This window comes from Dreissena polymorpha, chromosome 4 (genome assembly GCF_020536995.1).
Source record: "Dreissena polymorpha isolate Duluth1 chromosome 4, UMN_Dpol_1.0, whole genome shotgun sequence".
NCBI lineage: Eukaryota > Metazoa > Mollusca > Bivalvia > Myida > Dreissenidae > Dreissena > Dreissena polymorpha.
In genome coordinates this window covers 132,973,452-133,093,355 of record NC_068358.1, presented here as the reverse complement: position 1 = coordinate 133,093,355, position 119,904 = coordinate 132,973,452, and the positions used below count along the sequence as shown (strand labels likewise).

The following is a 119,904-nucleotide window of genomic DNA, read 5'->3' as shown; positions in this document are numbered from 1 at the left end:
AGTGCTTTTATATGCTTTAAAATTGGTCTGCGGCAATTTAAGTGGTAAATGGTTAAAACATTATTGGCCTTATGACAACTACCGTCAAGATGAAGACGATGATATAGAGATAAAATACCACTTACTATTCCGTTCTGGACCATGGACTTTATTCGTTATACAGATAACAATCTCATTTGTTTGTTATTACACAACTTACGACCATATGTCCAAAACAAAAACCTTAGTAATATTTTTTAAGTAAAACAAACTTTGTTATAAGAATAAGAAATTTTTTATTAATGCTTAAATCTTATTTTCGGACTGATAATTTTGATATTTTATTGCCCATTACAAAATAAATCTTTCACACTGCTTAGCCATTTAACATCAGTAACAAATCAGTTTTATGGATGTTAAGTAAAACAAGCACAAATTTTGCCCATTATTTGCCATTATTTATCTCCTAAGCACCCTTATTTGAACAATTATCAAAATTGTGCAAGATATACAGCATGCAGTTTAAGATTTTGATAAAGATTGGATCCAATTATATTTTTATGAGTTATCATTTAAAGAACATGAAATTGCTACAACAGAGCGGATCAAAGCCCTGATAAAACAACGAACAGTCTGAATGGCATGTGTGTAAAATGTTGGTCTATATAAGCCTTTGCAGTTTGCACAGGCTAATCAGGAACGACAATTTCCGCATCAACAAAGATTTCTTTAAAAAGAGACTAACAGTCTTTAAACATAAAATTCCGTGAAAGCAGAAATGGTTGTACCTGATTAGCCGCAGCAAACTTCACAGGCTAATCTGGGAAGACTCTTTACCCACATGTATTATGCCCAGTTTTCCTCCCAGAGCTAAGCACTCAATTGACCACTCGCCAGCTATCAATCAAACTCACGTAATAATCAATCAGATTTCGTTTAATGCGGCCACATGGTCCCACAAACAAAGACTGTCGGAGTAATCGAATAAGCGTTTTATGAAAAACACAACTTAGTGGGCGGAGCGATCGCGTATTTGGCGACTGGTCAATTTAAATGTAAGAAGCTGGTGGTGTTAGATGTAATACTGTACACTTACTTGTGCCTACAAACATGACATCATAGTAGAATCCGTCTGATGCAAGGACTTGTGGGTCCACTGCTATAGCTGAAAATCGTCTCCTCTACAAAAATGACAACAAAATAATAGCATAACACAGTTAGTCAGTTTAAACAGGAACAAACAGTGGACACCCAAGGGCCAAAACTGGCTTAGCTCAATAAACCCGTAATTGAAGCACAATTATTTTGGTAATATATTCATATAAATTTATGTTCTGTCCAGCCATTGGACTTGGATCATAATGATTTAACAGAAAAACCCAAAATAAATTTAATAAATTTAAGTAAATGCTATCTTGAAAATAAGTCATGATATTTCACCTTAAAAATGCCTAAATGTGTGTCAAAATTTCTGAATACATAAGAGAATTTGTACTTTGAGAATATTGGTTTGAAACATTTCATGACATATCTACTTTAGCTGGCCAATAAGCTCAATCTCAATTCATTGACATCTATTACATTTCCACAGGCTTCTTGCTTAGAAGATCTCAATTCTTTGACATCTATTAATTTCCACAGGCTTCTTGCTTAGAAGATCTCAATTCTTTGACATCTATTACATTTCCACAGGCTTCTTGCTTAGAAGATCTCAATTCTTTGACATCTATTACATTTCCACAGGCTTCTTGCTTAGAAGATCTCAATTCTTTGACATCTATTACATTTCTACAGGCTTCTTGCTTAGAAGATCTCAATTCTTTGACATCTATTACATTTCTACAGGCTTCTTGCTTAGAAGATTGTAGCAGAAATCACTCAAAGGATATTAAAGCAATCAGACATTTAGGAGACATACGCAGCCCTACACTGGAGATCTTTTCTTTTTTTCCAGAAGTTTTTATAAATGAGCTATTTCAAAGCAAATGAATTTATGTCTTGCATTTCACGATCTTGTTAATGCTGTTATATAAGATCCGTCAAATAAGAAAATGTCAAATATGTTGGTGTGATGCCAAGAATATGTATTTTTAATCTGCGGCAAACAAAGCATATATTGTACCTCAACCTGATATTTTTGTCTACAGAAAAACAACCTTCAACTTATATTGTTTCAATAACACAATTTAAAGAACAAGTGTCTGCATAAAAGACAGTGATCATTATTCACAGTTGAGCTTAAAACGAATGATTTGTTTCATATTTAACTTCCATAAAGTGCAGGGAAAATAATGTTCCGGCAGTCACTTGTGAATCATCTACACTCCTATGTATGAGTGGAAACACCATAATATTTTATTGATTACAATAAAAGTTCTATACTAGTACATATTACTGGCCTCTAACACGCCCCTTCTACCTTCCAGATTACCAGTATAGTAACACCTAATTTGCCGGTATAAAAAACAGGAAACCAAACTCTGTAAGGATGAAGCAAGTAATAAAATTTGTCTACTTTTGAATTTCATCAACAGTTTTAGCAGTGTTTTTTCAGGGACAACATTAGTTTCAAAATAAGGGAATGTGTAGTATATTTATTTTTATATTTAGAATATGTTTTACAGAAATTCCATTAAGCAAACAGCGCAGACCTGATGATGCGGAGTCTCATCTGGGTCTATGCTGTTTGCAAGGCCTTTTTTCTAGATGCTAGGCATAATGATTAACTCATTGATAAGTTTTCAATGGGTCTTCAAGGGTCAGGTCTGTATACAGAACCATTGACACAGCATTGAGATCTATAATTGATGAATAAAGGACCCTTAAGGAAACACTCAAAGAATATAAATAAAAGGTGAAGTACTTTAAACAATGGCAGGGCACTTGTAAACAAGGGATAAGTGAAAAACATTCCTCAGTTTAAGGTGCAGCTATAATGGTTAATAATGTTAAAATAAAGACACAATAAAAAGTCATGTTCTTTTTAAACAACAATCACACTTATCAAAGTTATAAAATATTAGTGTTTGTATTGCCAAAAGGGTTTAGGGCTAATGAAAGGTCATAAGCACATTCAAGATTTCAATGACACTATCAGTACCAAATATAAAATCAGTTAACTCTTAATGTGAATATAAAATTATTATTATGAAAGTTTCGATCAAGCATACACTCAGACTGCCAAAGGTTTTGAAAGGATTCTTGGACTCATTAATGAAGCAAACATGAAATGTCCTGACCAGACTACACTACGAGCACATTCATTTTAGTCCTTAATTGTCAAATTTGAAAATATAATATACATGCATTTTTAAAACCAGTCATTATTCCCAAAACATATATGAGGATTTTAAATGTCATCAAACACTGCCAGAACACTGACATTTAGGTCCAATTTAAGTCAGGCCAGGGAGACAATATTTTATGTGGAAAGAACCACAATAAAATAAATACGAAAACAGGAATGTGTAACAACAGACAGGTAGGGTAAGGGGGGTCACCAGTAACTATTTACATAGACTGCAGGAACAGTTGAATTACAACCAACCCTTCAGCACATGTCTAGCATTTAAGTACAAATATGCTTTGTTCTTCAAAATACACATACCAGTTCAGCAATAAAAATTGACATCTTCATTGATTAAGATATATTCATGTAATAACAGCAGCGCAGTAGCAGTAAACTGTGCAATTACAAAATAGCAGACTGCGTGCTCCTGAGTTGCACACTTATTGGCCTCTTTAGCAAAACACATCCCCCTGTCACCGCAGGTAATAAACCGTTCAACGTTTTTGCACATATGAAAGTAACTGCACTCTTCACAGTGTGGCTTATGCCAACAAAACAGGTTCAGAAAAAATCAACTTATTAACTGCCTGTCTTCTGTTGTTTTGCTGTTTTTTTTATGTTCACTTTGTTTTAAGAATTAATTGCATGCTTCAAACTATTTTCGCTCTCCGGAGTTGTTCACCTCTATTATCTAAATACATAGCCAAGTCTATAATAAAATAATACTTAATTATTTTTTGGCATATATTTGATAACATATTTTGCCATTTACTAACTATTATATGTGAAATCATTATTATTATGTGCATTTCCTTGGTGTTTTTACTGTCATGATCTTGAGTTTATGTGCTCGGTGAAGATTGTAACTAAGAAACACAACATTTACTCAAACCAGCAACTGCACACATGGTGTACAATGAACATAATGCTTTTGCATAAATTATATATGCTAATTATAAAGTTTTGCATAGCGTAATTGCTTATTTAACCTCATGCAATCCACATTTCATTGTTAATGCAGGCAAAAATCCATGCTCTACCATTACGTTTAAAATCATGCGTTGATTTCTTAGAAAGACATTCATAAGAATGGTATTAAAGAAGGATTTCTCATAGAAGTGACACTTCAAATGAATGCATCTCCTGAAGCCTAACCTTAAAGTACATAAAAATTTAAATAAGAATCATTTAATAGATTTGCTTATTTGCTCAGAATTAGTTAGAATCATATTATGCCCATATCCTGCAAAAGTTTCCACCTGCTTTTTTGTATATGTTGAAATTACAAGTAGATTCACATGTGGTATAGATATCCACAAGATTCCACAAAAGGGCGGACAGTTTAATAAGGTGATATCAAGATTAGCTTTTGATAAAAGTTATGATAGCTGACGTAGTTCCAGATTATTTAATCAATGTAACCTATTAAAGCGTTGTACTTAAATACATAGCAAATCTGGAAACTTTATTCTTATTTATACACTCCTCACCATATAACTTATAGAACCAATTTTTTCTACACAACACTCAGATAAAATACAATTTTTAAATGTCCAACATTTTTGGGGCTTATGAAATGTATTTTTTTTATTTTTGTACATTGAAAAGCCTTTGGTGACAAGTTAGTGGTGCACCTGACATTTTGCAGGCAAGTTTCAATTGAAGAGAGATAAATGAAAAAAAACGAAACCACTGTATAAAGTTAGGATGTGTAACATTGTAACATTCATGATATTTGTCACATACGATTGTTTCAGTCCATGTGTTCAATGAAAATTATGTCAAGTATACTCTAGAATGCCAATTTAAAGATAACTATTGAGCACTGTTTTGCCTTAATGGACTTAGTACTTGATAAGGCCATTCAAATAAAGACATCTGACGATACCAAATGTGGGTAAAAAATGAAACAAAGACAAGAAGAAGGATGCAAAATGTGGATTGTCTTCTAGGCAGAATGTGAGAAAGAGAAGATTAAACAATGGACGACCACTTTGAGCAATTAACATGTGTGAAAGGCCATGACTTTGGGTCAGTTGTGATTGGCTATCAGAAAAACGTAGCACAACATGTAACGTTTCATCATTCACACGTACAACAATTTCTTTATTCATTACCATTTATGGATGGATGACCTTACCAAAACAATTTGCACATTGGTATCAAAGTTAATTATTTGTCTATAATGGTATCAAAGTTTATTATTTATCACAATGAAAATGCCGTTACGCATTTATCAAGTGTCACAATTTTTGGCTTAGAAATCTAGTGTGCTATGAATTAAATAGCAATTTGGTGAAACATAACATATTAAAGAATTCAAAAGAAAGAAATTGCAAATGCTATGATTTTCTTGGTTTCGGAAAGACTGATGGTTATAAAGAAACAAAAGTAATCATTCTTAATACAAAATTATTTATGCAGAGGTTATTCAGTTTTTTTATGAAAAGATCGAGTGGTTGCAATGAATAAAGCAACGGGTATTTAAAAAGTAATATTTCACTTCTCCAAACACATAAAAATACTTGCATTAAGAACCCTACATATTAGGTCAGGGTGCTTTAAACGATAATAAATGGATATGTTCTTCATGAGCCACCATTGGCATTCATTAATTACATAAAACTCCATGACCCATGTTGTGTTTTGTAATAGCAAAAGAGACCAAGTATTTGCATTTTTTGCTCTCAACATAAATTGTAACAAGTGTGTCAGAGGTTATTTGACATAAAATTAATTATTCATAAGAATGTATAGAGAAGGCAGCTTCTTTTACACAAACTTGACGCAAAAGAGATATAAATCTATTTAGCTTGCGATCTTCCTATAGAAATGGTTTTCAATGACACAAAATGTATGCATTTAAAAACCCATTTTCAGAACGCAATTTCTAAAGAAAACTAGCTCAAGCACATTAAAATGGGCTTAGCCTCAATTTGAGAAGGGTTGATAAGTTGATAGAAATGCAATTTTCACTATTAAAAAGAGGCTTCTGTAAGCTGACATTCATCATTTCCATGTTACACTAGCGATAAATATGCAGTTTACAGGGCGGGCTTTCAGTTGACTGTCATCGGTTGAAGCTGGGTTTTTTGCTGAATTTTAAGGAACACAATTTCAGGGTAGGCAATCAGGTTTTGCCACATTTATGCATTCAAGATTTCAGTTGAGATTTACCAACACCTGTGTGGCATATCTCATAGCAGGTTTATAGCAGAAGTCATTAATTGCCTTATATATTACACATAAAATTATATCGACTACCAGTAAATTTGCAAGCCATGAAAAGCTAATAAATGTATTTTAAGTGTGCAGCCTGTTACAAAACGTCTTTCTAGACGTGTATATTTTTTGTGTTCTGAGTCATTCACATCAACAGTTGACAGAATGGATCCATTCACATTGCTAGCAATCATTAAACTGTTCAAGGAAGGCATCAATAACTATAATTGAAGTTTTTTAATCAAATTAAATTCATTTAATGTCTCGAAAACAATTATCTATTTTTGTGTGTGCATTGAGCAATTACTTTGGCATGCTATTATTTCAAAAACTGAAAGAAAAGTATGAATTATGCAAATGTGTCTGGGTTTCTGAGATGTTTTTGAAAAAGAACTGCAAACATGTTTTAATAAATACCAGAAACTGTCACCTTTTTAATGGGCACCACCTTTCTTCCTGAAATTAATTTTAAACCATTTAAAACAAGATATGTGTTTATTAGAAACACTATGTCCCCTTCTGCGCCGCTTTGAAGCTATATTTTTTACCTTTAAACTTGAAGGATGACCTTGACCTTTCACCACTCAAAATGTGCAGCTCCATGAGATACACATGCATGCCAAATATGAAGTTGCTATCTTCAATATTGCAAAAGTTATGGCAAAATGTTAAAGTTGGGGAAAACAAACACACACAAACCAACCAACCAACCAACATACAGGGCAAAAGCAATATGTCCCCCACCATAGTGGTGGGGGACATAAAAATCCTATTACCAATATTAATGTCAATAAAGTTACTACTTACAATCCTTGGGTCTGGATAAGCATCGGTTTTCCTCCAGCGGGATTCACGGACCGATCCATCAGAGGGTGATTTCTGATGAATGTGAGCGTGTTGTCTGTCAGCTCCTTGCTCTTATTCACGCACACCTGGGCCGGGTGAGGCACGGGGTTATTCTCCACGGGGATGGGCACCCAGGCATGCGATGTGGTCTGCTGGGCCTTGAACTGGCCCATGAACGCGTGCTCTATGTCAGCAAGCGTGAAAGCGCATACCGCCGAGCCCTCGATACTGTTGGCCGGCGTGTTGAACACTCCATACAATATGCGGCTCCTTTGCTTGGGATCGTTGGTGGGATGATGATTGCCGAATGACAGGTCAGACATTGACTCTAAAAGAAAGAACCAAAATTATATAATTTTTGCATTTATTTTTACTCTTTCTCAGTAAAAGTTCCTAAATAATAAGAAATTGTGGTGCAACTTAATGGAAAATAAGAATGTTCTGTATTAAAACAATGCTTAAATAAGAAAAGATTTGGCCAACATGGTATTTTAAAAGTTACATATTTTAAGATCTTTGACTCGAAATGGCAATCTTAATGCAAAATCATGTCAAGAGATCGCTTGCATTTTCAGATGATCATACTTACGAAGTTCATCAAAGGGAAAAGGGATTTCCCCAGGTACGCTGCAGTTGAGCCTGGCCTTGAAGAACGAGGTCCAGACGGAGGTCCCTGATCTTCCCTCATCATTCTTGCAGATCCGCGCAACACGCGAGAATGTAGCCTAGGAAACAAAAACAAGGATTTCTAAGACTGGAGATGAAGTTGATTAGATTGGGTTGGATTTTTCCAAACATCAACACTAAGTTGCCCCTAGTTAAAATTTGTAAGGGCAAGCTAAGCCCATTTTAAGCAGATTATCCGCATATATTCATGCTTATGCTCTGACTGCCCTACAGTTTTAAGGTGATGAAAAAAACAAAGGAAGCGCTCAAGCAAAAAAAACTACATGTCAATGTTTTTTTCTTCTTTTTTTTGGTATTGCATCTGCTACTTTAAATATACTTTGGGTAGTTTTGTTATTTATGCAAACAATAATTTTTTGTAATGAGTTGTTTTTTTGGGGTAAAATTGAACAGTCTGGAGTTCCTATGAGGATGAATAAAACCACAAGGGTGGAGGACCATTGCAATTAGGGTTGTTCATTCATATTGACCTGGTGGAATGATCAAAGAAGGTTGTCTTGCTAGCAAATTAACATTTAAATGTTTGTTTTTATGTTTGCACATATAGTCTGTTTTTTTAAACACTTGCATATAATATGTAGAATATGCTAGTACAAATTTGATGGTTACAATTAAAATTGAGTATGATAGTAACTTTGTCAAGTTGTATACTTTGGTTTGAATTAACAATTATTTTATTTCCTCAATTAATCATCTGACAATTAAATGAACAATTATTTTTAGTCTTCTTATCCAATTAAAACTTCTTATCCAATTAACACAACTATTATGTCACATGGTAAGAAAGAAGGTAAGTTGTAATAACTTAATACAGTTACACCGCAGGCACTCTGTTTAAATGCATAAAGTTATTATACAGTATAAGATACACAATATGTCAGACCAAATATAAATATTATCCATCAACCACGCTTGGTTAAGGTTAATTGCTAAGATGAGTGTTTTTATGCAAAGAAGTTGAGGTTTTGCTAAAGTGTGGAGCTCATCAAACAGCGACATGTATTTTGTATTCATGGGTTTCAATATACTATATCAGACGCTAACTCAAGCCTTTCCAAAATTAAAGCGCTGAAGGCACTGGAGATGTTCGCTTTTGCATAATTTAACACGCAATTCATTTTTCAAAATCAATCGCAAGTTTGAAATGAACACACGCCATTCAACTTTATAAAGTGTGTGTCTTAGCACACAAGTTGAGTTTTGTGTGCACTTTTTATCATCCTTATTATTTCATAGAAATAACTTAGACAAAATAAAAACAACATGCTTTTTGGACGTTCTGAAAGCATAGAAAGTATGATGAAAATGGTAATGAGAACTTAATATAAAGAAAATTTGCAGTCACCATCATATTTAAGGAATATTTTTTCTAATATCAAATAACTATCTCACCAAGAATATAAATTCATAATGAAAGTTCCGTGTACAGAACTTTTGATTTTTGACACCATATACAAATTCAAAATATACAATAATCTTCGTATCTTGTATATGGAGGAATAAAAGTATATAAACATTGCTGTTTATGCTTTACTTGTTACCCGAGCAGTTCACACGGTGTCAACAATGCTGACATAAACATAGGTATAGAGCACTAATGCACTTTTAGGCGTAGCTGTTTTACTCAGTTTTCATCTTTGTGACTTTTACATAACGCCAACAGACACGCATGAATATTTTTCGAATATTTAATAAGCTGATTAGAGATACAACCTCTGAATTTTTGCTACATCACTGCGTATGTGCTCAATTCAAAGGATGTAGCACTGATCAGTGTAAGGAATTCCGGACTACTCTCTGTATGCTCAAACGACACAAATTGTGGCCCGGTTACAATTACGCGTTACAATCCATCTCGCAGAATTTCACTTTCGCCTCCAAGATGAGAAAATAATCATTAGCGAAATAGTATAGTGTCACGATAAGAGAAAATCGTTTAATTATCATACCACAATGTTTGCCGTACTTGGTCAGCACGTCTGGAAATCATTCCTTAATGTGTGGATAGGCTGCCATAATTAAAAAGTTTGCTATTTTGAATTCAATTTTGTATCAGAAAGCATTGTTCTTAAATGTGGCATTTTCAATTTGCAATGAGATTTGTAATGACCCTTGTCATGCGAAAATGGGTCTTATTTCATATGCACCCATCATATAAATAGCCCACTCAGCTATCACTCCTTCTGGTAAGGAGAAACATAACATATTGAGTGATTTTATAGCGAACAGCATCGCCTATGGAATGACTGCGCAAAAGCACATGTTGGGTTTAACAAACGCTTGCCGAAACGCATAAGACTAAGACCCATTTTCGCATGACGGCGCTATTGACGTGTGATTTAAATGTGTCGAAAGAAAACTGCGTTTAAATCGAATATCAACATACGATATATTTCGATAGTGAAGAAAGATACTCATAACAAGGCATATGAGGACACATATGAAGTGCTCTCCCGTAGTAATTTTTTATCTACTCACATAACACTAATGTGTGGTTTGTCAATGCTAACACACATTTCATGCGGTGAATATGCAACTTACAAGTGAAAAACACAACACAATACTTTAACTTTTGTTTAATTGTATTCATTAATTTAGAAAAGTAAATTGCAAACTTTATATCATTGTCAGCGTATACGCCGACTACATTTTTAAAAGATATTTATTGTTATAAATATATTTAGTATAATATATTTAGTTGTTTTGGGTTTTAGCGATTATAAAGCATTTTCGAGGTTGCCGATAGTATGCCTGTAGTAATTTATGAACTCATATCCAACTGTCTATGTATTGAGAACTGTTAAACAAGCTAAACCTTCAACTAACCTTCTACTATTGCGTTGCTAGCACCCGTAAATACAAAAGATCGCCGCTATCTGTTGAGAACCAAAGAACGTTTTCCAGAAAACCCGCTGTAGTAGCATGAACGAGGTTACGAAACAGGTCATTCGTATTATTATTATAAATTATTTGTTATATTCCGGTTTAGTGATTATGAAACATTTTTGTGTTTTTGTCTATTGTATCGCTGAAGTTATTGTTGAACTTATGTTCAACGTTTTATAAATTGAGAATATAAATAAGCGTTAACTTTTTCCTAAATCTATTAATAGCCTCAATTTACGACCTGTACTACGTCATTGAGGTGTATGTGAGAGGGTAACCTATTGTGTTGTTATCGCCAGTGGACTTTCCTTTGTTTATCGACAGGCGCATCTATTAATAGCCTCATATTATAAATGGACTAAGCAAAAATACTACTTCATGAAGACGCTGCAGAAAGTGGAATTTTTTTTTAATTCATTCATAAACAATCTCCTCCGCGACACGTACAATACGATCATTGTTTATTGATTCTTTTCTATAAAAGCACCGGTCGAAACTATTGCATTTAACACGATATTAATATAAAAGTTTCCATTTGTGAATGAATATAATTGGAGAACTCAAACCATCTTGCATAAATTATACAACTCTTTCTCGCGCGGATACGCGTAGTAAGCGGGTATTGGGCTCCTAATATCAACCTGAATTTTAGACTAACCACCTTAGACGGTCGCTAAGCGACCATCTAAAAACAAAACAGGCATTTTAAAAAGACATTCATAATTCTCCTTTAAAATGTCTAAAAGTACTGGTAACCATACAAATGTTTGTGTACACTAAATACTTCAATTATTTGTATACATATTTTTGTTATTATTTCACGCATTGCAGTAAAGAAATTATCTGTGGTTTTTCATGTTAAGGAAGATAGTGTTTGCATTAATTATCTTTGGGTTTTAATGTGTTTGCATTGGCAATTTAAAACGCAGCAACAAACAGTACCAAATTATCATATAAGACTCGCACATCAGTTTTTTGTGATGTTTTTAAGAGCTATTTCTGCAGACAAAACATGGCATTCACAGCTCGGTACCAGCCATGAATGATGGCAGCAGACTGGTCTATCACTCCGTAACAGTTAGTGATGTAAGACGCACATGGTTTCAGGAACCAGTTATAATGATGATGATTTTACCATCTCCCACAATATCAATTTAACTTTTACTTGATATCCTAACCAAAGCAGGTAATACAATTTTCTTATACAATAATAAAACCCCTCTTTTTTTCAACAAATAAAAAGTGATACTGAACCAAACTGCTTTAAGAAAGGTCAGCCAACAAACTGTTTATCTCCTTTCCAAACAGTCATCTTTGATGACTACAATGAGTATTATTATGAGTATTAACGACCATAAATAAACTTTGAATATCATTGATATCATCCATATTTGAACTTGATAAAACAAAACAAAGCTCATCTATACTGATGATTTACACCTGTCTGATACATGTACTTGGTAGAGCCTCGGTGATGAAAATGCAAACATAGTAGCATTACATATCACAAAATGAGTCATGGATGTGCTGCACATTCTTACTGAAAATATGATTAATTAATTTTAAATTGAAAGCAACTTAAAAATTAAGTATGATATTTGTCTACACATCATCAAATGTATTCCAATCTCTCATAATATGAAACTTCAAACCTCCATAAAACCACTTTAAAAAACAGCAAATAGAGGCCAAATTGTGTACATCATTTCTGATACATTTATGCTATCTTGATGAGATCTAGAAACAATTTCTAAAAACCAATACCCACCTTGCCACAGTTAATATTTTCAACAGCATCCTCCCGAAGGAAGAAATAAATCTTTTCGTCTATGTCATAGGAACTCACAAAGTGGGGATCTGCAATGGGAAACCAAGTTATTGTACTGCCATCATAGGAAATGGTAAAGTCTCTATCCGTTGTTATAAGCTAACACTGACATACTGTATAACGAGGGTGTAGCAAAAACTATTGTATCTCACATTGGAAAGCTGAGCATAATTATACTACATTTTTACACTGATACAGAACTATTATTCTTTTAAAAAAGTTGATTTTGGTTGGATCAGCATGCATGACTATATCAGCTATTGGACTTTCTCGGTTTACAAAATGAGTGACTTTGAAGATTCAAATTGTACATTTTCAATCTACCCATTTAGAATATTCTTTAATAATTATTTCTTCAGGCCTATTTTTCTCAAATTTCACGCTGAATGACACATTGAAAATTAACTCTTTCGGTGCTGGAACCGAATTTTGAAGGCCTTTGCAAACAATTTGGATCCAGATGCGCCATAAGACGCCACAGAACGTGGCGTCTCATCATTATCCAAACTGTTTGCTATGCTGATAGTATTCTTTGAAAAAAAAATGAAGAAAATGCTATTTTGAGAAAATCAGCAGAAGACATTTTTTTGCAGACGACAAATTAACCAGCATGCAAAGGGTTAACTCTGTTTAATTATTATAGGACACCTTTTACATAACGCAAACTGTAGCTGACATCAAGTCCCTCACAGCAGGCTTAAATTGCAAAATAATATAGCTGTCATAAAATGTTCAAAATAAAATATCAGACAAGCTCTTCTATTTCCCAGCTTAATATCATTTACAATTTTGTAATATAGGTTATTGCGACACATATCAAGTTCTGATCCGTACTATCAATTATTTTCAATATACACAGTCGTTCAAGTTCAGACCAATTTTAATATTTGAAACCACTTGATATGCCTTAATGCTATAGAAAATGATTAATTGCCTCAGCATAAGAAGTCTACATTTCACTGTGCAGGCATTAAAGACAAGACTTTGCTATAAATATGATCCTCTTGTTGCATTAAACTATAGCGATTAGTTTTGGATCATTTCAACAGCAAATTCAACACTGCTAACGCCCAAACTGCCTGCATGAAGTGCATTGAAATCTGAATGGCCTGAACACATGCACCAAGTCACTTCTTTAGAAGTTAATGTACCTTTGAGCATATTGGAATCATGTTGCTCTGTTCTGATCATTTTCATTCTCTCCATAATGAGCGGGTCTCTGGACAACCTGTCAGCGACTGTCGCAGAAAACAGCTTCCCATCTGAAACAATAAAATAAGAAAAATGTATAGTTTAAATTAAAAATAATGGATAAAATATTTATAGTTTGATATCAATTTACATATTCATACTTTCATAATTACCATGCCCCAAACAATCCCTTGATGACTGAGTTTAAAGTCCTTAGTCAGCCAATCAACATTGTGCAGTATGCAACCATGGAATGTTAAGGCTGATTTTCTTCACAGGTACCCATTTAAACATCTTGGTAGACAGAAATAAGGGTGTGATATGTTTATCCGTTTCCACTTCGATAGGTATTTTCAGCATTAGTAGTATCTTAGAAAGTTATATTTAATTAAAAATCTTTCTTACTAGATTCAATTTTTTAAGGCTTTATCTCCAAACCTTAGATACTGACGAGCAGCAAACAGCATAAAACCTGAACAGACTGTGAGTCACTTGCAGGCTGTTCTGGTTTTATGCTGTTTGCACATAGCCATTTTCAGTTTGCTTCTGTGTGGGAAAGGGTTACCTGGCATTCAGGACAAGGCCAGTCCTTGTAGGATGCATTGTTACCAACTACCTCACACTCCCATGGACAGCCCCTCCCACAACTGCTCAAACATTATAATACTGCACTTTTAATGTAATTCATCAGTACAGTATCAAACAGATATATATGATTTGCTATTAAAAGTTGTTTTAATTGTATTTTCCCCTGATAGGTCAAAGGGCCAGGTCAGCACATCAGGTAGTGGTGAAGACTCAGCCATGACCTGTTAATAAACTCTGACATTTACACACAGCTGCTTCAAAAAAAGGGCTTTGACCACTACTTTCAGCACTAAAAGAACATCAAAAAGCATTAAGCTGCTAGATTTAAACAAACAATGAAAAACAGAGATTAGGACTTTTGGAAAGCATTTTCAGCAAAAAATGCTGAACAGAAAATGAAATTTAAAAAACGTTTGAAAACAAGTTTACATTTGCACAAAATGCTTGCATTGTTCTCTGCAGCTTTATTTCAAGGGAATATTTAAGCCATGCAGCCTGAATCTTTATCTTTACATACACCATTTATCTGTCAAGTCTGTCAGCAAAGTAGGGCACAGGTTTTATAGAATGTATGTATCTTCTAATGCACATTAAATGCAAGGCAAGAAAAGGCTTTCTTTTTTTCATTTAAGAAGATATCAATCAAGGTACAGTAAACAGGAGTTGAGCAAGTTCGTGCAACCCAACTCACATTTTTACCATAAAAAATGAACTCACGTATTTACCATAAAACATGAACTCACTTATTTACACACAATTTATGTTTTACGCAATGTGACCTAAAAACTTAGGCATACAATTTAATATCCATGTCTTCCTGAAAACAGATTAAACATGCCAAAACATATTCAGTATATATCAAGCCAAGTGTGGACTATAAAACAACATGACAGTTGATACACAACTGCGTAGTAAACATCGTAAATTTGTCCTATTTAAGATTAAGACCACTTGTGCTTTAATTTTATGTTTAAGCGCTGATAGCTAATCCTAACTGGTGGATTGTCTCGGCCTGCTAAAAGGGTTATTCTGTGTCACTCAATAGGCTTACAATAGAGACTCCGAGACTTGAGCCACAAAGTCTAGTCAATAGAAAATTGTCACTTCAATATGTTGCCCTTGATATACGGAGGGTCTCATAAACTTCAAAAGATTACCTGATATACCATGACTCTGGCTTTGTTACGCTTGTAAGGACTTGGAGCATGTACTAAAATAGACGAGCGGTCTTACAAGGTCAATCATTGTGCAACGATGTTTTGACAAGTTGTTTGCGTGTAATATTAACGCATAGAGACAGGATATCCATTAAGCGTGCATGCAAAACAATTATAAATATATGCTGACAAAAAACGCAAGGATATCCATTTAGCATTCAAGCAAATTAAAACAAAAAAAAAATAAAAAGATGCATAAGACAGTATTTGTCTTCCTTATTATGTAACACTACATTTGCAAGTTTTTAACGTGAAATGTATGCATAAGTGTCTACTTAGTATTTTTGTAAATATATTTTATTTAGGTGTCAAGCTAATATGATAGCTTTACAGATACTTTTTGTTAATATATTTAATTGAGATGTCAAGCAAATCCGATAGCTATAAAGTAATCAAGTGGAGAGTTCAGGTACTTTTAATACCACAAAGTAAAAGCGAAGTTATACAGTCGCATAGCAATCTCTACTAATAACACTGCTTCCTTTCGCAACCACTAATACCAACATTACCAAATTATGACATTTTAAGTAAAGAGCCCCATTTACTAACTGTCGCCCACTGGCATGTAATTTATGTCCGAAAACGTAGTTTAAAGTCGCCACTGGTGTGTATGACTATTCAGGTGAAAAATTATAACAAGTGCTCGGACGATAAATCATCGTCAAGTGTCAACACAATTCACAAGAACCAGTTTGAGGTTACACTTAAACATTTCATTGCACAAGAAAGTGCACAATGACCTCTTATTTAAAAAACAATGCATGTTTGACACTGACTATTGAGCCTTTATAATAAATGACTGCATTAAAAAATTACACAAACCAACATATCAAAATAATGAAAATTGCTTTTCTTTTAAGATGTATAGCAACTTACTCGTCAAATGTGCTTTATATTAATATATGATACATGTATCTTGCACATCATTTTGGTTAGTTAGGTACATATAAAGTTCCAATTATATTCTTTAAACAATCAAGCAAAACTAAGCCCAGATCGTACATTAATGATTCATCAATACAGTGTGATACAAGCACAATTTAATGTTGATTTAATGTGACATTTTCTGATTACCAAATAAAGAAACTTTTCAAAGAATAAACAATTGAGTTAAAGATTTCTCAGAAATCCAAACTATGGGAATCTTGCTCTGGGGTAGACAAGGCATAATGCACATTAAGTGTCATCCCAGATTAGCCTGTGCAGTCAGCAACAGTTTCAGTCTAGACAAGATTTTCCATAAGAAGAGAGTTCATTTTCCCAAAAAATTCCATTGAAGCAGAAAGTGTCTTCCCTGATAAGCCTGTGCAGAATGCAAGTTTATGAGACCCTCTGCATATCAACGGCAACATATTGAAGTGACTATGTTCTATTCACTTGACGAAGTGGGTCAAGTCTGAGCCTCAAATTAAACTCTATTCTAACACGGCACGTGCCAAATTAAATATAAACAAAGAAGAAAATCGTCCATGGGTTATTCTGCAACAAATTATGGGCGGAGCTTATACACTGAAAGCACGCACTGTAGCTAAACAAAACATGCCGATACATTTTCGACCAGCCAAATAATCCGGTATTTTATGAATGAAAGTCACGTGACAAAATACTACGCTGTGAACAGAAATGCGTAAAATTGACCCAATTTCCCACGGTGTTCGTCTGCTGCTTCGATACTTAAATGGCTGACGTTGATTTAACACTATTTGTAATTTTTTCTGTACAGTAATTTTTTCTGTACAGTATCGTCAGTTTATTCCAATTTATTGTCACATATACCGTGTTGTTTTCTTGTAGATGTAACACTCTTGCGTTAATTTAAAGTGTACAATGAAGACATGTTAGTTTACGCAAGTTGTTGTTGTTCCTATTTAACCAAACGTGAGAAATGAAATGGGTTTTTTCCATCCAATTTGGCTGTTATTGAGTGCGGAGATGTGATCGACAGAACAGCCGAAAGCTATTTTTATGGGCGGAGCTTCACATAAAATAGTATGCAAGAAAAATAAGATACATTTTATAAATCTTTAGTAAAAATCGTGTAAGAATCGAAATAATTCGTGTACGTTATAGTTTGTTGTCGAATAACCCACGGCCGGAAGCTTAGATGCGTGGTTTCAAATCACTCGTGCTTCGCACTCGTGATTTAATCCCTACGCATCTAAACTCCCGGCCGTGGGTTATTCGACAACAAACTATAACGTACACGAATTATTTCTTAAATAACATATATTTATCCATTTATGTGTTGAAATGCAAACAGAGTCAGTTATTTAAAATACTTTTATTCTGTCTGCTTGCCTATATTTTCGTTGCTGACAAATTTATATACAGTATGATCTACATTTACCTGCAAAGAAATAATAACCAATTTAAGATTTAATTGTGTTGATTTTGAATCGTTAATGTATTGAAAGCGCTAATGTTTTTTGTGTCAAATTAGAGAAAAAAACAACAGCATACTTGGCACCCCTCTGCTGATTACACCTGTTTGTAGACTTTTGGCTTCTATACAATATTCCCACACTATTACTTTAGCCAATATGTCTAATTATACTGTCTTTAAAAAGATCTATGTCTGAAATACTTCCCATGTAGTAAAGTCAATTTCCCCCAATCTGCAGTTGTCGATTTTTGGTGGTTCAATGAACAATCTTAACAGATAATTTGGAACAATTTGTGAGCCATATATGTGGACAATTGAGCTTAATGGGACATGGCAGACAGAAATGCTGGAAATTGATTATTATGATCAATTTCCTTTATCAAATAATTGGAACATTAAGTCTTAAAATAAGATAATACAATAACAGTTTAAGCTCAACTCTCTGGACAAATTAACAAATCTGCAATAATTATCCTGTTACAATGTAATTACTGTAACTCAAGAACTAATTATAAAACAATTAAGAAAACAAACATAACTTTTCGGGAAACACTTCCAGCACAGCGCAGCAAAAAACACAACTTTGCAAATAATTGTTATTCAAAATGACTTAAGCATAATATGAGAGAATTTCAAAATAGTTGCATTAGGCTATGAAGCAATAGACAGATTTTCACATGCTAATGTAGTGTTTTATCCAGGCCGTTTTAGCGTGGCGCGGCGCCACGCCGCTTTTTTGAAGCGCCTCGCTGCCCCTTTCAAAGCAAATCAGCGCCAAATCGCTGCCCTTTTCAGAGGCCACCGCCCTGTTTTCCGCCTTGCGCGACCTTATTGATAACATCTTAATTGCCTCTTAACCAAGCTTCTAAGCCGACTTTTATCAGCGAAGATTCGCGCGGTTGTGAATACGTCATGTGTGAATAACCATGTGTCAATATCAATCGATAATTTCAGTGGCTTTGTAACACAAATCGGTCCGGAAACAATCGTGCACAGTTACATAGGAGACTTGATGAAAACCTCGATGTTATTCACGTGGAAATTGTGCATTTCATGCATTATTCAGTTATATCAAAACATTTATTTTTACGCGTAATTAAATTAAAAAAAAACAACACCAGTTGTATCTGTAAAATATTGATTTGATTTCAATTTAATGCAAAACAGTTTTAAGTTAATAAAAATTAATTTAAAACAGGGCTTGCACTAAGCGGCGTACGGCCGTATATTACGCCCGATAATTGTTTCCATACGCCGATTACAAAACCCCATGACGTCCACTGTACTTCCTGAAAATTGGCCATACGCCGAAAATAGCAACCCGTGACATATTAAAGCTGTCGATTAAAATAACGCTCCGCCTCCTATCCAATACAATTGGCGCAGGCTCATATTAAAGCTGTCGATTAAAATAACGCTCCGCCTCCTATCCAATACAATTGGCGCAGGCTCACAGTAGATGTGTGTTGATGAATTGTAGCAGACGACAATCTTAACACGTTTGCTGTTCACGGTTAGGCAGACCGCGCTTAATTGGAGCACGTGCTTGTTTATTGTCACGGTGTTTTGATTACAATAACGTGTGAATGTCGGCAAAGAAGTTGATACCCCGTCTTGGACCCTGTTTGACCAAAAGTTGTTAATTGTTGTAACAGTAGTAGGCCTGCACCATTGGTTCAATTAAGAACATTATGACCCGCTTGTAACTTGTCAAAATATGTTAATTGGCAAACACAGATATGAATTTTACAAAAATATTGAACTTGTACCACTTATCATTCGTGTTTAGAATGTCGCAACGTACGCTTTACGATTTTGGCATTCCACTTTCGACGAAACGTAAATTAGAAATTGATGCAAATTGCTTTGTAAGCAAAACAAGTTTATATCGGAGACCAATTAACGTGTATTGAATTAATTGACAATGAACAAAAGACAGTACGGCGCCGTTCCTAGTTACATTTTTTGCGAAATAAAATGTACACAATACAACACGTGGTCATGAAAACAATGACATTACGCAGAACTTTCTGACTATTCAACAAAGTGTTAGTGTTTGTGAATCTCCATTTAAGATGCATATAAAGGACTTGTTTGTGCAATGTGTGTAACGTTTTAAATATAAATAATTGTTTAAGAGGGTAACTCATTTAACAGTATTCTAAGACTTCTTTGAAAAGCTTTAGTTTGTATAAGATATATATCCTAATATGTTTAATCTTGTTTTTTGTTACTACATGAAAATATAAAACACATAATAAAATATACATTCTGGATTTTGTTGGTTTAATTATTCAACAATAAATCTCAAAACTATACATACAATGTTTGTGTGTAACAAAGCTTGTTATTAAGTCACTATACAGATATATGTGTGCCCTTTTTATGGATGTCGCGCGCTAAAGTGCCCTTTTTTGAAATTTTGCACCACGCCCTTTTTCCTTCCTGTATAAAACACTATAATGTTTAACATTTTGAGAACATACAACAATACAAAACAAAAAACAAGCAACAATTTTGTTTCTTAGGTAAAGTTTAATCACTGTAAAGAATTCAATGTAAGCTGTGGAGGATTCATATGTATTAATTCAATTCAAGCAAGTAATGCCCATGTATTCACACCAACAAAAAACTCAGCAATTTGGTGGTGTGAATTTCTCAAGGAAATAAATGAATGTCATTGGTCATAATTACAGGAGAAAATGTCAGCAGAACTCAGCTGAGAAATGGCTTAACTTTATGGTCATTAGGGTTGCAAGTCCCACAAATTACTTTAATGTGGACAAAACTTTCTCGCCCTAATATAGAGCATGCCTTTTACAACTGTCACAATAAGGAAAAGAAGAACACTGAGAGCTGCCGATGCATACAAATTAAAGGCAGGTCACACTCTAATTAATCTGAAAACCTTTACAGGAAACTAATTCAAATCTGACCTGAAGAGTGGTGTATAACCCTGGAGGTGACACACCACCTTATCTTGACACCTGGCAGTGTGCTTAAGAATTACTACAATAGGGTCTATTTGTATCAAAAGAAAAGCGATATTGTTCTCATTAGTAAGACTCTTATTAAGCTTTACATCTCAAGTGAAGGTAATGACCGTTGAATGATTTGATACATAATTAGAATCAAACATAAATTACTGATCAAATAAGTAAAATGTGTAAAATGGACTAAATTTCCAAACACCAATTAATTTAAATACTTTTAACTTTTAATGATGACAGTATTTATTTTTCCATAATCAAACACTTACCATGAGTCTTCAATATATTGCTGCATAGTTCAGTTTAAAACAAAACATAGGTACATTTTCAATCAATTCTCGCCATGGGGTTATGACAGCCGAGTGATCAGGATCTATCTGTACACAAATGGCTACCTTATTTGCCCATTTATCTTCCCTAACGACAGCTGCTATCACACTGCATAATTAAATCAAAGGCTTAAGTGTACACCCATGGGGGTAAGGGATAATAACATTGCCTTAAGATACAGTAGAACATTGTAGTAATCTGACTAAAATTGCTAGCTTTTTGCCCTCAAAGTGCTGATAATTTTGCATTTTTATCCTAATAAATTTACCTCTCTAAATTGTTTGTACAAAATGTCAATATCAAAGAAACTCATAAGATATTCAATAAGATACATCCTTCTACTGGGGTAAAGAAATTGTTTCTGGGGAAAGGTAGAGCATCAAAAGAAGCTCTGAAACGGTTGACACACTTTTTGTACAAGTAACTTCACAAAGACATCAGATGGTTAAGTGTATTGAATTTGTGAATCTGACAACACAACATGAAAGGTGTGACACTATGGCATGAGTGACATAGCATTTTCTGATCAGTAAAACATTCACAATATCTTGTTAAATGTATCAAATGGGTGCAAAAAAAGAATAACTGACATAGGATACAGATGGCAGGTCTTTGCATCATGTTACAGTTTGTGGGTCAGGCCACACCTGGACAAAGTACATTTAGAATTTGAAGAGGGCCATTTTGATTGCAAAGCCTGACCCAACCTAGAGCAGCGTGCTCCATTCTTTAATAAGACAGGATTACAGCACTACAGATTCAAGAGGCTAATAACCACTAAATCTCCATATCCTCAAGTACATAAAATTGTTGCTATGTAGACCAGCACATAGCAAATCATATGAGTTGAGTTAGTTGTGTAATATTACACTAGCATATAAGTATTAAATAAATTTTCTCATTAAAAAATACAGTGCTAAAAGTAAGAAAACGGCTTTAATGTTCATATGAGCAAGGTGACAAGTATTTCATTGTAATATAACGAAAGGATTCGTAGTCGAAATAGATGCTTTGCGTATTTTCACTGCTACAGTATAATTACCTCCCTTAGTTTTAAATTTGCCAGGTAAAGAATATGAAATTGTAACTTGTTCTTCATAAAGTAAGTTAATTGTATGGCTAAAAATAAGGTATTAAGCATTTAAAGAGTATTTGATATTTAAGGAATGTTTCTAGTAAAATCCGGCGTATATATTCGGCTAGTTTCTGTGTTAGTGAAGGAGAAATGCTGATCGGTGATCTCCGTAGAGTGCGGATGGAATTCGGAAACGTCGGTAGTTTCCGGATCGTGTCTTTCCGTTAGCTAGGTGGCGCTCTGTTCGCTAGTATATAAAAGGCTTGCAAATAGGCAAGTTAGGGGAGTCCTCCGGTGTATGCGAGCGGATCAACATCTGAAGAAAAGGGACGTTACTCTAAAAGAACAGTATTCTGGAGCAGTTGGGTATTTACGTTGGCTTCAAGCTTTAAACGGTGCTGCCCGGGCTGCAGAGTTCCTGTTTCTTGGAGAGGGTCTTCAGAGGGTTGGAATCTACGGACGTCGTACAAGGCAGTGACGGAAGCTTCACCTAAGGCCTTGGGGTGACGTGAGCCAGTGTCTTCGCGGAAGCCAGTAGCCTCACGGAGGCGGTGACATGTAGCTTCACGGAAGCCGGAGGATTCGTGGAAGGAACATCGGCATTGTGAGGCTGCGCACATAGCGCTCGGTGGCGGCCTCAGGAAATCGGTCGAAGGCATCGATTCCCCTCTTTTGGTCGCATTGTATATATTTAAGGCGACTCAATTACTCTTCATTTTCCAATCATAAGGCAGGTAGCCTGAGAAAAATTAGTTTTAATTCATTGTTATTTGTAATCGGCCTTCCGAGGGTTTCGGAAGGCACATCGTCATTGTGAGGCCGCGCACATAGCGCTCGGTGGCGGCCTCAGGTAGTCGGCCGGCTCGCGCTACAGTAATATGCTTATGTAAAATTAGCTTCTGTTTAATGTCTGCAACAAAACAGAACATGAAAGTGTCCCAACAAAGGCAATAAAGTGTGCTCAATTACACAATGTAATGAATACATTCACAGAAAAAAACAAAAACATCACTGACTCAAGTTATGTCAACCGTGTTCTTTTTTTAAACAAACCTAAATCTCTCAGTCTGAACTGATTGCAATACATCTCATCATTACTTCAGTAACTTTAAGATAACACCAGCTCAACAATAATTGGGTCTGTTTTGGTTGCTATCAAAATAAGTTTGTGGTTTGTGTCATTTAGCAGGTGGACTTGTATGTGGTTTATCTTTGCACCTTATAACATAATTGTCATCACTGCCAACCTGAAACTCATTAAAATAATAGCATTCAATAGACCATTAAGAATACACCTGGTCAAACTGACCTGTGTGGTCTACCATCAAGCATTAGGGGTACAGTGACCAACTATTTTCAATTTCCAACATGAAATGTGGCAACGATTTTTACTTTCAGTTTGATGCATAACAACATGAAAGTGTTACACACTACTATTGTTAACCTACTTCATCAATGTGCCTGTTGGTGGAGTGATGGACTAGTTTCCCAGGGTAGTGGGTCAGATTCCCATTCTATACTAAAATATTCCGGGATTATTTACTGGTGTAGTTGAACAACTATGATTGTGGTCAGGCAGAGGGGCTTGGATTAAGATTTGGTAAGTAACCTCGAAATACATTTCCTATTTGTGTTGTAAATAGTACTTTTGGCCTTTTGTAAGTAGCTTATGCAAAGGGTGTGGCAAATAAACAATCAGAGGTTTCATTTGGTGGAACAATAAACATATTCCTACTTTTGGGCTTTATCTCAACGTATGATGTAATCCAGAAATAATATCTTCTAACCAACAATGATTGCATTGGCCATTATTAAAATAATTTTGAAACTATAGGTTTTATAACAAGAGGTAATTACTTATATAGCGTGGCGATTTAAAATGCGTAACAGGATGTTTTTCAGTTGCATTAATGACTTCTGATTCAATGTATTAGTCACTCATTTCAACATTGACTTCATCATACATTAATGAATTTATGAAATTAAGAATTGAAATTTACCTAACAATAACCTTTCATTTAATGTTTGACCTTTCAAGCAGTATTTGGAAATGTTAAGTCGTGACTTACGATACACTGTCTTGTATTCAAACAAAGCTATAATAAACCATAAGCAGTATCAAGAATTGAGCATAAAACGGTTGTATATTTCCACATTAGATACAACAGTATGGGCTCATTTTACCTTCTTAATATCATACTAGACACATTTTATAGTCAAGTAATCATAGCTGAAGGGTTCCATATCATCACATTTTATAGCAAAATCTGTCTGAAAGGACACAAGTGTCACATGCTGGGCAATAACTCATGAAAATAGTTCTGGGTGGGTCAACATAATGTAACAAAATAGCAATTTATTTCATACAGCTATGGGAAAGTGTTGTTAAAAAAAAGAACTTTATCATTTGTAACCTTATTTTTTTCTTATCATTTTTTGACATTGCACTTTACAATCTTGGTGTAAAGCACGATACGCGCAACATTTCCCTGGGTTTTCAAGCATAGAGAAATGCTATAAGAATTTCTTAAATATACAATGCCCTGACAGGGGATTGAAACTGGGACATCTGGATTGGTAGCCCAGTGTTTAACCTAGCTTGACCACCGCGCTATCCTTCCTAAAAAATGATGCAAGCTGTAAGGTTCACATAAACGTACATGTTCAAGAAAAAGCAAGAGAGTTTCTATGACTTGGTTTACTGTCATGACATAGTATACTAATTTTGGTGAATAAGTCATACGGGGAAAATAATTAACAAGTAATACACCCATGAGTGAAATGATAGGAAACAAGAGGATATCACTTATAGATTCTTACTGATTGTAATCTTATTTGATCAGGATTGGTATCAAATCAATCAATTGTAATAAAATATCAATAATACTAAGTTATCGCCAAGACAATCCTACTAGAGTAGTAAACAGACATAAAACCTTGAAATAATTATGTTATTAATTTGAATCAAAACTAATAAACTCAATTATTTAAAGGATTCCAGTAAGTTTGGTTTCACCCACACACTGTATAAAACTAATAAATCTATATTCTAAGGCTATATATGTAAGCAAGAGAATTTGAATAACAAGGAGAAATAACAGCTACGTCATAGAACTTAATCAAGATTATAATGATACTCTTACTTGATTTACTTCAAGGGAAGTGTTACACAACCAGATGATAGTATTTCCAAATGGACATTTTACTACTTAATGCCAGTATACAGCTCTCTTACTTCTATTTGTAGATCTTAAAGTATATTCAAGAGACAGGAGTGGCCATACATCAAGCAAATAACTGTACTGTTTCTCACTCACTCTCTTCCTCATATCTTAGTTTCAAGATAAAGTATATTACACCATGTATTGAACATTCAATACATCTGCCCATGTTATTTAGCTTCAGACTTAAAATATTTAGTGCAGATGGGATAAAGTATGGTGTCCATCATAACATGTGGACTGTCAGTAACCTTTAGTGAGTGTTTTTCATTTGATAGGAATATTAAAGTCCAATACAAAACCTTTGCTTAAAAAGGGTAAAACAGGTATGTATAGCCCTGTTAAATAACCAACAAGAAATTTAATGTCTTTTAACAAGACTATGGGTGTTGAAATTAACACTGGTGAGAATTTTATCCAAGGTATACAACAGAGGGACAAAGATGATTGGTTACATTTCTAACTCTCTGACCACTAATTTTCCCTTGGTGTGACTGAAATGTCTTTTATTTCACACAGTCATGACAGTTAGCGACTTGCTTCACAACATGATCATTACTGCCAGACGAAGTGCAACATAATTATCACCCATACCAAAAACCCTCTTCTTTAGCCAACAAATTCAATGCAATCTGAACAAATCTGCAGTCATCAGCGTCCATTTTCGCCACTAATTGACCGCTAGACTAATTGTACGTTGTTACTGCATATGACAGACTGTCAAACAGTGGCATAGGAGAATTCATTCATATGTTTGGACATCAGACATCATGTGTTGAACAGCCTAGGGCCGATGACAGCGTGCTGGTCATTCATGGCCAATCTAATCTGATAAAATCTTAAATAGTCCGCCATAATGAGATATAGAGTAAATCAGTGCAAATGATTTGAAGTTGATGGTCAATTACTGCACATTTTGTGATGCACTCTTCTTTAACTCACCCTAAGGCAAAGGTACACTTGTTTGAAGAAATATTGACATTTTATTATGTATGCCAATTAATAGTGACTACTTTGATCAGCAGCAATTATTATAAGAGATGACACAACAATGGTGACCACTGCACCCAATTAAAGCAACAAGTTTTCAGGGTTGTAATTACATTTTTATGTCAGGCATAAAGGGTTAAATGGCTAAAATAAACTACCATAAGAAAGTTTGTTTAAACTTTGGCAGTAAAGCGGTAATGACATGCTTGAGGTTGCTGTGATACCAGTAATTATGGAAATGCTGTCATAACAGTAAATATACTGTTACACCTGTCAATGATGCAGTCTTATGAGTAACAAGATGTGTTTGTGAAACACAATGTCCCCCTATATGATGTTTGACATTGTAGGATGACCTTGACCTTGTGAAGGATGACCTTGACCTTGACCTTTCACCACTCAAAATGTGCAGCTCCATGAGATACACATGCATGCCAAATATCAAGTTACTATCTTCAATATTGCAAAAGTATTCATAAAATAAGTGATTTGGGCCACATATATTTGACCTCTGACCTTGAAGGATGACCTTGACCTTTCACCACTCAAAATGAGCAGCTCCATGAGATGCACATGCATGCCAAATATCAAGTTGCTATCTTCAATATTGCAAAAGTATTCATAAAATGAGCGATTTTGGCCACATATAATTGACCTCTGACCTTGAAGGATGACCTTGACCTTGACCTTTCACCACTCAAAATGTGCAGCTCCATGAGATACACATGCATGCCAAATATCAAGTTGCTATCTTCAATATTGCAAAAGCATTCATAAAATGAGCGATTTTGGCCACATATATTTGACCTCTGACCTTGAAGGATGACCTTGACCTTGACCTTTCACCACTCAAAATGTGCAGCTTCATGAGATACACATGCATGCCAAATATGAAGTTGCTATCTTCAATATAGCAAAATTATTGCAAAATGTTAAAGTTGGCGCAAACAGACAGACCAACAGACCAACAGACCAACAGACAGACCAACAGACAGACCAACAGACCAACAGACAGGGCAAAAACAATATGTCCCCCACTTCTATAGTGGGGGACATAAAAATAGCCATGAAGATATACCAGTAAATACGGCAGTGCAGTCCTTTATGTACAGACAGCAGTGCTGTTATACCATTAAATATGGCAGTGCAATCTTACCATTAGATATTGCAATTATGTACTACCAGTTAATAGGGCAGTGCAAACGTACCATTAGATATTGCAATTCTGTACTACCAGTTAATAAGACAGTGCAGTCCCAGACTGTACATACGGCGGTGCTGTTATAGTCCATTTAATATGGCAGTGCATGCAATCTTACCAGTAAATATGGCAGTGCTGTTGTGCTCAGGGTCGTACGGTGAGGCTCCAACCCCGTCAAACTCCTTTGTGGTCTCAAACCCTGGGGCCTGGGCCTGCAATACAACACACAGTCACTGTGTTTGTAGGAAACCCTCATGTTGAGCACCATTCGAAAAGCACAACACAAATTTGGATATTGGTTGAGTAATTTCCAATTAAGTTATAATTCTATATGCATATTTTTATCTTAACCAATAAGACTTCTATGACAATAATGTTGCTGCACATGTATAAAACATTTTCATTGTAATGAATTCCTAACTATTTTCTTCATTTATGTATAATATATGCAAGTACTTGTCCAAGGTTAAGAACAATAATGAATATCAAGTCCATACAAAACAACAATATAATGAAACTCAAAAATAAGCATTAGTTAGCAAGATAAAATGTACCTACATTCTGTTTAATTAAATGCATACTGTGGAGAAGTGTAGATTCAATCATATTTACATCAATGACAAGGGAATGCAGAAAAAAACACAGTTTTTCTCTCAAATCTTCATGCTACACATTGTTTTCCTTGCATTTTAAATTTCCAGCCATGCAGTGTCAGTAATGGAAAAGAGGTGTGGAAACGAAAATAAGACATTCTTGGCATGGTAACTCAATTTTCATGCTGTCTCTAGCTACAATAAACAGCAAGTAATCTAGAAAATTGACTTGGAACTCTTTCTTTCATATCCCATAACTCAGTTTACATTTTTCATTCACAGGAACAATTGAATAAAGAAGTTTCACAGTTTTTATTTCAGGATGATTAATAATAATAACAGAGGACTAAAGTGGCGGTGTTGGTGGAAGAGTCAACACCGAGCTTTTTCAACAGAATAGACTGCATCATTGATTGTGTTGATTAACTTTGTGTTTTCCTGTATAATTAATGTTGCTGCTAATTGATGTGATAATGAAGATTAATATTGTCATTAAAGAATGGATTTAGTAAAGAAGACAGCAAAACCTAAAAAGTTTCCAATTCCAAACACTCTTAACCGTGCACACAAACATCAAAATGCAAAGCCAAAATCGAAAAAACTTTAATTGTGTACGATCATTGCCATGGCACGTGACATCCTTTCCATAATTAAAAGTTGAGGAATACCAAATCATTTAAAGATGTCATCAAAGTGTAAAAATAATTGTATTTCTCCATTATGTTTGTGTACCAGGCAGGTAAAGAAATGTTAGAAACAATGGAAATAGAATCATAAGCATCCGTCCTGTGTATGATAAGTCTCCATATATAATGTCATAACGAAAACAATGTTCTTCATTCTCAAAATGACATTTTAAGTATTTATGTTCATGAACTTTAATAAATCTTCTATCAATATTTTGTTTTTCTCCAGAATATTAAAAACCAATATATAAAACATCACCTGTGGTTAGTTAATACCTTTACAGCAGCATACATGGAATAATGAACATGGCTATATTGTGTAATCAGGTACATTAATGTGATTATTTTTTCAGTGTATCGGTATATAAATAATGTAGTATGAGTTGATAAGATGCAAGCGGTCGAAACAGAGAAAATCAACAGCACGGTTTAGTTTTGTTTAATTGCGACAAGACGCTATGTGTTGGAACAGTCACATGCAGGAAATGACACGCTAAAGATCACGACACAATGTTATTGTTTGAGTACCTGCTCCGTTACGTCTTCTGTAACGTTCAAGTCGACTTCTCGATACTAGAATTTGAAAGACAGCAAGTCTGTACATTAACAATTTAAGTTTAGATAGTCCTTATGCCTAGTTCTAATCAGGAATATTTTACATTAAAATTCTTTTGTATTTATTGTGTTTTTTTTATGCATTTTCAAGCGTTTTCTTGTCTTAATATCAAACCTCTGATATTCAGCATCAATCGTAATTATTCTTTTTTTCCATTCATTTACATAATGAATTTTAAGTTTCAAACGACTTTTAAAACGCTCCAAAATATTTTAAAGGCTGTTATGCGTTCTGGTTAAAATGCTTTAAACACTTAATTTGTTTTTCCTTTCATATAATTATTGTCTTAAATGTACATTAGAATTCAATAATTTTGTACTTCTGGATGTGACTTGTGAAATGAGTTGTGCTCTGAGAACACAGGCTAAATACATGCACGTAAAATGTAGTCACAAATGAACAAGGGCTGTTTGTAAAACATGCATGCCCCCCATATGGGCTGTCAGTTGTAGTGGCAGCCATTGAGTGAATACGTTTTTTGTCACTGTGACCTTGACCTTTGACCTAGTGACCTGAAAATCAATAGGGGTCATCTGCCAGTCATGATCAATGAACCTATGAAGTTTCATGATCCTAGGCCAAATTATTCTTGAGTTATCAATAGGAAACCATTTTACTGTTTTGAGTCACTGTGACCTTGACCTTTGACCTAGTGACCTGAAAATTAAAAGGGGTCATCTTCCAGTCATGATCAATGTACCTATGAAGTTTCATGATCCTAGGTGTAAGCATTCTCGAGTTATCATCCGAAAACCATTTTACTAGTTCGAGTCACTGTGACCTTGACCTTTGACCTAGTGACCTGAAAATCAATAGGGGTCATCTGCCAGTCAAGATCAATGTTCTTATGAAGTTTCATGATCCTAGGCCTTAGCATTCTTGAGTAATCATCCGGACACCATTTTACTGTTTTGAGTCACTGTGACCTTGACCTTTGACCTAGTGACCTGAAAATCAATAGGGGTCATTTGCCAGTCATGATCAATTTACCTATAAAGTTTCATGATCCTAGGTGTAAGCATTCTTGAGTTATCATCAGGAAACCATTTTACTATTTCAAGTCACTGTGACCTTGACCTTTGACCTAGTGACCTGAAATTCAATAGGGGTCATCTGCCAGTCATGATCAATGTACCTATGAAGTTTCATGGTCCTAGGCCTAAGCATTCTTGAGTTATCATCCGGAAACCATTTTACTATTTTGAGTCACTGTGACCTTGACCTTTGACCTAGTGACCTGAAAATCAATAGGGGTCATCTGCCAGTCATGATCAATGTACCTATGAAGTTTCATGATTCTATGCCTAAGCATTCTTGAGTTATCATCAGGAAACCATTTTACTATTTCAAGTCACTGTGACCTTTGACCTAGTGACCTGAAAATCAATAGGGGTCATCTGCCAGTCATGATCAAGGTACCTATCAGATTTCATGATCCTAGGCCTAAGCGTTCTTGAGTTATCATCCGGAAACCATCTGGTGGACGGACGGACGGACCGACCCATGGACCGACCGACCGAAATGTGCAAAACAATATACCCCCTCTTCTTCGAAAGGGGGCATAAATATTCTATAAAAGTGGAAAGTGTTGTCCCTGATTAGCCTATGCAGACTGCATGAATTATGTTTGTGCAGAGCGCAGCTCATATATTTATAAACCTTTTTTTTTCATACAAATTTTTCACTGTATTATGTGAAGTTGGAATAAGACATCAACTTGGGAATAAATTGTGTTTTTTCAACTGCGCATAATATGCAGTTTTACATGTTGTATTAATTTAGTTTGACAAATTATAATTAAAATAGACACTTGCATATATAATAGCTTCATTTTAATTGATTTTACTACAAAACTGGATTTTTTATGATTTTTTTTTTATCCATATAAAATAAAACTGTGTCCATGCCGCGCATGAACACAGTTTTAAAATACAGTTAAAATGATAAAAATACAATTACTGTTAATGAAAAAGTTATGAAAAATTGCTTATTAAGCTTGAAGTATAGATAAAATATTACAAAAATAAATTCAGATCTTGAAATGATTAGTTTTGTTTGAGATCACCAAAAGGATATCCATTCCAAGTTTGATATCTTATTCCAATTTCACATAATACAGTGTTATTAAATTTATTCAAATATGGCTTGAAATAATCTCATTTTTTTCAAATTTGTATGACCATGGTAATCACTAACATGTTGTTTTAAGTTCTTCATTTTGTACACATTAAAAGTAGCATCACTGTTTAATAATTCATGCCTTTGATGGTGTTTATGAATCTCAACCATTTTATCGAATAGCCTCTCAAAAAATTAATGTACATAAGTAATTTTATTACACTCACCCTTCAGATATATTTTTAGTGTTAATGTTTTTTTTATTCCACAAATTTAAGTTTCCTTAGCAATTGCTTATGATAAATATATCTTGTTTTATGAATGGCATATTTTACGTTAATGATCATACATTGATATGCTGTGTGCAGTCAAGGGCCCATTACCAACATAAACAATTTGTATTAATATCCAACACATGTCACAACAAAACTCATAACTGCAAACGTCAGTACTTGAAGCTACTTCAGATCCCATGAAACCAAGTACCAAACCAGCATATTCTGCAATAACTTATGAATGGCTCTCCTGGGATGAAAACTATACTTATCAATTAACTTACCATTCACAACTTTTCTCATGCATTAAATGGATGAAATTTCCAAGTTTATATAATAACAGTCATTTCCACCCAAGCAACCTCTGAAGCCCAGAATTTTATAAACAACTGGCACACAGACTTTGTGCCAATAAATCAAACATAATTGACGCCATAGACAAATGAAAGTGTTACTTCAGGCATATAAGGGCTTAGGCACAATTAACTCGTTTATTAAGTACTAATTTGTCAATGGGAGTTAATTCCAATGTATACTCAAAAACGGTTCTTTTTTTTAAATGATGAACACCCATTCAAACGGCATGTAATCAGTGTTTTGTTCTAAACAGACATTTTTTTCAATGTAACATTTCAGAATACAAAATTTCATTAAAATCATGAACCCAACTTAACAGTTCCACAGGAACTTACTGGATAGTCAGCGTGCTTGTATTCGTATATTCTGCACTTTGGGCTGAAGGCATTTGTACCACACACATAGTACTTTTCCCCTTCCATCTTTCCCAGGACTTTGATGAAGTTCTGGCATTTGTCCTGAAAATATGAAAGTAGCAATCTGTAACAATAACAGATGACATGAAAATATCAATCCCATAAAGCTTAACTAATTACTTAACCCATTTATGCCTAATGGACTCTTCCATCCTTCTAAATTGGATCAATTTATTATCAAAATAAGGGATGTCTAGTAAATTTATTTCTATATTTAGAACATTTCGTACAGAAATTTTTTTAAGCAAACAGTGCAGACCCAGATGAGACGCCGCATCATGCGGAGACTCAATTGGGTCTACGCTGTTTGCCAAGGCCTTTTTTCTAGACGCTAGGCATCAATGGGTTAAATTTATACATTGTTGATTTCTGTTTATGTTACTTTCAAGTCTTCTAAAGCAACACTTTTCTATTTTTGTACTATGTGTGACTGAGTGTAATCTGCTCTGTGCTATAATATATCAAATAAGGACAAATATGTACACTATCTGTATAAAATATGTATAATATCTGTATTACTCAATGTCAAAAACAAAACAATATTAATGGCTGCAAAAAAACGAATTAAGTAAACGAAGCCATGTGACTCAGTTTCACGTGAAAGTATTCCCATACATCACATGAACCCATTAACCATCTTAACCCATTTATGCCTAGCGTCTAGAAAAAAGGCCTTGCCAAACAGCGTAGACCCAGATGAGACGCCGTATGATGCAGCGTCTCAACAGGGTCTGCGCTGTTTGCTTAAAAGAATTTCTATAAGAAATATTCTAATTATAGAAATAAACATACTAGACATCCCTAATTTTGGAAATAAATTGATCAAATTTAGAAGGATGGGAGAGTCCACTAGGCATAAATGGGTTAATGTTTATAACATACTTAAATTACAACAAAACAAACTAAACAAATAAATGTGTTTTGATCAAAACCATGAACAGTTACTTTAACTCTATTCATAACATCACAAACATACTATGCATGAGGGAGTCCAAATGGTTTGCAACATGGAAACAATGCTTAAATAACTGAAACAGCAGCATCCCGCATTTGCAAAGCTTTCTGGCACCATTTTTTGAAGCCTAAATGTCTGGTTTAATCACACATGTGTAGAAATAACATGTCATTTCCATTGTCAATACAACCACAACTGCAGTAACACCCCATGCAAACATTATGACAGACATGATGCATTTACATTAATGTAAAGGTTACCTTGTTTTCCCTGCCTAATAGAAATAGTTTTGATAGAACATTTGCTTGTAATTTTTTGCAAGGTTTTTTTTCGTTAGAGCTTTTCTCAACCCTGCTTAAACAATTCCTACATTGCATGCACGCATGTTTTAGAATTGCCTGACTATTCTGGGGGTTTTAAAGATTGATGTTTCATAACCCAGGAGACATTATAATGTTATTTTTGTTAAACATGCAAGCATTTTTGATGAGCATGCAACTGCAAGAGTGAATTTCAATGAATTTCTACAGTCATTAAGTTAGATGAACCTTATAAAAGCCTTTGGCTGGGGTAATTGTGGAACACTTTACTCTTGGCCTGGGTGTTGAAAGACAGTGACAGCAAAAACAGAGCACCATCCCGAGATATCAAATCATGACTGGCACACTCCCAGTACTGTTAACTGATAAACCAATCAGGCAGGGTGAAGCAGACAATGGCCCTCACTGGGCTGTCAGAATGGGTCCATATTGTGCAGTATCAGACACTGACACTAATGCAGTAATTGGATGAAGAGTGTCTGTTGTCTTAGCTCATTTGTTATTTAAGATTTAAAGCAGTAGGCCACAAGATGACACGAGTGTGAAATCCTTTACCAGAGAATATCTCAGTGTAAACTAGTTAATAATACCAAACCATAGTTTTCTGTGGACTGACAAAGTTATGCATTGAAATTGGACATAATGTTTACAGAAAATGTAAAAGCTTCACATGTCCAAATAATAACATTAATAAAATTGTGTACAAAGTGTGCAATATTTTATTACAGGGTAAAATAGCCATGTAGAAAAGATAAAGACAATACTTGTTAGAATTAATTTTCATTGCCAATATGACTACAAAATTCCTCCCAAGGCTTCAATATAAATTGCCAATTAACTGCTGATGCCTATAAAAGATGTATCAGGAAACATCATAGACCGGGCATCACCTTGAAAAGGCACTCGATCTTCCCCAATCTGGCACCAATCAATCCACATTACAGCCAATATTGCCAAAGTACACTGATGGAGAGGCAATCAACAGCTCATAATGGGGGGCCATGCTCAAGATATATCAGTGGAACTAGCAGCATTCCAAGGAGCTGTCAATACATTATCTGCCCGAATTCCTGCAGTTCCAATCAACCACCCATATATTTGCCCCCTCTTGGCCATAAGCGGGGAAGTCAATGAGAGTGCCTGTCCTGAGGCAGCAAGCAATATCCACAGACAATTAAGCTGATCCTCCATATATTGACACCCCTTTGTCGTTTTCCAAGGAGCTGTGCAAACATTATACTTCACATAATATTTCACTATCAAATTGTATGGCATTGCTTTCTCGAAGACACTTAGCAAAAACCAAAACAACAAAAACGAAAAAGTGATTGCACAATCTGGGAACTGCAGGGGAAACTCTGCAGATACCAGATTGTGGCAGGCCATAAAACACGTTTTTTTTTCAAGTATTTTTTGTTCATATCCTGAATGTAAGGGGTTAAAAAAATCACATTCTCTAGTATTCTTCTCACAAACACCCTATTTTAATGGTAAAACAAAGAAACCAGTCATTAATTTTCTGTTGTTTAAGTTTTTTCTCAGACAACCGCACAGTGATAGTTTATAATGAGGACAAAGCAGAATCTATAACTGACTTCCTTTAGGCTTTGCCAGAAATACGAATAATTTCATTATAACAAATATCCAAGACATTTGTCCATAGAGAGCCAGAATGTGTCATTATCCTGTATGCAAACAAGACTGATACAGCCTTATAGCAATCAATCAACACTTTGTATTGTTGACAAGTCGCCACAGACCAGCGTTTCACAAGAACATCTTTGTTCATCACAATAGAAAACTGAAGCAGTTTTTAATGATCAATTTGTTGTTTCTACTGTCCAAACTGTATTTAACTTTTTGCACAATAATGCTACCGTAAATGTATCTCAAAAAAAAAAAGAAATAAAATCTGAAATTTTGATTGTCTTATTTTTTGTGAAAATATGTTAAGGTAATCAAAGAAAGCATTGTAAGTACTTCAGAGGAACGGAAGTATGTTCTAGAACCATTTGTATGTCTAGTTTAACATCAATTATGCAATAATGCCATAAAAGGCAGAAACAAGTTTATTCCCTTGACGTTGCTTTTCTATTTTAAGCAGATTTAGTTTACCGTACAATTACACTTACATAATTGACTTGCAATTAGAGCAGTTGCAAGACATAAATTCATTGTGCTTGAACTGGCATCCCCTGAGAAATTCACATAAATTTATGACATGGAAAAGCAGTTAGTTCAGTAGAACATTTACCACCGATATTTCCAAGAAGCTCTATTTACATTTTAAGGCTATTTGGGGATTTACCATAACAAAAAATGATCAGTCATATACATGCAATCTTTACTGAAATCCCATTTTGTGAATGCACCATAAGAAGTTAAACGGCATAATCATGTAAATAAGGATGAATCATAACCTTCTGAAGGCAAAAAAATAATAATTTGTACCATTTTCTGCTTTAATAACATCAAATGTACATAATAACCATCAATTTGTTGTTACATGGAATCAAGAAGGTCTACAGACAATTCTATCCCAAAGAAATACAATTTAGCTTTGTCAATTTAATGGCAGCAAATCCAACCAAATTCAATAATTTCATTTAGCAACTATTGGCAAATATGTTTAATGTACTTTTCTCACATAGTTGCAAATTACCCGTTAACAAAGCGAGTCAACAGCCAACCCTATGAACATCGTGACCTGACACAAGTTTTCAAACATGTTCTTACAATGCAGCATTGTTGTTATTGCAAAAGAAAAACATAATTAGTTGTGAATTCTGTATTTGAAACTGGTTAAACAAATGATTACTTCTGTCAAGGAAAGAATTTAACATTAAACTCTGCAGGAAATAGGAATTGCAACCACTGCAAAATCAATGGATTGATTACAGGTGCTGAACACTGTTTGCACAATAACAGCCGCATTTTTCACACTTGGCGAGTACTTGAAACTCTTTAAACAGTAGGCTTGATCTGTTCAAACAAGTTATTTCTGCAAAAAGACAGTAATCCTGCAAACTGACATATAAACATGTTCACCCTTTGCAAACTTTACAAACCATCTTAGGAGCAAATGCTTGAAATATTACAGTGGTGCTACTGTGAAGGTAGACCTTTGATGCTTAAGTAACAATTAATTGCACAGCAGACTTTTGATGCTTTAAGGTTCATGTGCAATAACTGTTTTGGAGTCATAATGCAGCAAATCTACATTTTTAATTATAATCACATCAATTATATCTGATTCATGGTGTTTATGTAGTAGATTAGCTGCATTGACCATTTACTGACAACTATGTGTACAAGCATAGAAAATAGATGTAATTTTGAATACAAAATGTATTGTTCAACATGGATTTCCATAAGTTCGCATGGTTTTGCCTTATTTATTGTGCGTTCGTGCCATAGCAATGGTTCACTTATGTGCAGTGTTTGAGTATTGTTCATCATGCATTTTGCTTTAATTGTTAAATCATCCTTAACGCAAAAATGTTACCACACTTACGAGACACAGGTTTGAAACTGGTTCTAAGTGTCACCGAAATAAAATAAAGGATTGACAAAAGTTAAGTGCATAAAATGATGGCCCATAGATAACATTTCCATTTCTGTCTTATACATTCTAAGAAATTCTTTCCTTGTTGGCCTCCATTCAATGAACACTCCCTCTTCCTCAATTTACCAAGAATCAAGGCAGCCGCTCATTGTTGTGCACATTGTTTCTTGAACCATAATGGTGCGCCAGAGTTTTCACTTCAATCCCTTCAATCAATGCAAGAAAATAGTGTTATCTTTTCATTAGCAGCTTGTCATAGGACCCAATGGCATTTTCCTATAGCTTAGGATGGGTTGCATACAACTAAATCCAAATCAATGTTTCCATTAGGTTTCATAATGAAGTAAGAGTAAGTCCTTAGGAAATGTGGCATATGCAGCCATGGCCTAATCTTACAGCAAATCCTAAAAGGCAGATGAAAACGATGTAAGTATTTAATTTAACATTTGTGAATACACTTTCAACAGGAAAAACACATACATGCATACGAAACAACGACAGATATAAATATATAAAGATAAATTAAACAGTCACCATAATGTAATTGAAACAGTTTGCTCAAAAGCACAATTTTTGGCTATTGTGTTAACTGTATTTAAGCAAAATGTTACAATTCTTTTTTTTGCAAACTCATGTAAATCGGTAAATTGCGTTAAGAGCAGCTATTTAAAGCGACAAATTGTATAACCATATACAAAATGACAAAAGATGTATGGATATATCGTCCATAGAGGATTAAAGCTGCATTTGATGTGTCCTGTGATCTTTGTTATAACAGCTTTGTCAAAGCTATTGGTTTCATCGATGTGGCTTAAAATATAACAGTATGGATTACAACTAATTGCTATTTCCCAACCATAATACAGTCATAATAGTCTGTTTTGAAAGAGATCCCTATTGCTGATAAGTATTGTTTTAATTTAACCACAAAGCTTCATGCAGTCCAAATCAACTGGGCCAATTACTGGTTGATATCACAGCATACTTAGTTTACCACATTAAAATAATGGCAATATGTTTTATAATATTGGCGTGTGCTACTAATAAAGTGCTGTATGCTATTGAAATGGAACCTTGTAATGGTGACAAATAATATCCCTTTGCATGCTGGGAAATTTGTCGTCTGCTAAAATGTCGTCTGCTGAATTTCTAAAATTAGCATTTTCTTCAATTTTTTTCAAAAAATATCAGAATAGCAAACAGTTTGGATCCTGATGATACGCCACGTTTTGTGGCGTCTCATCTGGATCCAAACTGTTTGCAAAGGCCTTCAAAATTCGGTTCCCGCACTGAAAGGGATATTCTTGTGAGTTTCTGATACAGATGCGTAACTATACTTTTTGTGTGTACCCAAATATTTTATCTATCTCTGGTAATGTACTTACATTTTAAGTACAAATTAAGAACTACTAAATTTAAGATATTTAATTAACAATCAAACTTATCGGTAAAGAATTATTAGCATTGGCCCCAAATTTCAAGTCGCTTAACATAATATGGGCTTTGTTTTCTTAAATACAATTTTTCATGAGTGACGAGTCACTGTGACACAACTTGGTACTCCAAATAGCAAACCAGGCTGGTAATCTATTTTCTTTCCTTGAATTTCACCCACGGCACTGTAAATGACAGCACTGTCTGAACAAGTTTTTTTACGTTGATTTTATGTGCATGATAATAAGCAGGTTACCAAATATATCCAGTCTGGCTAGATTACAGCACATATCAAATGTACAACAAAATTTACCTAGGCAAGATTAAACTGTAATAACATCCACTTGCCCATAAATCTGTTATAATAATCACCCCCCATAATTTAAGAATGACCCAGTTTTCTCCAAGCATAAGTGTTCTATTGTTTTCCCAAATAAAATAATGAAAGCCAGATTACAGATAACTTTTGTTTACTGCTCCTCAGGTGTGAGGTCACAATAGAAGCACATTTTGAAAACTTTCTGCAGCTTTACATAGTCACCCCAATCAAGAACTTAATTGGTTAAATAATAAAATGAATTCAATACAAATATATTAAAGCAAATTTTTTTAAGCATATAATATAGACCAATTGAAAGTTAGCCACCATTTATAAAGTAATATACTTAGATGATTTGCATGCATTCATGATTACTTATAATATGATAATGTGCATTACAAGGAATAGAAACTTAATAAGTAATTGCCAAATTATCTTTAAACTTCGGAACTTTTCTTCTCAGGGTAGTATTTTATTTCTACAATAATAGTTACGTAATTTGCCATCTTAACTGCGTATAAAATATATTACCAAATAGATGTTTCCCACGATTAAAGGACAACAACCTTCCATCTTTTATTTATTTTCTCAAGAGAAATGTCTTTATTTTCGGTCAAAAGTGTACGTAAATACATAATAATGTATGATTTGCTCACCTACTTTTACAGACATTGCTGTTTTCACAACGGAGATGATTTTAACTTATTTATAGAGATATTTCTGTTCTCTCATCATGCTCTGCTGATCTCAACTCTACATACGTACATGTTTATTTTTGCATCATGATTGTGTAACCCACTCATATTTTGTATCTACTAAAACATAAAATGCTGTTCTGATATCATATTTTTCCGCCACTTGAACAACAATTGCTGTTATGACAATATTTTTTCCCTCACCTTGTGCTGGTCTTTGTACATAGATGAGCAGGAGGTATTGTCTTTGGAATTGGGAGGCCATTTCAGAGTCTGAAACAGAAATCTCACTTGCAAAAGTATTATATATAATACATAGTGAACTACATAAAATATATATGAAGGTTGAGCCCAAACCTTCGTTACCTTTTCAATATTTCTTTATGACGATGTACATCTCACATACCTATCATATGGATATAAGGTCTTTAGCATGTTATTGTATGTTTAACTTTCTTGCAGGGTAAGAACAAAAAGTGTGTTGACAGGATGAGTTGTCAATGATTATAAAAAAGTTGCTAAACAAAAGCCTTTGTTTGTGTTCATAAATGGCTGCTGCCATATTATTAATAATTTTGCACTTCAGAAAAGCTCTCACCCTTAACTCGTCTTGCTCCAGATCAATGACACTGATGTTATACATCTTATTCCTGAAACAAACATGTGAAAATCTTGTAAACAAAATTAATAATTTCCAACACAATAAAACATGATAGATTATGGTTTATGATTTTTAATTACTTGATAAAATGAATATATATTATGACTGACACATTTTCCACTTTAATGCTCCTAACATTTAAATGATAAATTAACAGATTTAATTGTCTGGCAATTTAGACTCTTTAAAAGTTAATAATAATTAACTGCTGAGGACTTGACCTCAAGTCGAGATCAATAAAAAACAGATTCCACATCTTAGTATGGCATTTTTGGCAAATATGTAAATATTTTCAAGGGAAAGACCCCAGGGATCATATTACAATGTGCATGCAGTGCAGACCCTTCTTGTTTTTATTTGTTCAACATCTAAATCCATATTTACATGTAGTCTATGTAGTTTTCCATAGAATAACAGATGGTTGTTCACTTTTAGATATATATGGGCCTCACTAAAGTAGTCATGCAGTGGTAAAAACATTTCCTTTTGAAAAATGCAACTTATGACTTACATGAAAACATTTTGAAAAACATTTGTTTTTGGAATAATTTTCAGTGCAAACAATTCCTGTTGCAATCATAAGACAAGAACAGACCTAGCCCCAACTATCAGCCGGTCATTTTCCTGTAGGAGAAGTTTGAAGTAATCAGGCTCTGTTTTCTCGCCCTCAAATCGCAGAATCTTCTTGCTGATCTCTGAAAAAAAAATAAAATAACAATTATGTTTGAATATTTGATTCAGTTTATTTGTGCACAGTCATACTAATGTATGCTCAATTTGGCCTTGGTCCAACCCAAGGCGTAGTAAGATATTCAGTCATCTATCCTCATCCATTATCATTAATATTTTAATAATGACAATTAATATTATCACCGCAAACAGTGTAATTCCTCTTAATGCTAGATGCAGAAAGAATTAGGCAAGAAACAAATAGATAATTCTTCACATCTATCAATATTCTCAAACAAATTATTACAAAAAATAGTTTTAACATATAAATGCATATTTGTATGTATCAAGTGTTTTATTCTATTGTTTGACAGTAACAATGGGAGAAAATATCTGCTTTAGAAACTTTGTCTGCTGTATGGGTGACAGTTTTACATGTCACATACTATGTATCAACAACAGTTACTGTTAACAATGACAAATGTGGGCATCAAAAAAGACCAATCTACAAAATGTACAGGATAAAATTAAATTAAGTATCCTGTATTATAATTAAGTATTCAGGAAAACAGTATAGACTACATAAGCAAAAGAGATAATAACAAAATAGCCAATGAAAACACTTGTTTAAAACATTTCACCGCAAGACATTTATAATGTCATTGATCATTTTTGACCCAGGAAGTGTTTATGACCTCAGGAGACCCACTTAGGAGTCAATGTCCAGCAGTTAACCCTTTGCATGCTGGGAAATTTGTCATCTGCTAAAATGTTGTCTGCTGAATTTCTAAAATTTGCCATTTCTTCGATTTTTTTCAAAGAATACTATCAGAATAGCAAACAGTTTGGATCCTGATGAGACGCCACGTTTTGTGGCGTCTCATCTGGATCCAAACTGTTTGCAAAGGCCTTCAAAATTCGGTTCCAGCGCTTAAAGGGTTAACTCAACACAAGAAAACAAGGCTATCTATTAAGGACTGAGAATTGACGTCAAATGTGATAACATACTGATAAACTCAAGAGTTAAATGTACTTTTTTTTTCAATATTCACCATTTTAACTTGATGATACTCTAAATTTTCTTTTTTGTCACATGACAACTGATTCTAGAGTTTCTTTAAACTCAAGAAAATACAATTGAAATATTTACATTACATAGAAAGAAGTAAAATAAAACAAATTACCCGGTAATAAAACTTTGAAAATTGGGCTCTAAAGTAGTAAAAAAAATATACACTAGCTTCTATGTACTTTCACTATCATTTTATAAAAGTTGATGTCAGGTTTTAAATCATAAAAGTACAGCATAGAAAGTACACATCTTCCTTAAAAAAAAACATAACATTTTAATTCTATGAACAACATTTTCACATTGACACCTTCTAATGAATAAATTATGATTCAAATCATAAATGAATAATTCAGAAATTTAAATTAATCGTAATATTCTATTGAAAGCCCCCAAAGAGCCCACTATTTGATCACAGCGAAAAAAAATCATCGGGGTAAAACCTTGTATTTATTTAAATCAATGCTTTTTCCACCCCCATGGATTATCAAACAGTAACCGTGGAAGAAAGCCAACTTTCAGTAAGAAATGATTAGTGTCAAAAAGAGATCTAGGTTTGCATAATAATATTATGTCTGACAGTGTGCCCAATTGTTGGTGACGATAAATTGATTCACCTTGCATTAATCGTAATTACACTATTATCGGCCAATAACAAACCCAGGATCAAACTTGATATAGATCCTGAATGAACTGTTAAATCAAATGGAGGAGGTGATACAAGTACTTCAATTCTTCAAGAACAGTCATCATATTAGTCAAGTCAACCTCCTTTTGATTACTTAGATTTTAGGAAAATCCAATAAAGCTTTAAGAGATGAATATACGCAGAAATTATTAGCAATTAAACTTATAATAAACAATGAATACAATAGAACTGATGACCTGTCTACACTTCTCATGGTGTGACCCAGCAAATATGATTTCAAACAATGACCTCAATATCCTCAATTAATTTTGGACCATAATGATAATGGGGATAAGATTATTTGATGATAGTCACACATCCGATTCGCTTATCAAATGGACCCTAAGCCAAACGATCTGGAGATTCAATTATTTCGCCAGCAGGATGTCCCAAAAAACATGCAAAGCTGCCACATTAATCACTGCATTAACAGTAGAACAATAGTTGTTGTGCACAATGCACCCAAATAATCACAGTAACTTCAGCCGATGATTTGATAACCAATGCAAACAACTCCACAATTCATTTTTTTTGCCCGTCTTGTCACAATCAACGGCTAATGCTGTGGGAACCAGTCATTGAAATGAACATTCCGACCCAGCCAGTCAAAAGTCTCATATGATTACTTCAGAAAAAGAAAATGTTTCAAGACCGCCAAAACGAAACCAAAAATCTTACAAAACTCGATTCCAGATTTTGCAATTTCTTTACTATATAGATTACTACATTTTCATATTTCCAGGCATAAATGGCACCAAGTCCAATAAATCAAAATCAATTTATACCATTTTATGACAAGATGAGACAATATTAGAAGAAACAAGCAAATTCATCAAATTGATATCCCCCGCCAATATGCTTCTGGACACAAAAGTGTTATATTTATCAAGATACAAAGGGCCATAACTCCGTTATTAACAGATGGTGTACAATGTCATTTGGCGTGCATCATCCTCTTATCAATATATATACTCATACCAAGTTTCAATGAAATCCACCAAAGCACTAACAAGGTATTGCTCCGGACACAAAAGTGCCGGACGGACGGAAGTCACGGACTACGGCAAAACAATATCCCTCCGCCTATGGCGGGGAAAAACAAGTGACTTTATTGATAATCACTGCTTTCACCCCCCCCCCCCCCACACACACATTAAAAGTTACATTAGTAATGAAGCAACAATTTAGGTTTCTGTAGGCACATTTAGAACTCTTTCAGTTATCACTTGTGCTGGTTTTTAAATCTGAGTGTTTTATAATTATGGGATCGAAATATCATAAGAGTAATTAATTATATAATGTTCAATAAAAGAGCCGGCCGTCTGGTAATAGTTTTTATTAACATTTCACTACCCGTCTTCCTTTTGTATACAAGATAATATCAGCACAACACTTACATAATGTTTATTAATTCAATTTACATATCCTTATTGTAGACAAACAATCAAACAGTGAAAATGTTGTGTTTATATTGATAAATATTGTGTAAAAACATTTAAAAAAACTCTTAACCAAAACATTTACTTATGAATTTTAAGTATTTGTTTATTAGATAAGTAAACAGACAAGTTTGTACATGTACATGTATATTATAAAACATGTTTATTTGCAATATGTTTAATGCGTATTTTATATGTAAATGTACATGTACATGGCAACACGTACTAAATGCATAACCCAAACAACTTTGGAAGTTCATTTACACAGTGGATTTGGCAAACACTCGCAATATTTTTTACACGGTTTTGAGCACGTTATACAAATTATTCAATCAACTTAGTACAGTGCTGATTTGCTTAGGGTAGTATTTCACTTTAGTTTCCAATCAGTGAACACAAAACTGATCCTAAAGTTTAAATCACAACAAAGTTTTGGCAGCACTTCAATATTGTGGTTGAAATTAAATCATCAATATCCTTCACATACTCACTTATTTCAATACCCTTTGAAAATTGATAAAAATTACATGTACATACAGTTTAAATATTATTAGATATTTTTTAATATAAATTAAAGACAACAATGATTGTAAGGAAATGTTGTTTATACAATTAATAAATAGCTCACAATTGCTATACATTGTATAATTAAGCTTATTGTCAGTCAGGCAGGTTTTTTTACTGACTTATATTAAGTGTTGCGATTTGTGTATTATAAGTTTAGCCATAATACCAGCATTCATATCCAGAATATGATGTACAAGGTAAATTTAATGCCGATTATGAAACAGTAGTATCCCGGACAATAATTAAACTAACAAATTCGTAATTTCATACATACAATTGAAATCAAACACCAACAGCACTTAAAACTATGACCTTTAGGAAGTCCACGGTTAATTTCCAAAAAAAAGGATTAACAGAAACATGTGACATGGCATGATTCATGAAAAATTTATTTATTTTAATTGATCAGCATTTCAGGTATCTTGTGTTTGGAAATACTTGATAGATTGTTGGTATATACTTTCCACTTAAATTTGATTTTGACAAATTTCCAAACAATAACAATGAGGAAATAGAACAGGAAATCAATTCCGTAAATTCAAAAGGTGTTGCTTTTCTTAGAAATCATTATCATATGAAAATATTCTTAATAAAAAACTAACACCTCAAGACTTGCGAAATGTTTTTAAGTACTGCTTATTTGCCATTATTTTTGCCTAAAACGCAGCAAAATCATATTGTAATTGATATTACAAAAAAACAATTTTTTTATAATATTATATTTCCATTCATAAAAATGACAACATTGTAAAGCAGACAATGGTTAAGTGGAAAGGATAGAAACCACTATAAATCTCTTAAGGACATGATTCAGTCATTCCTCTTAAGAAAAGGATTTTATCTCTGTCCTCCAACATAATTGTTTATTTACAAAGGATTGGTACATCCTATTGTTGTTGGTTTTTCCAGATGTCTGACCATAATAACAGCATGAAATGCCTTAATTAGGTTACCACTACTTCAACAAAAATAGAATGGTTAATTCTAGCAGCAAGTGAAAGACACATGAGTCCTGTGACATAATACACAGTGACTTGTATTTTTAAAATGTTACGTTCAAGTAATAATTGGTAAGTCGGGACCGACCTATTGGTTTTAAAGTGTTGATATTTGAATTGCTGTCAAAAACCTGATAGACCGAATCATGATACAACAAAATGATACTGCATCAGATTTCCCAATATATTTAACTAAATAAAGATGTGATTTAAGGAAAACAAATTATAATGACAGATGACTTGACTGCACATATATGCTGTATTGCGTTTTGACTCAATTTAATTGAATATTGTGACTGTTTATAGGGCTGACATAATTTTGTTTTAAATACATCATAACTAATTAAATGGTATAGGTAATAGTTATCATTAAAAGTCAATGTTAAATGACAAATTTTCTTGGTACAACAAGTTAACTTTTTGTAAAATGTGTATTATGAAATACCCAATATATGGTGATTTACATATTCAAACTTAATACTTGCAGAACCATATAAATAACAATGAAGTGGGAATCTTAATACTAATACAATTTCTAAACCGTCATCCCAAAGTATTATTTGAAATGAATCAGCAGATTCCTTGCTAATTTAAATCGGGTAATAAACTTGAACAATGAACATCCCCCCTACCGACAGCTATTGTACTATTGCTACACTTTATTCCGCATCCTGACACACAACCCTGATTTATATAGAGGAAAAATGAATATTTTACTTATTTTTGTAATTACATCCAGAATACATACTGTTGCTCAATGACAATCAGGTACTTCCCATTTCATTTATACCCATTTTAAATATCTCACATTTTCAAATGTTCTCAACAATGACTTGCAGAAAAATTGGATGAACAGTATTTTATATATTTTAATTCTTTAAGATTTATAGATTGCATTCATATCATTGACAATTTTACATTACGTGCAATATTCTTTTTACTGTGCTAATTATATTAAGATATTATACCGTTCACAGCCAATACCTTTACAACATAAAATAAACCTTAATTACTTTGCACATTATTTTATGCCCCATCCTTTGCAGTCTCCCTGGAGAAAACAACAAAGAAAGTATGAAGACATAAAGTCTCCTACCCACATACCCATAACAGCCTTGCATTGAAATTTTAATTAATGAACAGCCATTGAACAACAAAACATTCTAGCAGAGGTGATTGGAGAGGCTAACTGCCCATCCATGCAATGCAACCAATCCAAGGTATTATGATCGCATCATGAACAGATAATTGAGCCATGCTCTATGAAAAAGGGGTTTAAAACATGTGCATAATACAGTCGGCACAGGCTTATCAGGGACGACACTGTCCGCCTATTAAACTGCATTTTTGCTCAGAAGAGACTTTCTTAACCCTTTGCATGTTGGGTAATTTGTCGTCTGCTAAAATGTCGTCTGCTGAATGTCTAAAATTAGCATTTTCTTCAAAACAAATCCAAAGAATACTATCAGAATAGCAAACAGTTTGGATCCACACTGTTTGCAAAGGCCTTCAAAATTCGGTTCCAGCGCTTAAAGGGTTAAAACAGAAAATACCATAAAAGCAGAAAGTGTTGTCCTTGATAAACCTGTGGCCGGAAGGCCCAGGCTAATTGTGTACAACACTTAATGCACATGCATTAAACCCCTTTTCACAGAGCACGGCTCAATTGTTGTTTGGTCTGATTATGACAGGCTAATTCAGAGATAAATCCATTGAGTCTAATTAAGTTCAGGCATGGTGCTGATTTTATTGTTTGTAATTCCACACACTCATCAATTTCTTGGTACAAGCGGATTCATGAACAATATAGAATTGAACTCAATAAGTTGTCATTCTTAATAGATGAAAAACACACTAAGCACCATACATTTGGAAAGCTTTTTGGCTGGATTGCATATCATTATACATATTCTTGTTACCATTATCTGCATGCCTCTAAGCAACATAAGGGAATGAGAGTATATAACACAAAATTGGTGAATTACTTAACTTGACAGCTTACTGTAATTAACCTGTTTTGTCAACCATACATCCACAGACAATGTCTATAAACCGGCTTGAACAGTTAATATTACGTTTACCACATTTGCATATTTGCATACTAATATTACATTAAAATATTACATATGTCAAATGTCATGCCACTGGTCCCTACATTAACAATCAAGGACTTCTTAAGTCACATTATAATAGAAAGTACCTGTTTAATTTTATTATATATAAGTCACCTTTGACACAAAAACTGGATTAATTATTACTTTAGTTTACGAAAAAATTGTTGTCCAAGAACAATTTGTAGCAGGTAAGTTTATAGAAGATCTGCCATTTTACAAACAATGTTATCCAGAGCACAAAGCACAATAGTACAAGGAACAAAATAGTAAAATCTAAACAACATTTTCTGTAACAGCATGCTTATATTGATTCCATTACTATCAGTATTGATATTCTTTACATGCACCAAAGACAAAATAACAACAAATAAAAAATGTGTCCGATTTAAGTAAGAAATCTGCAACATTAAATTTATTTGGTAAAACAAGTAATTTACAAGGCAATCTCAGATGATTAAAACAATTATAACCAAACTATATATAAAGTACCATAATGATAATTTATAAAAAGTTTAAATCATACAACAGAGGACCTTCAATTTAAGAGCATGACTTGTAATTAAATGCATCACACCCCTAAAGCGAAGGACTACGGGCACCTTAAGTTGGGGCATATCCCCTGCTCCAAGATGTTTGTCAACAATCACACAAGATTACCAGCTTGTCCTTTATGTGAACTTTACATAGAGACACTTCAGTCTTGTCAAACTAAATGTCCGTGTTTGAAAACCTCTTCAAATGTTCAAAAGTCATACGAGCCCAGAACAAAATGGCAGCATAAGACAGCCAATCTAAGCAACCTTGGAATGACGATACATGTACAGGATTTGCTGTCATATTGTCACAAAATCACCAGTTATTTTGCAAGTATTCATGATAAGCCCAGTCTTTTATGTTTGCACGTACATCACCAGAAATTTACACTGATAAATCGATATAATAAATAGTTTATGAACTAGTGAAAGGAACTTTCAACATTTTGCAATGATGTTGGAGGGTCCTGTGATGCAATTTATTACATCGCCCATTAAAGTGCTTTAATAGTATTTATCATGTTGATATACAAGTCATATCATATATACAAACTAAGGTTTTTTGTTATCTTCTCTTTAATATTAGCATCATTTTAAGAACCATCAGATTACAAATAAAACTATTGCGAAATTTAAAATCACTATTTTGGAATGTTTTCCTGTTTTTAAGAAAAGCCTTTGATTATTTCATAACATGCTATTTTGTTTTAAATTTAAGAATGATAACATAAACACAATAGGGTAGCATGAAATTAAGCAATCATTGTATCTCTTTATCATTATGGGAATACTTATTTTTTTTATTGATACCATTTTCATATGGGAATATGACTTATTTGTTTTATTGAAACACTGAAATAAATTGGTTAAATTTTATTCCAATGTATTTGCACTCAGATGGTTGTCTAACAAGTGAACTAAATGAGCTAGACAACCAGTCTCTATGTTTCTAAAATGCAATTTAGTGCACCAGTCAAAGCAAAGCCTCCAATCAATCAAGATTAATGTTATGAGCTGAGTCACCCAAAAGCTTGCAGGCACCATTTTCTAAAGAAATACTGGGTATAAGCTCTGAGATGTAACAGATTTGGAAGAAATTGGCTCCTGGCTATAAATGGAAATGTTAAAATTCTTACACATCTGTAATGGAGAATTTCTGTAAGTTGCTCCCTGAACATCTGTTCTTGTAATGAATGATGTTGCCAAAGGAAGTGACTTAACAATAGAACCTTCAATTGATATTAAAGAAAAGGAAAGAGCATCAAACAAAGTGACCTATTATTATAGAACTTGATAAACAAAACACTAAGTTTTCTTGAAGAAAATATATTACACTTTATTAATGAAAACTCAAAAATGCATTTACAAGTAACAACTTTCATCATTTTTGTAACATGTCTGCCCATGTATAAATCTCATTGTCTATTGTTAATGAGTTACAGTACTTTCAAAAGAATAATTAAGCTGAATTGTAATTTTTGATAACCAGATCGTTTCTACAGAGGCATGTTCATACCAAATGTAGCATGATCAATGCATGCACACATTTTGTCCCACATTTAAGGTTGCTATCGCCTTATCATGACTCACTAAACGCTCACACCACAAGTTGTCTCATTATCTAAAGCAAAGAAATACAAATAACACAGACTTTTGAAATACATAGTGTGAGAAATGGCCTTTTAGATATGCATGTCTGAAAGGCTACTACCATATACATGTAAGTAGTAGAGCAGACAGGGATATTCTGGCCACCCTGCAATTGGATGATGGGTTGGACAAAGGCAGGGCAATTGTTAGGGGAGGGGGGGCATGATTCTTAAACAAGACTCTCCGGGAGGGTTGAAACTGCATGTTTCTTTACCAACTACACCAAGTACTCAGGGAACTGATTGTAGTGTCTTAACCCTTTGCATGCTGGGAAATTTGTCGTCTGTTAAAATGTCGACTGCTGAATTTCTAAAATTAGCATTCTATTTTTTTTCAAAGAATACTATCAGAATAGCAAACAGTTTGGATCCAGATGAGACGCCACATAATAAAATTAGCATTCTCTTTGATTTTTTTTCAAAGAATACTATCAGAATAGCAAACAGTTTGGATCCAGATGAGACGCCACATTCTGTGGCGTCTCATCTGGATCTAAACTGTTAGCAAAGGCCTTCAAAATTCGGTTCCAGCACTGAAAGAGTTAAAACCCTGTTTGTTTTTTTGAAAAGGTGAAACATATAATTAAAATAAGAAGATTCAACCCAAAAAACTTTAAGTATCATAAGTCTTTGAATATTTTAATTATCTTGAAAAAAAAGTACATTGCCATTTTTACTACAAAACAAATTTATACCTGAGGCATCATCTAAGCCCTTTTAAGCCTAAGTAAACCATGCAGTGACATAATCATTATGTTCACACCCTATATTAATGAACATTTATCTGAATGTCAGAAGTCATTTACTTAAAGAGTATAGACATAAATCTTTATTAATAAAGTAAAAAAGTAAACTTTGGCATTTGTTTTTCGCCCTCCCAGCTACTATATCCAAAAATATTGAATCTAAAATTAAATTTGGTTTAATGACATCATAACTTAATTACTCATTGGAGTTGCTAACCAAAAGTTTAACAAACTTTGCACATTAAATAATCAGGAAATTGCACAGCAATATGTGCATCAAGCTAACATGGGACATTACATGACATTAAAATGAGGAAACTTGGTCCAGAAAGATTACAACATCAATTTATTTACGCACATGGTTGCTAATAAGCAAAATATTAGATTTGAAGCAAGAAAATAGTTTGCTATCATTTTTATCACCTCATATCCATGATTTATTGCCCTAATGTGTGTACTCAGTGAAGTACGAAGTTTTAAAGGCTCAATCACTAGACACTGATATGTACCTCTTCCATATCGATTTAATACATTCAAATACATTAAATGATTTTGGGACCCTAGGACTCCAATTAAAAATCAACATTACCTGCCAAAAAGTGTGGCCTTAGCCGTGTGTGAAGAGACAATTAAACAATGGGAGAGCCTCCCATTAAATTTCAACACTTGTTTTGTTTCTTGTATTGCCATGCTAGATATAAAATTTCACACACGTTTACTCATATCTGTCTTATGAAAATGAAACAGAAGAACAATTATGGCTCTCTCTAAAAGGCCTACAGTGACTTGCAAAATATTCTGGAAAAAAAAACGGCAAACAGAAACAACACAGGCTAATTCAGTCATTATCAAATTACCACTTCATGTATAAAAACTTAATCTAGCTTACAAGTCACAATACACCAGGTGTTTTATAAGATGTAAAACTGAACCCTTCAATCTGGACCACATAACGGTTTGCAGTGTGGCTAAAAAAACAACACCCTTAAGGCAGTTCTCCTCGGTTTTGTTGGTCCACCTGGTTTCCAGCTATGTCACACTGCTACTTTGCAATTTGTACCTGTCAGAATCTCGACTGCCTGCCCTGTTCAGCCTATCCAGTCTGGTCCATGACAGCCGAACTGGCTACAGAGAGACTTAATAAAAATGTTTTCCAATGTTTGGCTTTTCGTTTGTTTCATTTTTTGTAACTTATATACATCCTGCAGAAAAGCCCTATCATGTTCTAATGTTTTTGCACTAAATGCCATGTAATGGAAGTGCTTTTGACTCGCCTGAACATACTGTTAACCCTTTCCCACTCAGAAGCAAAGTGAAGCAGAAGCAAAGTGAAAATGGCTATGTGCAAACAGCATAAAACCAGACCTGAGCCTGCGAATAACTTGCAGTCTGTTCAGGTTTAATGCTGTTTGCTGCTCATCAGTATCTAAGGTTTGGAGCTGAAGCCTTTACAACTTGAATCTAGTAAGAAAGGTCTAAAATCAAATATGACTTTCTAAGGGACTACAAATGCGTGAACACACGTATCTAAGTGGTAAAGGGTTTACATACTGTTAAACCATTTTTTTTTTGCTGTTACAGACATTAAGGCATCAGTAATTGCTATCATGTGACAGACATTTAAGTTTTATAACATGTAAAATATAAAAATAGAAGTCTTTAAATGATACTCACTGCACGTCATTATCATGTAAAGTGAATATCTTTACTCATGCATGTGATGCAACAAAACTTGTAGATATAAAGGCAAAACATTTTGTTTAGTTAATCCCATTTAATCAAATAAACCAATGAACTCTTCCCTAGAAATAGAAGGGTATTTCATAAGGTTTAAACTTAAGGACTTGCACATAAGTGTCAAATGCTTTTCAATGTTATCATGTTAAAATCTTCCACTACTATCTATTAAGTGCTGACTGTACATAACACCTGAGCAACAAACTATTGAAAAGGCGAGTGATAGTTAATAAAATTGGATCAAAGACACTTTAAGTCCTTGCAAAACTTAATTAAATACAGTGTAATGCTGTGGATAGGCAGACATCTTGAAATTGCGACATGTACACTGAGTTTTCTTGGCGACAGAGGTTGGGGGCAAGTATCAAAGGCATTAATGTGTAAAATCAAATTATATGGCCATCAAAACTTGATGACTAGTAATCTGATATCAAACTGACCAGTGCTTTAATGAAAATTCAGGGACATTACAGGCATTCTGACCTTACCATGTGTAAAAATCATAGAAATCGCCACGTGCAAGATCATAAAGAATCGGAATGTGTCTCCCTACAGAAATAAGGGCTTTTAAAACTTGAATCCCATCTGAATAAGGGGATTGATCTGGTATAAATTTTGGGGCCGCAGTTGAACCCTCCTTTTGTAGGCCTGCCAAAGAGAGGTGACAGAATAAATGATGGGGCAAAGAGCTAGACTGTTTTATGTTCATATCTAAAAGTATTATACCTTTGAATCAGTTTTCCAAATTTCACTGGAGTCAAGTTCAATGTAATCAATCAAATACCATTAATTTATTCAGAACAGTAATTGTGATTTATAAATATTTCCACTTTCATTGGGACAAGATATTAAAAATGAAAAGTATGGTAGGAAATTTTATAAAAAATAGGTCAAATATGGTTTGGAAACTTTAGACTATGATAAACAAAAGATGAAATGTCCTTAGAATTCATTTGTTTATTTTGTTTTAGAAAATTTCCCCATGTACAAGTTCATTTTCATTTCGAACAGTGACCTCTTAGAAAAGTGATACATAAAAGAAAACCAGTACAGTTTTAACAAAGAGACAACAATGGCAAGTATAACCGAACAACAACACCTGATAAATAGGTTTCTTTTGTCCCTTGTGTTCACTTACTATGTAGTAAAATGGGAAAATGTCATTCAACTTTCTGACATCATCAGTAAATAATCGAAACCGGAGTCTGATAAAAATCTTTCTATATAAGAATCATTAAATGATGTTATTACACTTAAATTGATATTACAAGGAAAATGATATATATACAATTCAATCAATAACTAAGAACTTGATTTATCAAGATATTGTTTTTATGTTGAAATACTGGATACCTGTGCCAAAAAAATTACCTACATACGCACGTAAAACGCAAACATCAATCATAAATTATACCTATGCCTGTCTACCACAAACAGCCCGATGTATTTGCATACTGAATTCATTTATTATGTTATTCAAGAGCAAAAACATGCTATCACCTTTTAAAGGCCTATCTTATACCTTGCACTATGTCCTAAACTTACTGATGCATTCTAAAGGCTTTAACTGCTTGATTATTCAAATTCATAATAAGCTTTTTTTGGCAAAATGAAGTTTTACTTTACGAAGCATATTTCAGTGTAAAAAGGCAAAAAGTTTAAGCACCTGGGAATTAAAACTCCAAGCTCTGTGAGAAAGCATGGATACAAATTAAATTATGCTAAATTATAAAATCAAGCATTGAAAAATGTGTTGATTGGTCAAAAAATTATTTATCTGATTTAACGCTTATATAGGTTTTATGTCCAAACACAATACAGAGCAAATAGTGTACATGACCTCCATATGTAATCTGTTAAAATCCTTTTAATATTTGAATGTTTGACCTCCAAAAAATGAAAGCTCCACTTTCACACATTTTTCGTAAACAGTTTGACACATTTCGTAAGTCTTGACATTCATGTACATGCATTTTATTTGCCTACTGTGACATTAATAAAACCACAATGGTTCACCACAAAAGTGACATAAAACAGTGCATTACCATTAAGAAACTATGGTTTTAGCTGAAAATATTTTTTTTTCAGGGATTTATAACTACCAATTATTTAAGACTTTTTTGCATATTAAAGCTGAAGCTTCATTTAACATTTAGTAAGAATTCATGAAAAGCAGTTGGTATGAAGATTTCATTAAGGAAAACAATGTTAAGTGACTTAACCCTTTGCATGCTGGGAAATTTGTCGTGTGCTAAAATGTTGTCTGCTGAATTTCTAAAATTAGCATTTTCTTCGATTTTTTCAAAGAATACTATCAGAATAGCAAACAGTTTGGATACCGATGAGACGCCATGTTCTGTGGCGTCTCATCTGGATCCAAACTGTTTGCAAAGGCCTTCAAAATTTGGTTCCAGCACTGAAAGAGTTAATAGGCAACTGCATGATGATGGAAAGTGGGATCAATACACCAACTGTGTGACCTGCACAAAGGCATGGCCATGTATCATACATCAATAATTCAGTATTATTTACAACCAAGATGATCTTATTATCTTGCCAAGCAATTAACCTACGTAGCTTTCATCGTAATAGCAGAAACCGGATAATAAACAACAGATATTTAAATCAGATATGCCTTTCTTGCGTAAGGGGCATGCAGATGCAATTACCAATATGAGGCAACTCAATAGAAACAGCAGAGGTGGAGTAGGTTGCAGGAGCAATTAACACTGTGTTCAATAATCAGCAAGGATACTGGAAGCACAGGTTATCATATTCTCGTCTCCAAAGCAAAAATTACAAGATTGCCTGGGTCATAAAAAAAATGGCTGACCAGCATGGCCTCATTGACAGACAGGGCTGCGCAGGCTGATCTGGAACTATGATGGCCGCATCTTGTATGAGACCCATTTTCACATTATGTGGTTAATTGTTGTATTTTTGATCTGGATGAAATATGTAGAGGAAAAAACATATTCAGGATTGATTACACAACCATGGTCTGTGAGAGCAATGGTCAATTAGCTAAAACACATACCTTCATGCTTGACCACAGCTTTTGGCACCCAGGTGTGGGTGAATGAACCAACGCAAGAGATCAGCACAGGGACCAACAACAAGCATCTTGCTATGTGCCACATTATTCACTCTGCCTCGGGCTCAGTCTGCAAAATGTGAATGAAATCATTGTAAGTTATACGAAAAACAATAACTCAACCTTCACCAGTTATATTAAACAAAATTATGAAAGTAAATGTTTCTATCCAACATAAAATGCAGTGGCTATAATTGAATAGCATTCTTATCTCTGAAGATTAAGAAAAACAAGAAATGTGTTTGTCAGAAACACAATGCCCCCTATTGCGCCGCTTTGAAATAAAATTCAATATATCATTTGGCAGGTTTAGAAATTATCTCCCTTTTAAAGCATATTACTTCCCTCAGATTGTATTTTATGACTTTTGACCTTGAAGGATGCCCTTGACCTTTCACCACTCAAAATGTGCAGCTTCATGAGATACACATGCATGCCAAATATAAAGTTGCTGTCTTGCAAAAGTTATGGCCAATGTTTAAGTGTAAGGATGGACACACAGACTGACAGACGGACAGTTCAACTGCTATATGCCACCCTACCGGGGGCATTAAAATACATAGAGGATATCATTTTAATAAGGTTTTTTATATATCAAATATTGTTCCTGCCTATTAACCAGTAGATTGTGCTAAGTTAGGAATGGTTATACTTAATTGACTAAGAAGTCATATCACACAGGAGACATTTAAATGGAAAGTGAGAAATTGAGTCGCGTTCTGGGAAAACTGGGCTTAATGCATGTGCGTAAATGTCGTCCCAGATTAGCCTGTGCAGTCCACACAGGCTAATCAGGGACGACATTTTCCGCTTTTATGACTTTTTTCGTTTAAATGAAGTATCTTCTTAGCAAAAATCCAATTTAGGCATACATCACTTTACGCACATGTATTCTGCCCAGTTTTTTCAGAACACAACTCAATTTATCTTGCTCTTAAACCCTTAAACCAGAGTTTTTATGTCATAGATCTATCCTTATACAATATTGCTTAACCTTCAACATCAAGAATATGACAGTCGTTGCAGAATTTATATATTGTTCTGGCTGATATTTTTGAAGTTTACAAAACATCACTCTTGCAGTTTCAAATAAAACCCATCCATCAACACTTAAAACCCGAAGAAGGCACAGTTTGACATTCAAAAGAAAGCATAATATTCAGATCAAAATAAAGATTTTTTTTAATGTAAATGTGAATGTTTTGTGTATTAAAATGAGTCACAAAATTAAAATGGGAGTAATGTTCAGGTTTTTCACTACTTTAAATTTCAATGCTTCTGTGTTTGCTAATACATCATCAAAAACTGTTGAAGAAAATGAAGACAACGATACATAATAACATATATAGATTTAAACATCAAAATTTAACACACAATAGTTTTTTATCTGTTACTTTATACACAATAAAAACAAAAACATGCTCAGAAAATTTACTGTTTTCATATGCTTCAGACAATTTCATTTAATTGTATTTCCTGTAACCTCTGGGTCAATCCGTTCCTTTTAAAGAACCACAGCAACAAACTATTATATCAAGGGTCACTCCGTTCCTTTTAAAGAACCACAGCAACAAACTATTATATCAAGTCAATCTTGGGAGTAAAAAGTTGCCCTTTTTGTAATCTTCTTATTGAATTCATATCATATTTTGCTGACATGGTCATACCGTAAAACGTTGTGTATAACGCGCATTTATGTATAACGCGCATCTACTTTTTAAAGCTAAAAAATCGGGAAAAAAAGTTTTTGAAGCAAAAAAATCGGGGGAAAAATTCCGTACCGCAGGCTAACTGAAAATCGTTATATTTACATTGCCGATCTTACTTATTCTTTTATTGCTTCAATTAAAAATGATTTTTAAGACGATAACGATACAACTAGTTGGTGTTTTTTTTAAATCATATTATGCGTAAAAATAAATGTTTGGATTTAAATGAATTATGCATGAAATGCACACTTTCCACGAGGATACCATCACGGTTTTCATCATATGTCTCCGAAGTAACTGTCCACGATTTTATCGTGGAGTACACATAACGGATGGATTAGTTATAACTAAGAAACTGACATTATTGATTGGTATTGTCACCTGGTTATTCATGCATGACTAATTCACAACCGCGCGTTTTATTTACAATGCCGATATCATGCGTTCTTTTCGAGTGTCTAAAATTGACAGGAGACTTTAACGACTCAAACTTCTCAACACCATCACGACATTACCGGCGATAAACAAACAATGGAGGTGTGAAGCCGTTTGCCGGTTCGCATGTTTTGATAATAGCCCAGCTACACAAAACTTGACAGGTGACGCAAATTGCTCAATAATCACATCCTCAATCTTGACAAGACGTATGAAAAAGTGTAAACAAACACAGCATCAATTTTATTAACACATTTGAAAAGCAAGAAAAATAATCTTAAATATATCGGGAAATACCTTGCCGACATACTATTGTAAATCGACAAGTGCCCCCAAATAAATTGTGTAACCCTAGTACAGTAGGGTATAATATTGTGGGAAAAGTAAACAATAACATTTAAATAAAAATGGCTTCCTCGTTTTTCATTCTCTTCTTCAAATTTATTTGATTTCAATGCTCTGTACGTACCTGAAAAAGATAGAAAATATATATGTTAACTTTATAATGTTTGTTCATCTTATTCAGATCGTCAATATAACACTATTATTAACATAGTTACAGTTAAAACACCGGAAAACAGAATGATGCGAATTACCGCTACTGGGTAACTGACAGCGAAAAAATGTCTTGGCATGGCTGAAGTTGTGCATAACGCGCATCAAGTTTTTAAAATGAAATTTTGGGGTAAAAAAGTGCGCCTTATACACAACTTTTTACGGTATTTTGTGCTAGACACGTGGGATTAGGAACATGTGTATTTTCCATGGCTAATCTCTTGAATCTATTGGACTTTATTCAGGGCTAATCTTTGTACACATTAATGGTCAGTGTAATGATGAGGAAAACATCCTATCAACTGTAAATGATCAGAAATCAATGTTGATAGAGCAGTTACAGTTACTGGGGATATATGATGTAATATATACTTTTTACTGCTCTTTGCTCCCTCTACTGTATAAATAACAGTAATAGAACAAAAAATCCATAATGCCTCCAATTATGCATTGTTTGTGCAAACAGTGACTGTCAATGTTTTGATATTTATTCTCAAATAGATCCATGATTGCATTCAATTTCTGATTTCCGGCTCCATATTTAAACACCAAACAAAAATAAAAGTGGCAATATAAAAGATCAAAGTGCCCAGTATAATTGTATCTGGTCCACATAAAAGTTGAAATAACAGCAAATATAAAACTGTGACCATGACTACAGACTTGTATCTCAATAGAAAAAGCATGGAAAATATATTTTTAATTAAAGGAACTGTGTGTGGTCTGGTGTTATCTGGTCTACGGGGATTAAAGGGCTTCAGTTACTTAATATTCCTTACATAACCGTTTAAAAAAGTTGACCCCCATAAGTGGAAATTTATCCAAGGAGATGCATTCTATTAAACACTCATTTAATAATCAGATCATAATGGCCCTGATGAATGAATAAATGTACAGCTAATGAATTTCTTTGGAAAGTCAAATGGAGTTTAAATTGGTACTTAGGGGTCACATTTACTCTTCTGTTACATCAAAAATACCATAAAAGCATAAAGTGTCATCCCTGATTAGCCTTTGTGGACTGCCTGCACATGCTAATCCGGGATGACACTAAAAATGCATGCATTAAACCCAATTTTCCTAGAACGCCTCTCAAATAATCACCACATCCAGTCAATGCAAATACTTATTTCTGCATGTACTTGGGTAGAGCCACTTCATGTGTCACACTGCAGACCAGACCCACTTCAGGTGACACTATAGATCAGCAAGTAAATTCTGTTTGACCAGATTTCGGCCACCAGATAGATCTCTGGCCAGCATTCTTATCAGAGATTACATATCAGCTGGGAAATTAGGGCTGCATGCCAATCATCTTGAGAGCCTTCATGTTCCAGTAGAACAAACAGACCACAGGCTGCAGAATAAACACTGGACTAATCTTGGTTGGTTTATTAGTAAGACAGAACAACACATCTGATCTGACCACCAGCTGAGTGTTTGGGCACTGCAGGCTACATGTGGTCAGTTATTATTATATAAATATATGATAAATCTTGAGGTTCACTCTCATGATATATGGTGTAGATTCATACTTCAAGTGTGCATGGTTAAGATGATAAGTAGCCAGATGAGGTGTACGAGTGTGTAGGTGTGAACATAATCAGGTGTGTTATATAGCTGCTAAGCAAGATGCGGGGGGGGGGGGGGGGGGGGCCCACAAAAAATCACACAAGAGCCTTTTACCCGTGGGGATTATTATATAATATTACATTCACATCAATTGTAATTTCAATTTTTTTATTTGTATAATTAAGCAGTAAGTAATCTACACTCCAAAAGTTTCTTTTATAACCTTTGATAAAAAACAAGGTTTAGAACTTGTTCAAAAATATATAATGATAAAATGTGTCTAGTACATGTACGGTAAGTTGAAATTTGTAACAGCTCAAATAATGTAATAAACCTGGGTATGAAGTTAAAAGTAAGTTAAAAACTTCATTTAAATTCTTAGCAATCTGTTGTTTTAACCTTCCCTTGATATATAATCAGCAATGTGTGTACTCAATTAATAATAATAATGTATACCATATTCCAGATGTGAACATAATCAATTATCAACCTGAGATAGCCCACAACTATGTGATGTAATAAACACATCAGGAATGTAATCAATGTTGCAAATGTTTGTAAATCTGACAGCTTCAAAAGCTTATATAGCCTGAAACTTAAAATATTGCTTTATGCACATACATGTAATTTTTTGCATACAGCTGCTTTCACCTTTAATACATCAGGTCACAGCCACTCCTACACCATGTCGCCACAAACTGTCACATACAGTGCATACTAAGCCTGCAGGGTATAGCATATTAAAGAAGCTACAATTAAGATGTAAGAAAACATATGGCCCCAAGACCTTCAACACACACATCAAACAATATCAACAATGACAATTCATGTGTCAATGATAACAAATTGTACATAGTCAACAAAACAAACTGGGGCTACATGTAGATTGAAGAAGGCTACAAATTGCAATTTGGTGCAATTAGGACTAATGACCGATCAAAGCCCAGTCAACAGCCCATCCATCACAAGGGGTTCTTGACAAGTTAGACCAGCCATTGACACTATGCAAGAAGTTGAGTCCCACATTTGGTTTCTGTCATCAAATTTTACTTCATTTTTAAATTACAAAATAAATATTTAAACTTATAAATATGTGAAATTGGAATAAGACATCAGTCTAAGAATTAATTGTGTTTTTTCAATAATGCATTTATTGATTATATACAGTTTAACCTATTGTATTTCTCCATTTTGACAATGTACATGTATAAGTAAACTAGAGTAGGATATCAAGGGATAATTTAAATTGATTTTACTAGAAAGCTGGATATTTAATTAGTAATTTATCTTAAATCATCAAAAACTGAAAAATGTGTCCATGAATATATGAACCCAGTTAAAAAATACAATTCAAATATATAGAAAACATTCAGTCAAAAGGTAAAACATTATTGAAAACACAAACAGATGATGAAATCAATTCTTAATGTCATCTCAAAACATCAATTATATACATACCTTCTATGTAAGATAAAGAACTACAAATGTGTCCTGCACTGTGTTACTTCATCAAACGTCTTAGTGAAGGGATTGTCCTGTTTATGTTCTAGTAAACAAATCCGATATAACAAGCAAACACTATTCATTAAATGAAATACATGTGATCACTGTTATGATGTTTTTAATCCAGCATGTACCGTATGTTTCGATGTATTTTATTTACTTTTATACACCAGATCAGATATAAATTTTTACTCCATTGAACAATCTAGTGCAGGGATTCTTCTACAGCAAAAGAGGCCGCTGTTAAACAGTAACAGTTCATTTAAAAACACCTTGATCTGAAAATTAATGTCACTATACAGAAGTTATTTCTTTACTTATTTAAGCTGTCTTCTCTGACTTCTGTAACAAAAACCAATAACACTGAAGTTACCAATATTCTTCACAAATGTTATCCTGTGTTAATATTATAAAAAGTAAATCCTAATAAATATCACACACAGAACTAAATCTTCACAAAACTTGATCAAGTTTTACATGCACACGTCCATACACCTTTCACAGTTTTACTATAACCATTAGATACTATGCTATCTTAAACTGGTCTGTTAAGCTACACTACTAGTGCACTGAGGCGAGTTATGGCTGACTGCCAAAAAAGCTGTTGCCTTTGATAACAATGATTGGCTGATTTTGAATTGTAGGCGGAGCTTAGGCAAAAATAATCCTGATTTTGACTGTAAGGTCATGGAGGAGCTCCAAATGTTTCACACTTCTTCAATAATGTCAAAAGTGTGTCTTTTAAATGGCAACAAGGCAACAATAGGGTAGTTAAGAAAGTTGTAAACTGGTCAACGCTCTAATCCTGTTAGCTTGTGCTTCAACACTTGTATATAGACATTGTTGATTTTGTGGACAAACATGCAATCAGGATATGTGTTTAAACCATAAGTAATCCATCACCTGCATAATATATGGAAATTAACCCATTAACTGGCAGTGATTTTTTGTAAATAAATATTACGAGTGACAGGACAGTATGGTTTCAGTACAATACTGATTCAAGACAGTTATTTACAAAAGCTTTATAGTTGACTTTTGCATGAAAACTGAGGGTCCTCTCTCTTGTCTGTCCAGGGGGGCTGACATGTAAATATTGACAGGAAAACTGGAGACTCAGATCAGATTGCAGACAGCGAATTATAGATAGTAACATAAGACGATTATTATAATTGTTTGAAATACAATTTAAAAGCAAGATTTCCTAAAAGGTTTTCATTATTTCTAAAAATAATTTAATGTTGACAGTTTAACAATTTACCTTACCAGAAGCCATAATTTCAATAACTGAAATATTAAAAACACTACAGAACTCCAAATATTGAATTTATATTAAAACCTAACAATAATTATAATAGTAATAAATATCACCTATATTTCAAATATTCATATAACATAGCTATAGATAAAATACAGACTGACATATTAAGTTGTATATCTAAATTATTATACTTTAAGGGCAACAAGCAAATCCGTTGAATTCATATCCCCCGCCAATATGCTTCTGGACACAAAAGTGTTATATTTGACACTCAAAAAAGAATTTTTTCAAGATACAAAGGGCCATAACTCTGTTATTAACAGATGGTGTACAATGCCATTTGGCGTGCATCATCCTCTTATCTATATATATATACTTATACCAAGTTCCAAAGAAATCCGCCAAAGCACTTCCAAGATATGGCTCAGGACGGACAGAAAGACGGACGGACATACAGACAACGCCAAAACAATATCCCTCCGCCTATGGAGGGGATTAATAATAATTTGTTCAATTACTCTTCCAACACTTATAATAAGTACCGGTACCATTATTTTACAATAATCTCAGTTAATTGGGCTAGTCATGTAGGAGTCACACATGCATTATGAAAGCCAAGGCAATGGCAAGTGACATTGATTGGGTTCCAAAAATACAAAAATAATACAATGTTTCATGTGACTCATTCACTGATTGGAAGCATTTCAACATTAACAAAGCAATAGCTGATTTTAAACTTTAATTTGATCTAGTTTAGACCAAATCTGGTGAAGTTAGTACTAATTTGGCACTGTTTTAGTTTACTGTGGGGTTTAAAATGAAAGCCTGGCATATGTTCTTGGCACTGTAACAATAAAATTATGTTCTTAACTGCAGATTTGTATTAATGTGTGCAATGAACTTTGATAATGGTATTTAAACAACAAGTGATTGAGTATGTTAAACTATAAAAACAAACTTATAAAATCACATTTAAGAGATTGAAGTTTGATTTATTATTCACTGTTCTCAAGTTATTACTGGTAATTTTAAGATTGACAACTAATTGTTCGAAACTTCTTATTCCAATAAACAGCTAGAGGTGGATGCATAGTAAAAGTTTTAAACACAATTTCCTGTTAAAAAAGGACCACAATTCTATTAAATAACAGTGATCGAAATGATTATATTTTGAATATAGGTGTTGTTTTTTTTGTTTTTTTTATAAATAACAAGAGATGTGCTCGTCAGAAACACAATGCCCCCTACTGCGCCGCTTTGAAATAAATTTTATTTATTTTTGTTGACCTTTGATCTGGGAGGATGACCTCCAGCTTGAACTTCCACCACTCAAAATGTGCAGCTTCATAATATACACATGCATGCCAAATATCAAGTTGCTATCTTCAATATTGCAAAAGTTATGGCCAACGTTAGGTTTTTTTCGGACAGACGGACATACTGACTGACGGACAGTTCAACTGCTATATGCCACCCTACCGGGGGCATAAAAACAGAGCTCCAGATAAGGATTTAGTCTAAAGGGTATTTTACCCCTTGATATACATCTAATTATTAAAGGGTATTTTACTCAGTTGTTTCAGCCATAAAGGTTATTTAGAAATTTTGAAGGGTATTTTCCATTTCTACAGAAAATTGACATAGTACATGGCGTGTTTAATCTAGAAATATTATAATTATTTGTTATAAATAGGCGCAAACAAAATAAATTTTAAATGATGATATTAATAGACTGTCTTGAAAATATTCAACTTACATGAGTTGTATCTCTGTCTTGATTGGGTCTTTCTCGCATATAGTATTCATATAGTGCACGAACGTCATTTCGCAATTAAACTAAGTTATGGTACTGCTTGTAATATTTTAAATATAGTAACACTACATGTGGTCTATGTAAGTTAACTATAAACTTCTTCAACAATTAGATCGCTTAAAATTATTTTATCAATTCTAGAAGCAGCATACGATTTATTTCTACCGTAATGGCATATTGTAATATAAGTTATTTCCTGCAAGAGCAACTGTATTTGCTTGAAACGTCCCTTTTTCGAACTTAGAACGCTATGTCCCGCCAGTTTGATAACAAGGTTCTTTTGATTGACTTACTTTTGATTTAAATGTTAACTAACACTAAACACTCAACTAGATTATTGGTTAAACCGGTTACAAACTTTAATCGATCACAAATACGTACCAAGATTTGTAATGCCAAACATTACGTACTGAGTTTTGAAGCGTTTCTCTAATTTTTCAATGCGTAAATACGCAGATAAGCATCTTATCAATGGAGTGCTGAATAAAAATCAGGGGAAACAACCAGTATTAATACAGTAAAATTTACCACTGGGTAACAGAGTATGCCCCCTTTTAACAAATAATTCTGCTGTAAGATTAACAACTGTCCAACTTATTTCTAAACTGTTAATAAAGTAAATCCTTCTGTGTATCTCTTTCATAATGAACAGAAACAAAATGTGTTTGCACACAAAATAACTGATAATAAATGAACATCTGCAAAAACTAGTTAATAACCAGTATCTCCAGACAAAATGCATGTTGAGCAATTTAAGCAGCTATAATTGTCATACAGCTAAGTTAAGGGAAATGTTGAAAAGTTGGAAAAGCACTAGAGTATTAGTAACTTGTAATATTATGCCTCACATGACTTTCCATGTAAATTTTAAATATAACTATAAATATAACATTCCAAACTTTTTATAGTTATAATGGGACATAATATAGTGTCTTCCTTGTGTGGAGCTAAAATTAGAACAATGGAAAACCATAATAGAGCAACTGTGAAACTTAAAATATGCTTTAAGTGTCAAAAGATGCTAATATATATCCACTGTTTTAACGAATTCTTTACAGCAAGAAATATTTGCATTTCCATCTCCATTTAAAGTGAGCAGTATGTTTTTATTTTATGTGAATTATGCTAATACCAAAACTACTATTTGTTTTTGAACTGGCAATAACTGGTCAGAACAACTGTTTAAATCTGTAAAAAAAATTAAATTATCAATATTGGTGTCCTGAACAATTTTAGACGACGCTGATATTATACTTGCTAATTTGCAATAAATTATAATGAATTGCACTAAATAGTTTAGTTACATATAAGACTAGTTTTTAAACAGATATTTTTGTTTGTAATTAAATATTGTTTATTTACAAGAACATTATACATGAAACAAATATATACATATTTGGTGAACAAACTGCAGTGATGTAACTGTAAGAAATGAGAATATTGGACAGTGAGTATCCCAGAAAGTAAGCAATGAAAATGTTGACCTCATGCATGCATAGCTAGTAATCTTCAAATCAGATGAGTTGCACAATGCTGAATTACTCAAGTGCAATACAAGCAATAATGCTGAATGAACAAGAACTAAAATAGGGTGTAACCTCGCTTCAATGTATACTTATACCATCAAAAAGATTCTTAATGGTTACATTAAAAAAAATATATAAAGTTATCGCAGTATGAACTTAAGGGGAAACCAAAAGGCACCGAATAAGTAAACGGTAATAACCCTAAAAGTCTGCTTTTGAGACTAAAGCATCTTAAGTTTACAGAAAATTTTCAACGGGGTAAGAACAGCGGAAATCATGACATGCATCAGCAATTCACAGCTATGCAAAACATTAATGCACATGCAACAATGGCCTGAACAAATCTTGTAAGGACAAACACACCAGCTTTGGGTGACCATATATCAGACTAAATTATGAGCAAGTTCATACTTGTAAATGTTTTCTCTTTATCAATTGTCAACCCTGCAAACACTAGTGTCACCATTAAGTGTTTGTTTTTCAGTTACACCAGATAAGGAGAGATGATTTGCTCACTTCAGGAGACCTGCGTGACCTATTTTTACTCAATGTGAAGCATTTCAGCACTGTTTTCAAGTCCAATGACATACTTTTATATTATCTGCATTTGAATTTCAACAATCAATGTACAGCAAGACTGAAAATTATTTTAATAAAAAGATGTTTCACAAAAGCATATCATACAGAGTTAAACACATTGAACACAGTTTTAAAAATCATACCAAGTTTAACAAATGATACAAAGTTTAAAATAAGCAGATTATTACAAACCATACACATTTTAAATATGACAGTAAGCTTTCACTTGTTTACAAGAATCCCATAAACAATGCAAAATTACAACTTGATGTTATGCACATATAATAAGGCCTGAATTAGCAATGGCAGCCACATATATTTGTACATGTATTACAAATGTACTTTTACAGTCTTGACGTAAGCTTCAAAGAGCAGTGCACATGAGCAATTAAGAACCCAATCAAATGAAATAGGATAAAATTAATGCAAAATATTTTCATTTCAAAAGTTCATTTACCGGTAAATTTAAATTGTGCAATTCAATTTGGTTTCTTTTATCATAATGAGACCTTAATATCTACATTAAAGTAAAAGTACCACGAGTAAATGAAATAAAAATAAAAACTTTTTTCCTTGATTTTTGCTATTTCTATTGATGTATGAGTATTAATGCATTGCAATTGTCAATCAAACAACTTAGTTTCTAAACTGTCTTCTTAATGAGAAAATAATGTAGATTTATGACATAAGATGTTATCAATAAAAAGTTAAAACAAGGCGTTGAAATGCAAAAAATAAAATGCAATTTGAGATTGGTAAAGAAAGACATGAATTGATAAATTTCTATATGTGTCTTGTTCTGATAAAACTGGGCAAAATGCATGTGCGTAAAGTGTCGTCCCAGATTAGCCTGTGCAGCCCGCAAAGGCTAATCAGGGACGACACTTTCCGCCTAAACTTCATTTTCGGTAAGGAGGGACTTCCTTGAAACCAAAAATACCATAAAAGCGTTAAGTGTCGTCCCTGATTAGCCTTTGCGGACTGCACAGGCTAATCTGGGACGACACTTTACGCACATGAATTAAGCCCAGTTTTCTCAGAACAAACCACATATACTCAAAATTAAAAAGAACTTGCAACAGGCAAGACATGTCTTTACCACTTAAATACGTATTTTGATTTGTTTGTAGTGCCTTAGAAAGTAAAATTTAATTAAAGACCTTTCTTACTAAATTCAAGTTTTAAAGGCTTCATTTCCAACCCTAAGATACTGATGAGCAGCAAACAGCATAAAACCTGAACAGACTGGGAGTTACTCGCAGGCATTTCTGGTTTTATGCCATTTACACATAGCCATTTTCACTTTGCTTCTGAGTGGGAAAGGGTTTAAAAGATATACTGCAAGGTTGATGTTGGTTTGTGTTCGTAAAAGCTAAGCAGTTATTATAGTTATGAGATCAATATTCATGGGTGTAGGTTCCTGGGCATCACACCCACATCAATCACAGAGTGTTGCACCAGTTTGTTGTCTTGTTTCTCATTATTGGATACGTTTGATAATTTATATATGTACAGAAAAGAATAGAATGCAGAATAACCGGCCTAATGTGAACTATCAATACATATGCATATGACCTGTGCTAGTGGTTTGCAAAACTAGATTATTTATATTATCATGAATCATCGTGACCATGCTTAATATATTGGTCACTGTGAATTAGATGGTTTTTGTAATGTCACTTTTTTCTGGTAAAAAGATGAACATAGCCTTTAAATATGAAAGTTCTAAGCGCTGAACATGTGGTAAATATGAAAATGCACACAGTAATTGTATTGCTTAAGAGAGTTCAGTGTGAATCTGTTGTTGCCCCTTACCGGTAGCTTTTTTGTTGCTGAAACTGTTTCACATCAAACACTCAGTTTACATCGTTGCAAAACATAATGCTGCATCCCTATTTTTCACATGAGCTAATGCAGCATAAGAATTGTGTTCAAGCTATACTTCACACATAGCACAATGCAACTTAATTAAATAATATCTGTTAACCCAGTTTCCCACTTTGAAGCCAAGTGAAAATGGCTATGTGCAAACAGCATGAAACCAGAACAGCCTGCAAGTAACTCGCAGTCTGTTCAGGTTTTATGCTGTTTGCTGCTCATCACTAATTAAGGGCTGGAAATGAAACCTTTTAAACTTGAATTTAGTAATAAAGGTCTTGAATTAAATTTAACTTTCTATGTAACTTTTAACTCCGGCAAGGACGGTTCCAAGCCTGTGCTGAAAAAGGTGGAGGGTTGGACCCCGTGAAAAAATGCTTGCTACCAAAATGACAACAAGGGAACAAGCGACAAACGGTGCCGAGAGTGAAGCAGACCAGGCAACTGGACTTGTGAATGATGGGGATCAACGCCGCAAGGACGTCTCCACCCCGATAGCCGAACTCTTGACGCCAAAGCGATGGATCAGAGTTGGATGTTGGAACGTGCGAACACTCTACCAGACTGGAAAGCTAGCGCAAGTGGTGAGTGAACGTGGAACTGCATGGTAGAGCTGGTGCGAACAGCATCGCTGAGACCATCGCTTTGAGGAGATAGAGATGGCTAGGCCAAGTCTGAATGCTACCCAACTCGCTACCCAGGGTTGCACTTAGATGGACTCCACAGGGAAAAAGAAACCGTGAAAAGGCGACCGAAAAGATGTGGCGCCGAACCGTGGAGCAAGAGCTTAAGAACAGAGGCCTCACTCTGCAGACAGCCGCCACAACAGCAGCTGACAGATTAAAGTGGCAATCCCTTGACGTCGCCTCAAGCACCAGACGGCGCAGAGAGGATTGACGCTGATGATGATGATTTGACTACTAATGTGTCAAAATACATATCTAAGTGGTAAAGGGTTAATGTACCCGGTAATTGAGTAAAAATGTATTATTTTGCATGTTTTGTATTTTGCATGGTTTTGTTTTATCTCACAAATAAGAAAATTAAATTGATTCAGTCAGGCCTACTCAAATTTTTTCAAGATTTTACTGTTCAATTACAACAGTTGAGTAAGGTCAAAACCTGGGTAAGACAGCTACACAGAAAAATGTTGTCTTCTATTATGGTGTTGTAAAAACAGCAGATACTGACTGGCGTTGGATAATCTACCAATAATAAACCTTTAAACCTAAAAATCCATCACAAAAAGTAACAAGAGTGCCAAACTGTCACAAGATACACCCGTTCGAAGGTTTTGGACACCATGCTCAATGCTTGAAATGCACTAAGTGACCTCGAGACCTAGTTATTGACCTGGCCTGACCCATATTCCAACTTTACCTAGATATCATTTAGACGTAACATCTGACTAAATCGGTTAAGATCAGATTAAAACTACTTCAATTAGAGAGCGGACACCATGCTATATGCTTGAAATGCACTATGTGACATCTCGACCTCGTTTTTGACCCGACACGACCCATATTTGAACTTGACCTACATATCATCTAGACAAAACTTCTGACCAAATTAGGTGAAGATCGGATGAAAACTACTTCAATTAGAGAGCGGACACCATGCTTAATGCTTGAAATGCACTAAGTGACCTTATGACCTCATTTTTGACCCTGCATGACCCATATTTGAACTTGACCTACATATCATCTAGACACAACTTCTGACCAAATTAGGTGAAGATCGGATGAAAACTACTTCAATTAGAGAGCGGACATCATGCTAAATGCTTGAAATGCACTAAGTAACCTCGTGACCTCGTTTTTGACCCGGCATGACCCATATTCGAACTTAACCTACATATCATCCAGACACAACTTCTGACCAAATTAGGTGAAGATCGGATGAAAACTACTTTAATTAGAGAGCGGACACCATGCTAAATGCTTGAAATGCACTAAGTGACCTCGTGACCTAGTTTTTAACCCGGCATGACCCATATTTGAACTTGACCTACATATCATCTAGACACAACTTCTGACCAAGTTTGGTGAAGATCGGGTGAAAACTACTTCAATGAGGGAGTGGACACCATGCTTAATCCTTGAAATGCACTAAGTGACCCAGTGACCTAGTTTTTGACCCAGCATGACTTATATTTAATCTTGACCTAGATATTGTCTAGACACAACTTCTGACCAAGTTTGGTGAAGATCAGATGAAAACTATTTGAATTAGAGAGCGGACACTGCTGTGGACGTTGCCCATCAAGGGTGAAACTATAATATGTTCCGTTTTTAAAAACGGGCGTATAAAAATATCTGAACCTCATAAAGCAATTTTTGCGTAAGACCTGTATGAAGTTACTACTTAAACATTTTAAAGAGCCACTTTCCTATACTGGAGGTCAGACTGACTAGTTACTAGTTTAATCATATTTAGAAAATCTTCTATATCAGTAACCTCTTATAACTTTTTAACACATGCAAAGTGTACTTAAAATACAAATAAAACAAGACCTTGTTACAGTAGTGGTAAAAAACCTAATGCCAAAATGTTGTAATACATGGCAAATATTGTACCAAGTAACAAGTTGTTACAATCAGTTAACAAAATTCCTGGTTGACTACTTTATTAAAATATAACAAGTGAAGAATGCGTGCTGAAATATTGATAACACATTTAACCAAGAAGTTGTATAACAACACTAATTAATGCACAAACAATCAACTTAAGGGCAACAACAATTAATTTTTTAAGAGAAGTGTTTGTCAGAAACACAATGCCCCCTATTGTGCCGTTTTGAAATAAAATTTCAATGTATCATTTGGCAGGTTTAGAAATTATCTCCCTTTTAAAGCTTATTTCTTCCCTTGGATTGTATTTTTTTACTTTTGCACTTGAAGGATAACCTTTAACTTGACCTCTCACCACTCAAAATGTGCAGCTTCATGAGATGCCAAATATCAAGTTGCTATCTTCAATATTAAAAAAGTTATGGCCAATGTTTAAGTTTTCGAACTGACACACAGACAGACAGACAGTTCAACTGCTATATGCCACCCTACAGGGGGCATAAAAAGAACACAAACTTATAATTTGCTATAAAGGTTGAACCTTAAAAATATAAAGTACAACAAATAACATGTGCGCTTATTATATCACACAACCTGCACCAGTTAATTTGAATGGCATTAGGAGGTCCAGTTAAGAAATATATTAATTGTATCATAATTTTACTGAATAATACACAATTAATTATGGTGGATTAGCCCGTGCTTTTTGTTCGTTAACACACCTAACAGACTGAAATGGAATTTCTGATGCTTCCAGCATTCATACTTACTGGTACCCACTTGCCTGATGTCTTGGGAAGTAAAATGAGACTCTGGCAAGTATTATATTTATGCCCCCCCTTCGAAGAAGAGGGGGTATATTGTTTTGCACACGTCGGTCGGTCGGTTCGTCCGTCAGTCGGTTGGTCCGTCCACTAGATGGTTTCTGGATGATAACTCAAGAACGCTTAGGCCTAGGATCATGAAACTACATAGGTACATTGATCATGACTGGCAGATAACCCCAATTGATTTTCTGGTCACTAGGTCAAAGGTCAAGGTCACAGTGACTCGAAATAGTAAAATGGTTTCCGGATGATAATTCAAGAATGCTTAGGCCTAGAATCATGAAACTTCATAGGTACATTGATCATGACTGGCAGATTACCCTTATTGATTTTCAGGTCACTAGGTCAGAGGTCAAGGCCACAGTGACTCGAAATAGTAAAATGATTTCCGGATGATAACTCAAGAATGCTTAGGTCTAGGATCATGAAACTTCATGGGCACATTGATAATGACTGGCAGATGTCCCCTATTCATTTTCAGGTCACTAGGTCAAAGGTCAAGGTCACAGTGACTCGAAACAGTAAAATGGTTTCCAGATGATAACTAAAGAATGCTAAGGCCTAGGACCATGAAACTTCATAGGTACATTGATCATGACTGGCAGATGACCCCTATTGATTTTTAGGTCAAAGGTCAAGGTCACAGTGACTCAAAATAGTAAAATGGTTTCTGGATGATAACTCAAGAATGCTTACGCCTAGGATCATGAAACTTCATAGGTACTTTGATCATGACTGGCAGATGACCCCTATTAATTTTCAGGTCACTAAGTAAAAGGTCAAGGTCACAGTGACTCGAAACAGTAAAATGTTTTCCTGATGATACCTCAAGAATAATTAGGCCCAGGATCATGAAACTTCATAGGTACTTTGATCATGACTGGCAGATGACCCCTATTGATTTTCAGGTCACTAGGTCAACAGTCAAGGTCACAGTGACAAAAAACGTATTCACACAATGGCTGCCACTACAACTGACAGCCCATATGGGGGGCATGCACCTTTACAAACAGCCCTCGTTTGAGTTCACATGCATGATATACATGTAGTTGACATGCATATACATGTAGTTGCACAAAAAGTGCACATTTTTTTTTTAACTAAATAACATGATACTGCAAGAGCAATACAAAACTTAGCGTAGAGACTGTACTATAACCCTGGGTGTTAATTTTGCTATTAAGGACTCGAATACTACAAAAAGCAACTTTAAAAGTGATGTCCAAGCATGCATTGGCATTATTTTTACTTAATTAATTCAAGCACATGCACTTTTATAGAGCTGAAACTACAAAGTTGAGCACCTGTTCACATCAATTAAAAAAATGTTGGTTCCTTGCATAATTTAACAAAATTATCAAACGAAACAGAAGTTAAAACTATTGTTTAATCATACAATGACCCTGCTATTAAATGTGAATGACAGACCAGAATGATATTGCTCTGTACTTTCTGTAAACACCTCTGACTTTTGTCGACCGATTTCTTATTTCTTAGTATACAGAATTTAAGCAGTAACAAATGGGCATTATTCACAAAGATATGCTAGACTATAAAGACCCTGTAGAGGCTAAGATTGGCCAAGCCTCAAAAATGATATTCATTATTTGACAAATGACCTCAAACAGAGACCCTGACCTTTGACCTAGAGAAGCAGTTACTAGTGGCTCGGAACAATCAGTCTCAGTAAGTTTCTGGCTATGTGTTGACCTTGAATCTTCATTTGTGTTATTGACTTTTGGCCTTGTTCCTCACAGTGAAAAACAATATGTCTCACAATATTGGTCAATTGTGTCATATAAAAATGTATTCATGCTGGACAAAGTTATTCTAAAAGCAATGGTATATGTTATATGAAAATCTATTCATGCTGGACTATGCTTCAGACAAAATGTTACCTGCTGATTTCTAATAATTGTTTTTTGACTTTAAAACTGTGAACTTGACTTTGGCTATGATTATTATGAACAGAACAGAACAGAACTTTATTTGTTTTCACAGGTTACAAAACAATGACATTTTGTAAAAACATGTGAGCATATGTATAAGATAATTACACAGATATCAAACAAACAGTATTATATACGATAAATCATAGTAGATCAATTGGGAAAGTGGTTGTTATGTGAAAATTCTCCAGTAGAGGGTCAGTAACATAATGGTTATTTAAACAATATATTGTCTACAAACAAAAGAAAATTTGGGTTTCGAACCCGTAGGTGTTGGATAATTAATAGTTAAGTACGTATGTGAATTCGTTCTAATTACAAAATAATGTATAGTGATCACCAACAGCCACATTTGTTATAATAGTACTTCTACAAAAGTAACACCAACAACAACATTAAATAGTTAACAGTTAGTGGTGGAATATTTATGTGGATACACTCCATATTAAAGAGTAGGATTAATGATTTACAACAACAGCGTTAGTTATAATAATACTTCTAATAATAGTAACAACAACAACAACGATGCTAATAATGATAGTAATACTGATAATGATGATACTAGTAATCATGATGATGATCGAGATGACGACAATGGTGATGACCATGATGATTATGATAGTGGTGATTATAAAGCTAGGAAGAGCAAATATTACGAATACACTTAACATAAGACAGGGTACATAGTTCTACCATTTTTTTATTATTATTATTTATTTATTTTTGATTATTTTTTTTTTACGTGACATTTCCTTTATTTTATACATACAACAACATGCATTCGGGTAGTGAGTTTTAATTTTTGCAATATCCATTTTTTTATGTGATTTTATGGTTGAACGTAGGTAGGTCTTCCTAGTATAAATAGAGTACTCTCCCGTCTAATAAAATGAGGGAGGGTAACTGTCGGGGAACTATTAAGCGATTAAATAGTTTAATTTAATTTTTGCAATATCCATTTTTTAATGTGATTTTATGGTTGAACGTAGGTAGGTCTTCCTAGTATAAATAGAGTACTCTCCCGTCTAATAAAATGAGGGAGGGTAACCGTCGGGGAACTATTAAGCGATTAAATAGTTCGGTTAGACGTTTATCAGGAATTTCAGTTCATAAAATGTAAACGGTAATAAGCGTACAACCCTCTATGGTACCCCTGTGTTGTGTGGATTGTCGTTAGAAGCGATAACTGGCATCTCATTGACGGGAATGTTATATAAACGTGATGAGACAGTGTGGCGTAATATTTTATTGATGGATGAGTTGGACTGTTTGTAAACGTAATAGAGTGGAACTTTTAACAATGGCAATTGGATTATTTCGTGCGCCATAGCGAGGTAGGTTTTATATTATTATGTGGGTCATTAATTCTAGAGTATTAGAGGTATACTTCTCAAAAGAATATACTGTGTCTTTAGGTACATGTATGCAACTATTTTATTACGAGCGCCGAAAGGCATTGATTAAGTGTTTCATAAATAAAGCTGTGTTTTTAAGTGTGACAGGATTGTTAGTGCACATTAAATCATGGAATTTAATGACGTTTGGACGGAGCGTATAATTAGAAGGGATTAATTTTGTTCTTTTTTCTTTGAAGTGAGGACATAATAAAAGGTAATGCAATATCGTTTGTATTACAGAGGTTACACTTTCGATTCTCATGGGGTATGAAGTTTTGAGAAAAGCGACCATACTCAACTGGGAATAGATGGTTGCCGGTGCGGAAATGCAGCATACTTAATCGTAGTGATTGAGGTAAGGCTGTAAGATAATGTTCAAAGTTGGTATTATTTTTAATAATCCATACATTTTGCCTTTAGATGAACATTGTATCTGCGCATTCCAACACTTGATAAACTGATCAGTTAAAGTTGTCTTGACTTGCTTATGTATGTTATTTGTCGAAATGTTCTCTTGCTGTAACCATAAAAATGAAAGGCCAGTAGAGTTTTAGATGCTGGAAATAAAGTTAGTCCATTTATTGTTTATATGTGAGTTTATCATAAATTTATACATCAAAAAGGAAAATTTAGTGTGTTTGCTTGTTATTATCTTGTTCCAAAACCTTGTCATTCTTGTTTTTATAATTATATCGAGCGGGTATCTTCCAAGTTCTGCATATAAGCAATATCTTGGCGTAGATTTTTTAACTTTAGTGATTCTTCGTAGGAAAGAACAATGGACATTCTCGATTATGTCTAGATTCTCATATACCCAGACTTCACAACCATATGTCAAAATAGGGACTATAGTTTGGTCAAATAGTTTGATTTGCAGGTCAATTGGTAAATAAAGATTATTTATTTTTGTGAACACGTGGAACAGTGCCTTGTTGGCTTGTTCTACGAGATATTTTCTACAATTTAAAAAACTTCCAGATGAAGAGAAAAAGACACCTAGATATTTGTATTCTTTGACTGTTTTGAGCAATTGGTTATTTATGTAGAATTTATATTTGGAGGTTTTAGTTGTCCTAAAAACCATAACTTTAGTTTTGGAATAATTGACATTTAATTTCCAAGTCGTACAGTAGTTATAGAAGCAATTCAGTTTATTTTGGAATTCTTCTTCATTTTCACAGAGGATTATGGTGTCATCTGCATATAGTAAGATAAGTAATTTTAGGAAGTGGATGGCATCATTTATATTAACTTCTAGACTTATTCCATTACACGTTTGTTGTAAGAAAGCATCAAGATCGTTTATGTACATAGAGAAAAGTATAGGAGATAGGTTTTCTCCTTGTCTCACTCCTAAAGTACTAAAAAACATTTGGGATAGTTCACCATTGAGAGAAACACAGGATTTCATATTAGAATACAAATTTGTGATAATGTTGAATATTTTACCTTGAATTCCAAGTTTAAGTATTTTATGCCACAGACCTGTTCTCCAGATAGAATCAAATGCAGCCGAAAAATCTATGAATGAACAGAATAATTTTCTTTTAGCGGCCCTTATTTTTTTAATAAGCATATTTAATGTAAATATATGGTCACATGTCGAATAACCTGAGCGAAATCCAGCTTGGTTCTCATGAAGTAAGTTATTGTCTTCTAGAAAAGTGTTTATTCGTTTGTTAATTACAGCTGTAAATAGCTTGCCTAAACAACTTAAAATTGTAATCGGTCTGTAATTGTTAGGATCAAGCTTAGATCCTTTATTTTTAAATATGGGTTTTATTGCACCGATTAACCAAGCTTCAGGTAAGATTCCGGTGTCTAAAATTGTGTTGAAAAGACTGCAATATATTGGGAGCATTTTGAAAGAAGTGTTCTTAATGAATTCATTTAAAACATTGTCAATTTGTGATGGCGCTTTGCCATTCTTTAATTTTATAATCACTTTATTTATTTCGTTGCAGGTGATAGATGTATTCAAGGCTTTGACATTGTATGTATCAGGTGTACCATGTTCATCCCGGTCTGGTGGCAATATATCTGGGTGTATAGTTGCGTTAAAGAATTTAAAAAACTGTTCGATATTAGGGCTTTCACTTTCCTTTTTACTTTTATTTATATTGTTTAAAAGTTTCCAATATTCTTTGGGGTTTTAGGCGTTCATTGACCGTAACTTATTTTCTACAGTATATTTATGTTTGTTTATATACATATTGAGCACGTGTTTATAGTGGCAGCTGGCCGAATCTAGGTTACGTTTATTTAGTGTATGTGTAATACACTAAAAACTGACCTAGCGGTCAACTGAGAACAACAGTCAACTGCAGACAATGGTCAGTTTTGATTCCCCCTGACGAAAATCATTCTATATTACACTTGAGAATAATGGTAAACTGTCCACAACAGCCAACGGTCAGTAGATTTCACTCTAAAAGTAATTTTTAACAGTGACCAATGGCCACGAGTCAGTCGTTTCAAGTTGCGAAAAGTAAAAGCACAAATGAAACAGGTGCAAGTAAAAAATAACAATGTGTATTAGTAGCAATTATCGGCTGCAGTGATAACGACAAAGCATGAGCGCGTAACAAAGTCAATAGATGTTTATCGCTGATAAGGTGTCAAAAACCACACTTAGCTGGCGAGTGTTGTTATAAGAAGGCAATAAAAGACTTTAAGACATATTTTTACAAGATTTTGGCGTATTTTTCTTTGAATGAGAACGATACAGTTTTACTGAACTTTCGGTTTACAACAGCAAATCCGTTTGTATACTTGTTCGGATGTGACGTCAATGACACGTGAAAACCTTTATTTAAATATATCTCCCAATTTATGTTATACAAACAGTCAAATTAAATGAATGAACAAGATGCATGAGTAAACAACAATACAATCATTGATAAAGTCATAGAAATAGTTTAAAAATAGGTATACATTAAATCAATTTATGAGATATTATTCTGTATTAATAAATAGAATTTATTTATGTTATGTATGTCTGCTATTATGCTTAGTTATTGGCAATGAGCCTCTGTTTTACACTGTGTGAAAAAGACTTGGTGGGGTAACGACGTAGCAATACTACCAAATGACCAACCATCTAAAACATTGTTATCTGAGAACAGCCGTCACCTGTCGACAAAGGTACATTTGACCCTTTCCTTTGACTGACCGCTGTTCTCAGTTTTGACTGTACACTGTCTCATTATGCATGTCTATTGTTTCTTCTGCAAAATTGTTTGAAAATTCATTATTAATGGATGATTGTTATATTTGGTTTTGACTTTGAACTGTGACCTTGATTTTGGATCTCCTCAAATCACATGGATCCTGCAGGTGAAGTTATTAAAAACAAGAAATATCTTTAAAAAAGATATACGGCGTAAATAGTTTAATGAATGAGATCAAGGATAGCGAATGTCTTTTTCTGTGCAGTTCTTAGCTGCATCACACGCAGTACGGGATGTTACGGGGAGTTTTCGCGGCTTATTTTACATTATAACATATTGCTGGTCATAAACCTATAGATACAAAACAGAAAACCAAAAGAAGAATGGAAGTGAAATTTAAACATATGAGTCAACCGGCCACACGAGAACAAACCTGTTTTAGTGGTCTGTCGGGCATTGCTATTTGATTCAATTATTAACAGTATCGAGAATCATCGTGCTCATGCTTAAAGTGATATTATGGGCATTTTGCACTGTTGAATTGAGCTGAAAAGAATTAACAGGTCAAAATAGTTAGTTAAAATGTGGTTACTGATCAATTATCTGCAACACACCTTGCTACCAGTTGTTTATAAAAATATATTTTATATTCGATATTCTTACGTGACCCACCCAGTCCTGTAAGCCGAAATGATCCGTAAAACAATATTGTGTCTTTGTGTCGTATGAACAAATCTGCACTAAAACTAAATTTAGGTTCAACTCGTAAACGCATGATCAGTTGTCAAACGAAAGTACGGTTAATATTCAAATGCATTATTTTTCTCTTTCTGGTATATTGTTTTAGTATGTTGATGCTGCATTAATTACTATAAGTGTATATGAAGTAGAAACATCAAAAATAATCAACGGTTGCGATAGACACCTATAAACTGTTACATGCTCATAATATCACTTTAGTACAATAGGCAAATGGTGGAATAATTATTGTTAAATTTATTAAAAATAATATTTATCATTGTATTGTTGAAAACACATTAAGAATCTATTATTGACATACCATAATTATATTGCTGAATATCTTCTTTTAACATATTTCTGGTCTAAAGAAAATTCCAGGTAACCTAGTTCACGGATAGCGTCTTTATTATATAACGATTATTTTACTGACCGCGAACTCCGGTGATGACCTGTATATAAACTCTGAATGTCCGCGACTTGACCCGAAACCTCGCGGGTTAAAATGCAATTCTTTAAAGTGAGGCCTCGCTTCCACTGCTCTTTATACTTTTACATGTTAACATGTTGACAGGAATATGGAAGTAAGTACTAAATATGAGAACATAGCCTTTTAAGTATAAACGCTTTTGCGCTGGTAATACTCTGAAAATAAAAGGTGTACGCACAAACTGTATTGATGTCGAGAATTGAGTGTAAAACTGTTCTATCTATTTAGCCTTTTTATTAGAGATAAAATTGTTTCATACAGTAAAACAGTGGTACAAAGACGCGGATATGTTTCCAATGTTCTGGTGGTATACTCAAATCAGCCAATGGAATAAATGAAGTGTATTCATTCGTACCTAGCCGCGGGAAATTTTATTTGAATTTTATTGGACACTTACAAAGGTCAAGTCAGGGTGAAAACCTGGCTTATGCAGCTTACGCCGAAAAATACTGATCATGGACAAAAGTTATGTTCTCAATGTGTTTGACGTTGTATGTCAAACCCTGGTTACCTGTTGTGATACACTTTCATTTACTGCTTTTTCAAACTTTTATTATTTTAAAATTCATTAGTACTAGACAAAGTTAAGCTCTGGACAAAGGATTTGATTGCTATTAATCAATATTAAACCTTGAACTGTGAATGATATATTTGACCTGGCTAGTTGCCACTCCGTATCACCATTACTCTGAACTTTGACCTAGACATTTGACCTAGGAACTTTGTTTTGCTCTTGACACTGCATCATATCAATGTTTATTAATATCAGAAATTATTTTAAAAAACAACATCCATTCACATGCACAAAGACACTTAAGAAAAATCACAATAGCATTGCTTGAAGCACTAAAAATTCAAAAGCAATAGTAGTAAAAGTGATTGAAAATTGAAAAGCAATCAGAGTAACAGTGATTGAAGCGTTGAAAATTCAGGAGCAATCAGAGAAACAGTGATTGAATGGTTGAAAATTCAGGAGCAATCACAGTAACAGTGATTGAAGTGTTGCCAATTCAAGGCCATCACAGTAACAGTGATTGAAGTGCTGCCAATTCAAGGCCATCACAGTAACAGTGATTGAAGTGTTGCCAATTCAAGAGCAATCACACTAACAGTGATTGAGGCGTTGAAAATTCAAGAGCAATCACAATAACAGTGATTGAATCATTAATTTTTTTAGAGCTATCATAGTAACAGTGATAGAAGCGTTGAAAATTCAAGAGCAATCACCATCACAGTGATTGAAGCATAAAAATTTCAAGGGCTTCGAACAGTGATTAAAGCTTTTGCATACAGCTTTGACACAAACTATAATTTGAGTTTGAAGTTGACTTTGTTTGAAGTTGACTGAAGGCTCTTCCAATTCAACATTTGAGAGGCATATTTCAGAATGTTGTTGCACTCATCTTCTTGTGAAAGCTATTGAGCATAAGTAAAAGATTTTAAAATTATCTTCATATGTAACACTAATCTTTGTCATGTACTTACCTAAATATAATGACAGGGTTCATTTAAGGTCAGTTTTGAAGCCAAAAGAATATATTGATGCACACAAACTGGTACAAAGACACATTTGCAAAGATCATACTTTTTAAATTATAGCATCTAATTTGTCATTTTCAAAATATGTGGAAAGAAATAAAACAACAACCTGTAGGGTCATATATTTTTCATGGTTTGAATATTTGTGCGCATATTTTTGTTATTATGCTGAGATCATTCAATTATATGAGTCCAAATAGTGCACATTTAAAATTTATACAAAATTCTCTGTTATGATGATGTCTTTAATGCATGGAGTCATCTTGACTCCAGTGTTATGTCATCCTTTTTGCTGACCAAACATTGGGGTGTTTTTTTTCCCAACAAATACTCATAACACGGCACTAATCAAGTTTGTTTGAATGTAAAACAAGACTTCAAAGGGACAAGGCAGGTATACAAGCATGTGCAGTCAATGCAAACCCATGTCAATTTCTTATCTTACATGGTTTCATAAAAAAAATTCTGCAGTTACCATTATTAAGACTGCACATGCATTCGTTACGCATTAAAACGCATCAACAAAGCCCTCTGTGATAGATTTAAACAGCCTGCATGTGCAAATAAAAGTTAAGTGGAGAAGAATGGCAAATAGAGCATTTATAACGGTTTTTGTGGCAGCTGGTTATTAATTTAAGTTTGAGATATTCACACAACATATAAATCATGTATAATAAAGTGCTACTCCTTTTAAAGTGGTCATGATCAGTATGCATGTACATTACCTACTCAGTACTAGGTAAAAAGGCTTATAATAATTCAAATATATACACAATTTATACTAAGTATATATTTACAGCATGTAATTCATGTCAGTTATTTCTGGTGTAAAGAGGTTGAAGTCAACAAAACATACCACATGCAATTCTGTACAATATTAAACATAACCGCTTCAGACAAGAACATTATTAATATGATGCTTTCTTAAAAACTTTTGCAACGGCAAAAACTGTTGTAGTGGTACAAGCAGTAACAGTATGAGAAACAACAGCCTTTCTTGACTTTCAAACATTAAAACTGTTTCCCAATGTTCTTGTTTCTGTTTGTAGATATTGCAGTGCTACCATAAGTGGTTTTTTATGTGATTATTTGTGAAAGGGCTTAATTAACTGACTGACAAATTTGCAGCAGGGTACAAGGGTACAAAACGTGAGTCACTGCATGTTTGTAAACAAATTACCCAATCTGAAAATCTCAAAATGTTTGCACTTAGATGAACTGCGCAGACAGCCGTGGTAATCTGAAATGCACTAAATGGATAAGCCCAGGTAAGATCTGCACAGTTTATTATCAACTTTCAGTCTTGACTGCATTTTAAACAGAAAAGCAAAATGTCACAGTATTCATTTGATGCAGGTTACATTGTGCCACTTCTTTCTTGTATTTCTTGAGTTTTGATTGATCAATGTGCTGGATGCTATGAATGCTATGATACAAAAACAGCCATTTGGGCAATTGTGAATTGTCAATTAAATTAGTATTAAATTTATTATATTTTAAATGGCAATCATTTTATTTTTGTATCATAATTATACAGCTTATACCAGCACTTCTTAGGAATTATAAGTAAAGCCATTTGTGAACCAGAAGGTATGTCTGGTTTTGATAAATACAAAGTACCACAAAATAACAGTTAAACCTCTCAGCTATTAGACTATTTTTTTAATGAGTTACTAAAGTAACAAATACCAATCCAAGCTTTCAAACCTACGTATTAGTTTAACAATTTTTTTTTAAATGAATAAAACATGTATGAAGAAAAGTACATTTTACCTGTCTGCAGTGGGAATAACCGTTAAGACATCAAATTTCACAAACAAAATATGTTAACATTTGGTAGACGTGAGATATCACATCTGCAAACTAGAATGCATTTAATCATTTGATGTCTGATAAAAGTTATGTTTTCAAGCAACTTTTTCAGACATGCAGTTTATAGCATAAAACAATTGCAAATGAAAATATAACTTACTTGCATAAACGTCAATTATATTTTCAGTATTAAACTATGAGACTGGCCAGAGGACCAACATGCGCGGCAACTTCAAGGTCACATTTACTCACACACCTGCAAACAAAGTGCATATTTATCTTGAGCGTTGAAAATCAATATCAAATTACAAGGGCTAATACTTCAAACAGATTTCCATACAAAGATAAGGGTGAAAATTGTGTGGATATGCTGTAAGGGAAATGAAAATAGATAGTCCTTATGAACTAATTTTTGCTTCCAAAATATTCCCTTTTATAATTTTAGGATTTTTTCTTTGACATTTCATGACATGCATGTCAGTACTTACATTATATACACTATGCTGTTTATATTGAAAATTCTGTCACAGCTAGTTTTGTGGTTTTATATTATCTAAGATATGCTTTTGTAACAAAAACAAATATGTGTAAAATTTCTAGCAAAGTATTAGCAGTCAAAACTAACATTACATATCAGAAACAAAATAATGCGTGTCTTGTGTTTTTAATATATGTTTCTTTTCACACTCTGGAAAAAAGCTGAATACTGTGGAAGACATGCAACAATTCATGTATAATATGTATTCGACGATCAGTAATACAATTCCGTAGCGCTCTGAGAAAACAGGGCTTAATGCATATGCTTAAAGTCTTGTCCCTGTATAGCCTGTGCAGTCCAAACTTTTGGCTCTTTAAACAAAAAAATCCATAACAGCGGAAAGTCTTGACTCTTGACCCATGTTTAAATAATGCAAACAATACTTCATGCACATGCATAATATCTTAACCCTTTCAGTGCGGGAACCGAATTTTGAAGGCCTTTGCAAACAGTTTGGATCCAGATGAGACGTCACAGAACATGGCGTCTCATCGGGATCCAAACTGTTTGCTATTCTGATAGTATTCTTTGAAAAAAATTCGAAGAAAATGCTAATTTAAAAAATTCAGCAGAAGACATTTTAGCAGACAACAATTTCCCAGCATGCAAAGGGTTAATTGCTCAGAGAGCAGCTCAATTTAAATAACTTTTTACATCAGCCTGGAGACTGTAATCCGACTGCTGTCTGTAAATCAGAAGTTACCCTGGCAAAATTGGTGGGCCTAACTCAATAGTTGTCATCATATGGATTAGCACTAGTGCTCTCCCCTACTAAAATAACAGAAACAATATGTGTATTATTATGAGATATATTTCAGAATAATCATAAAGAAATCGTTTTGTAATTACTTATTGTATTAGAATTATAATGAACTATACTCATAAAAGAGACCTACATTGATTGTATTATTACCAATGTCTTAATGTGTGTCACACATTGATTGTATTATTACCAGTGTCTTAATGTGTGTCACACATTGATTGTATTATTACCAATGTCTTAATGTGTGTCACACATTGATTGTATTATTACCAGTGTCTTAATGTGTGTCACACATTGATTGTATTATTACCAGTGTCTTAATGTGTGTCACACATTGATTGTATTATTACCAGTGTCTTAATGTGTGTCACACATTGATTGTATTATTACCAGTGTCTTAATGTGTGTCACACATTGATTGTATTATTACCAGTGTCTTAATGTGTGTCACACATTGATTGTATTATTACCAGTGTCTTAATGTGTGTCACACATTGATTGTATTATTACCAGTGTCTTAATGTGTGTCACACATTGATTGTATTATTACCAGTGTCTTAAGGTGTGTCACACATTGATTGTATTATTACCAGTGTCGTAATGTGTGTCACACATTGATTGTATTATTACCAGTGTCTTAAGGTGTGTCACACATTGATTGTATTATTACCAGTGTCTTAATGTGTGTCACACATTGATTGTATTATTACCAGTGTCTTAAGGTGTGTCACACATTGATTGTATTATTACCAGTGTCTTAATGTGTGTCACACATTGATTGTATTATTACCAGTGTCTTAATGTGTGTCACACATTGATTGTATTATTACCAGTGTCTTAATGTGTGTCACACATTGATTGTATTATTACCAGTGTCTTAAGGTGTGTCACACATTGATTGTATTATTACCAGTGTCTTAATGTGTGTCACACATTGATTGTATTATTACCAGTGTCTTAATGTGTGTCACACATTGATTGTATTATTACCAGTGTCTTAATGTGTGTCACACATTGATTGTATTATTACCAATGTCTAAATGTGTGTCACACATTGATTGTATTATTACCAATGTCTTAATGTGTGTCACACATTGATTGTATTATTACCAATGTCTTAATGTGTGTCACACATTGATTGTATTATTACCAGTGTCTTAATGAGTGTCACACATTGATTGTATTATTACCAGTGTCTTAATGTGTGTCACACATTGATTGTATTATTACCAGTGTCTCAATGTGTGTCACACATTGATTGTATTATTACCAGTGTCTTAAGGTGTGTCACACATTGATTGTATTATTACCAGTGTCTTAATGTGTGTCACACATTGATTGTATTATAACCAGTGTCTCAATGTGTGTCACACATTGATTGTATTATTACCAATGTCTCAAGGTGTGTCACACATTGATTGTATTATTACCAGTGTCTTTAGGTGTGTCACACATTGATTGTATTATTACCAGTGTCTTAAAGTGTGTCACACATTGATTGTATTATTACCAGTGTCTTAATGTGTGTCACACATTGATTGTATTATTACCAGTGTCTTAATGTGTGTCACACATTGATTGTATTATTACCAGTGTCTTAATGTGTGCCACACATTGATTGTATTATTACCAGTGTCTTAATGTGTGTCACACATTGATTGTATTATTACCAGTGTCTTAATGTGTGTCACACATTGATTGTATTATTACCAGTGTCTTAATGTGTGTCACACATTGATTGTATTATTACCAATGTCTTAATGTGTGTCACACATTGATTGTATTATTACCAGTGTCTTAATGTGTGTCACACATTGATTGTATTATTACCAGTGTCTTAATGTGTGTCACACATTGATTGTATTATTACCAGTGTCTTAATGTGTGTCACACATTGATTGTATTATTACTAGTGTCTTAATGTGTGTCACACATTGATTGTATTATTACCAGTGTCTCAATGTGTGTCACACATTGATTGTATTATTACCAGTGTCTTAAGGTGTGTCACACATTGATTGTATTATTACCAGTGTCTTAAGGTGTGTCACACATTGATTGTATTATTACCAGTGTCTTAATGTGTGTCACACATTGATTGTATTATTACCAGTGTCTTAATGTGTGTCACACATTGATTGTATTATTACCAGTGTCTTAATGTGTGTCACACATTGATTGTATTATTACCAATGTCTTAATGTGTGTCACACATTGATTGTATTATTACCAGTGTCTTAATGTGTGTCACACATTGATTGTATTATTACCAGTGTCTTAATGTGTGTCACACATTGATTGTATTATTACCAGTGTCTTAATGTGTGTCACACATTGATTGTATTATTACCAATGTCTTAATGTGTGTCACACATTGATTGTATTATTACCAGTGTCTTAATGTGTGTCACACATTGATTGTATTATTACCAGTGTCTTAATGTGTGTCACACATTGATTGTATTATTACCAGTGTCTTAATGTGTGTCACACATTGATTGTATTATTGCCAGTGTCTTAATGTGTGTCACACATTGATTGTATTATAGCCAGTGTCTCAATGTGTGTCACACATTGATTGTATTATTACCAGTGTCTCAATGTGTGTCACACATTGATTGTATTATTACCAGTGTCTTAAGGTGTGTCACACATTGATTGTATTTTTACCAGTGTCTTAATGTGTGTCACACATTGATTGTATTATTACCAGTGTCTCAATGTGTGTCACACATTGATTGTATTATCACCAATGTCTTAATGTGTCACACATTGATTGTATTATTACCAGTGTCTCAATGTGTGTCACACATTGATTGTATTATTACCAGTGTCTTAATGTGTGTCACACATTGATTGTATTATTACCAGTGTCTTAATGTGTGTCACACTTTGATTGTATTATTACTAGTGTCTCAATGTGTGTCACACATTGATTGTATTATTACCAGTGTCTCAATGTGTGTCACACATTGATTGTATTATTACCAGTGTCTTAAGGTGTGTCACACATTGATTGTATTATTACCAGTGTCTCAATGTGTGTCACACATTGATTGTATTATCACCAATGTCTTAATGTGTCACACATTGATTGTATTATTACCAGTGTCTTAATGTGTGTCACACATTGATTGTATTATTACCAATGTCTTAATGTGTGTCACACATTGATTGTATTATTACCAGTGTCTTAATGTGTGTCACACATTGATTGTATTATTACCAGTGTCTTAATGTGTGTCACACATTGATTGTATTATTACCAGTGTCTTAATGTGTGTCACACATTGATTGTATTATTACCAGTGTCTTAATGTGTGTCACACATTGATTGTATTATTACCAATGTCTTAATGTGTGTCACACATTGATTGTATTATTACCAGTGTCTTAATGTGTGTCACACATTGATTGTATTATTACCAGTGTCTTAATGTGTGTCACACATTGATTGTATTATTACCAGTGTCTTAATGTGTGTCACACATTGATTGTATTATTGCCAATGTCTTAATGTGTGTCACACATTGATTGTATTATAGCCAGTGTCTCAATGTGTGTCACACATTGATTGTATTATTACCAGTGTCTCAATGTGTGTCACACATTGATTGTATTATTACCAGTGTCTTAAGGTGTGTCACACATTGATTGTATTATTACCAGTGTCTTAATGTGTGTCACACATTGATTGTATTATTACCAGTGTCTCAATGTGTGTCACACATTGATTGTATTATCACCAATGTCTTAATGTGTCACACATTGATTGTATTATTACCAGTGTCTTAAGGTGTGTCACACATTGATTGTATTATTACCAGTGTCTCAATGTGTGTCACACATTGATTGTATTATTACCAGTGTCTTAAAGTGTGTCACACATTGATTGTATTATTACCAGTGTCTAAATGTGTGTCACACATTGATTGTATTATTACCAGTGTCTTAACGTGTGTCACACATTGATTGTATTATTACCAGTGTCTTAAGGTGTGTCACACATTGATTGTATTATTACCAGTGTCTTAATGTGTGTCACACATTGATTGTATTATTACCAGTGTCTTAATGTGTGTCACACATTGATTGTATTATTACCAGTGTCTAAATGTGTGTCACACATTGATTGTATTATTACCAGTGTCTTAATGTGTGTCACACATTGATTGTATTATTACCAGTGTCTTAAGGTGTGTCACACATTGATTGTATTATTACCAGTGTCTTAAGGTGTGTCACACATTGATTGTATTATTACCAATGTCTTAATGTGTGTCACACATTGATTGTATTGTTACCAGTGTCTCAATGTGTGTCACACATTGATTGTATTGTTACCAATGTCTTAAGGTGTGTCACACATTGATTGCATTATTACCAATGTCTTAATGTGTGTCACACATTGATTGTATTATTACCAGTGTCTTAATGTGTGTCACACATTGATTGTATTATTACCAGTGTCTTAATGTGTTACACATTGATTGTATTATTACCAGTGTCTTAATGTGTTACACATTGATTGTATTATTACCAGTGTCTCAATGTGTGTCACACATTGATTGTATTATTACCAGTGTCTCAATGTGTGTCACACATTGATTGTATTATTACCAGTGTCTTAAGGTGTGTCACACATTGATTGTATTATTACCAGTGTCTTAATGTGTGTCACACATTCATTGTATTATTACCAGTGTCTCAATGTGTGTCACACATTGATTGTATTATTACCAATGTCTTAAGGTGTGTCACACATTGATTGTATTATTACCAGTGTCTCAATGTGTGTCACACATTGATTGTATTATTACCAGTGTCTTAGGGTGTCACACATTGATTGTATTATTACCAGTGTCTTAATGTGTGTCACACATTGATTGTATTATTACCAGTGTCTCAATGTGTGCCACACATTGATTGTATTATTACCAATGTCTTAATGTGTGTCACACATTGATTGTATTATTACCAGTGTCTCAATGTGTGTCACACATTGATTGTATTATTACCAGTGTCTCAATGTGTGTCACACATTGATTGTATTGCTACCAATGTCTTAAGGTGTGTCACACATTGATTGTATTATTACCAATGTCTTAATGTGTGTCACACATTGATTGTATTATTACCAGTGTCTTAATGTGTGTCACACATTGATTGTATTATTACCAGTGTCTTAATGTGTGTCACACATTGATTGTATTATCACCAGTGTCTTAATGTGTTACACATTGATTGTATTATTACCAGTGTCTCAATGTGTGTCACACATTGATTGTATTATTACCAGTGTCTCAATGTGTGTCACACATTGATTGTATTATTACCAGTGTCTTAAGGTGTGTCACACATTGATTGTATTATTACCAGTGTCTCAATGTGTGTCACACATTGATTGTATTATTACCAATGTCTTAAGGTGTGTCACACATTGATTGTATTATTACCAGTGTCTCAATGTGTGTCACACATTGATTGTATTATTACCAGTGTCTTAGGGTGTCACACATTGATTGTATTATTACCAGTGTCTTAATGTGTGTCACACATTGATTGTATTATTACCAGTGTCTCAATGTGTGTCACACATTGATTGTATTATTACCAATGTCTTAAGGTGTGTCACACATTGATTGTATTATTACCAGTGTCTCAATGTGTATCACACATTGATTGTATTATTACCAGTGTCTCAATGTGTGTCACACATTGATTGTATTATTACCAGTGTCTCAATGTGTGTCACACATTGATTGTATTATTACCAGTGTCTTAAGGTGTGTCACACATTGATAGTATTATTACCAGTGTCTTAAGGTGTGTCACACATTGATTGTATTATTACCAGTGTCTTAAGGTGTGTCACACATTGATTGTATTATAACCAGTGTCTTAATGTGTGTCACATATTGATTGTATTATTACCAGTGTCTTAATGTGTGTCAAACATTGATTGTATTATTACCAGTGTCTTAATGTGTGTCACACAATGATTGTATTATTACCAATGTCTTAATGTGTGTCACACATTGATTGTATTATTACCAATGTCTTAATGTGTGTCACACATTGATTGTATTATTACCAATGTCTTAATGTGTGTCAAACATTGATTGTATTAATACCAATGTCTTAATGTGTGTCACACATTGATTGTATTATTACCAATGTCTTTATGTGTGTCACACATTGATTGTATTATTACCAATGTTTCAATGTGTGTCACACATTGATTGTATTATTACCAGTGTCTTAATGTGTGTCACACATTGATTGTATTATTACCAGTGTCTTAATGTGTGTCACACATTGATTGTATTATTACCAATGTCTCAATGTGTGTCACACATTGATTGTATTATTACCAGTGTCTCAATGTGTGTCACACATTGATTGTATTATTACCAGTGTCTTAATGTGTGTCACACATTGATTGTATTATTACCAGTGTCTTAATGTGTGTCACACATTCCAATAACAGATTCAGAGCAATAGATAATGAATCTGCAATATTATTTAAGTAATCATTTGTGTAACGTGATATTATGCGCCTTTTCAACTGTTGAATTGAGCTGAAAAGAATTAACAGGTCAAAAGAGTTAGTTAAAATGTGGTAACTGACCAATTATCCACAACTCATCTTGCTACCAGTTGTTTATAAAAATATATATTATATTCAATATTTTACATGACTGTCCCAGTCCTCTAAGCCCAAATGATCTGTAAAACAAAATTGTGTCTTTGTGTCGTATGAACGGATCTGCACTAAAACTAAATTTAAATTCACATTGTAAATCAAATCATTTCTGTTGTCAGTTGTCAAAACAAAAGTACAGTTGATATTTAAATGCATTTTTTTTCGGGATATTGTTTTAGTATGTTGATACTGCATGAACAATTGTAAGTGTATAATACTATATGAAGTGAAAACACCAAAAACAAGCAATTTTGTAGAATTGATATCCCCTGCAACATATGCTTTGTTTGAGGATGGGTGCAAATCGGACGGATGAACATACTGACAGATGGACGGACGGAGGACAAAAACTCAAAACTAAGACAGAGGAAGGTTCTTGAGCCTTCAAAATTTATTTAGGTGAATTAATAAGGCGTGCGTTTTCCACAAAAACATTCAATGTTTATATACACTCAATTTTCAGAGTGTTGCAGAGTGAACACAACATCTGCCATGATACAAAGGACCATAACTTTGGTTTTAACAGATGGTGTACAATGCCATTTGGCGTGCATCATCCTCTTATGCATATATATACTCATACCAAGTTTCAATGAAATCCGCCAAAGCTCTTCAAAGATATGGCTCCGGACACAAACGTGCCTATAGTAAAAAGCATTTTTTCAAGATACAAAGGGCCATAACTCGGTTTTTAACAGATGGTGTACAATGCCATTTGGCGTGCATCATCCTCTTATGCATATATATACTCATACAAAGTTTCAATGAAATTCGCCAAAGCACTTCCAAGATATGGCTCCGGACACAAAAGTGACAGACGGACGGATGGACTGACGGACAGCCGGCCGGAGGGACAACGCCAAAACAATATCCCTCCGCCTCTGGCGGGGGATAAAAAACAACAATTGCGATAGACTCCTATAAACATAGCATATACTGTAAGATGCGCATAATATCACTTTAATCTAATATGATACCATCAACATAAAGTGATTGCTGGGAATCTCCAAAATGTGCCAGTGGTTGTTTCTTCTGTAATTTTCAAATTTTGTATCCATGTGTGTTCATAGAAAATAAATCTTTTTACTTGTTGCAATGCCTCTTTTGAAAATATAATTTTCTCTTATCACTCAACAATTCAAATGGACAGTAAACATCCTCCATTTATAATCCCTATAAGGACTTATCCTCTTAAAAAACGCACTTTCTACTTAAACAAAATTTTATGTTTCACAGAAAGTCAGGAGAACTCTTCCATCAATTACATTTATCACAAGGGCTGAACATGCTGTAGAGTAAATAATAAATTGTCATTTAATACAAACAAGTGGTCTTATCTGGTTCTGGTACCTATACATACATAATACACAGGCGTTTATTGTTGTTGTAGTGAAGAATGGCAGTGTGACTGATGGTCTCTGTTTCTTAGTTCCACCTGAGCCCTTGACACTTGTTTTGCTTTTTTTTAATGAAATACTGCTCTTGTCATTATGTCTGTAACAAACACCTCACACAATAATCTGTATTTTCAAACTCACATGGAGTTAAAGGTACAAGCAGAGCTTTCTCATGGACAAAACACCCATCCCTGGTAAATGTTTTTGGAGTAAGAACAGATCTCCATATTTTTCATTAATTTAGCTTAAGTAAGTTCTGGAACTTTATGGCATGATGCAGATTTTAGGTCTCAATTTTAGCAACATAAATTTTTGTGTAACCAAACAAAATTACTTGCATGTACCGTCATAAGCATCTGTATCTTAAAACAATATTGTGTCATCCAAGTACTTGCGTTATGACAAGATTGAGATTTTACGGACAGCCAGTCAACCAATCAGAAACAGAGTAGCCTGGTCATGTGGTAAATTGAAATTAAAACTGATATCAAACATTAATGTTTTCTATAAAAAAACTAAACCTATTTGCATATGTTTGACATTAAATGTGCACATATGCTCAAAGAATTAAAGAAGGCATATACAACTTCTAAGCGAATCTAGTTGCAATAACCTAACTGCGAATGATCAATCAACTTTCTTACGATTGAGAGGTCGCGGTGGTGTAGTGGATGAGGTGTCCGCCTAGCGATCGGGTGTTCGTGGGTTCGCTCCCTACTCTGGCAATCTCATTATCTCCTCCACAGACACCAAGTACTGGTTCTTCCCAGGAAACGGACTCGACAATGTCCACATCTGCCTATAATAGGGCTACCTGTAATAGTCAGCAATTGTACTGTAGGAAGTACGAAGTAAAAGTAGAAGATTGCATGCAGACAAAAATGGTGAATTAATATCAAAGGGAGGCTACTTATCACACGATATTTTGTTCAAAACAGTGTACCCTTGTTTTTTCTATATTAAAAAAAGAAAAAGAATTCGTCAAAACACGAAACAACTTTGATTGCGACAACACAGTGTTTTCTCTTTTTTCCACTAGCGGTAAATATAAGAGGGTGTGTGTATGGGGGGGGGGGCTACACTATCAAGTGATAACGAGCTCAGGCCCGTAGCCAGGGTTTTGAAAAGGGGCGGGGGTGCGAATTTTCCCATCAACGAATGTTATTTAGCAACGAAGTGGCGAAGGGGGTAGGTGCGAGGGGGGGGATGTTTCCCTCCTGCAATCGGGGGTTTGAAGGTCCTTCCCCTAGAAATATTTTGAAAATGAAATGTAAAACACTGCATTCTGGTGACTTTTTATCTGTATTAAGAGACTGACGTTATATCTCTCGCATTTTTATATGAAATTTCCCTTGCATTGACCATACTCAGTGACTGAACGACATGTATATGATATAAAATATCATAATTTATTGGAACCTTCATAAAATTAGTGTATTTTACCATTTCAAAATTTTACCCATCATGAGTCAAGCAAATATTTGACTTTTTTAAAAACAATAGTATGTTTCTGCTACTATGGATATTACCTGAGAGGCCTAGCATTGCTCTAAACGTGCTAAATGTGTATTGTACAACAAACAGTGTTTAACAAATCTGGGTCATCTCTAATTTGCATCAATACCAGGGTGCAGATCACGCGACTTTGTTAATGGAAGTCAACACACCGGTTAGTGCTGCTTTTTTCCAAATGACTTTGTAAAACATGTTTTCTTAAAAAGTTCAACTAGTGCATAAAAGATAGGTTTTTAAGCTGCGTGTGTCAATGTGCAATACAGCAGAATTACTTTATATAATACGCATGTGTTCTTTTTTCAAAAAAATCATTTATACTGCGCAAATTGAATTTTTGTCACCGATTTCAGACCTATTCTCAAGGATCGGAACAAACTGCAAGAAAAACTGTCTTGTATGCACTAAAGATTTTTGCAAATGTATTTCAATTACGTGACATATTTGTTGAAATAAAGTTCTGAACGGTGTGCTTACATTCTGTCCAGCTCGTGTGTAAATACCTGAAAACCAGGCTGATTCTGCTGCCTGAATACTAAATATAAACAATACGGTATAACTGGTTACTTTTTCTTTTGTCAACTATTTTTAACAAATTAGTTATCTGTTTTCTAAACGAATTTCAGAAACATATAAAACTTAAGGCTTCCTAAAGACCCTATAACCACAATCTACTGGCCCTTTGGTCTCACAGTTCTTAACATTGTATACCAGGACATTGAAAAAAATGACTAATTTGCCCATTTGCCCATTATGCTCAAGATCCGTCACAATTAATGAACACTAAACATTAACGTCCACCTGATCAAATGTTATAACGGTTTAAATTCATTATAACAGCATAGATCGTATCACATGCTGCTGTCAAAACTTCTATTGATTTCAGCAATTCTGCGGATAAAAATTGTAAATAAAAATCACGGTCTTTCTTGGAAATGACTTCATAGAGAAATTTAATTATATAGTGACCTGTCGGTACCATATTGAATTCAACATTATTGTAACGCTTAAATACGAAGACTCACTGGGTTCAGGGAAAAGATAAATAACCGTTTTTGCGTCGAATAAAGGTGGGTGCAACTTATAGTACACATTTTTTCATTGTCAAAAAACATTGGGTGCGAACGCACCCAACGCTTCCCCCCCCCCCCCCCCCCCCCCCCCCTGGCTACGGGTATGGGGATAACGTTTATAGCTTCGATTCTGAAAATCTTTACCTTGTCGTGAAGATCCGAAAGGACGTCATGAGAATGTGGCATATGTTGTGCAAGGTCTTCCCGACGCACTTAGGTACGCAAGAGCGGTCTTCACGGTATCACTAAGCCGTATGGGTTCCTATATTATAATAACTATGTTTCCTCTTGTAAAGTTCCACGTTAGCATCACGTTTTTACTACGTTCACCGCGCCATATACGGTAAATACTGTTCCGTGCTCTGGTAGGTATCAGTCTTTGTGTTTTACTAGCTTCCGGATATTGAATGGATCATGTCATTAAAACTCAATGGAAGGAAATTTTAAAGTTGCCGTCGACCACCACAATTTGTAGAGCAAGAAAACGTACATTAATCTAATGCCAGCGAAACTGTTAGCTTATTAAGTAAATTGAAAAATGAGGAGCGTGCGCATACGTCATCCAAGGTTATATCAGATTCGAGTAATGACTAAGAACATTCATTTGTAGAATGGTTAGATATTCAACTTATCTTCGCATTACAAGAAACTGACGACAAACAAGGACGACGCAAAGAAGAATGAAACATGACGTCGAAAATTATTCTTCGCCTATATTTATGCACATTCTAGTGTGATTGGGCAGGTTATCAGCTCACTTTTATATTAATTTCGTCCACGATAGCTTTTTACGAACTAAAACGGATTTCTCAAACGGTGTTTCGTGACACCGTGAAGTCAAAACCATACGTGTCGGGTACACATTACTGGTAGCAAGGTACCGAATCCGCGTTTTCCACCTCTAGCGTTTCTTCGGCTGGTATAACAGAGAAATTTGACATTTTATCATGCACGCTGGCAAAAAACTTAGCTTTTTGTTCGATCATCTTTATAAACTTGATGCGAAAATATGTCAGTTTTGAGAATTACAAAAATGTGTACCGCGGATACGCTGAACGAATTTTTTGAATATCCATTTAAGATCGATGTAAATTGGAGAAGAAAATCTTATGGCTTTGGGGCGTAATTCACAGACGTTTCTAATGGTCAGCCATATTTTTATTTTACCATACGATTTATGTTTATGAGTCTCTTTTCGAGCGAGACTTCGTATAAGCCAACGAAAAAGCATATTTTATTCCACTCACCAAACCAAGATACGACTCTCTTGTACATTAATTCAAACGATTTAACATGGCGGAGTATTGTTAGCGTGTTTGTAAATGCTAAATTATAGGCTATAAAATTAAAAGATGCACATTAAGTCAAAGAATGGGGTAAATCTGTGAGCATATGTTCAAATTTAAATGACATGTAAAAAGAAGATGTCACGATTGGTAGAGACACGAAAAAGGTTTCATTAGACAACGATTATGTCAAACTGATTACTGCTGGAATGGCGGTGTGCAGTTCCAGAAACATATCAATTCTGGAAGTTGCAGTATCAATTCTTGTTACTCTATATAATTAAGTTGACAAGTATAAAATTAAAAAAAAAAAATTGTCATTTTTTTACCAGCAATGGATGTAAAGTATTATGCACTTAGGTTTTTTTTTGGACTACATGTATTTAAAAACTGCTTATGCATATAAATTGTTGTTTAACTTACTTTCGAGATAAAACGTATTATTAAAAACGATGGACAAGCAGCTTGAATAATGGCTTAGAAGTTCTCGAGTTATTTCTACATCACATGGATGGGATGAGAGTGATACGAAAGCTGTACGAGCAAATAAAGAACGCATACAGAAGGCGGCCAAACGTGGGCGGGTCAGCGAAACGGCAGCACCATGCTCAGGAATGCGCTTCTGTACCTATATCAGGTCTTTACTATGTACATGCGGTCTCTTCAAGGTTCGAACTGCGTCCATGTTCCTTACAGAGCTCCACCACGTATGTTGAGTATGCTAAAAACTCTCCGCGGCTTGTAACATGTCCGAGAAAGCCATCGTCACGTCCTGTACACTGTGGAAGTAATAAAGACAAGCATTGGTGCGGTGGCACTAATTAGAGAGGTGCAAAAGGGAGCTAAGCAGAAAGAGTCACGATGCGCTAATTTTAATTTACAAGTATTGTATAATGTATAATTATCGGTGACAAAACCATTTAAACCAGTTATATTTTCATCGGCGTTATATCTCGTGCGATACATGTATCAAAAGTGTGATTTAAAAAGATAGAATCCCCCAACCGAAAATCAGGGATCCTTCCTGTATTCGGTCGCTTTTGGTACAATAACGGAAGCAAATGTGTACCTGTCGCTAACGGTTGATTTACATAAATATGAAAGCCAAGAAAACTATTTTTTCACATCGTACTTAGATCAAATTTAATAATTGATTGGCATTTATATATTTACTTATGTATTTATTTATGAAGGCAAGATATCATTTTTGAACGTGAACCCTTTGATATCTTGCAGAAAAGTAGAACTCATAAACCTGTTGTAAAACATATTTTAATAATTCTTTTTCTCTCAAAAACTGGCCACAGTTGTCAGGGTCAGTGGTTTAATATACAATTTGTAAGGGAAACAACCTTGCGGTGTTCATAAGCGAGTATCTCATGCATCTTAATCCGTATCAACAACAAGGATTGGATAATCTAACGAAAGTTATCAGAACAGAACATAATATCTTGATAACAGTAACTTAAATATTCTTTGATCATAAGCTTCAATTTAAACAATCCTACTCTTTATAAAAGCTTTCATCTATTAATTTCTGCTTTTATGTAGCAGATTGTATTGCTATGACGTTTTCAAGCAACCACTCAAGATTCCAAACATAAATTTAATACGTTATGTCTAGACGCACTTACATCAATATATTTTGGGCGACAAAATCGATTCGTTCTTATCTTAATTCAAAGTATAATTTTGAAGTTCGTAAATTATCCAGCCGATTAGCTGACCTTGGATAGACATTTTTGCCTACAAGGTCACCTGATGGACGCCTTGGTATTGAATAGTTCAACACACCGTCTGTGCATAGAATTCTTCTGGGTATAGCTCTAATCAAACCCCAGCCGTTATGAACAGGTTTTAACGAATCAAACGTTGTTGTTCATCGTTTCCATATTGTATTAGTTATTTGCTACCCACGTTTCATTAACGACTGCAAACGACCGATATACTGGGTCCATCCAGTTGCATTCAATCTTTTCTAACGTGGGTATATGTTGGTTTACCTTTTGGAAATCTGGGAGAAACTGAACACTGGATACAGAATATGTGGGGCACAGAAACTTGTGCACTTTATGTTGAAATAGATATGAGCCGTGCTTTGTGAAAAAGGGGTTTAATGCATGTGCATAAAATTTCTTCCCAGATAAGCACGTGCAGTCCGCACACGCTAATCCGACTATCCGCGAAAACTAGATTTTTGCTAAAAAGAGAATTTCTGTAAAAAAAAAATATCATAAAAGCGGAAAATGTCGTCCCTGATCAGCCTGTGCGGACTGCGCAGGCTAATCTGGGACGACACTTTTCACACATCCATTAGACCCCCTTTTCACAGAGCGAGGCTCATATAGTAAAGCTATGGGCAATCTCAGAGTTACTACACTTTGGGACTTTTCTAACGCATCCATCACTTTTCCAACTTGAATAGTTATGAGTAAAGATATTGATTTAAAATTTTACATATGATCATTTGACTACATTCTATGCAATCTGCTCACAATAAAATCATTCATCCGTGACGATTGGACGCTTTAGCACGTGGGGTAGGCGTGCTTCCATATTTTTGCACGTGGGCATGGTGAAACGCGATTTACATGTAATTCTAGTTTTATTTCAAGTTAATTATTTTAGGTGGGTTCACACACAAGGAAAACATGAAATTAATTTACAAAACAAAATATAGCTCGTATGAATATTTAGAAGCGCAATCGCGCACTTTGCATTTTGCAGGCTACCTTCCCCACTTGCAAAAGCGTCCGATCATCACAGATGAATGATTTTATCGTTAGCTTGCACATAATGTAGTCAAATGATCACATGTGCAATTTTAAATAAAAATATTTACTTATTACTGAAATATATAATTTTTCAAACGTGTTGCGTTAGAAAAGTCACTAAGTGTAGTAAAACTCGATATACATATTATTCCAATTTAATTTCAATTTCATCATTCTAGGTGAGTTTTTATACAAGAAAAACATAACATTAATTGAAGAAAAACAATATGGCTCGTATGAATATTCACAAGCGCAACGGCTCAATCGGCATGTTGCAAGCCGGTCAGTTATTAAGACGTGTAAGTTTATGCGTTTTACTTTTCACATTGTTATTATTTTACGTTGTACGAGTTTGCGAATTTGACTTTTGAAGTGACGTTTTTAATTTGTTAGGTTTGATATTTGGTTGTTTTTTCAATTTCAATTAAATTTTCAAGAATTATCAAATATGTATTGAACTATTCTTGGTCCAAATTTCAACACAATACGTTCAAAAATAAGGGAGCTATATTGATATGATTAAGTGATGCGTTAAATAGGTATCCAATTGTATTTAAACAGCCTATTTAGAAATCAAAACGCTGATATCGTGGGAAGACTGTGAAAAAGAAAGAACTACCGTAAACATGGTGCAGAATCAACGGGGTTTTCAGGGGTTTGCACACGGGATTGACAGAATGTAAACACACCGCTAAAAGCTTTTTTTTTGCAAATATCTAAAGTTATTGAAATTAGTTTCCAAAAATTTTTAAGTACATAAGACAGTTATTCTTGACGTTGGTGCCGATATCTTAAAGGGATCTTTTCACGCTTTGGTAAATTGACAAAATTGAAAAAAGTTGTTTCAGATTCGCAAATTTTCGTTTTAGTTATGATATTTGTGAGGAAACAGTAATACTGAACATTTACCATGGTCTAATATTGCCATTATATGCATCTTTTGACGATTTGAAAACCTAAAAATTATAAAGCGTTGCAACGCGAAACGATTGAATAATTTGGAGAGTTCTGTTTTTGTCGTTAAATTTTGTGAAACTACGAAGATTGCTTATATAACGTATAAAATACACCACGTATGTGTACTCGGCGGAATAGCTCAGTAGGCTTAAGCGTTTTTACTTCAGGACTCTGGCAGGACTCCAGGGGTCACTGGTTCGAAACCTGCTCCGGGCAATGTTCTTTTCCTTTTTTAAATTCTATTCTTGATTTTTTACTGAAGCTTTTACGATCCAATGTTTACATTTATCAATATAAAGCATTAAATGAATAAGTTAAAAAATGCCAAAATCTGTGAAAAGGCCCCTTTAAGGTATAAGAATAAATCCTTGAATACATCTGAAATCGGTGACGAAATTTCACGTTGCGAGAAGCATAATAGGTGTACACTTGCGCCCTTTAAATATTCATACATTAAAACAAACTGGCTTATATAATCTTAATGTAAGAACCCACATAAATGATAAAATTGAAATATATTTAGAAGTATATTGCGTTTCACCATGTCCACGTGCCAACAGATGACACCACATACCCCACGTGCTAAAGCGTCCGATTGTAAAGTATGAATGATTTTATCGTGAGCTTGCTCAGAATGTAGTCAAATGATCACACTTATAATTTTTTTATCAAAATCTTAACTTATAACTGAGATATTCAAGTTTGCGTTGTCCGTTAGAAAAGTATCCAAGTGTATAAGATGGTTTAGGGCGAAGTCTCCAAGTGTATAAGATGGTTTAAGGCGAAGTCTCCAAGTGTATAAGATGATTTAAGGCGAAGTCTCCAAGAGTATAAGATGGTTTAAGGCGAAGTCTCCAAGTGTATAAGATGGTTTAGGCCGAAGTCTCCAAGTGTATAAGATGGTTTAGGGCGAAGTCTCCAACTGTATAAGATGATTTAAGGCGAAGTCTCCAAATGTATAAGATGATTTCAGACGAAGTCTCCAAATGTATAAGATGGTTTAAGGCGAAGTCTCCAAGAGTACAAGATTGTTTATGGCGAAGTCTTCAAGTATATAAGATGGTTTAAGGCGAAGTCTCAAAGTGTATAAGATGGTTTAAGGCGAAGATCCGCTTCATACCACATTTGGGCAGCTTGCAAGATCGTGTGCCTCTGGTTCAACACCAAAGCATTTAAATTTGACACATAAGGATAATAATGTGCATCGATGCTTTATACTACGATGACACGGATGTTGCATGTGCACGTTGTTATGTATGTCATGAAAACTAACGACTAAGTTGGTCGAGGAAAGGACTTGATTATTCGTGGTGACTGACTGGTTGAAACGAGGTAACTCGTGGAAACGACATAGTAAGTTGCGAGAACGAGATAAGTGTGTTGTGGTAAGAATAGCATGTTTAGTGTAAGTACCCTAGCTCCATATTGTCATGGGCCAAGGAGAATAAGTGTTTGCATAAAAATCATGGGTATAAAAACTGTTGTTCCGTTTTAACAGTCTTAACTTAAATGCCTTGAAGAATTTAAGGCTTAATGAATATTTTATATACCTTTTGCGCTGTCCGTCAGTATGTCAGTTCCTCCGTCTGTCTGTCACAAACCTTTATGGCTTTATCTCAGAAACTATTTTAACACAAAACTTCAAAGATGTATAAATGCAAATGAGCAGAAGGCGGGGATAACAATTAAACGACTTTGCTTGTGTGTTTTTTTCTGGAAGGATTATCGGTTTGAATCATTTCTCATTTACATAAAAATCAATGTAATCTTCTACTTTTATCATTTTATACAATCTAAAATAAAAATGAAAAGTACATTTATTGGAACTGAACATCATTAAGTGCATGGTTTGTAATGATGGGTTATGCTCTGAACCAGTCGATCTCTTCGTGAAGGTTTATGTCCTTACTGTTGATGTGTATATATAGGATCTGGCACGAGTTGTCATATTATACCATATTTTATTAACCGAGTTCAGGAATTGTGTTAGTAAGCGAGCCTTTGGCGAGCTTACTAACGAATTTTTTTTGGACGAGTTTAATAAAATATGATATGATATGACAACGAGTGTCAGATCGTTTTGATCACATGCTTTTAAATGAGCAAATTAAATAAATATTTACGCAAACGTAATGATAAATCCATTACGGCGTTGCAACGTCATTTCTGCAAAATAACAAAATGCGATTGGTCAATAAACGAAAACTAAGCCAATGAAAACGCTTTAAAATGTTGTATTACACATGTGTAATATTATATAAATATTACGTGAGGGTGACAGTAAATTTGTCAAGTTGAGGAAATACTGTCAACCGAGGCGAAGCCAAGGTTGACAGTATTTTTCCGAAGACATGTCAGACATGTAATATTTATTTTATTATTCGTCCGAACAAAGTATTCAAACATGAACAGTTTATCTGAACCATGAACAATTTTAATATTTAATAATTGTATCTAATTTCAGCAATGAACAACCATTACTATGTCGAGTGGTTCAGATTTTCGGGCCGAGCAAAATGAACTTCGCTTTATTCGGAACCGACCTAGTAATCGGTTTATCCCATCAATTTTCTTAGTCCTCAATTATTTTTTTAAAAATATATTACCAAACCAGCTTTCCGTTTTTTATTTTCATCACTTGATTACGCAATTTATGACGTACACGTGTGACGTCATTTCGGTGACGAAACATTTTGGGACAACACTATGGACGTGGTGTTTTTCTAACAATAAAATATTTGTTTAAAGCATCGAACGAATCCAAAACGTATTTCGGATTGTGTGTTTGTTACACCTTAAGAACAAGATCAGACACTGAAGTGTATATCGTTGTAACTTTATTGTTATTAGCATTGGATTAAAGTTGCCATTGAGGTAAGCGTGTCGTTTATACTAATTTTTTTTTTGTATAACTCCTTTCAAAGCTTAAATATTGGCATTAATCTGTTCTATTGCACAGTTTAAGCTGCAATCGATATTTTAATTATCCAAATAGTACAACGGACATGCAAAACTGCGTACTGCGCTTTCGCGAATGGGACAGTATATTTTTTTTACCATTCCGCACGTGATTGCTAAGGTAGCGGGCGACAGTATTTTTTTGGACAGTAATTTTTCTCCCGCTGGTGGAACGTGATTGCTATGGTAGCGGGCGACAGTATTTTTTGGACAGTAAATTTTTTCCCGCTAGGTCTGACAGTATTTCTATGTCACGGTGGCCTACTGGGAGTTTAGCATTGTAAATAAAAGTTAGGTATAATAAAACAAAAATATGTAATGGCTGTATTACATGGGAAACAGGGTATAGCATGTGATAAATTGTTATTCTACTTAATCCTTACCGCTTATTAAATAACGTGCATGTTCGCGCGTTTAAAAAATAGCATCAAAATGGTTTTTATGTTAAATATTTATGTTGAAATTGATACGTGTCTGGAGTATATCTTTGAAGTCGAATAAAAGCGCGGGAATATGGTTTAACCATATTTATTCCAGACTGTGTTAAACAATATTAGTTACAAGCACAGGCCCGTAGACAGGGGCGTAGCTAGCATTTTTTGAGTTGTAGGCCCGCTTATGGTACATAAAAACGGGGGGACCGGTGGTCCTCCCCCTGAATTTTTTTAAATCCTATAACGCCTGTGGTGAGATTTAAAGAATATCTAGACAAATAATTAGATAAGAAAATATAATACTTTGGCCTATTTTCTTAAATATTTTACTTTTTTATCTCAATGTCAGGGAACTAAATTTTACAGTATTATCTTTATACCAGAGAACAAATTTGTGTTGAGTGTAAAACTTACTCATAGTCGTTCTATTACACTTATTGTTCAAACAAGTGCATCAATTACATAAAATCAATAATTCTACACTTAACCCAGGCAAATGTGTTGATGATTTCATCGATCGAAACATCCGTTTCTCTGTGAATGTGTAGGAGTCCTAAATCAGACAGCCTTTCGCCAGACTTGGTGCTTCTCATGTGCGATTTGATACGTCGCATAGAACTGAAGGAACGCTCACACGAGGCTGAGGTAGCTGGCATTGTGAGCAGGATTGCTAGTACACGGTGTATAGCCGGGTATGCTGCCTTTGGTGTAACATCCAGAGTATCGATAAGAGTGTCTGGCTTCTGAACGTTGTTGTTCCACCGTACCTTCCAGCGCCAAACTTCGCCCGCAAATGCATCTCTAGTCGAGTCTATGTCGCTTTCATAACTCGTGTAGATTTGATTCATCTGTTCATCATTCAGGTTATCCAACCTTGTTGACAGAAGTAGCTGCGCACAGAACCTTTCCTGGTTGATGAGCACCCTTTCTGTGATCTCTCCAACAAGGTGATCGACAAAGACGTTGAACAAGGCAATCCGCCAGTATGTCAACGGATCTCGTATAGCGTAGTTTGCCCTGTTCCGCTGATTGGGATTTTGACGAGGTACACTTGCATGGATCTAAGATTAAATCGTTTACTGTTAACGTGTGAAATTACTTTTTTATGTCCATAGATCATAGATAGACTCATACACAAATGGACTTTATAAAAGTTGTCCTAAATTGTCAATCTGATTGAAGCCGGGATAAAAGGCACGCTATACAAAATAAAAATCGACTAAGGGTATGTTTTATGCACTGAACACTTATCTATTGATTTGATAGAATGGTATCACTAGTTCGGATTTTGTTTGATGAATTTGTTGTTTTAACTATTCTACATTCTAATTATATCTCTGTCATATAAGCATATAGTATTTTGGAAACTTACATTGAATTCGGCCGCTATATTTACAGCTTTCTCGAAGAGCGCATCAAACACCGCATCATCTTGTAGCTCAGCACGAAGAATGCTTGTTATAACTCCAGCTTCTCGCACAGCCTCTATCAAGTCCATGTCGACCTGAAATCGAATATCAAATTGTTGTCTTATGGCGGTGGGAAAATGATATTTTTTTTTATTCAATGCTAATCAATCAATATAGAAATTTAATCAGTCAATACATTCCTATAAAACTAATTTCAATGAGTATAAACGCGTATATTGTCGAATAATTATATTTGAATTTCTACATTAGATTCGTTAGATACGAAAAGAGTTATATTGCTTATAATAAAAGTGAAACTCTGATTGACTGTGTAACCAGACCTTTGAGAGTAATCACGTTTATGACGACGAAGAAGAATTCCAAGTTTGAAACCAAATATATCAAAAAGATTTGTATTGTACAACGCGACGACGGGGTCGAGTAGGCCTCAAAGGAGAAGGCTAAACAATGTTTCGAACACTTGAGCTAGAAACAAACCTATTGCAGTATTGCTGTTAGTCCAACGAGAGAGCTGAGTACGTGGTCACAAGTGTCAAGAGTGAGGATGAACTCAAATCTCAGTATAGCCCGTACATGTTCCCCAGCTTTCACGTCACCATCATTCTCAGGATGTTCGAGGGCATGGATCACAACACTGAAAGCCTTTACGAACGTCGTCAGTGCTTCTGCCCGGCTCATCCAACGTGTTTCACAGAGCGTCTTCAGCTTCTGACGACCTTCCATTTGTTCACGTGTTACTTGATCTTCTGACAGCTCGGAGGTGAACGCTTCTAATCGTTTTGCGGAGTAGGAGAAGACAAATCCAATACCCTGAACGATTTGCATCATGGTCCGTGCACACTGGAGTTTACATGTATGGACTAAAGCTAGGTTCAGACAATGCGATTTGCAATGAACATACGTTGCAAGAGAAACACGTTCTCGAATTAATGCTTGTACGCCATTATACCTGCCGGACATATTGCTTGCGCCGTCATAGCATTGGCCTCGAAGTTTCATAATGTCAATATAAAGAAGTGAAACTCCAGCTGCTGGAGCAGTATTGAATTCTTATTAAAAAAAAAATCTTAACATAATAATAAAAACACAATACCGCCACCAGCCTCTGACGGCTGAAAATATAACAACATCGAAGATATGTACGGGGATACACGCTACTGCATCCACGCAGCACACATCAAACTGTTGTGCAATGCAATATAAAGAAGTGAAACTCCAGCTGCTCGAGCAGTATTGATATCTCATTAAAAACAATTCTTAAAATAATAATAAAAACACAAGTCCACAGTCCTGCAGATGTTGCAATATGATATTCGCAAAAACCACTCCTCTTATTGAACTGCACGTTACAAATCCAATAATTCCTCATGTAGCTCATATTTCCCCTCTTTTAGTTCCAGAAAACGTAGGCATATTGATAGTTGTTCCTTTGTTGAACAGTCGGTGCATTCATCGGCCATTATTGCAAAATATTCTACATTTTTGCAACGGGAAATGATTCTCTGACGTACGTAATCATCACATAATCCAATCAACTCATTTTGGATGTTTGGACTTGTATAATTATTTTGCATTTTCTTTGCCATGTTTCAGGTGGTTATCCAGAACAGGGTCGGATTCTGCATTCAATTTCAGAATAGCCATGAAATTACTTTTCTCTTCTATGTGACCCCTGAGGGCCATACTTTGCTTGCTCAACAAAAGAATTACTTTGATTATTTGGCCTAATATGTGCCTATTTCTTTCAACAGTCTCTTTAGCTGAATTAGAACGTTTACAGAAATTGAATCTTTTGTTCCTTCCATAACGTCCACGAAATTCTCCGACATGGCGACACTGGCATTATGGCTATAACCGAGATGCCTCTTTACGACAAGTTTTTCCAGTCATGAAACGGAAGTGAAGCTTAAGCGTTTGCCTTATTATTGTCGAACAGGAGACACGGGGCACATATTACTGCATCCTTAGACACTGAGTTCTTCAACCACGGATAGTTTTTTTTAGCAAATTAGCGTTGAATCTTCTTATCTTGTCACCAATCAGTCTAGAAAACATAATAAACGGGAAAGTTAGCACTGTGGGCGGGGAGGGGTGTTTGGGGTTGGCTTATTGTGGTTCGGATGTCCGGCCCGGTATTCATAATACATGGAACGCTAAAAAGGGACTGTTTATATACGTGTCTAAGGATGCAGTAATATGTGCCCCGTGTCTCCTGTTCGACAATAATAAGGCAAACGCTTAAGCTTCACTTCCGTTTCATGACTGGAAAAACTTGTCGTAAAGAGGCATCTCGGTTATAGCCATAATGCCAGTGTCGCCATGTCGGAGAATTTCGTGGACGTTATGGAAGGAACAAAAGATTCAATCGTTTGTAAACTTTCTTATTCAGCTAAAGAGACTTTTGAAAGAAATAGGAACATATTAGGCCAAATAATCAAAGTAAATCTTTTACTGAGCAAACAAAGTATAGCCCTCAGGGGTCACATAGAAGAGAAAAGTAATTTCAATGCATAATAACTATGCATTATACAGAAAACAAATATCTATTTGTAACAAAGATTCCAATTCCATTTTGCGGGGACCGGCTTCTTGGGTCTTCTTAAATTTTGCTTTCACTACTTCTTATGATTTCAACAATTCTACGGTTAAAACTTGTAAATAAAAATCCCACACTATCTTGGAAATGACTCAATCGAAAAATTAATATGGAATCCTGTCGGTTGCATATTGAATACAACATTATTTAACGCTTAAATACGAAGACTCACTGGGTTCCTGGAAAAAATTAATTTCCTTTTTTGCGTCCAATAAAGCTGGGTGCAACTTAGAGTACAATTTTTTTACTCGTCCGTTGCGAAGGCACCCCAAAGTACCCCCCACCCCCCCCCCCCCCCCCCGGCTATGGGTATGAAGCATCATTCGTTTATAGGATTGGAACGTGAGCTAAGCTAGTAGGGTTCCTTTCCTCAGTAATATATTTACAAGCTAAGTGACGGTAATTGCATTTTAACACACAAATCAATGGATAATGATTCGAGGTTTAACAAATATATGAGTAAAATTGGAATCAAATGTGTTTTTAGAAAATTTTGAAACAAGGTATTAAGAGATAAAATTTTGATGCAATTATAATCAAAGAAATTATTTGTAAAACAAATGTTGAAACATTTACTTGTTCGAGTCATATTCTTATCGTATTTGAAAGCATTTCAGTAAATACAAATTTGTCTTAATATTTTCTCGTATATATGTGTTTTATTTTAAAACGCAAAATTCTATCTCATATATAGCGATACCAGATGCAAAATCAAATTCATTCACTTGTCCGAGCCACAGGTGGTTAACGTGTGGCTATGATATTAATTAGTAAAAACATCATTTAAAAAAAAAATGATCAGATTATAACAAAGTTATGGCTGTTAAAAGCGATGCACCCTGTTTTCGGGTCATTTTGAGTTGAATACCTTGTTATATATCTATTTGATATTTTTTTCAGAGAAGTTGGTTTTTCGTTATAATTTGATTATTTTTCATTCAAAATGAAGTTTTTTACCAAATAATATCATAGCCACACGCTAACCACATGTGGTACGAGCGATCTTCATACTCGTCGGCCGGTAAAGACATTTATAAATTGCCAGATCCAGGACAGTGTTTACAATTGATATTTTAAATTCAATATTATCCATGTAAACGAAAGTTTGTTAATTTTATCATAAATCCAAATGTATATACGTCATACGTGCTTTTGTTCATTTATTGTAATTGGTAACCAGTTTTACAGCTTCAATTAAGAACTGATGTAGAGTTATACAAAGGTGTTTCCACAATGTTTCTGAAATAATGTTATTTAATATACTAGTAATTTTAAGATGTTCCTGAAAAAAATCCGAGATTGCTATTTGACATATAATGTAAAACATTACAACTGGCTTGTAAACATATTTCAATTAAACTCTGAGACGCCCAGACTGCCCAATCTCCACAAACACTTCACTTTTTATCGTTTAATAGACTATTTGTTCAGTTTCTACTCGTTGTTTATCAAATGAGTCTGCAATTTTTACATGTTACAGTTGGTATGCACATGTTATCAGACTGTATCCGCCTGCATTGTAGTTAACGGCATCTAACCCTGGGCGTTTAAAGGTATGTTAAAGTGATATAACTGTCTAGTTTGTTTACACAAAATTTCTAATTTATTTCCATTTCTGATCATTTTATCTGTAAATGTCAGAAATACAGTATTTTTATTGTCAACTCGCATCTAACAATTGATTTTGTTTGAAACACGCATCCGTGTGCCTTGCATATTCTCAACATCTTACATAACTTAACCCATTTATGCCTAGCGTCTTGGAAAAAGGCCTTGGCAAACAGCGGAGACCCAGATGAGACGCCGCATGATGCGGCGTCTCATCAGGGTCTGCGCTGTTTGCTTAAAGGAATTTCTGTAAGAAATTTTCTAAACATACAAATAAATATACTATACATCCCTAATTTTGGAAATAAATTGATCATATTTAGAAGGATGGGAGAGTCCACTAGGCACAAATGGGTTAAATACCCAGAACAGCAGAACTGTCTGTAAAATATCAAATACGAACCGTGTTACTTTGCTTCTAAGCTGTTCTACTTTGAATGATTAAAGTGCTTGTTATTTTGAGGTCGCTCTTGAAGCTCTATCACCTAAGCGTAACTTGGTAAGATGAAAATAGAAAAAAGAAAATGGCGTTTGTTTTCTTGTATTTTTTTCTATGCTGTAAGCACTGAGTAAATACTATACTAAATTAGCTGTAAAACATAAATCACCACTCATGGAACATTTATCTGGGATAGCAGCTTTTAAGAATGAACGTACCTGTGCCAGCGGTCGAAGTATTTAGAAGCAATATAAACAAAAGAAGTGTTAGATGACGATAAATAGCCACGTGATGACGTATGGGTTACAGTTTACTCTATAAACTCGTTCTTGTGTATTACTTGTTCTTTGATGGTGGATCCACGAGGTTTCTTTTTATCTGTGTTCTTCAAATTGCCGGAGTAAGAACCCTGTGTTCTTCGTGAGTTAAAAAACGAACGGGTAAAATTCCTCACATAGGCTAATTTCCGTTAGGGTTATCAGTGGAGTTTTCATTTACTTGAATCATTCCTTATTTGATATTCGAATGGATAAATCTCTGTACATCTTACCTGTGTATGAGTAATTCAACTAGTTGCAAGTTTCTATGTTATACATTGGTTACGTAATTACAAGATGTTGAGTCAACGGATTGAACTAAACGTTATCTTCTTACAAAATATGACGAAAATGACACCATTAACGTCATTTTCATGAACTCATTCGGTAAAGGTATTTCCTAGCATACGCACTGTTTCTACAGTTAATGTAATGTCCATATGAATAAATACTTACAAAAAAGAATTTACATTGTGCTGATCTATTGTGTTGATGTGTGGGTTCCTAATGAACCTCACACATCACTTGGTGTTAAAATCAAACGTGATAAAAGTTTGCTGTTAATCTGATAAATTTGTGTGATAAAATCGCTGTCCAATATGGTCCCAAAGGATTCACTGAAGGTAATCTTACACAATCTGAATGATTCGGGTGCCCTAGCGTGGATCTGGGACTACTTAATTCTTGTTTGATTATAATGCTTAAAATCATCATAAACCTTTATCGCCTGATTTTGTAGCACACTGTAGACTCCCGCATCTAAATCTTGAAATGCTTAAAATTAGGACGCCGAATGTTACTCTCGGACGAATCCATCATGTTCTGCATCCATTAGGAAGGGTCTGAAACCAATCGATATTGACTCGGCGCGTTAGAAAATGTTTCTTAAAGGGGCCTTTTCACAGATTTTGGCATGTTTTGAAGTTTGTCATTAAATGCTTTATATTGATAAATGTAAACATTGGATCTAAAAAGCTCCAGTAAAAAATCAAGAACAAAATTTTAAAAAGTAGCCCGCAGCAGGGCTCGAACCAGTGACCCCCGGAGTCCTGGAGTAAAAACCAATTAGACCGCTCGGTCATCCTGCCAAAAATATATTTGAAACGTATTTAATACTTAATATAAGCAATCTTCGTAGTTTGACAAAATTAAACAACAAAACTCTCCAAATTATTAAATCGATTCGCGTTGCAACGCTTTATAATTTTCAGGTTTTAAAATCGTCAAAGATGCATATAATGGCTATATTAGACCATGGTAAATGTTCAGTTTTACTGTTTCCTCACAAATATCATAACTAAAAAGAAAATTTGCGAATCTGAAACAACTTTTTTCTATTTTGTCAATTTACCAAAACGTGAAAAGATCCCTTCTTAAATTTTAATCTACCGCATGCATGATCTAAAAGCTCAACGAAGAAGTCCAGTTGAAGAGTTCTGTAAAAGTATACGTCATGTTTATCCATTTTATGTAATGTGCAGATTTGCATGCCGAAGTTTTGTTTTCGATTCCAATCTAGAATTGAATGTTACAAAGATTGCAGAATGGTTTTAATCGGACATGGTCCATGGTCCTCGCGACGCGAAAACAAAACATTTTTCCAAATTTCCCGTAAAGAACCATTGGGGATACAAGTAGACGGCGGTATTTAAAGGCCTTTATCAATAAAAAATGTTGTAATATTTGTAAAATATTATGCCATCTGTTAAATTTGTATATACATGCATTACTTAAATATATTTACTCGGCATATTTGTATACGATGGATAAAGGAAGGCATATTAATCCATTTATGCCTATCGTCTAGCAAAAAAGCCCTTGTCAAACTACTTAAACCAGATGAGACGCCGCATGATGCGACGTCTTATCTGGGTCTGTGCTGTTTGCTTAAAGAAATTTCTGTAAGAAATATTCTAAATATATAGACATAAATATACAAGACATCCCTTATTTTGAAAATTGATCCAATTTAGAAGAATGTGAGAGTCAACTAGGCATAAATGGGTTAATCCATGTTTACAACAGGTGCTAAATGCTTTTCTCTTTCCTTCACTAAAACCCCCATAGCTTACTGTTTTTATCAATGTTTAGTTATACATGTTTTATATTCTGCGAAAATTCGCGAGATAAGCTAAGAATTGTATTACTTTTGGTTTGTTTTATATTTGCTTGTTTATGTACGGCCCGGAAATTTTAGGAGGGTTGGGGGATGGGTAAACCTCCCCTGGGTCCGCTTGTTTATTCAAGGTTTTTATCGATCATCATCAAGTGATTTGGAATGATGTCAATGATTTCCTTCTTTACGATGCAGAAGTTTGAGTTGTACCTCCAAACATGTGCATATGGTTTGAAGAACCATTTTACAGCTGATTTAATGCCCGTGGCGTTCTTACGTAATATTTTCTGCAGACTTCGACTGAACATATTAACTCAGTTGAGTGACATTGATTTATAAAAATATGGAGGTCAGACGGTGATTTAATTAGTTTTCATCATATACATAAACCTAGCGCATTGCAGTTGCCCCGATGCCGGCTGGGCCGCAGACGTCATGTGTTATTTGGCATCTGTGTCATGGAAAATGAGCAGTTGTCAAACACATCGCAGTAGAATGAAGAAGTTTATCGTGCAATAATAAGAAGCGTGCGTGTAAATAAAATCTCAGTTACAATATAATCCACAATATTTACTGCATGATTAACGATCGTATTAGGCCCTTCACTGAATAGTTTTTTTTATAAGTTTGTTTATTTAAGACCGCTCTACGAGGAAAACTAAAAAATATGGTGTTTAAATGTCATACAGTAAATGTATATATGGGAATTTAAATTATCATGGTGAACAATCTGTAGCCAACATGATCTTTCACTTTTTTCAAACGAACACATAGCAACATAGGCGCTCGATGTCAATGGCAATGTTGTTGGTTTTTTATTTATTTATTTTTTAGTTACCCGCATTTCAATAAGCGAGCGGGGTAACAGCGATTTAATTATGCATAATGACGCACTTCCGTTGTTTTAGAAAATGGCGAGTGATTTACCTTGTCAATATATATATACATACATAGTCGAACTATCTTTTTTAAGAAGACGTTTTGTCGGAAGATTTTAATTAATTTAGTATGTGTATGCATTATAATAAACAACGGGTAACTAAAAAATAAATACATCAATAAATTTAAAAAACAACAACATTGTCATTGACATCGAACGCCAATTGTATATAATCATAGCTACGCCTTCAATTTAAAACTATTATTATTAAAATTCCAACATTCCATTTTGTTCATCCAGAGTATTGACCCACAAGGTACGTCTGCGTCTACCTGTTTTTGTCTATCATGGCAGTCTAAGCTGGATTTATCTTAAGGATCTATTGTTTATCAAGTGCCAATTATATGCTAACAAAAGCACTTAATGGCCTAATCCCCATTTATAAACCACGCGTTGTGACTGAAGATCAGATACGATGTGAATTGGGTATATCTGCTATTATGTAATGGCCTGTTTATATAAACATTAATACATCATACACAACGGGAAAGTTCATTATGTGTGACAGTAGAAACATGTATGTCCCCTTAAGCTTTGTTGATCCACATTGATATAAGTATTATATTAACTTCAATGCAAACGTATTACAAAGCAATATACTACAATCAAATTAAAATATACTGAAATCATTTTGCACACGGTGTAAGCGTTATACTGATTATAACAAGAGCACCGCATAACGGGTGCCAACGCTCGGCTAATAAAAGGGTGCATTTTTTAATAAATGGAAGCTTGAACGAATTTTTTTTAGAGGTCACAGTGACCTTGACCTTTGACCTAATGATCCAAAAAGGATTTGGCGTGTAGAACTCATCAAGGTGCAGCTACATATGAAGTTGAAGGTGGAAGCACTTTGATTTTAGAGCCAATGTTCAAAAGATAAACAAAATGTTAAGGTTTTAGCACGACGCGGATGGCGGACGGGTACGACGACGGACACGACGAGCTGGCTATGACAAAACCTCGGGTTTTCTCCGAAAACAGACGAGCTCATAAACTAGCTTGTGGTGTTTGCAGGGTTTTATTAATAAGTCAATAGTTGTTGGAAAACATGTTTAAGATAAACAGTACTATATGCACGATGAGCATTGTACAAAATTGCTTATATTTCTCTGTTTTCTAATGATTAAATTTATTTCGGGCATATCCACACGCGTTTATTTCACTCACACGGACGTGCGAAATCAGTTTAATTAAAACGAACGTTGTGTACGGTGGCATTTAAGTATTAACCTATTTGTTAAGTGTGGACATTTTTATCAGTTTTCATTCATGTCTTAAACAGTAGTCCGTTGGTAGATACACAGTCGACTGGGATTAGCCGAAACATTCATGACCATGTATACTATTGCTGAACCTTATGTAAATACCACTCTCGACGAGAGATATTTTCTTAAAATTACTTATTAATCAGATATATTTAAGAACGCGGTTATCCAAGTTTCTTGTATTTGCAAGGGGTATGTTTTGTTTTTGGTTCGCTTTTCGCCGCAGGTGTGCGATTGTAATCGTACACCGTTGTGATATCGTGAATTCTGTTTTTGTATTTACTCGCGGATTTCAATAAAAACATATGTTTTCCGTTTGACTGTTAAAGTTGTAGTGACACGGTTCAGTTTTCTAACGAAAGCTCTTGTGTAAACTATTATATGTATATATACTCTGTGTTTACTCTCTAGAAGAACGTGCCTCATACATTAGTGGGGAAGGATACGCTGACATTTCACATCTGTTGTAAGGTGGAATGAACAAAAACTGTCGAGGTAATAAAACGTCGGATTTCAGCGAATAAGTGAAATACTAAATAACTCGACGGAAATACTTTTGGAATCGATTTTTTATTGTGCTAAGTTAATTAAATTTCATTCAGGTGTCAAAAGTATCAAGGTATTCATGATGTATGCAAGTTTGAAAGAAATGTGGGTAATACATTAGATAAAGTGTGCTGGTGAATTTTGAATGTGCATGAACGCTCGTGAGAGGAGTAATCAATGGTATGCAGTCTGTGTGCAGATAGAATGATGTACATGTATTCACTATATCTGTGTTGAGTGGATGGTTTAAAAGTTACTAATTGTGCAGCTTGTCCAAACTATGAAAATGGGTAAACGTCTTTCATGCGTCGTTCTCTTAGTGATAGTCTTGAATTTTGGATTAACCGAATCAAGGCGTCGGATACCTCAGCATCAGTCCGATGGACCGAGCACCGACTATTTGACGTCGCTTACTGGGTAAGTCGCCTAACCATTTTAGCTCTAAAGTTGAATTGCTTGTTTTCACGATAGCTCATCCATCTGCCCAGATGTAAAGGTTGTTTTTTGTGGTTTTAATTATAACTCTTTATTCCCGATAATTGTGAAAGCCTTGCGACTTCTCATCGTCAATTCTCTGTTGGACATTATTTTCGAATAAAGTGTTTGTAATTTACACAATTTGTCAACACCGTATAATGTGTTCTTAGATCTAACATATTTTTCATAAAAAATATACATATACATAAAATATACATACTCCATACCAAAGAATGTTTGTCCCACGATAACGTCGGAAAGAATGTGTGTATGTAGCATTAAGCCGTTCTTCGCGGCACAATCGCACATATCTACACCAGAATGGGATTGCATTTCTTTGCTTTAAATGGATATATACACAAATTGACACAGTCATGTGGACAATTGTTGTAGACAATGTCCACGATGTTGAAACATATTACACAAATAAAGAAATAGTGTATATTTAAAAAATAATCGACGGGTAACCGTTGGTTATTGTGGTAATAACCAACGGTTTGGAGTTCCGATGCGTAGGAATTAAACCACGAGGGCGTAGCCCGAGTGGTTTGATAGCAAGCATTGGAACGACATATCGTTGGTTATTACCGCAATAACCAACGGTTAACCGTCGATTATTTCGATTCTCACACGATTTTATTAATTAATAAGTTATCGGCGATTTAAAGGTTATAAATAAGAATATTATTAATCGAACCTCCTTCACTTTTTCGTGAAAACGTGACGTCACCACAACAATGAAAATCAAATGACGTCGTCTTCATTCATAAACAGTGCGCGGACAATCAAAGTGACGTCACTTAAAACAACCGTTGGTATATCGGGGTAATAACAAACGGTAGTTTTCCTTCTTTGTATATAGAAAACAAGTCACGTGCCGTGGTAAAATAACCTATTTATGCTTAGCGTCTAGAAAAAAGGCCTTGGAAAACAGCGTAGCACCAGATGAGACGCCGCATGATGCGGCGTCTCATCAGGGTCTGCGCTGTTTGCTTAAAGGAATTTCTTTAATAAATATTCTAAATATAGAAATAAATATACTAGACATCCCTAATTTTAGAAATAAATTGATCCAATTTAGAAGGATGGGAGAGTCCCCTAGGCATAATTGAGTTAAGGAGCGAAATGACAGTACTGACGCAGCTTATAATACTCAGTATATAAAAATCGTTTTGTTAATAAGTAATCGTACTTTAAAATTCAGAATATTTTTAACGAAAACCATTGAGGTTCTAATAATTTGAAATTGTAAGTTGTGTTCGATTACGACGTAAATATTAAAATACCAATTGTTTAGGTCAAATTTACTAGATTTTACGGCATTTGTATTTTGATCCAAATGACCTGGGCTTGAATCACGGTGGAAGCAACTTGCATGGTTTGTTGTTGTACATTTTTACTGAATTGTTAACATGGGCACTGTACAGTACTTATCCTTAACATCATGTATATATGATTAAGACAATGAATGGTATACTAAGAGTTATACCAAAAGCAATGATCACGTCTCTTTAATTGATGAAACTTAGTATAAAAAATCTGTCAGTCGAAGATAGAATCGACAATCGATAACGAGTTCAGAAAAAGTTGGGTGGGTCTAGAAAACCTTAGATAAGGCGATATCTGTTGGGGTTTTGTGTGAAGTATTTTTCTCATTTCCCAATGGGCGAGTCCTGATTCATAACATGTGAAGCCATGTGAGTATCGAACTCCTGATGTAGGAGTCATACACAAAGATAGGCGTCGCTTTTACTAAATGTGCCATATTGCTTGGAACAGAATCATGTCCCAGCTATGGTTAATATACGATACTCACAATTTTGACGATAAATTATAAACATAAAAAGGGCACACACAAACAGGTCTCATAAAATAACACGATATTTATATCAGAATTTATGAACTTTTATTATTATATTTAGCGAGTTGTATCCATTATTATATGATTGTTAAATTGTGTAATTAAGATCTTTGAAGAGTTGACCATTTGGGACCCTTTTTACGAAATGTGTTGCTCAAGTTAATGTCCATTCCGTTACGCACCACTCATTATAAGCAGGACAGTACAATGCATTTCAAGGTTTGCTCTATCGGCTACTCGTCGGCAGATGCTTTTGGTCGTTGTGTATAGCAGCAAATCTAATGCCGGAGAAACTATGGCCAATTTAACCCATTAATGTCTAGTGGACTCTCCCATCCTTCTAAATTGGATCAATTTATTTTCAAAATTAGGGATGTCTTGTATATTTATTTCTATATTTAGAACAATTCTTACAGAAATTCCTTCAAGCAAAAAGCGTAGACCCAGATGAGACGCCGCATTATGCGGCGTCTCATCTGGGTTTACGCTGTTTGCAATGTCCTTTTTTCAGGACGCTAGGCATGAATGGGTTAAATACACCAAATTACATATGACTTACATTACGACGTCACTTGTTTGAGCAGTCTTGACATTTACGTAAAGAAGTAATTTTGATTGCAACCCAAATTTTGAGCAACGTCATTCTGTATTTCTTGTTACGACTGTATCAATTGAAATAATGCTTCTTAGTCAGTGCAAATAAACATGTTTTTCATTCTTCGTGGACTGGAATGTGAAGTAATAGTAATTGCAGTCAGATATCAAGCACTTGACCAATCGATACATGCCCGGTTTGCTTTAAGAATGCGGCATTATATTACACAAAAGCAATTGAACAAACCGAAACATAAACATGCTCTGGTACTTTACGCTATATATCTATTAGAACTGATATTGTTTGAGTAACGTGTGCCAACACAAACCCATTAAATTCGCATCAACGTCTATTTCTATCCTGCCTGACACTTAGCAAGACTGGTTGTGATACTCATGTGCCTCCGATATCCCATACATTTGAAATCTTGTTCAAACAGTACGGAAATCTCGCGCTCGATTTATAAACATTAGAACGGCGCGATTTGTAGATAAGAAAAGTAATTCCGTCAGCACTTTTTGAGACACGAATCATTTATATCATAAGACGAAGTTTATTTCAAGTACAATTAGTACATGTATTTCCAATATACGCGTGCCGCAAAGTGAAATAAGTATGTTACATGTGGCTTCACAGCGTTTTAACTGGTCCCCCGTTGAATATAACCGTTGACTCCGTTGACTATAATATACAACAGGTACAGGCTAATGTATCGGCGATTTTAATTGGATAACGCGAAAACCAATCGGAACGTTGTTTATTACTGTCGGGAATTCATGACGTTAACGTTTATCCGCTAACATGCACGCGACGTCATGTATACTATCGACGTCACTTTTCATGTTGTATATTAAACAACTTCGTATGAACGTCTAATAAAATGTCGACACTTACGCAACTGTTTTCGTATTTCGCAGTTTTTTTTAATCATCATACGCAATAATAACGATCTTTTATTCTTACCTGTCAGCTGTCAAAAAGTTCGGGAAATGTTTTGTTTCCGGTTTGGAAATGGTACACGGATTACTTCCCCTGAACCTCGTATAATCTCGCGATATGTTAACCGGTCCAAATTTGGACCGGTAAAATTAGCCTGTACCGATCCCAATATAGAGAGTATGCGATAGATAAGGGGAGGTAACCAATCTACACAGCGTTGTATAGAATTCTAGTTGGAAACTAAAATGTTGGTGAATTTAAAACAAAATGTTGAAATTATCGCAAAACAATCATACAAGCATCTGGAGTATACTGCGATGTTTTATGTACAATACTTACACTTAGTAGCCTAGTGGTTAAGGCGATATACTAGAAATCTTTTGGGATATTCCCGCGCAGGTTCGAATCCTGCCGACGACGTATACTTTTTTGCGACGCGTTTTATTTATTTTCTAACGTAATTTGATTTAATATGGCATATAAGCTATATTTATTGTTAAATATGTTGCAATTTTTATGCACATTCTTCAATTATTAAAATTTAAACAACGTTATGGCGAAATTGAGTGATTTACTGTTGAAAATACGAACCATGCATGTTGCATTTTTATTTTTATTTCAAAAAGTAAACGGTAAATCTGTCTAGTTCTTGGTATTTTTGCTGTATATAGTGTTTCTACAAAAACTAAGTTTAAAATATGACTTAAATGATACTATTTTGAATTTTATGATTTTTAACCGACCCAATTTTTACTTGGCTGAAATCACTTACATTTCATGGCGCTCTTCCATAGATAAAAATTTGTAAAAAATAA

The 119,904-nt window shown here is 34.4% G+C and overlaps 2 protein-coding genes across 2 annotated transcripts; both read right to left on the bottom strand.

The window, feature by feature from the left end:
• Positions 1 to 7,293: 7,293 nt before the first annotated feature.
• LOC127878803 (semaphorin-1A-like) lies at positions 7,294 to 62,601 on the bottom strand. The gene is made up of 12 exons (XM_052425331.1): positions 61,966 to 62,601; positions 56,180 to 56,306; positions 41,529 to 41,628; positions 40,871 to 40,922; positions 40,477 to 40,545; positions 32,904 to 33,026; positions 29,731 to 29,775; positions 28,042 to 28,135; positions 13,889 to 13,999; positions 12,678 to 12,766; positions 7,926 to 8,061; positions 7,294 to 7,664 (listed from the first exon to the last, which is right to left on the bottom strand). The coding sequence occupies exons 2-12, from the start codon at positions 56,280 to 56,282 to the stop codon at positions 7,294 to 7,296; spliced, it is 1,293 nt and encodes a 430-aa protein (XP_052281291.1). The 5' UTR covers positions 56,283 to 56,306; positions 61,966 to 62,601.
• A 41,814-nt stretch (positions 62,602 to 104,415) lies between these two features.
• Positions 104,416 to 106,215, bottom strand: LOC127878802 (uncharacterized). The gene is made up of 3 exons (XM_052425330.1): positions 105,907 to 106,215; positions 105,330 to 105,461; positions 104,416 to 105,018 (listed from the first exon to the last, which is right to left on the bottom strand). The coding sequence occupies exons 1-3, from the start codon at positions 106,213 to 106,215 to the stop codon at positions 104,416 to 104,418; spliced, it is 1,044 nt and encodes a 347-aa protein (XP_052281290.1).
• Positions 106,216 to 119,904: the final 13,689 nt, after the last annotated feature.

Excerpts from the sequence above, each read along its gene's own strand:
- LOC127878802 (XM_052425330.1), bottom strand. The coding sequence starts at position 106,215 with ATGATGCAAATCGTTCAGGGTATTGGATTTGTCTTCTCCTACTCCGCA. Across the intron at positions 105,462-105,906 it reads CTCTTGACACTTGTGACCAC|GTCGACATGGACTTGATAGA; the intron begins GTACTCAGCTCT and ends ATTCGATTTCAG. Across the intron at positions 105,019-105,329 it reads ATATAGCGGCCGAATTCAAT|ATCCATGCAAGTGTACCTCG; the intron begins GTAAGTTTCCAA and ends ATTTAATCTTAG.
- LOC127878803 (XM_052425331.1), bottom strand. The coding sequence starts at position 56,282 with ATGTGGCACATAGCAAGATGCTTGTTGTTGGTCCCTGTGCTGATCTCT. Across the intron at positions 41,629-56,179 it reads AGCTGTGGTCAAGCATGAAG|AGATCAGCAAGAAGATTCTG; the intron begins GTATGTGTTTTA and ends TTTTTTTTTCAG. Across the intron at positions 14,000-28,041 it reads CAGCACTGCCATATTTACTG|ATGGGAAGCTGTTTTCTGCG; the intron begins GTAAGATTGCAT and ends TTATTGTTTCAG.